The 144,179-nt window shown below is 43.1% G+C and overlaps 1 protein-coding gene across 1 annotated transcript; it reads right to left on the bottom strand.

The window, feature by feature from the left end:
* Positions 1-72,090: 72,090 nt before the first annotated feature.
* LOC124774879 (troponin C) lies at positions 72,091-135,818 on the bottom strand. The gene is made up of 6 exons (XM_047249528.1): positions 135,687-135,818; positions 109,587-109,611; positions 103,336-103,473; positions 85,282-85,401; positions 80,979-81,110; positions 72,091-72,335 (listed from the first exon to the last, which is right to left on the bottom strand). Exons 1-6 carry the CDS (start codon positions 135,687-135,689, stop codon positions 72,307-72,309), a joined length of 447 nt encoding a protein of 148 aa, XP_047105484.1. The 5' UTR covers positions 135,690-135,818; the 3' UTR covers positions 72,091-72,306.
* Between the last annotated feature and the right edge of the window lie 8,361 nt (positions 135,819-144,179).

The raw sequence follows: 144,179 nt of genomic DNA, 5'->3' as shown, positions 1-144,179 counted from the left end.
CCCTTTTTTTTACCAAATTAATTTCCTCAACATGAAAATGAAAATTAACATGAATTAATAACAGGGAAAACAATATTATTATAAATTTCATGCACGTAACATTACAATTGAAATGAATGAAACTTAGTTCAGATTCATTTTCTGATGCAGTTAAGTGGTTAAAATTAGATAAAATGTCCAAAACTTATAATAACTGCACTTGTATCAAATCCAAACTGCACTTGTATCAAACCCGAAGATTGCAAGTCCTGTCACGGTCGCCAATTGTGGTGTTACCTTTTATTATCTTCTCCTCATTAGCTATTGAAACAACCTCGCTTTGTAATGTAATTTTAATTTTCACTCAAAGCACATTCAACCATCGCCGAAAAATACATGTCTTTCGTATCAAGACAAGAGAGAGAGTCATCAATTAGTTCTTAAAAACAAAAACCTACGCAAAAGTAAAAAAAAAGAACACAATTATTTGTAAAATCGGTCGCTGGCGCAGCACTCTTCTGCGTGCGCGATCGTAAATTATAACTTTGCGGAAGTCAAAGTACCATTACAACCTTCAGAGGTGGTGGTCTATATTTCTGTACACACCGGTACCCCTTGTACCCAGTAAGCACGTCCTCTTGCATTGATGCATGCCTGTACTCGTCGTGGCATACTATCCACAAGTTCATCAAGGCACTGTTGATCCAGATTGTCCCACTCCTCAACGGCGATTCGGCGTAGATCCCTCAGGGTGGTTGGTGGATCACGTCGTCAATAAATAGTCCTTTTCAAACTATCCCTGGCATGTTCGGTAGCGTTCATGTCTGGAGAACATGCTGGCCACTCTAGTCGAGCGATGTCGTTATCCTGAATGAAATCATTCACAAGATGTGCACGATGGGGGCGCAAATTGTCACCCATGTAGACGAATACCTCGCCAATATGGTTGCTCTATCGGTCGGAGGATGGCATTCACGTATCTTACAGCCATTACGGCGCCTTCCATGACCATCAGCGGCGTACGTCGGCCCCACATAATGCCACCCCAAAATAGCAAGGAACCTCCAACTTGCTGCACTCGCTGGACAATGTGTCTAAGGCATCCAGCCTGACCGGGTTGCCTCCAAACACGTTTCCGACGAATTTCTGGTTGAAAGGCATTTACGACAACCATCGGTGAAGAGAATGTGATGCCAATCCTGAGCGGTCCATTCGGCATGTTTGTGGGCCCATCTGTACCGCGCTGCATGGTGTCATAGTTGCAAAGATGGACCGCGCCATGGACGTCGGGAGTGAAGTTGTGCATCATGCAGCCTAGTGCAATCAGTTTGAGTCGTAACACGACGTCCTGTGGCTGCACGAAAAGCATTATTCAACATGGTGGCGTTGCTGTCAGGGTTCCTCCGAGCCATAATCCGTAGGCAGCCGACATCCAGTGCAGTAGTAGCCCTTGGGCGGCCTGAGCGAGGCATGTCGTCGATGGTTCCTGTCTCTCTGTATCTCCTGTGTGTCCGAACAACATCGCTTTCTTTCACTCCGAGATGCCTGGACACTTCCCTTGTTGAGAGCCCTTCCTGGCGCAAAGTAACAATGCGAACGCGATCGAACCGCGGTATTGACCGTCTAGGCATGGTTGAACTACAGACAACACGAGCCGTGTATTTCCTTCCTGACGGAATAACTGGAACTGGTCGGCTGTCGGACCCACGCCGTCTAATAGGCGCTGGCGCTGCTCACTCATAGCTGCTCACATCTTTGGGCGGGTTTAGTGACATCTCTGGCAGTCAAAGAGACTGTGTCTGTGATACAACATCCACAGTCAACGTCTGTCCTCAGGAGTTCTGGGAACAGAGATGATGCAAAACGTTTTTTGATATGTGTATATATATATCGATATATTATGTGACATATTTATAATAATATCTGTAATATCTATGATATGATGCGGCAAATGCATCAGTAGTGATACTGGAACACTGACATTTAAATTCCTATCATGAGTATTTTCGAAACATCACTGATCTATCTGGTACAGGCCCCAGACTGACAGGCAGCATTCAAGTATCAGGGTATCATGTCTTGTTAATGAATAGATGAATCACAAAATTCTCTAAATTATTCTGAAGCCAATAAATTTTGCTTCGTCTCACTTCTTATTTTACCCCAGCGACTACGATTCCTATTATTACATATCGTACATGAAAAAAAAGAGTTGTTGATCTCGCGTCCTATTACTCGGCACGTGTTTCTGGATATTTCCGCGATGGTTATTCTTGTGGCACTTTCGCGGGTTACGCCATCATGGTTGCCCCTTAATTAAGGGACACGCGCCGTTCGCAGGTATTCCATTATCGTTGGATCGTGGGATCAAAGAGCGTGGCCTGACATCACACCCGGCATGCTTTCGCCAGCTGCGCACATTAAATGCGACGCAGGCGTGCCAACTGCAAGGCCGGCATGCTCAGCACGCGGCTGCCGCAGCCGGAATAGAACCCGCGGTTCAGATTGACACCTTAAACTTAACCTTAACAACACGAAGGCATTTTACATAGTGCGCATTACCAAGGGAGAGGGGAGGAATACATTACGCCCACATTAAAAAAAGTGAATAAAAACGCAAAATTCATAAATTTATTGTTCCTGACTTATTTTAACAATACATGTTTTACGAGATATTGATGTGTAAGTAGGGTCCATAACCTGAAGATATATTTAGCACACTCTTGGCAACATCCACATACTTTCAATAACGAGTAAGCCCGATGGGGGATGGGGATAAGGGTATACTTTAAGGCCATCGTAGAAAAAATTTAAGAAAACGCAAAATTCGTTAACTCCTATTGACTTTTAATCACGACGTACTTCTTAAAGAGATACTGATTTATAAGGAAGATCCTGAACCTGGAAATACTGAACTTGTCGTTCACTGGAAAGTCACATCTTCAACTAAGACACATTTTTGGGTTAAGTTTAACTGAAAAATTTGAACATGTATGGAATCTAATAGAGGAATTCATTAAAAACAATACATATCTTTTTCAGAACTTCTTCACAATATTTTCAAAAGGTGAGCACAATATAGCCTCCACCCCCCCCCCCCCCCTCCTTGCTGTCGTGAAGTTGAATGGATATACCCCACCCAGTACCTAAGGAAATGTGGAGCTTTAATGTCGGAAAGCCGGGCCAACAGTGTTAGACACAGTTTAACGTGTTGTAGGACAGTGGCACATTACATTTTTCAAACTAGGAGCATTAAAAGTTGTTCCTGCTGATAACACTAATGATCTAAATATACACTGAAGAGCCAAAGAGACTGGTACATCTGCCTAATAATGTAGGGTCCCCACGAACACACAGAAGTGTCGCAATACGATGTGGCATGGATTCGACTCATGGCTGAAGTAGTGCTGGAGGGAACTGACACCATGAGTCCTGCAGGGCCATCCATAAGGGGGTGGAGATCTCTTCTGAACAACAAGGCATCCCAAATATGCTCAATAATATTCATGTCTGGGGAGTTTGGTGGCCAGTGAAGTGTTTGAACTCAGAAGAGTTTTCATCGAGCCACTCTGTAGCTATTCTGGACATGTGGGGTCTCACATTTTCCTGCTGGAATTTCCGAGTGCGCAATATACATGAATGGATGTAGGTGATCAGATAGGATGCTCACATATGCGTCACCCGTCAGAGTCGTATCTAGACGTATCAGGAATCTCATATCACTCCAACTGCACACGCCCCATACCATTACAGAGCCACACCAGCTTGAACAGTTGCTGACATGCAAGGTCCATGGATTCATGAGGTTATCTATACCCCCGTACACTCCCGTCCGCTAGATACAATTTGAAACGAGACTCGTCCGACGGGGCAACATGTTTGCAGTCATTAACAGTCAAATGTCGGTGTTGACGGACCCAGGCGAGGCGTAAAGCTTTGTGTCGTGCAGTCATCAAGGTTACACGAGTGGGCCTTCGGCTACGAAACTCCATATCGATGATGTTTCGTTCGATGGTTCGCTTGCTGACACTTAATGGCCCTGCAATGAAATCTGCAGTAATTTGCGGAAGGGTTGCACTTATGAACGATTCTCTGCAGCCGTCGTTGGTCCCGCGTTCTTGCATTATCTCTTTCCAGCCGCAGTGATGTCGGAGATTTGATATTTTACCGGATTCCTGATCTTCATTCACGGTACACTCGCGAAATAGTCGTAGGGGAAAATACCCACTTCATCGCTACCTCGAAGATGCTGTGTCCAATCGCTCGTGCGTCGACTATAAAACCACGTTCTGATTCACTTAGATCTTGATAACATACCATTGTAGCAGCAGTAACCGATCTAACAACTCCGCCGGACACTTGCTGTCTTACAAGGGGGTTGCCGAAAGTAGCGCCGTATTCTCCCTGTTTACAAATTTCTATTTGAACACGCACGCCTATACCAGTTTCTCTGGTGCTTCAGTGTATATCTGCAGGCTGATAGCTGCCATCGTCTGTCGCAGAAGAATGTGAGTACTGAAAACACTTGTACAACGAGTCAAGACACCGTCTGACCTAGACAATTTGGTAGCAGAGTTAAAACATCTACAGGAAGTGTTCACATACGACGGGTACTCAAACAGTGACGTCTGCAAAGTGTACATCCCACCAGACGACCTAATATAACGGGAGAAGAAAAAGAAGAAGAGACTAGGAGCGTAGCCTTTCTAGCGTATTCCGTGCCCATATCTGCTAAGATTAGCAGGAGCCTGAGAAAACAAAATCAGAAGCGTGTTCCGCCCGCCAAACAAGATCAGTTCGCTCCTTATAACGGTCATATACCATGAATGTAGTATGTCTTACATCCATCAAACCTCCGGAACAATTGAAAGAAGATGTAAAGAACACCAAACATATACCAGGCTATGACAGGCCACTGAATCAGCAGAAGCAGAACACTGCCCGGAACTTGCACACGCCATGTATTATGCGAAAACCAGGAGCCTGGCTCTTCCCAGATTTTGAGATAGCGTGATTACTGAATCTATCAAAAACAAGATGACTGAGAACCTGATCAACCGAGAACACCAGCTCAGTACAACGTGGAATCGGGCCCCTGAATTACTAAAGATCATCATCATCATCATAATCATTTAAGACTGATTATGCTTTTCAGCGTTCAGTCTGGAGCGTAGTCCCCCTTATAAAATTCCTCCATGATCCCCTATTCAGTGCTAACATGGGTGCCTCTTCTGATGTTAAGCCTATTACTTCAAAATCATTCTTAACCGAATCCAGGTACCTTCTCCTTTGTCTACCCTGACTCCTCCTACCCTCTACTGCTAAACCCATGATTCTCTTGGGTAACCTTGCTTCTCCCATGTGTGTAACATGACCCCACCATCAAAGCCTGTTCGCCCTGACTGCTACATTTTTAGAGTTCATTCCCAGTTTTTCTTTGATTTCCTCATTGTGGACACCCTCCTGCCATTGTTCCCAACTACTAGTACCTCCTAGCTACTTTCATATCCGTAACGTCAACCTTATTGATAAGGTAACCTGAATCCACCCAGCTTTCGCTCCCATACAACAAAGTTGGTCGAAAGATTGACCGGTGCTCAGATATCTTAGTCTTGGTACTGACTTCCTTCTTGCAGAAGAGAGTAGATCGTAGCGCTCACTGCATTAGATCGAGCGCTCGCTGCATTACCTTTGCTACACCTCGCTTCCGGTTCATTCACTATCTTGCCATCCTGTGAGAATATGCATCCTAAGTACTTGAAGCCGTCAACCTGTTCTAACTTTGTTCTTCCTATTTGGCACTCAATCCGTTTATATCTCTTCCCCACTGACATTACTTTCGTTTAGGAGATGCTAATCTTCATACCATAGTCCTTATATTTCTGATCTAGCTCTGAAATATTACTTTGCAAACTTTCAGTCGAATCTGCCATCACAACTAAGTCATTCGCATATGCGAGACTGCTTATTTTGTGTTCACATATCTTAATCTCACCCAGCCAGTCTATTGTTTTCAACATATGATCCATAAATAACATGAACAACAGTGGAGACGGGTTGCAGCCTTGTCTTACCCCTGAAACTACTCTGAACCATGAACTCAATTTACCGTCAACTCTACCTGCTGCCTGACTATCTATGTAAAGACCTTTAATTGCTTCCGAAAGTTTGCCTCCTATTCCATAATCTCGTAGAACAGACAATAACTTCCTCCTAGGAACCCGGTCATATGCCTTTTCTAGATCTATAAAGCGTAGATACAATTCCCTGTTCCATTCGTAACACTTCTCCATTATTTGCCGTAAGCTAAAGATCTGGTCCTGACAAACTCTAAGAGGCCTAAACCCACACTGATTTTAATTCAGTTTGTCCTCAACTAATACTCGCACTTTCCTTTCAACAATAGCTGAGGAGATTTTACCCACAACGCTGATTAAAGAGATACCTCTGTAGTTGTTACAATCTTTTCTGTTTCCGTGTTTTAAGATTGGTGTGATTACTGCTTTTGTCGAGTCTGATGGAACCTCTCCCGTCTCCCACGCCATTTCAATAATCCTGTGTAGCCATTTAAGACCTGACATTCCACTGTATTTGATGATTTCCGACTTAATTTCATCCACCCCAGCCGCTTTATTGCACTGCAGTCTATTGACCATTTTCTCCACTTCCTCAAATGTGATCCTATTTCCATCATCATTCCTATCCCATTATACATCGAAATCTGAAACATTACTGATCGTATTTTCACCTACATTGAGCAACTCTTCAAAATATTCCCTCCATCTCCCCAAGGTATCAACAGGATTCACCAGCGGTTTTCCTGACCTGTCCAAAATACTTGTCATTTCCTTCTTCCCTCCCTTTCGAAGACTGCTAATTACTAATGAAACAATGGAAAAAAGCTCCCTTCTCCGCCAACGAACGTCAGACAGCCAGGGGCATAATTAATGGAATCGAATGGCTTATGGAGCACCGGGCGGAAAATACCTCTTTGGGAGACAACTGTAGAGCTTACAGACAAGAGAGGGAACAACATTAACCACTCGAAACCTCAGGCACCACACATCCTAGAAGTAGACACAGTACCGAACTCCAGACGGCAGCCACTGCCACGAAAGTCAGCTACGGCGTGCATTGACAGAAAATGCAATTTCCACAGCAACCCGCTTCTGCAGGAAGCAAACCTCGCAGGGGCGTAGCGAACCCACAAGGCCAGGAGAATGATAGCGGCACGATAGAATGCCGGAGCGGTCGCCAACAGCGCAAGAAACGCCTGCAGCGTGTCGGTAATGCTGGGAAAGAGCATGACGGGCACGGACCTAGTACGGAACGCCTTGGCATGGCCGCCACTGGGGAAAACGCTGAAACGGCGCGGACGGAGCACGGAACGCCTAGAGATATATAGCGCCTCCAGAAACACATCTCGTGGAGTGGCACATCCCCCTCCGTGTGGAAACATGCGGAGGCGGTAGCCATTCGAAAATGGGCAAGGACCCCAGACTTGCGAGCAATTATAAGCCTCTAAGCCTTCTGCTGTCTCTTTCGAAAGTATTCGAAAGTTTGTAACGGCTAGGAAGACATGTCGCGGCGGAGCGCCTCTTACCGGACGAGCAGTTCGGTTTCCGGAGAGGGCACTCCACACAACAATTACTCACGCTAGTTGAGCAGGGCAAGGGGCGCTAGACCGCCGGGAGTACCTTGGGGCAGTACTACTACATGTGTCGAAAGCCTTCGACAGCATGTGGCATAACTGTCCTGTTCAAGCTTCTTGACCAGGAGGTACTGGTGTCGCATGTGGCCCTCCTCAAATCATACCTGAGTAACAGAACTTTGCATGTCAAAGCCGACAAATCAAGGCGGGAGTGCAACAGCGATCTGTACTCTGGCCTCTGCTATACATATATACACCACCGATACTCCAGAAACCCCGAGAGCTGTTCTGGCGTTATACGCCAATGACACTGCACTGTTTGCGCGCAGTTTTTTTTAATTAAAAATATCTTTATTCTTCAAACTACATGATACATCTTAACCCACCACATATTCATTAGTGTGTTGGGCTCAGTTTAGGAATACACGTACTAGGACTTTGCCTTCAGCAAGCATGCGACACACTTGGAGCTTGGACGGCCAAGTGGCGGCTCATAAGGAACGCGGCGAAGATCCAGGCTTTAATCATAACCGGGAAAAGGCTACCGGGAAATTTAGTGCCTATTCGCGTCGTGGGAGGCCCCATCCCTTGGTCGCGAACCGGGAAGTACCTAGGCGTGACCCTCGATAGACATCTAACATGCGGACAGCACGTCCGAGTGTTCATGGGGAAAGCACTAGGGCGTATGAAAACGCTCTATATCCTTCTAAACCGAATTTTACGCATTGGAGCAGCAGTCAGAAAATACGTTCATCGCCAACCAGGTCCACTGGCTACCGACCACTCGCTGGCCGCACATGCTTCTTGAGCAGCAATCCTGTGGCAAGCAACAAGAGAAGTTGCACAAAACTGAATGAGAACACGAGGTCCAAATTTAACGAACCCAAGACTATATGTAGGCTAGGCATCGTCAATGCTCAAACTACGCGAAACAAGGTCCTAAGAGACCTTCAGAAGTCACGTGCGTCTGTGTCCGTAACGGGCACGGACGGCATAGTGAACACCAGACACCGCCCTGGCCTAAAAACAGCACACAGTCACCTTCCCAACCAGTTGCAGCAAACATCTGATGAAGACTCTGAGTTACGACGTCGAAATATTGTGTTGGGAAGACGCAGACAACCGGCAGTACACTCGATTCCACGAGATGACACCGAACCACAGGGAAAGTCTAAGAAATTACAAGCCTGACTTGGCTTGTGTTAGTTACAAGATGTAAGGTGACAGAAGTATATTTATATTAAATATAATACCAGTACCAACACATATAAGTTTTTGTACATAGGAAAAGGTTAACAAAATGATACTGTACTTTGATGTTGACCAATACTTTGTCATGCGATGTTAGTATGAATAATAAACTCAAAGATTATGTAGCTTGTAGCCCAATGTCTACACATATGAACTACTATAAATTGTATGTGAAAAGGCGAAACTGGAAAATCACAACCCAATCCAGTTATGAGAATATAAAACAGAAGTAAAATGCATTTATTTTGGTACACATGTACACCGAACATTTTACGTTGTTTACTAAGAGGATGACAAACGCAATTTTAATTAAAGTGCAGTATATTCACTACAGACAAATTATAGACCAGAAATTTGACACGAACATTAAGTGAAAGACGTCCATAGATCCTGTGTAACGTGTTCATCACATTAAACAGAAATACAGGGTTATTACAAATGATTGAAGCGATTTCACAGCTCTACAATAACTTTATTATTTGAGATATTTTCACAATGCTTTGCACACACATACAAAAACTCCAAAAGTGTTTTTAGGCATTCACAAATGTTCGATATGTACCCCTTTAGTGATTCGGCAGACATCAAGCCGATAATCAAGTTCCTCCCACACTCGGCGCAGCATGTCCCCATCAATGAGTTCGAAACGGCAAGGCTTCTGCTTTATCCTTTTCCGTAAGATTTTCCAAACCGTCGGCTGTGGTACGTTTAGCTCCCTGCTTGCTTTATTCGTCGACTTCCGCGGGCTACGCGTCAAACTTGCCCGCACTCGTTCAACCGTTTCTTCGCTCACTGCAGGCCGACCCGTTGATTTCCCCTTACAGAGGCATCCAGAAGCTTTAAACTGCGCATACCATCGCCGAATGGAGTTAGCAGTTGGTGGATCTTTGTTGAACTTCGTCCTGAAGTGTCGTTGCACTGTTATGACCGACTGATGTGAGTGCATTTCAAGCACGACATACGCTTTCTCGTCTCCTGTCGCCATTTTGTCTCACTGCGCTCTCGAGCGCTCTGGCGGCAGAAACCTGAAGTGCAGCTTCAGCCGAACAAAACTTCACGAGTTTTTCTACGTATCTGTAGTGTGTCGTGACCATATGTCAATGAATGGAGCTACAGTGAATTTATGAAATCGCTTCAATCATTTGTAATAGCCCTGTATAAACTGAGGTCTACGTGCTAACTGTTGAACAGGAAGACCAAAATAGTATCACACATAATTATGACAGATAAAGTACAATTCTTTTGTTTACAATCAAAAATAAAAACACAAACAATAAGCAAAACATCTATTTATTATATATGTAATGTATTCATTATGTGAATCCACATTGTAACCCAATTTCTAGGTGCTACATACCAATCGTGAGCTTGGTAAACAACAACAAAAAGAATGAGTAAGGAATACACTGTAAGTCTATCACTGGTTTGTAAATAATACAATGTATGTTTATCATTCATTGTGTAATGGATATCCATAAATCATGTATGATGTATACGTAACATGAATGCAATGTGTTGGCCGATGTCTAGGTATTATGGACACGAAAATGAAGTATAAAATCAAAACAAAAGGTATATATATATATATATATATATATATATATATATATATATATATATATATATATACCTTGAGGCAGTACTACTACATGTGTATATATATATATATATATATATATATATATATATATATATATATATATATATATATATATATAAGTGATATATGCCCATCGTGAAATAAGTCAGATTAACATAAAGTAAATAGGATTACTATATGCATTGTCATATGTGAATATCCTATGGTCATGTGCTTGTTCTGTAGGAAGGTTATATTTCTCAAAGTTTAGGTCCAGTAGCCCATCTTTCCACCACTTTGAAATCTTACCAAGTTCTGTCTATATTTGCGCAGGTTCTTTCAGACAGTATTTCATTAGAGATAAATGCATTGTCTGCAAAAAGTCTGAGATTCCTGTCAATATTGACAGCAAGGTCATTAATATACAACATGAACAGCAAGAGTCCCAACATACTTCCCTGGGGCATGCCCAAAATTACTTTTACATCTTTTGAAAATTTTCCATATAAGATAACTTTCTGTATCCTCTCTACCAAAAAATGCTCATCTCAGTCGCAAAGTTTCGCTAGATACCCCGTATGATCATACTTTACTTTTAGTAAATCGAGGAATACAGCATCTACCTGACTGCTTTAATCCATGGCTCTCAGGATGTCATGTGAGAAAAGTGAGATTTGAGTTTCACACGATGTAAGTTTTCGGGATCCATGCTGATTGACACGGTGGATGTCATTCTGTCACAAGATACTTCATACGTTTAAATTCAAAATGGTCTAAGATTCTATAACAAATTGGTGTCAAGGATATTGGATGGTAGCTTTGTTGATCATTTCTGCTACTCTTCTTGTAGACGAGTGTGGCCTCCCTTACTTCCAACTACTGGACAATGTTCTTTGTTCGAGAGGTCTGTAGCAGAGCATAGTGTTGCACAGTAGAACAGTATGCTTGGTGCAGCTGGCAAAATCAAAATTATTTCTCGGCAACGCCAGAGACAGAGAAAAACGAGCTAATAGTCAGGCAGAATGGCAGTGAGGAAAAATCGCTGATTGTGCCACAGCAATTTTAACTTCCGTTTTTGTCGACCTGAAAGTTCTCGCGGAACGTACATTCTCTTCTTATTTTTTATGAAAGGTGGTAGATGGCTGGAGGTCGAGAAAGTGTAATAGATGCACGACGTACGAGGTGTTTATTTGCGACTGTCCTGGTGCCAAGCGAATATTTGATTGGCTGCTGGGCTTCACGAGAAAAGTGAAGACCCAAGGTAATTTTGTTGCTGAAGGTATATAGTTATGTGGAGACACGAAGGTTGTTTCAGCCAAGTCATTCTGGATGTGACAAGGTCTTCTTTTGTTGAGTACTGTAACGGGTTCCAGATTTGTCTTATCTGTGACGCCGTTAGAGGAAAGGTAGAGCTCAGTTGCGAGTTACACTGTCGTTTAGAAGGCGATGTGAGGTTGCTTTTTATTAACCACCATGTCTGACGGGTGTTCGAACACTATTTTCAGATAAAGTATGAGAGGATTTTTTAAAAATGTTTGTGTCCAACTTCAGACGTACGTTAGGACCCTATATTATGGAAGGATTGAGACGGTACCGTTAGTACTGTCCCATTACTTTCACTCATAGTGATATAGTGTGTTTTTTTTGTGTGTCAGTGGCACATTGGTCATGTTATCTGTTCAAGTACCGAGAGCCTTTGGAGAAGGAATTAACACAACTGTGTTACCTTATTGTCTGGTGCACATGCATTTTTTCCCTTTTCCCAACATGCTACAATTAGCTGTGCACTGTGTGAATGTTTTGCGTGTGTGATTTTGTGAGTAGGGCAGTAATAGTTCAAAGATGTAAGTGTTACTTGAGTTTTCCTGCCAACTTAATACCTGGGGCGAATGTTTTGTAAAGTAGTTTAAGTCATAAGTACAGCTGTATTGAAGAGTGTTGAGTCTGCATTAGCCTGCAAGGTTGATTGGGCCTCCCGTCCCCCCCCCCCCCCTCCTCCAAACCCATCTGGGTAGCTCAAAGAGACTGCTGGCGGTTCTCCGCAATTTTCAGCATTCAGCTTCCAATGTTTAAGGGAATGAGCGGACTCTGTGATCGTCTCAGTCATTATCAATGGTGATGCATGAGAATGAGGTGTTTAGTAGTAGGAGGTGACAGGGGCCATTGGAGAACAGCCCCCCTGTAGGAGAAAAGTCGACCTCTAAAGATTAAGGCACTTGGAGCGACCTGGACACTGACCACCTGGTAGCTGTTTGTGGGTCTCGTATTGGAGGCCTCAGCACCAGCGAGGCTGGCTGAAGAATCCTTTACAATGAACCATATTGCCTGTTTGGCCAGGAGAAAATAAATTATTTTTACAAATCCGCCTTTCGCGCGAAGAGTAGTATTGTGGAATGATGTTCAAGCTGGTAACTCTTTTTCTAGAAAACTGGAGGACAGATAGCTGGCCGGGAGATAACCATCTGTACTTTCTCGTGGAGAGCTTGGTGGCTGTTTGTTGTTAAAAGCTTTTTATCCTCCCCTTTGTAAACGTACACATATCAATCCTCTATTTGAAGGCTCGAATCTGCTGCAATACTTCTCTGCTGCAGTACAGTGTCGTCACTGACGGGGATTGCCCTATAGTTCTGGAAGGGAGAGATTGGCGTCTGGAGATCATTTGACTCGAAGGAGTGACTCAGTCGAGCCGGAGTACCTCTACAGGGAAAATCCCAAGTGTTCGCGCTTCCCGCAGTGGCGCATAAAAGTGAGGTATTCTATGGAAACATCATAGGCAGTGGCGCCACAGCCATCATGCAAGTAGGATGCTTATGTGTGTGAGCAAAATGAGAATGTTGAAAGTCGGGATAAATTTCGTATCTAGGAGAGTTGCTACATAATTAAATGGGTATAGCACAGCGAGGAAGCGACAGTGGTAAACTCACATAAGTTCATGATAGATGGGTGACTGTAATTGTAATGTGAGTACACTCAGAACAAGTAGTGACATACGACTTGAATTTAAAGTGCAAGAAATTATCTGTGTCGTGCAAAACTATCCACATATTACAACTTCATTATTATTACAACAGTGTCTATGGATAGACAGGGCATAAGCTGTAGGTTCACGGTCAGAACTTTAGTTATCAGCGCATGTACCTTGGGAGTAAGTTCGCTCTCCAAAACTGGCTGCTTTTAACTGTCGGATGCCTAATTTTCCAAGCAGCCAAACTATAACAAAAAATAATAATCAACCATAAATCAATAAATAGTACGGGAGGGGGGGGGGGGGGAGGTGGCTTACAATTTTCAAGCGGTGACACTCACAGGAGGCAATCGTAGGAGGTCTGGAACGAGTGCAAAAATAGTTTTCAAACGTTTTGGGACGGCGGAACAATTATTACAAGAAAGAAGAAGAAGGAGCCGCACCACAGAAAGATACGAAGAATCAAACAGCTATCACGTCACAACGAAATGCAGCCAGCAGTACAACATCCAACAGGAGCGGAGAATATAGCCTATAAGTGTGGCAAATTCCTAAGAGTCACTAACAAAAACTACTGTGGAAGAAATAGTTTAACAGTGAAGCATAGGCTAGGGACTGATGTAAACTGTGTGTGACGAAAAATTGTGTCTCAAAAGTTTGAAATATTGATAGAAATTATGTAATATTTAGGAAGCATAATGGTTAGTTTAAAATTGTCGACAGGGAAGATGAAAAAAGAGAGTGTGTCGGATGAGGACGATTATCAGCCAAATGTAGAGGAATAGGAACAACTTTTATGAGAAAGAGAACAGACTGAAATCTTCTCTGGGAATAGCATAGGATATCAGGAAAGCGCAGGTAAATTAGCAACACCGTAGACGTGGTAAACGTGAAAGGAACTAGCAGCACTAGCCAGAAAAACAGTAGGTATTACACGTCAGTAGAAGCTCCAAAACTCAGGGCAGGAACCGGTATCGATCTTCAACAATTAATGCAATAATTGAGAAAAATGTGGAAGCAGGAAACGGAAGATATGGAACAAATGTGGAAGGGAAAGAAAAGAAATTGAAACGTCGATCGAAGTAATCGGGTCATCAATAATTCAGAATCTTGATAAAAAAAATTGGAGGAAGAAGAGGAGAAAATTGGTAAAAAGTTGGAGAAGCATGAGGAGAATATCAAGAAAATGTTTAAAGCATGGAAGGAAAGGACAGATGAGAAAACCTGTAAGGATAGAAAACCGGAAATCGAGGAAAATCCGGACTCATACTCCGAAACGGTATTTCAAGAAATAAATCAAGAAGGAACCAAGAATCAGATTAATTACGTTAAAGACAAATTCAAGGAAGATGAAGTTGGGATATTAGTATGGCTCGATCAGCCAGCCGACTACCAACTCTTGACCATCCAGCCGGTGGAAGATTATAGCAAACAAGTTACGAAAGCCTCAACTCTAGTAAACATTGTGACATAAGACACAAGCAACCAATGTGCCATGTCTTAATTATGAACATAAGCTGTGGATGATATGGTTGGATGCAGTGCAAACAGAAGATTATGAGCGAAACTGACGAAAATTAAGGCGCAGACATGCCTCTTGGGCAATGACATGAATAGACTTTGTAATTCCGAGATTAAACTTATGAAGAACATCTGATGTCTACAGCGTATGAGTACTGCTTGTGCCGATATGAAAACAGTGGAAGAAGAACAATCAATATGAATATTGATCGAACTTGAAGCGTGCGCTCTAACTGAACGGAAAATATGTGTCTACCAAGTGGACAAAAGTGTAGAAATAAAGACACAAAGAAGAATGTTTGTGCAGCAGAAGTGCATAAAAAGACTGCCGCAGACACGAAGCAAGTTATTCGATGCAGACGGACAAGAGGAAGAAGACCGCGGTTAAGCGCGAACTTAGATATGAAAGTTGGAAGTCGAGAAGTGGGGCGAAAGCGGCAGAGCGGTAGAAGACGAGAAACTTAGAGGTTTAAGGTTGATCCGATCTGAAACGTACGGGTTCTCTAATACCTAGGGAAGCAGAGAGAAACTTATACGCAATAAAAGCAGAATTTGGCGAAGAAGAAGATGTGTTAGAAGAAGGTATTATATTGAAAGGTAGGGCAGTAATCGCCCCTATAAATGAGGTTAAATTATCTGGGCATGGGACTAAATCATTAGTCGACTCAGGAAGCATGTTGTGTGTGACTGAAAACACGCTTATAACGAGTTACTGAAATCAGAAGATGAAATGCTGAGTTTACAGGTCAGTAGAGTCAAAAGAAAAGGAGCTGTGGGTGAATACCAGAAAACAGTTAACTTTCAAATAATGATGCAAATTAAAATGGAAGGAGAATGATAGCCAATGGTCGCTGTTGTCGTGTCTAATTTGCAAGAGGAATTCATTATTCCCTCCAGTTGGCTGACGGAGCACAATGCGGAGATAGATTATGAGGTAAATGAGACGAGGCTTTACCGACGGAGAAAAGGAGAAAAAAGTAAAATTTTATAACAGGAGGAGGAGGAGATTAGTGTTTAACGTCCCGTCGACAACGAGGTCATTAGAGACGGAGCGCAAGCTCGGGTGAGGGAAGGATGGGGAAGGAAATCGGCCGTGCCCTTTCAAAGGAACCATCCCGGCATTTGCCTGAAGCGATTTAGGGAAATCACGGAAAACCTAAATCAGGATGGCCGGAGACGGGATTGAACCGTCGTCCTCCCGAATGCGAGTCCAGTGTGCTAACCACTGCGCCACCTCGCTCGGTATTTTATAACAAAACGACAGTATATAGAATAGTAGATCTTCCCCAGTTACACCGATTGGCAGCCTGTGAAGAGGAAGCTGAAGAGGAAAATCTAGTAGATCCTAACCGAAGTGTTATACCTCCATACCGTGAGGAAGATGCTTACATGGGCTTACATGATCTTACATGGAAAGAAATTAACAGCAAAATATATGGGATTTCTAACATAGAAATTGTAGCAGCTGGACAACTATCTCTATTAACTGAAAGAGTTTGGAAGATTTTTGGGAAAAAAAGAGTGGAAATAACAAAAGGTTCACCACAACATATAAGAATAAAGCCTCATAAACTAAACTTTAAGACGCTTCATCCGATCCCACAGCCCAGAAAAGGAATAGTAGAAAAATAACTGCAAAAAATGCTGAATACAAGAAAAATAGAAAGGCCTAGAGTTCAGTAAAATAATCCTTTAGTCAGTGTGGCAAAGCAGAAAGAAATCAGCAGTGTTGAAAAAGTAAGATCTAACTGTAAAAGGCGCGACTATCAGGAATAAACAGCGTAAGAAAATTACAGTTATTGATATGCATTGCTGCGTGTTTGTCTTGACTGTACTAATAAACAATGTCAAAGAAATGTTATGTACGGGCTTCGGAAATTCCCGTTACAAAGTTCTAGAACTTGAAGAGGGGAGAGAGTGCATAATACACGGTGTTTCAAAAAGGACTTTACAACTCTGAAAATTCATATAAATTAATTCATAGTACCTACAGAGGTGATTGTAGTGTCAATTTGTAGGGAAATACATCAAGTTTTGTTTCGTGTAGTTCGCTAGCGCTGAATCGCACCGTATGGAGTGCTAGCGGCAGTTGCGGTAAAGATGGCTGGCTTCAAATGGTTAAAATGGCTCTGAGCACTATGGGACTTAACTTCTGAGGTCATCAGTCCCCTAGAACTTATAACTACTTAAACCTAACTAACCTAAGGACATCACACACATCCATGCCCGAGGCAGGATTCGAACCTGCGGCCGTAGCGGTCGCGTGGTTCCAGACTGTAGCGCCTAGAACCGCTCGGCCACCCTGGCCGGCTGGCTGCCTTCACTGGATCCGAGCGTGATAACTGTGCGGTTTGGTTTGAAGAACCGAAGTCGGTGACAACGGTTCAGCGTAATTTCCGTACCAAGTACGCTTAAGATCCTCCTAGTAGGCCTTTTTTGTAGAAACAGGGTGCTCGGTAAGACATGGGAAATCATGAAATTGTCCAAGCACATATGACGACGACACCAATTCCATGGCCCCCACGTTCCGCACACCCGACACCACTCCTTTTTTTTTTTTTTTTTTTTTTTTTTTTTTTTTTTTTTTTTTTACGGGTTTTCAGCAAGGATATCGTGTTTATACCTCCTGTGCCGGCTTCTCTACCTGAACTTCGAGCAAGAATTTACGCCGCTACTGAGAAATTTACGGCCGGCCGAAGTGGCCGTGCGGTTAAAGGCGCTGCAGTCTGGAACCGCAAGACCGCTACGGTCGCAGGTTCGAATCCTGCCTCGGGCATGGATGTTTGTGATGTCCTTAGGTTAGTTAGGTTTAACTAGTTCTAAGTTCTAGGGGACTAATGACCTCAGCAGTTGAGTCCCATAGTGCTCAGAGCCATTTTTTTTTTTTTTGAGAAAGTTACACTTGCAATGCTACAGCGAGTATGGGAAGACATTGACTTCCGATGGAATGTGCGCAGGATAATCAACGGAAGCCTCATACATCATCTTTAGTTTAAGGTCAATAAAAACTTGATGTGTTTCCCTGAAAAATAACACTAAACCCAGCTGCATATCTTCTTTCAATAAATTTATTTGAATTTTTAAATTTGTAAAGTCCTTTTTGAAACACCCTGCATTTTGAATAGGAACCCATCTCCGGAAATGTACCGTTTCCGTTCTAAGACGGTTTCAGTTCAGATGTTTAACTCATTCACTTCTGTTTGACGAATTAAATTAGGCATTAGGCAGGACAATTATTGGGTAACAGTTTGAAAGGAAAGATAACAAAACATCCATTTATCATTTAAGCAAATGTGTTTGTATTAATTCTTAAACATTATGTGTTTACATTATTCCAAAACAAAAAAGTACATATCCTGTAGGTACAGTTTAGGTGTTAATACAAACAAATGTGCTTAAGTGATAAATGGATGTATTCGTTATGTCTCCTTTCAGATTGTTACACAATAATAGTTCTGGGCCACACCGAATTCAGTTGCTCAAGCAGAAGTGGATGGGTTAAACATTTGAATTGAAACCGTCGTAGAGCTGAAACGGTACGTTCCCGTACGTCGTTTCCTATTCAAAATACTATGTACTCAGTCTCATCTACAAGTCCTAGAGGTCTGTAACGGGAATTTCCGAACACCCTGTATATGCACTCTCCTGTTTTATGCTAATTAAGGTTGCTTTCAACATATTCAGTTACGCGACCACTTATTTATACTGTTGCGTTAAAGCTCAGTGATTTAAAAGGTAGAAAGAGTGGGCCCTGCGCTTGTGACTCTTGTCAGATGGTGTGACAAGTGCGAGCGGCCGTAGAGAAATTACGAGCTGTTGCTCACACAGAGTGATGTGTTGTCACATGTCGAGAGCTGGCGACGCGAGGTGCTGCATAACCGCAAAGCGGCACCGTGGAGAAGAGCCTGGGCGTTGACAAGACTTCTGGCAGTGCGTGAAGCAGAGAACTGGAGGGGGAGAATCCAACAGCTGCCAGGAGTAATTCAGCGAGCTCGGTTACGACCCCTTCATGTGAGAACAGTTGATGCGTGCCAGCTTTAGGCACCTTGCATACTCGTTGCGTATCTAATGCAGCGCTATGCCAAAGCAGCGTGCATGGAGAATGAGTTTGCGGCGCTTCACAATGATTAAGTGTGGATGTGTGCGCGGATCCTGTTTTGATATGCCAGTAGTGCCTCCCTGTGTGTTTATTGAGCAGTGTAAAGGCGTGCTCACGAATCTCTCAATCATATCTTTTTCTTATTTGTGGTAGTTTTTTCTGTCTCTTTGCAGAAAATTGAAATTTCAAGTGTATGCCTTGTACATGTTTATTACATTTCAAAAGAATTTCTATGACATATTTTGATAATATGGTAAAGTTCATTGATTTCTAGATTTCTTTTCACACATAACATTTGTTTTCACTGAAATAGTTAGCTGATTTTGGGTCTTTGTTTAAACTAAATAACAATATATGGTATGAAGAATTGTGAGAAATGTGTTTCTATGTATTTTTCTTTGAACATGAATTTTGAGAGAACTGATACGAAATGTAGTAGGAATCTTCAACGTAATCTCCTGTCTAATTAATTCTGTACATTGTGAAATTGTATGTACAGGGTGACAATTATTGAACTATATGAAGAAAAACACGTCACTACAAATATTCGGATTTAGGTTATGACATGTTCGATGTGCCTGCCATCATTGGCGATGATATGGCGCACACGAATAGCGAACCTGCAAGAACCGCTGAAGTTTCGGAACATCGACGCTGTCGATGACCTTCTGAGTGGCTGTTTTCAGCTCAACAATGGTTTGGAATTATTGCTGTACACCTCGCCTTTAATACAGCCCCACAAAAAGGAGTCGCATGTGTTTAGATCCGGAGGATATGTCGGCCAATGGAGGCCTACGCCAGCGGCTTCTGGGTACCCCAGAGCCAGAATGCGATCCCTGAAGTACCCCTCCAGGACGTCAAACACTCTCCTGCTTCGATGGGATCGAGCTCCGTCTTGCATGAACCACATCTTGTAGAAATCAGGGTCACTTTGGATAATGGGGATGAAGTCATCTTCCAAAATCTTCACGAACCGTTCGCTAGTCATCGTGCTGTCAAGGAATATCGCACCGATTATTTCGCTACTGGACATTGCGCCACACACAGTCACCCGTTGAGGGTGAAGAGACTTCTCTATCGCAATATGCGGATTCCAGTCTTCCAAATGCACCAATTTTGCTTATTGACGAACCCATCCAAATGACAGCACTTCGTCGCTAAACCAAACCATATTCACATCAAAGTACTGTTCGTCAATTCTGTGGACAATAGTGTTGGCTATTCCATGGCCCTGGGGCTTAATGGCTGAAGGTTTTGAATTTTGCATGGGAAGAGATGCAGGTCTTCAACAACAGTTTGTCGCAATGTCTTCCAGTTGATTCCCACTTGTTGCGCAGCTCGTCTGATCGATTTCCTGGGGCTTGTCTGAAACACAGCGCGTGTCTTCTCGATATTTTCAGGCGTTTTCATCCTTTTTGGACGACCGACATTGCGAACACTGTCATCCCGAACGCTACCCGTTCTCTCAAACTTGCGAATCAAATTTTTTATCGTTAACACGCTTGGACTCGGTCTCAAACTTCCTTTGAGCCGCAGTTGGGCTGTTATTGTACGCGTAGTAGGCCTTCACAAGCGCTATACGCTCAGGCACGCTGTGCCGTGACATTTTCACGTGCAAATGGCCGACAACAACACGCAGCGTGCACATGCGCATACCAATTGCCATCATGACCCGCGGCTAACCATGCAGTTTGAACGTCCTAACGCAAACAGTTCAGAAGTTACGTCGATTTCATTTCACGTAGTCAATAATTGTCACCCCGTATCTTTGTAAATGTCCAAAATAATGGAAGTGGATGGATGTGGCATGTGTGAAGAAAGGGAAAGTCATAAGGGTACTGCTGTCATTTTAAATTATTTTCAGTTAGTTTTGGTTTCCTTATTTTTAGTAGCTGAGAGAAAACTTTTTTATTTTTCGAAAATCGCTGTTGCACTCGGATTTTGAAAACAACTGATTTGGGGAGGTAAGGATACGGATACCAATCTTGTACTTGAAGGACCGAATCTACCCCTACGCTTCTTCGCTACAGTGCAGCGGCATGGCTGACGGTGATGCCCCATAACTCCAGAAGGGACAGACTGGCGCGTGGAGGTCGTTTGGCGCGAAGTCAATCAACAGAATGCCGGAGCATGCGTGTAGGACAGGTCCCACGTGTTAGCACTTTCCGTGATATCGCAAGTGAAGTATTTTGTGGAAAGATTATAGACAGGTTTGCCAGAGCCATCCACGGGTGTGACACGTATGTGTGTGAGCAAAGTAAGAATGTTGAAGTTCGGGATAAATTTCGTATCTGTGAAGTTCTTATATAACTATATGGCGATCGCACAGTAAGGAATCGACAATAGTAAACTCATATAAGCTCACGGTAGATGAGTGACTGCAGTTATAGTGTGAATGCGCTCAGGACTTTTATAGACATGATAACTGAATTTGATCTGGAATAAATTAACTGTGTCATAAAAAATGTTCAGATTTTTACAACCTCTTCACTATTATTAGAATATTTTGGGAGGGAATAAACTACAGAACAGTGCGAAAGACTAGCCTCACGGTCAGAACTTCAAGTATCTGGGCATGTACCTTGTGAGTAACTTCGTCCTCCGCAACTGGCTGCTTACGATGCTTGATTTTCCAACCAGCTAGACTTTAGCAAGGCATGGCTAACTATAAATCAATAAATATTGTCTTGGTTCATAAGCTCGTTCATCTAAATCTACATCTACATTTATACTCCGCAAGCCACCCAACGGTGTGTCGCGCAGGGCACTTTACGTGCCACTGTCATTACCTCCCTTTCCTGTTCCAGTCGCGTATGGTTCGCGGGAAGAACAACTGCCGGAAAGCCTCCGTGCGCGCTCGAATCTCTCTAATTTTACATTCGTGATCTCCTCTGGAGGTATAAGTAGGCGGAAGCAATATAGTTGATGCCTCATCCAGAAACGCACCCTCTCGAAACCTGGACAGCAAGCTACACCGCGATGCAGAGAGCCTCTCTTGCAGAGTCTGCCACTCGAGTTTGCTAAACATCCCTGTAACGCTATCACGCTTACCAAATAACCCTGTGACGAAACGCGCCGCTCTTCTTTGGATCTTATCTCTCCCCTCTGTCAACCCGACCTGGCACGGATCCCACACTGATGAGCAATACGCAAATATAGGTCGAACGAGTGTTTTGTAAGCCACCTCCTTTGTTGATGGACTACATTTTCTAAGGACTCTCCCAATGAATCTCAACCTGGCACCCGCCTTACCAACAGTTAATTTTATATGATCATTCCACTTCAAATCGTTCCGCACGCATACTCCCAGATATTTTACAGAAGTAACTGCTACCAGTGTTTTTTCCGCTATCACATAATCATACAACAAAGGATCTTTCTTTCTATGTATTCACAATACATTACATTTGTCTATGTTAAGGGTCAGTTGCCACTCCCTGCACCAAGTGCCTATCCACTGCAGATCTTCCTGGATTTCGCTGCAATTTTCTAATGCTGTAACTTCTCTGTATACTACAGCATTATCCGCGAAAAGCCGCATGGAACTTCCGATACTATCTACTAGGTCATTTATATATATTGTGAAAAGCAATGGTCCCGAACACTCCCCTGTGGCACGCCAGAGGTTACTTTAACGTCTGTAGACGTCTCTCCATTGAGAACAACATGCTGTGTTCTGTTTGCTAAAAACTCTTCAATCTAGCCACACAGCTGGTCTGATATTCCGTAGGCTCTTACTTTGTTTATCAGGCTAGCCAGATAATGTAACGCATCTGGTGGGTGACCGTCTGATGCACTAGGAATTGCTTCCCCGAGATGTAAACGTCACTGGTGACATTTATTGTTTCACAAGTTTAATGAACACAACAGATACAAATAACAGAGATTTTAGTTATCAATAATATATTCTCCTTCACTATTCACAACAATCTGCCAAGGCTGGAGTAACTTTTCGATTCCGCGACAGTAGAAATCACGTGGTTTTGAGGCGAAGAACTCGTCGATCCATTTTCGGGGTGGATTTTTCTCCGGAAAGGAAGTTCACTGAAGGTTGTTCGATAGAGAGCGGAAAAAGGCGAAAAACTGAGGGCGCATGATCAGGCAAATAAGGTGGGTGCGAAATGACTTTACAACCCAACTCTTGTATAGCGGTTTTTTTCTTTTTTTCCCCTTCAGTCTAGCGGAATCGTGTCGTAGCGTCACATCTTCTTGGCCGTTGCCCTTGGATTGCATCTGAAAGAAGTCTCAGTTGTTGTTGACAATAAATGTCACTGTGGTGTCACCGCCAGACACCACACTTGCTAGGTGGTAGCCTTTAAATCGGCCGCGGTCCGATAGTATACGTCGGACCCATGTGTCGCCACTATCAGTGATTGCAGACCGAGCGCCACCACACGGCAGGTCTAGTCTAGAGAGACTCCCTAGCACTAGCCCCAGTTGTACAACCGACTTTGCTAGCGATGGTTCACTGTCTACATACGCTCTCATTTGCAGAGACGACAGTTTAGCATAGCCTTCAGCTATGTCATTTGCTACGACCTAGCAAGGCGCCATATTCTTCAAGAATGTATTCTGAACAGATAATATTGTGACTCATGTACCGTCAAGAGCGACAGTCATCATTAATGGATTAAAGTTAAGTATCAAACTAATTATGTCCGCTTTCTGAATTCTCATTCCTTGTCATGTTCCAGACCTCATGTCAGTATAGTTCTTCTCTCTTCACGCCAGCCTGCGTGAGCTAGAACGCGTGCATTTCGGCCTCCACTCGTAACACGGTGTTGGCTCTTCTGCTAACACAAAACTCACCAGTGACGTTTACATCTCGATGAAGCAATTCCTCGTTCATAACACTGTCGCTGTTCCACCAGATGTGTTACATTATCTTTCGTGTATGCGCGCAGGCCCTTATTTGGACTCAACCATTCTTCTCTCTTCCTTATGTTAGCATCAGGATGAGATCAACAGGAACGATACAGGCTAGGAATGGTCGGTGTTGTTCAAGAGCCAATTGATGAAGAGCAAGCAGAGATGTACATATGGCCACCTGCTGGTTTTTGTGATTTTGGCTTAGAGCGTGTGGTACCCACACAACCAATTTTTGAATCTTCCCCATGTACGTAAATGTCGCCTGGTGGTGGAATGATCATACCTGATTACATTTGCTAGTTCGCGAATACACTGACGTGGATCGTTGTGGATTAATACGTTCAAACAATCTCCATCAACTCCCGAAGGTCTTCCTGCACGTGGAGAGTCACTAATGTCAAAACGATCCTGCTGAAAACCAGAAAACCATTTTCTTGCTTTGTTCGAGTGTTCCAGTGGCATTATCCTCATACATGGAGCAAGTGTTTCTGTCTGCTTGTACTGCTGTCACCATTCTATTGAACTCAAACAGAAGAATACATCGGAAATGTTCCGATTTCTCTACGCGGCACTCTTATGTTCTAGTATCCACAGCTCCACTCACTGTCTCCAAATGACAAAATGGCAATATGTAAACACAAAGAGCAAACGTAACCTACAAAAATAATAAAAAATAATAATCGATAAATAAACCCATAGCAATCGGAATACCAACACGCTAAACAAAAACGCTACGAACTTAAGCATAACCTAATAGGACAGTAGAAGGGGGGGGGAGGAGGGGAGGGGGGAAGGGAAGGGGGGAGGGAGTCAGCTTAAACCTTATGGGGAAGGAACTCTGACAGTCGAGCACCACTCCACGTGGAGTGAGAATTTCTTTCTCACACAAGGTGCGAAAGTAGCTCACTGAGTGATCTAAAAAATATCTGTAAGTGGGAGTTTAGGATTTCGTTTCCTAGAAATTTCCTATGCGAGAAAGCAGCCCATTGGGAAACTTAAAAAGATCTCAAGATAGAGGTAACATACTTTAAAATTCCATCATTGCCTTTGTAGCGCATTTGTTCAGACAACCGGTTTCAGCAAACAACGTTGCCATCTTCGGAACTGTAAAGCAAAGACAGAGTAAGCACAAAACTGGGTGTGGGATATCTATATAACATTTTTAACATAATATGGATCCATACCGTACATTATACACTACACTTCAAGGACCCTAGTCCATGTGTATAATCATTTGTGACACAATAAAAAGACATTCCAAGAACAAGCATGACATAGCGTGTCTAACTTAAAAAATCATGATATAAAATATCACACACAGTGCACCGAATATAGATTCTCATGCCCGCCTAAAAGCCGCATACAGACTGAGACAGGGTAGTAAACATGGCAGATATTACAGTCAGCCACCAGCTGTCACTACAGCAGTAAACTAAATTACAGCATTTCGTATGTAGCCAAAGCACAAATATAAATGTATCCAGAGAATGAGCCAAATCATAGTATAACATACTTCATTATTTAAGAATCAACTTAAAAACTTTTTTAAAAATTATCTTTATAATTCTTTGTTAACCATAAAAGCGCAACTTATTCAAAATTGTCATTCAGTTTGACTTATGGAAGCCCAACGTAAAGTGTGTTCAAACTAAATATATCGAGAAACAAGTCAAGTGTAGAGAACAAGATATAGTATAGATAGTTCGTAGTAAAACATTTTTTAAAAAATGGCTCTGAGCACTATGGGACTTAACTTCTAAGGTCATCAGTCCCCTAGAACTTAGAACTACTTAAACCTAACTAACCTAAGGACATCACACACATCCATGCCCGAGGCAGGATTCGAACCTGCGACCGGAGCGGTCGCGCGGTTCCAGATTGTAGCGCCTTTAACCGCTTGGCCACACCGGCCGGCAAAACATTTTTTAAATTTATTGCGTATTATGTGTATAGAAAGGCAACATAAGAAGAATTTACAACTGTAATCCTTATCTCCTTAAACAAATAACAAATACTCCACAATACGAACAGTGCAGTCTAAACTGTAAGTACAATGAAAAGCTATTGCTCGATATCTATGCGAATTTACTCAAATTCGAATCATCAAGAAAGACGCTAAATGGTTCACTTTGTTACATATAAAAATAATGTAGTCATTAATTTACAAATTGGGTCGTACAACCATTACACATAATTTACAATACGAAGCTCAGCTCGTAACTTAGAGCTCGAAATATGGGTACTAGTTTAGTTCATGAGGTCCACGTGTAATAGATACAAGGCCATAATAATAAACCATATACGCACTAAAGTATAAGCCCGAAATTATATGTGGTAAACTGTTAAACTATCAGTTACTTCAAGATGCTCACTCATGGATTGAAAACAGGGAATATAGATTCATTATAGACAGTATACGTTAAGTATGCGAACCGACATGCTGAGAAATAATTGCAATATTCGTGGAATAATCTCCGGCATATATATTTAAATGATATCTGAGAATTGAGATTTTGGAGCTCAGTTTTCTTAGAATTGTATACATTGGAATGCAGCTCATTGATAGCTTACGAAACATTTACCAGCTGAGGCTTTGGATCGCTGTTTTGAGACAAAGTGTGATTGGCTAGTATCTAATGGTGCGTTCCGATTGATGAATTTGACATACAAATTGTGAACGTTTACATCCCGTCGGACTTGTAGCGAGAGAAAAGAACTCTTTGAAGTACAGCTGACCCAACTTCTCGCAAACTTTGGAATACGTACGTTTACAGTGGGCGATTTTCATTGCTTGATAGAACAATTGACCAAAATCCTAATTTTAATTAGTATGTCGAACGGCTACTAATTATGAGCAAACTATAGTGCATCAATGTATGATGCAAGTAGCTCCCATTATAGTCGGCCTTCACCTACGTCACAGCTACCGCAGTTAGCCATCTTGATCGGGTATACTCTCACATGCAAATGCTGTCGGACATAGTAGACCGCAAAATACTATTTTTCCAAAAGATATAGCAGACTGTAATATTCCCATTTAGTTTTTCAGATCACTTTGCTTGTCACTTTGAGTTGCAGCATACGAGACAACCTATTTACAGAACCAGAAACTTGTGGAAGCTAAACACAAGCTGCCTAACAGCAGTGGGTTTTGTGCAGAGCAGAGAGGACACTCTGGATGGAGAGGTAAAGCAGACACTTGGGTTTTGCAGATGTGGGATGCGGACAATGTGAGGACTCTCTGACATTGGAGATGCGGCGGATTCCAGACTTCCATTTATGGGGTCAGCGCGTCACAGCAGCTGAAGAACAGCGTTTAGCAGCAGGCCCGGCCCTAGGCGGTATTCAATTCTCCAGCTCGCCAACTATGGTGAGAATACCTTGCTTCACAGGCTACGCAGATTAGGAGGTTTTTAGTGTGTTGCTTTTAAACTTGGTTACGTCCCGTGAGTTGACACTTGGTCAGGTATTCGACGACTCATCTATGACCGATCAGTTGTTGTCATTTGCATGTGGATTCCTTACATCTTTCTGGCACGATTGGGACAATCTTTGCACATCCACCAACCATTATGCTTTCTCCCACTTGTACCTTGCAGGCTTTGCTAAATCTATCTCTGGTTTAAATTTGTTTGAATGTTCATAAGTAGCAATTTTTCACACTTTATATTTTGCTTATCACGGCAACGTGTAATTTATTGCATTTTACACTCCTGGAAATGGAAAAAAGAACACATTGACACCGGTGTGTCAGACCCACCATACTTGCTCCGGACACTGCGAGAGGGCTGTACAAGCAATGATCACACGCACGGCACAGCGGACACACCAGGAACCGCGGTGTTGGCCGTCGAATGGCGCTAGCTGCGCAGCATTTGTGCACCGCCGCCGTCAGTGTCAGCCAGTTTGCCGTGGCATACGGAGCTCCATCGCAGTCTTTAACACTGGTAGCATGCCGCGACAGCGTGGACGGAACCGTATGTGCAGTTGACGGACTTTGAGCGAGGGCGTATAGTGGGCATGCGGGAGGCCGGGTGGACGTACCGCCGAATTGCTCAACACGTGGGGCGTGAGGTCTCCACAGTACATCGATGTTGTCGCCAGTGGTCGGCGGAAGGTGCACGTGCCCGTCGACCTGGGACCGGACCGCAGCGACGCACGGATGCACGCCAAGACCGTAGGATCCTACGCAGTGCCGTAGGGGACCGCACCGCCACTTCCCAGCAAATTAGGGACACTGTTGCTCCTGGGGTATCGGCGAGGACCATTCGCAACCGTCTCCATGAAGCTGGGCTACGGTCCCGCACACCGTTAGGCCGTCTTCCGCTCACGCCCCAACATCGTGCAGCCCGCCTCCAGTGGTGTCGCGACAGGCGTGAATGGAGGGACGAATGGAGACGTGTCGTCTTCAGCGATGAGAGTCGCTTCTGCCTTGGTGCCAATGATGGTCGTATGCGTGTTTGGCGCCGTGCAGCTGAGCGCCACAATCAGGACTGCATACGACCGAGGCACACAGGGCCAACACCCGGCATCATGGTGTGGGGAGCGATCTCCTACACTGGCCGTACACCACTGGTGATCGTCGAGGGGACACTGAATAGTGCACGGTACATCCAAACCGTCATCGAACCCATCGTTCTACCATTCCTAGACCGCCAAGGGAACTTGCTGTTCCAACAGGACAATGCACGTCCGCATGTATCCCGTGCCACCCAACGTGCTCTAGAAGGTGTAAGCAACTACCCTGGCCAGCAAGATCTCCGGATCTGTCCCCCGTTGAGCATGTTTGGGACTGGATGAAGCGTCGTCTCACGCGGTCTGCACGTCCAGCACGAACGCTGGTCCAACTGAGACGCCAGGTGGAAATGGCATGGCAAGCCGTTCCACAGGACTACATCCAGCATCTCTACGATCGTCTCCATGGGAGAATAGCAGCCTGCATTGCTGCGAAAGGTGGATATACACTGTACTAGTGCCGACATTGTGCATGCTCTGTTGCCTGTGTCTATGTGCCTGTGGTTCTGTCAGTGTGATCATGTGATGTATCTGACCCCAGGAATGTGTCAATAAAGTTTCCCCTTCCTGGGACAATGAATTCACGGTGTTCTTATTTCAATTTCCAGGAGTGTATTTATGTATGTACTCTTGAGGAGTAGTTGTAATAAATTGGGATCAATCTGGACCAAGACTTTTGATTCAGTAGTCATTTTACTATTTGCAGCGTCGTACCCATTGTCCTCTGGTTTCGAACAGAGCGAAAGGTCTAAACCAGAAGCTCAGACGATTCTACGACGGTATCTGTTGCGAGTTTCTCCACTTCCGCTATCGGGTGGAGAGTTGTAGGGTTCCCTTCAATTATCCTTTACAGATCAGGCGTGCACCACACGCAGGAAATGGCTACTAGCGTATCGGAGTACGTGTGGCGTTCACATGGTGGTTTTTTTTTCGGTTAGAGGAACCTTCCTCCCAGGACGGGGGGAGGGGTGGGAGTGGGAGATGAATTGTCTGCCAAAATCCGAGATACATCCGCCACATTATTCTCAGAAAATGCTCGACCCCGTATATCGGAAATAGAAAAAAGTAATTTGATATTAGTAAACTGCAGAAGCGTCCATGGTTATATCTCAGAATTAGTACCACTTGCCGAGCGTTTCAATGCTCAGGTAGTATTAGGAACAGAACGTTAGTTGAAACCAGACGTGCAAGACAACGAAATTTTAAGTTCAAATTTGAATTGGGGTGTGGGGGGGGGTTACTACAGTAAGGTTCAAACGGTTCAAATGGCTCTGAGCACTATGGGACTTAACATCTATGGTCATCAGTCCCCTAGAACTTAGAACTACTTAAACCTCACTAACCGAAGGACATCACACAACACCCAGTCATCACGAGGCAGAGAAAATCCCTGACCCCGCCGGGAATCGAACCCGGGAACCCGGGCGCGGGAAGCGAGAACCCTACCGCACGACCACGAGCTGCGGACTGCAGTAAGGAATTCTATAACACCTAGCGAGGTTATCACGGATTCCGAATGTGAAATGATCTTGGTGAAGTTAAGCATCAAATGCGGGTAACAAATGGTAATCGGAAGTTTTTGTAGACCACCTTCGTCAGGGGCTGTAGTTGTAGACCGCTTCAGAGAGAACTTGCAGAACATCTTGAATAAGTTTCCTGATTATGCTGTTGTGACAGGGGATCACTCCAACTTACCAGGTGTAGATTGGGAGAGTCATGTTATTATAATTGGTTCCAGAGACCTCCTAGCAACAAGTAGATTTGAACTTCTCGAATCAGTCAACCTAGAGGGGTTATCAGTGTTCGTAAAGCTTTGATAGAGTCTATGATTACTGGCATTAAAAAGAATGTTAAGAAAGGTAGGCCGGCCGAAGTGGCCGAGCGATTCTAGGTGCTACAGTCTGGAACCGCGCGACCTATACGGTCGCAGGTTCGAATCCTGCCTCGGGCATGGATGTGTGTGATGTCCTTAGGTTAGTTATGTTTAAGTAGTTCTAAGTTCTAGGGGACTGATGACCTCAGAAGTTAAGTCCCATAGTGCTCAGAGCCATTTTAACCAGCCAAGAATGGTAGGAAAATATTTTTGCTTAGCTAGAATGACAAGATACAAATTGAACAGTACCTGCGTAGTCAACATCAAATATTCAGTGTTGATGACGAAGATATCGAGCACAAATGGAAAAAAATTCAAAAGCATCGTTCAATATCCCTGAGACAAGTTTTTTCCGAGCTAGATACTAAGGGATGGGAAAGGCTTTTTTCTTATATAAAATCAGCAAACGGTTCGAAATCATCTTTCAGTCACTCAGTGACCATACTGGCACCGAAACGGAAGCTAACAGAGAGAAGGCCGAAATACTGAATTCGGTCTTCCGAAACTGTTTTACCGCTGAAGATCGTAACACTGACTCTCATTTCAATCACTGTAAAAATCTCGAAATGGAAGGTATTGAGATTGCTGATCATGGAACAGAAAGACAACTACAATGACCGTAGTCGAAGGGCATTAAGACCAGACGAGATACCTGTAACATTCTAGAGATTATACGAGAAACGTACTCCTGTTTTAGCAGCAGTTTATTGTAGGTCGCTGGAGCACGAAGGGTTCAAAACGGTTCAAATGGCTCTGAGCACTATGGGACTTAACATCTGAGGTCATCAGTCTCCTAGAACTTATAACTACTTAAATTTAACTAACCTAAGGACATCACACACATCAATACCCGAGGCAGGATTCGAACCTGCGACCGTAGCGGTCACGCGGTTCCAGACTGAAGCGCCTAGAACCGCTTGGCCACGCCGGCCGGCGAGCACGAAGGGTACCTAGCGACTGGAAAAAGCGCTGGTCATTCCCATTTTAAGAAGGGTCGTAGGAGAGATGCTCACCCACTTCGTTGACGTCAATCTGTTGTAGATTTATGCTCACGTAATATGACGTTTTTGGAGAATGAAAATCTCCTCTATAAAAATCGACATAAATTCCGCATACAGGGATTCCACAAAACTCGGCTGGCTCTGTTCCTCCACGAAATCCAGAGCTCTGTAGGCAGCTGCGCTCAGGTTGATGTCGTGTTTCTCGCCTTCAAAAGGCATTTAACATGGCCCCATACTGCCGGTTAGTGAAAAAATACAAGCGTACCGAGTATCGGACGAGATTCGCGATTGGTTCAAGACTTCCTTGCAGATAGAAGTCAAATCGTTGCTCTTAAGGGAACAAAATTGACAGGTGTTAAGATAATTTTGGGAGTACCCCAAAAAGTGTGAAAGGACCGTTACTATTTACAATGTACACAAATTATCTAGTAAAATGCATCGTAAGCTGTTTAATACTGTTCTCAGATGATACTGTTGTCTATAGGAAGGTAGCAGAGTCAGACGACAGTATCGATTTGCTGAAGGATCCTCGGAGGATTGATCAATGGCGGTGGGAGTGGCAGTTGATCTGGACATAAATTAATGTAACATACTGCGCAAACAGAGGAAAAGAAATCCACTACCGTACAACTTTTATTGTTGATAACAAATTGCTGTAAACAGTAACCACCGTATCCGGAGCGACCTTAAGTGAAATGACCACATAAAACAAATAGCAGGAAAAACAGATGCCAGATTGAGATTCATAGGACAAACCTTACGTAAATGTAATTCATCCACTAAAGAAGTTACTTGTAAGACGCTTGTCAGTTCTTAAGTATTATTCATTTATCTGAGACGTTACCAGGTAGAACTGATAAAAGAGACAGAGGATCCAACGCAGAGCGGCGCTTTTTGTCACGGTATCGTTTAGTACCTCATGAGCGTTAGATAGATGCTGAACGAACTTCAGTGACAGACATTGCAAGAGAGCCATTATGCATCGCTGAGAGGTTTACTATTGAAATTTCGAAAGAGTGTAGTTTCCGGGAAGAGTCGGTTAAAATGGTCCAAATGGCTCTGAGCACTATGGGACTCAACTGCTGAGGTCATTAGTCCCCTAGAACTTAGAACTAGTTAAACCTAACTAACCTAAGGACATCACAAATATCCATGCCCGAGGCAGGATTCGAACCTGCGACCGTAGCGGTCTTGCGGTTCCAGACTGCAGCGCCTTTAACCGCACGGCCACTTCGGCCGGCAAGAGTCGGTTAACATATTACTTCCTCCAACATAACTCGCTCGAAATGACCACAACGAGAAAATTTGATAATTAGAGCTAATACAGAGGGTTAGCGACAATCATTCTTCCCAAGCGCCATTCGTTAGTGGAACAGGGAAGAGGGGATCAGTTTGTGGTACCGAAGTACCCTCCACGTCACCCTGTCAGGTAGATTTTGGACTACTGATGTGGATATAGATATAGATCTAGATGAACGCCCTTCTAATTTAGTAAACTTTACATGCTTGTTGTAACAACCAAAATCCAGAAATCATTTACAAAGGCCACTCTATTTGTATCGCTCAATCCGTTATGTGACAGATTCATTTCCGGATCTGGGTTCATGGGGAGCGATCTGTCTGATAACTCGGACAGATCGCTATACATCTTTTTAGCAGCAAATAGGCTTGTTAGCCCAGTTGGATATTCAAAAGTTTTAGTCACAAAATTACTACTAGCTGGTAAGAAACTGAAAATATTTCTGGAGTACAGAATGTTGAAATACACTACAGGATTTCCACCTTCCGAAAAAAAAGTATTATTGTTGTTGCCCGCCCGGTTAGCCGTGCGGTCTAAAGTACGGCTTTCCGGATTGGGAAGGAGCGCCTGGTCCCCGGCACGAATCCGCCTGGCGGACTTGTGTCGAGGTCCGACGGGCCTGCCAATCTGTGGATGGTTTTTAGGCGAATGCGGGCTGGTTCCCCTCATTCCGCCTCAGCTACACTATGTTGGCGATTGCTGTGCAGTCAAATTCTCCACGTACGCGTGCACCACGATTACTCTACCACGCAAACATAGAGGTTATAATCGTCTGCTGTGAGACGTTCCTTGGGGGGGGGGGGGGGGGGGGGGGATCCACCGGAGGCCGAACCGCACAATAACCCTGAAAGACTTGTTCAGTGTGGGGCGGCGGAGCGGTGAAGTGGACTGCGGTAGTCGTCGTGGGGTTGTAGACCACTGCGGCTGTGGCAGGGACGGAGCCTCTCCATCGTTTCTAGGCCTCCGGTTAACGTACAGTACAATACAATGACTACCGTTAGAAAGGATAACCTGAAGAAATTAGACTATCAGAGTGCCCAAGCAGCAGCTTCCAGAATTTGTTCCTGTTGTACCGGAGGGGGGAAAACTGATGCGAGTAGCGTAGGGCAGCCGCGCAGTCTTGGCGCCTTACCACGGTTCGCGTGACTGCCCCCGCCCCCCTCCCCACGCCCTCAACCCATCGGAGGTTAGAATCCTCCTCAGGCATGGATGCGTGTGTCGTCCTTCGCATGAATTAGTTTAAGTTAAATGAAGTAGTGTGTAAGCCTAAGGACGGATGACAGATGACCACAGCAGTTTGGTCCCATAGAAACTTACCACACATTTCCAAATTTCCAAACTAATGCGACGTGGTGGTGCTTAGGCAAAGCACTGGTGTTGACAAAATGGGCCATCTGCATTCTGTCAAAGTCTCGTAGTCTGTGCTCTCGCAAGATTATCCGGAAGGACTGGATTTTGTTCTCCCAGCTTTTTGTGTAACGTGTCCGTGGTGTTGGCTGGGATGTATGACCCCAGTTGCCTAAGGAACATAGCGTTTCTGTACCAAAACGATTCGTGCATTGCTTGTTTACGACCCATCTGTGGAACGACAGATTTTCGCCTGTTGAGGATGGCGCCGCTATCCTCTTCATATTCCTGTACGAGTTGATGCGTGACACGAAGATCTGCTTCGCCAGAAACGATGACGCTCACTTCATCTGCATACGCCTGTGGTCCATATTTAGGTCCCTATAATGTGAAGCATTCGAGGTTAGAACTGAGGCGTCTGGGAAATTGTTCAATGGCTAGAGCGTATAGCGTTGGCGATAGCGGGCATCGCTGCCTCAAGCCTCGATGGAAGTTTATGAGAGATGTGTGGAACTGACTGGTCCTGATTCTTGTTTTGGCGTGCAAGAGACATCCCATTATAGTCTGAATGAAGAGGGATCGACACAGTAAGCCAGTTATCATTGTCTTATCCCGAAAGACTCAATGCGATCATAGACATTTTTCAAATCTAAAAGTGCGAGCAGCAAGGAAGCGTTAGCTGCTACGCTATTAATATAACGTCCCCCAATAGTGCTAGAACCTCTCCTACGGATCGGGCAGGTACAGTGCTAAATAGATACTCATCCAGTATTAGGGTAATGCCTGTCCGCATTCGTGCGTTAAGGGCCCAGGTGTACAGCCTGAAGTCAGCTTTAAGGCACATGATGGGTCGATAAAGTTATAACATTCTCCGCTAGGTCTGATTGTCTGTAAGGACTGTGATTCCTTCAACGTAAGCCTCCGATAATTGTATACCACTTAAAAATCCATCAAAGATCTGCAGCTGTTGCGGCCGCAGTTAAGCGCCAAAAGCTCTTAAAAAGTTTGTGATCGTACCATCTGCTCCAGGCGCGGTATTAGCTGGAGCCTATTGTAAGATTTGCATCAGTTCTTGTAGATCGAGTGGTTGAAAAAGGCCGCGGCGTGCATCCTTCATGATATGGATGGAAAAATTACGGCTGTAGTTCCCCTTTGCTTTCAGTCGTTCGCATTACTAGCACAGCAAGGCCGTTTTGGCTAATGCTACTTATGGGTTATTTAGTCTTCAATTGCCTTTTATTCTACAGTGTACCTGTCCCCATGGATCCATCAAGGTGGCGGTGAGTCGTTGCTCAGCTCGATTGTATTCTTTAAGTACATGGTATTTATTTGCAGTTTGACCGAACTGTAACGCTATATCACTCGATCAAAGTTACATATCCTAGCTACAATAGTAAGACGAAGAATCTTATCCCTAATAATACTCCTGAGTGGATCGTCTTCACTGAGCCTTCGTCCAAGTACAGAGCTTTAAAAATTGTTTTCGGCCTGGCACAATTTAGCCACAAAAGAATTCCACTTTTGTATCTTAGACCCCTAACTGATATCATCCCATCTCATAGTTACCTGTCTGACAGGCAGCTTGCGTTTAGCCTCCATAAGTTTCTAGTTCTGTAAATAGATAGTATAACATGTCGCTACCGAAAATCTAAGTGGTAGTATTTCACAGCCTACTATGCCCAGATTTGTAATTTAACCTGATCCAAAAAGTAAATTCTGTATCCTCTCCACTTCGACCATCATCAGTTTATTTTGCTCCCCAAATAGCAAAACTCATCTACTAATTTAAGTGTCTCGTTTCCTAATCTAATTCCCTCAGCATCACCTGATTTAACTCGACTACATTCCATTAACCTCGTTTTGCTTTTGTTGATGTTCATCTTATATCCTTCTCTCAAGACACTGTCCATTCCGTTCAGCTGCTCTTCCAGGTCCTTTGCCGTCTCTGACAGAATTACTATGTCATCGGCACACTTCAAGGTTTTTATTTCGTCCCCATGGATTTCAATTCCTACTCCAAATTCTTCTTTTGTTTCCTTTACTGCTTGCTCAATATACAAATTGAATAACATCGCGGAAAGGCTACAACCCAGTCTCACTCCCTTCCCAACCACTGCTTCCCTTTCATGCCCCTCGACTCTTAAAACTGCCATCTGGTTTCTGTACAAATTGTAAATAGCCTTTCGCTCCCTGTATTGGACCCCTGCCACCTTCAGAATTTGAAAGAGAGTATTCCAGTCAACATTGTCAAAAGCCTTCTCTAACTCCACAAATGCTAAAGACGTAGGTTTACCTTTTCTTAATGTATTTTCTAAGATGTGTCTTAGAGTCAATATTGCCTCACGTGTTCCTACATTTCAACGGAATCCAAACTGATCTTCCCCAAGGTCAGCTTCTGCCAGTTTTCCATTCGTCTGTAAGCAATTGTGTTAATATTTTGCATCCGTGACTTATTAAATTGATAGTTCGGTGATTTGCACACCTGTCAACACCCTCTTTCTTTGGGACTGGAATTATTATATTCTTCTTGAAGCCTGAGGGTATTTCGCCTGTCTCACACATCTTGCTGACCAGATGGTAGAGTTTTGTCAGGGCTGGCTCTCCCAAGGCTATCAGTAGTTTCGACTTAGGTCTTTCAGTGCCCTGTCAAATTCTTCACGCTGTATCAAATCTCCCATTTTATCTTCATCTTCGTCCTCTTCCGTTTCCATAATATTACTCTCGAGTACATCGCCCTTATATAGACCCTCTATATACTCCTTCCACCTTTCTCTCCCTCTGTACAACCTCTGGTTTAGTCAGTTTATCCAGGTCCCATCTCCTTAAATTCCCACCTTTTTGCAAATTCTTCAGTTTTAATCTACAGTTCATAAGCAGTAGACTGTGGTCAGAGTCCACATCTGCCCCTGGAAATGTCTTACAGTTTAAAACGTGGTTCCTAAATCTCTGTCATACCATGATATAATCTATCGGAAACCTTCCAGTGTCTCCAGGCCTCTTCCATGTATGCACTATTCTTTCATGAGTTAAACCAAGTTTTAGCTATGATAAAGTTATGCTCCGTGCAAAATTCAACCAGACGGCTTCTTCTTTCAATCCTTACCCCCATTCCATATTCACCTACTACTTTTCGTTCACTTCCTTTTCCTATTATCGAATTCCAGTCCTCCATGACTATTAAATTTTTGTCTCCCATAACTATTTGAATAATTTCTTCAATCTCTTTGTCATCTGTGGAGCTAGTTGGCATATAAACTTCTACTACTCTGACAGGCGTGGGATTCGTGTCTATCTTGGCTAATATAATGCGTTCACTATGCTGTTCATAGTAACTTACCCGCGCTCCTATTTTTTATTCATTATTAAACCTACCCCTGCATTACCCTTGTTTGATTTTGTATTTATAACCCCATATTCACCTGACCAGAAGTCTTGTTCCTCCTGCCACCGAACTTCACTAATTCCCACTATACCTAACTTTAACCTAACCATTTCCTGTTTTAAGTTTTTTAACCTGCCTGCCCGATTAAGGGATCTGACATTCTACGCTCCGATCCGTAGAATGCCAGTTTTGTTTCTCCTGATAACAACGGTCTCCTGAGTAGTCTCCGCCCGGTGATCCGAACAGGGGACTATAATACCTCCGCAATATTTCACCCAAGAGGACGCCATCGTCATTAGTAAATACAGTAGAGCTGCAAGTCCTCTGGCAAAATTACGGCTGTAGTTCCCCTTTACTTTCAGTCGTTCGCAGTACTAGCACAGCAAGGCCGTTTTGGCTAATGTTACAAGGACCTTATAAGCCACTTCATTCCTTAGGATTCTCCTATGAATCTGGCTATTCATCTCCAACTGCGAATAAGACCAGCCACAGAGAGTCTCTTACAGAGGGCGCACATCGCTGTCAGAGTTATTAATGCAGTCTATCGCCCTGCCAACATACAGACACATAAAGAAGCTACTTACATAGCCCCCTTGCCCCTCTCAAAAAATTTTACAAAGTGTTTTGGGCAGTGGCCAAGGCTAATTTGTTAAAAAAAATTATATTAACAATATCAAATAGATTAGATGCACACAATTAGTAATTTACTGTTGGTCAATAAAACAAAAATTGTCCCCACAGTCCCTAAAGACAGTCCTAATCATTCATCAGAAGAGTAGTCTATGAGAGTATTCTGCGCACAGTCTGAGCAGTAAAAGAAATTGCCCATGTAAGCAGTGTACCTCCATGCGGTCTTGAAGAAGTAGTGTTGTCCTCCCAACGGAAACACAGTGCTGACTCTTGACATGAAGATTCGTAATGGGCCACAACAGAGCAGACCCACAGCAGAGTCAGTCGAAGTCTTGAAGATTATCAGTAGAACTGGTAGGTCACCAGAGAGCAGACCCACAGTATTCCTGGTAGAGACTATTGTAGTAATGGGCCAGCAAAGGAGCAGACCCACTGTAGTCCTTGTAGAAAGTATGGTAGTAGTGGGCCACCAAAGATGCATACCCACTGTAGTCCATGTAGAGACGGCCAGCAGCCATCGGTTGCGACTGTGCGGGTGCACAAGCACAATTGAAGAGTCTTGATGACAATGAAGCAAGTCCATGAACCACTACTTGTGCACTCACTATTTTTGTTTTGTTTTTGCACTGTCCTTAGAACCAGCAATACTGTTAACCAGTCCCTTGCTGAATTATCAACATACGTGCAAGCACTGACACAGTCATATAACCTCTGACATTTTATACATATATTATGACCAAGGGACAAAATGTGTTCAGTTAAATAAATCCCCAGTGTTTACTTAACTTAAGAATTGGTGTCTATACAATTTCAATTTTACAGCATACAAATTCAATCACAAATGTAAAGAAAACATCATTACAGTAAAGAACATCATAATACAGATAACATTTGTAGTAATACAAGCTTTACAAAAGGAATAGAAATAAACATATACATGAGTATTACAGGAGTTATGATATAAGTAAATAAATGAAAAATCAGAATATCCTTAGAAACATTAACTTGACACATGAGCATTAAAAGAAAACAGAACAGAATAAATAATGTCTGAACATCTTTTCAAAGCAAAAAACAGGTTAGATTTGAGGATAACAGTATTCCTCATCAAAGTGAACGAAGCTTAGTATCAGACGAAAAAAAATTCTTCCAAATTTATTTTGACAGGTAAACACACAGAGACAGGGAGAACACAAACACACAAGAGTGCACGTAAACACATAGCGGCGTAACACAAAAGGAAAGGACAGGGTCTGTTTTCAGTGTGACATTTGGTACTGGAGTACTTGTGGTACTTCATTTCCAATCAAAACTTCATTTTTTCTCAGAAATCTCCCGTGGTTCAACATTTTTCTACCTGTATTTATACTTTCATATATTTCTTACTTCATGATTCGTTTCCAAGGAAATCCTACCTAACAAAATAATTGTTCTGCATTTTACAATACTCTTTGGCCAAACCTTTTCCTTATAGCTTCACAATCCATTTCTTCCCAATTCATCACAACTTGTTTTCTTATACAGCATGCCCCGTCTTAAACTAACTTAAATCTACTGAGCTCAGGTAAAACTAGAGAACGAGGCGACGCAGCAGCACAAAACATTTAACGCAAACTACAATGACAGAAAAAATGCAAAGTAGTAAAACAAACAGCAGCATATCTAAGTTGGCAAAGAAAATGCGACATAACAACTAATATAAGGCACTATGCAGCAAACAAACAAAAATAAATCAGTGGAAATCCTAACTTAGCACAGTAATATAAAGTAAAATGCAGCGGCACAATATCTTTCAAATAACAGCAGCAAATGCCATAACTTATAACTAAACATGATAAATCCCAAAAAAACATTACAGTAAAGACAGCAGTGCAGATAAGGGAAATGTCTATTCACATCTTAATGTCTATGTCACATCTTATCACTAAAGTGGTGCACCACAACAATGTATTCTACAAAAAAAGTTACCAAGTCCTTGAAAAGAAAATTATGTATGCAATTCCCGTTATTAGTCCCTTCTCCTTGTTATGCTTCTTTCCTTTCTTAGTGCTCCTTTTTTTGAGAATGTGGTTGACAGAATTATTATTTAATACATCTGTTGACAGAAGTGTATACATTAGCATATGTATTAAATTTTATTTTGTAAAACCAATGCTGCAGTGCAGCTAGAAACTAAATATTAAATAAAATAAGGAAATATGTACAAAGCAAAGCATAAAAACATCATTCACTAGCCATGTGGCATTTAATAAGTCAGTAAAAATTCTCTCAACTCTCATAGAGAGATACTTGTCATAATCAGGTGTGTAGACATAAGAATATTTCTCATCACTTCATAAGCATTTCAGTAAGTAGCACAAAGTACAAGTTCCAAAGTGTAATCATATGTTTCCAAGTAATAGTGTGCCGTGTTTGTGGTGCATTCTGCAGAGAAATGTCAACAACGAGGTCAACAGCCTTCTTTCCTGCAGCTACGCAAGTGTTTACAGGGGTGTGGTGAGCTTCAAAGTGACTAAAGCGGTACAAGTAAAGTTTAACGAGCACACAATAATGGGTATATTTCAAAGTGGCTAGCGGACAGCTGGGTGCAGTGTTACGTCAAGGTCACATACACACTTTACCGAAATATTTACGACAGCAGTTCGATCTACAAGAACAGTTTAATACCAATAAAAAAAAATTCACAGGTTGAAAATTCACAGGAGAAGTGTTTAGAAACGAAATCTCATCAATAACAGTGTCCAAAAATTTCCGTCAGCATTGTGGTACTCACATTCACATATATAGTCACATCTCATAACTCTTAAAGTACAATTCTTGGTATCCAACATTTTTTGTCAGAAACCTGAGTCACTAGCTACTACTCATTATTCATATACATATAAACACGTAACATAATCACATTCCTCATATAGCATCACCTTATTGATCATAAACGTATCATAACATCATAATACACATTGTCGTCGTAATAATATCATTATAAACAATTAATCAAATCTCAAAATCGTCGTAGCTTCCTTCAATAATTTCAGAACCTTAAAAAAATGCTCTCTTGCTCATTTCAGTAGTGTCATATACCTCAAACGTACCTCAAAAATCATGATCCCATACAAAATAGATCACTTAAAGTTCTCACACTATCACAATGACTCTGAAAATATATGTGAACAGTTCACAAAACGCAGACAAGGTACAATTTCATAAATGTTTTACAGCTGTGTAATTACATAAATATGTGTCACTGACGTAGTAAAAAAGTTTATTCCTCTCATTAAATGACAGATAGCAGTGTAATCCTGTGTTAGAGAAATATGGTACCTATGTGTAAAAGTGCATAAGCAAATAACGATTAGCTAGGGCTCCTTGCCTCAGACACGGTACACAAAGTAGGCGTACCCCCATGAAGGATATGTAGTTATACCTCAGATGTTATAGATTAAAACTGCAGAATGAAATGTATCACCAAAAACCTACTCTGTATCATTGTAGTTCAAAAATATTACTGAAAATGTTCCAGGTACAAAAATTAATTACTCAAATGCGTGTCATGTAGCGCTAAAATCTACTTCTTGCTGTAAGAAAACTTCTGTCGTTGCTTAATGGTAAAAATGCGCCAAGTGCCATAGTTATCGTCGTCCATAAGAAAAGTTCTCCAAAAATCAATGTACTTACCTTTGTCATATACTAAAGTAAAGTGCTATGTGTATAAATGTTGTAGTTATTACGTGCATTGCCGTGACGTTGAAATTACTGTACTCTAACGTATTGTTGTGTTACGAAAATAACTGTCTCATTGTAGCTATGTGACAAAAGTCATTATCAAAACATGTTTTGCTTTTCAGAAGAACCGGGTAGACGTAAAACAGATACAGTGCAAAAGCAATAATGAAGATTGTGTCACTCATAAGTAGCGTTGTAGTATAATCGTGCAGCCATCAAACAAACCAAATACCGTCTCATCTGTGACCTATCAGAAAGTACTTTAAATACAAAATGTCTTTTCAAGTACACCAAAAGGTTATAGTAAAACCTCATTAACAGTATATGTTCCAAGAATGTGGGAATTATAGTCTGGACGTAATCGTGCAACTAACAAGCAAAAATGTACACACAGTAAGACTGTGTCGTCTGTTCTCAATAAAAGAGGACTCGCAAAATTAACTGATATTCATGCCAGCTGCGTCGTCAGTTTCATAGGTTCTTAATTAGATAGTTAACGTCAAAACATCGCCGTATGTTAACAGTTTCTAAATGAGACAAAGCGTAATATAACGTAAAGTGAAAAATTCGATAGCAACAGTTAAGTCAGAAAGCAAATTGCCTCTCAGTAAACGGTTTTGCACGAGAGATGTGGCATAATCTCTTCCTAATATTTTTTATGACCAGTTAGGAGGAAAGCAGTAAGAAAATTGATAAATCGAAGCCTGTGGATGAATATCATTACTAGAATTCTTTAATGTTCTGAATCTACGCATTGTGATGAAGAGTTTATTGTCAAAGTCATCGTGACGCCGAGTCGCAATCTGTCATTCTTACAGCGTTTCGACGTTTCCATCTCAAGGCTCGCTGCCCCATGCCGACTCCTTTCAAGATCTCCGAAATACCATGTATTATTGCTTTGTAACCTTTCTGTACTTCTAAATACCTCTTCCCGTGTCGGAGCGCGAGTATCCTCAGAAATATGTAACTCTTGTATCATGTGTGCCAATTGATTTTGTATTTCCCGCATTTCTCTTCTGTGTTGCGTGTTGATTTGTTTCTGACTTTGTTCGAATTTCCTAATTTCCTCGTACTCTTCTGTGTCAGTAAATGCTACCGGTCCTGTGTCATTCAGATCATCATCTACCTTCGTAGATAAATTTGCTAACTGATCCAAAACTTTGGCTACTTTTTCTGATATTGTGCTGATTTCCTCCGTGTGTTTTCTGAACCAAATTTTAGAGTGTTTGTGTCGAAGTCGTATATACTGTGTTCTTTTAAGTTTTCCTGATGTTTTATAAGTTGCGCAACCATATCGGTAGATACAACAGAGTCACTTTTAGCCTGCAAGGTGTCATAATTTTCGTATACAATGGTAGTTTGTTCAGTTATGTCTAGCTTTTGAGGTTGTTGCAGTGTTTGTTTCTGATTTTGTTCCATTGTGTCTAACTTTTGAAGCTTCTGGTTTATTTGATCAACTTTTTGAATTAATAGCAATAACAATGCATGAGTGACTGAAACATGTTCCATTGCGCTTTTTGGCAGTGCTCTCATGCCTGCAGTACTTATACAGGGTGTTACAAAAAGGTACGGTCAAACTTTCAGGAAACATTCCTCACACACAAATAAAGAAAAGATGTTATGTGGACAGGTGTCCGGAAACGCTTAATTTCCATGTTAGAGCTCATTTTAGTTTCGTCAGTATGTACTGTACTTCCTCAATTCACCGCCAGTTGGCCCAATTGAAGGAAGCTAATGTTGACTTCGGTGCTTGTGTTGACATGCGACTCATTGCTCTACAGTACTAGCATCAAGCACATCAGTATGTAGAATCAACAGGTTAGTTCATCACAAACGTGGTTTTGCAGTCAGTGCAATGTTTACAAATGCGGAGTTGGAAGATGCCCATTTGATGTATGGATTAGCACGGGGCAATAGCCGTGGCGCGGTACGTTTGTATCAAGACAGATTTCCAGAACGAAGGTGTCCCGACAGGAAGACGTTCGGAGCAATTGATCGGCGTCTTAGGGAGCACGGAACATTCCAGCCTATGACTCGCGACTGGGGAAGACCTAGAACGACGAGAACACCTGCAATGGACGAGGCAATTCTTCGTGCAGTTGACGATAACCCTAATGTCAGCGTCAGAGAAGTTGCTGCTGTACAAGGTAACGTTGACCACGTCACTGTATGGAGACTGCTATAGGAGAACCAATTGTTTCCGTACCATGTACAGCGTGTGCAGGCACTGTCAGCAGCTGATTGGCCTCCACGGGTACACTTCTGCAGAATGGTTCATCCAACAATGTGTCAATCCTCATTTCAGTGCAAATGTTCTCTCTACGGATGAGGCTTCATTCCAAAGTGATCAAATTGTAAATTTTCACACTCAACATGTGTGGGCTGACGAGAATCCGCACGCAGTTGTGCAATCACGTCATCAGCACAGATTTTCTGTGAACGTTTGGGCAGGCATTGTTGGTGATGTCTTGATTGGGCCTCATGTTCTTCCACCTACGCTCAATGGAGCACGTTATCATGATTTCATACGGGATACTCTACCTGTGCTGCTAGAACATGTGCCTTTACATGTACGACACAACATGTGGTTCATGCACGATGGAGCTCCTGCACATTTCAGTCGAAGTGTTCGTACGCTTCTCAACAACAGATTCGGTGACCGATGGATTGGTAGAGGCGGACCAATTCCATGGCCTCCACGCTCTCCTGTCCTCAACCCTCTTGACTTTCATTTATGGGGGCATTTGAAAGCTCTTGTCTACGCGACCCCGGTACCAAATGTAGAGACTCCTCGTGCTCGTATTGTGGACGGTTGTGATACAATACGTCATTCTCCAGGGCTGCATCAGCGCATCAGGAATTCCATGCGACGGAGGGTGGATGCATGTATCCTCGCTAACGGAGGAGATTTTGAACATTTCCTGTAACAAAGTGTTTGAAGTCACGCTGGTACGTTCTGTTGCAGTGTTTCCATTCCATGATTAATGTGATTTGAAGAGAAGTAATAAAATGAGCTCTAACATGGAAAGTAAGCGTTTCCGGACCTATGTCCACATAAGATATTTTCTTTCTTTGTGTGTGAGGATTGTTTCCTGAAAGTTTGGCCGTACCTTTTTGTAACACCCTGTGTACCGAAAAACAGAAAGTGTGTCTTGAGTAAATTGAGAAAGGGGTAATGACGCAAAACCTAAATCTATGGTATTTGTAAGATTTCGTCCTGTTATTCCGCATTCCTGACGCGAACAGTTACCGACCGATCGATCAACACCACTTGTCTGTTCGCAGATTGTTTCCATTTCTACACCGTTATTTACTGCCCTGTCTATGTCCCTATGCACACTTATTAAATTACTATCGTGAACATTTATCAACTCGTTACAAAGTGGTACAACAAGCTACGCTCGTTGTCACTGTCATTACTCAATTCACTTTCAGCATAGTATTGCGTTTTTCACTCGCCGTGATTGTCACACTGTTTTACACAATAACACACATAAAACACACTATCAAAAGCCAAAATAAAACCACTCAGTAAAATAGCACTGAAAATAATAAGTATCCAATTAGTTACAAACGTGACTGCGAGATACTTTATGCAAATCTACATGCATGCCACAACTGCTTTGTACACTACAATATAGTACAACAATAAGAAACTACAACTACAAAGGAAATTCTCTATAACCAATTACGCACTAGCAGTAGACAATAACTAATTTCTAATCATGTACTAATTGTTCAAACTACCAGAAAATCGGAAGATTCCAGTGAGCTATCCTCGGCTAGGGGTCGACAGGTGAAATATCTTTATTATGTTATTACTCATTTGGACTGAAATAACTGAGAAGGTGAAACTTCTTAATTTAATTCTGACACTGCTGAGTGAAACTGAATGCAAGTGAACTTGGTTAAACTGCTAAGTGAAACTGAACGTACTGTCACTTTGCTTGTCTATCATTTCATATCTGACCTACAGAATTATTCCTGACAAATACCACTCAAACGCAATCTGACTGTTCAAATAATTGACACAAAAGAATGGCCCTGAATTAGAAGAAATCCTGACAATAACCTATACATTTCATAAGACACTTACCTCACAAAAAATCTTCATTTCAAGAACTACAGCGATACAGCAAGCACCAATACAGCCAGCTAAATAAAAGATTCTAACTACTGTAGGCTCTAACTGCTAATAGGCATGTGGTTAGCAAAGGAAAGATTTTGTTTCAGAGCAAACGATTATCGCGCTGCCAATATACAGACACATAAACAGGCTACTTACAATATGTCTTGAGCCAGTCTCACAACAATTAAAAACCGATTTCAGTGTTGCTTTTCATGCAGGTTTTGGCATCAAGACTTTTAAAAACCGATTTCGTTGTTGCTTTTTGTGCTATTTGTGGCCTCAGTACAATTAAAAACAGAATTTCCTATTTATTGTGGTACGACCTTGCCGTGGTGAGTGGACTCATCTAAGTAATAATGACATAACTGTTGAGTGCCAAACGTGCACAGTATGTTGGGTTTAATGAGGAAATCACACTGTAGCCGCCACATCGTGCTTCATCCGTCATTTGTAGCCAAACCATTTACGTTAAGACGCTTATAGCGCCATCTAGTGGCAAAATTTACATTCATTTTTTTTTCATAACGGTCGTGCCTTATTCAATAGTTTACTTTTCATTTTTGACAACATTTTGAGCAGTGGGTTTCTTATTACAGCGTTTTGAAACTGGGACTTCTTTATAATCACGCTGTCGCATTTTAATTCATACATTGACCATCTATTTAAAAGCGTCTTGTTCCATCTTTGAAACGCAATACAGCAGCGATATCGAATCGAAAACTCCTTTGTAATAATCCAGAGGCGTGTGGCACCAGATGTTTAAGCACAACTCTAGTAGTCTCCATAAATTGCAGGACGGTGGTGTGCGGGCGCGGAGCCAGCATCCGAATGCGCCCCAGATGTGCTTCATCGCGTGGTCGAGAAATCAACGTGAGTGCAGTATTTTGCTCCTGAAACTGCTATACCATGATTCTGGCTTTGTGACACGGGCAGTCATCACACTATAGGACATACCCAGCCAAGAAATTCACCTGAGTTCAATAGTATGCACCTCAAATCGCTGGACTACGATTCTGGCGTTGTAATACGGCCAGTCACCACACTTTCCACACCCCCATTATAGTCATCTACACATGCGAGGTACACTTAAGACACAAAATTCACACAACGTGAGAATGGCGGCTACTGTACACGAAGGAAGAGAGTCTTTCTGAATACAAGTCTGACCCTATCCCTCGGTTTCTACCAGCCAAAAATGCCATACCAATCTTTCTTTCTTAATCCATTACACTGTCGGAAAAGGAAAGTGTTACACCGAGAATATCTGCCTGAATAGACTCTAAGTTTCTGGTTATGTTGACTATGTAACGGGTGCTAAGTGTCTTCAGTTGTTTTAGATTGATCCCCATCATTAATATCAGTATGAGGTACGAAACCCTACGGGCTCAGATGCCGTCTTTTATTCGACTGTCGTATGGAGGCAAACAGCTTCTAAATGACATCTACGGTAATTTCTTACTACGTCTAAAAAACACTCTGTGCCAGTTCATTTAGATTGCTGGCTGGAACCTGGTACTAAAGCTTGCCCTGGTTTCCCAGAGATGCTGAGTGGGTTACAGAGCCGGGGACAAGGCGCTGAAGGGTCCGTACATTCCTCAATTCGTTTGTGGTGCGAACTGCAGAGTGCAGATTTGTGTTATTTCCGGAGGTCTGTAGCATCCGATGTCTACGCACAACTCACCCAATTCTCGGTCCTGGTGGTTTGTTGAAAAATATATCATTCCAGTTGGGATTCGAGTTGCGATTAGACGAATTTTGTGGATACTACATACACACACTTCTCAAACCGCTACAGCACGATTCTACCCTTATGACACGGTCAGTTAGCCTGCTGGATGATGCCATCGTGGTCACGGAACACAACAAGCATGAAGGGCTGCATGAGATTCATATCAATGTCGACATAGTCTGTAGCTCTCCTGGTGTCTTTGCTTACCACCACAGGTCCGAAGGGAGACCATGTGAATGTTCCATACAATATAATACTTCCCCTTCATCATCCTGTGAGCGTGGTGTGTCGCAGTTTTTCGAACTTCCATTCGTTTGGATGGCGACGTATCCAGACAGGACCTGGTGTAACACAAAACGTGAATCATCCGACCTGACGACACGTTTACATTTATCCACTGTCCAGAGTCCCGTGCCCACTGCAATCATAGCTGACGATGTCGTTCGGTCAACATGAGAACACTTAGGGGTCGTCTGCATCAGAGCGCCATGCCCAATAATGTTCGCTGAACAGGTTGCTGCGTAAAGTTGTACCAACATCAGCACTGTACTTTGTAGTCACATCTTCCACATTTCGTTGCATATCCTGATTTACAGAGCCGGTAGGCCTCCCACCTCCAAGTTCTGTGAGGAGGTGTGGACGTCGAATTTGTTATCTACTTTCCATAGACGCTGACGACAATAGCACGCGACCAGACGACCAGTTCCACCACTCCTGAGATGCTCGTACTCAGCCACCAGGCAATATCAGTCCACCCTGTGTCAAGGCCGTTTACATCTGTGAATTTCCTCGTCTGCAGCCCACATCGTCATTAAAATGATTTACCATTCGTTTTTGCTCTGTTTATATACTTTCCTTACCAAATCACGAGCCCACGACCCCACTAGGCAGTATTAGTGTTGGGCAGTAATCGTAAGGTTCTGGTTCACCCCTTTCTCTTCTGTCACACTTGTGACATTGCTCTGTTTTCCATTACAAAATAGGCATAGTTAAAAATTATTTTCTGCTTTATAGACTTGTATGTACCTAATACGAATAAGTGAAACACGTTTGGCTAAAAACAATTGTGACAAGACAGTCACATATCGATGTAGGATATTTTATTATTTTTCCGCTTATTTCTTGGCTATTTTTGAAGAGAGTACAAGGTTTGGTCACTCAAGACGAAGGCTTCAGATTATCTTGCTAAAAACGAGCGGGTCCAGGTGTTCACCGTGTCACCCGGCTTGACCACAGGAGTTCAGTCGCAGAGGCTCTACAAAAGGGATGTGTGTTTCCAGTGTACTGGCAGTTTGCGAAAGTTAGTTGCTGTAAGCTAAAGCGCCATGCTTTGTCAGCAAATGCGGTTTCCTCCTCTGAAGGCAGCCTGTCGTGAAGCCACTACGTGTCCCTAGTGTATCACTGAGCGTGACGGATTCTCCTCACTGTACCCAGATTTAAAAATGGGCCACTGCAGCTCGGTTTGACCACTGTGAAAAAATTCGTATCTTGACACTCCAAATGTTATTATTCAATCAAATGCGTCTTATCAGTCACTCTGCCTTGGCGTCAAGGGATCAGCCAACGAGTGGAAGATGGGCAGTAGCCAGTACAGACCTCTTCCAAATTAAGATGCCTTCTGAAAGCCAAGAATGGGAAATTACAGCAGGGTTCCCCTGCATTCACGTAAGTAAAGCAACATTTTTGTGGCCTCGTTGACATTAGCATTGAGTTTTCCCTTCCACCTGGCGTTTTCTAAATAGTGCGGAGCTATAATTAGAGGAACATAATTTCGGACTCTTGCGGTCATGCCGTTAAGGAAGAGAGATTTTTGGCCCTGGCGCCCAGTGGGACGCACGCTTGCTGAAGCCGATTGGGGGGCGATCGACTCGGCCTGGCGCACATTTGCGAGTTTGGAGTAAGTGTCGCGCTACACATTAGCGCTGTCCACTTCCTGAGTAACTCACAATTTGCGGGATTTGCTACGCAACTTGTGTTGCCTGATTAATTACATTGTTTCGTGAGTCCTGGACTCCTTAACTTTATGTTGCGAATTGCGCAGGTTACGGAAACTTGCAGCTTTTCCCTAGTAGTCTTCCACGTAAATGAGCACCTTCCCATAGTGTTAGCGGGACATTCTTGGTATAAATTTGGCTTCTAAAGAGCTTTGTGTTTCAAAAATTTTAGGTGACTTTGTGCTCGTTGTGCTGGAGAAGTTTCCCAGTCAGTTTTATGAGACTTTGTGTTCATTTCCTTAGAAACGTATTCTTCGTTATTTCAATGTGGCATGTTCCGAGATCTCAGCGTAAATAAATGACTCATGAAACTCAGATGTGATTTGAATCTCAGAACTAAACTGTTGTTCTACAACTGATCGTGGTTAGGCAAAAATAAATATAGTCAGTTTTTCTGCTTTTCTAATTTGTTGGTCTCGTTGTGACGGCGTTGCGTTTCAATACAACGGCAAAACCTTCTGATCATTCAGGTTATGAGCAGATATTGTGATTACTTGTTTGAATGATGTATAATGTGCATTGAACTCGCTCGTTTAACACGCTATTGAGGATTGCGTACACACTTCAAACAGACAGAAACAAACGATGAATACATTTCACCATGTAAAAATTCAGTTGCATTAGATAGATGATTTTTATCTTTATCTACATGATAAACATAATTGAATTAACAAGTATATCTGCAAATAATAACAACTTATTCTCTTTAGTTGCGAAGTATTGATACGAGAAGCCGGCCGGGATCGCCGAGCGGTTCTAGGCGCTACAATCTGGGACCGCGCGACCGCTACGGTCGCAGGTTCGAAACCTACCGCGGATATGGACGTGTGTGATGTCCTTGGGTTGGTTAGGTTTAAGTAGTTTTAAGTCTAGAGGACTGATGACCTCAGATGTTAAGTCCCATAGTGCTTAGAGCCATTTGAACCATTTGAACGTCTTTTCGTCCTTAGTGCAGGGCATTACATACTAATTAAGAATAGACTTTTAGGACTGAAACCAGTTGTGTTGCAGTAAGACACATGGCTGAATTTTATATGTCAAGCGAGGAGTTAGCAACATGAGGTTAGGCTAGGGAAACTCCTCGACGTCAAATGGTTATCTTGCGTGACTAAATTGTTTAATTAGTATGTATTACCTGCAACAGAAGAACAACAATGTGTGCACGAACATCATGAATTTTGGTGAAGTCCTTGTGCTCGCGTGTTGAAGCTCTAATGCGTTAACAACAAGGGAATCTGTGATTATTACTCACTGAAATACAACATATCACTGTGAGAAGTACTACAGTGCCTGGTGCCAAAGTCTTCAGAAGGTACAATGTTGAACGAAAACCGAAGCCAGAAAGCTATTTCAGCACGGCTTCGCTGAATTTGTCTGATGCTAGGGAAGTTGTGACATAATGCCGCGCATACGTCGCTTATTATGTTTTGTGATTTGTTACTTTGATAAATACTAACCGTGAACAACTTGTGAATGGTACTCATTTTAGCACTTTTTCTGAAAGAATACAATAAAAATACGGGAGATTCTGTTACGTGGTTGGGAAGATCTCCTGCTTCACAGCATTACCTGCAAGCCAAAGCTTCAGTAGTCACTAATGCCCTTGCAGTTATCTCTATACCAACCACTCAGTAGTAGCTAATGATAACAACTGGCACTCTGCAATGTTTCTTTATACTATTGTATCATTCGTCCTTTACTTCCCGTCATACATCAACAAATCATGTAAGCTTCTCAGAATCGAACACCAAACCGCTGGTCTCTCGCACGAGAATAATCGGTTTCAGATTTCCTTGTGGTCAACCCAGTTTTAATTAACCACAGTTTCTGCATACATCTGCAAAATTTAGTTATGAGATCAAGGCATGAACGATCTATCTTCTATTCTCAATCAATAAATGTGACACTCGTTTATCGATGGACTGCATTGATGGGAGGAATCACAACGGCAAAAATAAAAATAGAAAGCAAAGAAGTAGGTATTGGAATTGTCGGATTTGGACAAGTGGCTCTAGAAGCATGACAGCATAATGTGAATGGATTTCCTTGCCCTGTTTGTTTTGCGCCTTATTCATTTATTCTATTGGTAGCAGTGGAAACCCTTTCAGTGCACCGTCTGAATGGTGGCAAATGATGAGATAATTAATAAACGAGAAGACAAAGGTGCTGCAGTTGGCAGGTTTTATTGCCTCATTTGTTTTCCAACAATACTGGCCAAGATTCAAGAGAAGCTTTCATGTGAGGTTTTAGAGTTACATAAAGAGCTGTCTTTGCATTGTACTGCCAACATTTTGCTCACGATGACACGTGATACGCATTAGGATGTCAAGCATTTCACAATTAATTGCAATACTCAGTACATGTTCCGTGTCATTAATCTTGAGGAAAAGGAGAATTACGGTACACAGTCGAGAAAATGTACTATGCACAAAAGAAACATATATTGTGTAACTGTCGGCCGGAAAACACAAGAGGTAGTCTGCCTCAATGAAATGTCGCGAGCTACTATGCAGTGATCGAATGGCTTTCACATTAAAACCGGTCATTTCGTTCGCATCTGCAGAGGACATTTTCAAGGGGGACCATAGCTGCTTTGAATATCCGATTCAGATCCTGTCTCGCTACTGTCATTGACGTCCGGCTTTAATGTAAAATCCATTCGAACACGGCATAATAGCCCGGAATGTTTTATTAATTGTTATTTTTCCGACAGTAAAAGTTTACATTTTACAGAAGGTAGTTTGCGACGCACCGAAAAGGAGAAGTACTGCGCAGAATGAAACTCTAACGGAACATGCTACTGGTGAAGAAACAGTTGGGTTAAGATGGAAAGACTTTTACATACTGCTAGATTCAAATGTGTACAGAGCGAGATGGTTAGGCAGCGGAAGAGACCTTACTTTGTTAAGCACTCTACACAAACCAGAATAATACCGTGGAAATACCATAAAGAACGGGCAGGTGCGAGTATGTCTCGCACTCTGAGGTTGAGTACAAACTTAATTATGTTTATAGATAGTTCATCTACAGGTTTTCATGAGTAATTTCATGAATATCAGAGTATATAACATAATTTGCCGTATCTTTAGACTGCAATAGCTTAGAAGCTGAAATTTTTTACACCGCCAAGGAACCATAGAACTTCGAATTTGACATAAATTCCAGCTTTATACGGCTTTATGTTCCTGAGAGAAAAGGGTCTTGACACAGGGACAGGCAGATGGACAACAAACGGCAAAAATACTTTTTATGTAATATTACATTTTATGTGATTTTACATTCCACCGTATGTCATGCACCTTTCTGTTACACTCGCAAATAGAGCGAGGGAAAGATGACTGTCCATATGCCTCCGTATGAGCCCTAATTGCTACGGTCGCAGGTTCGAATCCTGCCTCGGGCATGGATGTGTGTGTTGCCCTTAGGTTAGTTAGGTTTAAGTAGTTCTAAGTTCTAGGGGACTTATGACCTCAGCAGTTGAGTCCCATAGTGCTCAGAGCCATTTTTTTGAGCCCTAATTTCTGGTATCTCATCTTCGTGTCCTTACGTGCAATGTACACTGAAACGCCAATGAAACTGGTATAGTCATGAGTATTCAAATACATAGATATGTAAACAGGCAGAATACGACGTTTCGGTCGACAACGCATAGATAAGACAATAAGTGTCTGCCGCAGTTGTTAGATCGGTTACTGCTGCTAGAATGTTAGGTTATCAAGATTTACGTGAGTTTGAATGTGGTGTTATAGTCGGCGCACGAGCGGTGGGACACGGCATCTCCGAGCAGCGCGGAAGTGGGGACTTTCCCGTACGACCATTCGTAAATATCAGGAAGCCGGTAAAACATCAAATCTGCGACATCGCTGCGGCCGGAAAAAATATCCTGCAAGAACGGAACGAAGAACGACTGAGGAGAATCGTTCAGCAAGCCTTCCACAAACTGCATCAGATTTCAATGCTGGGCCATCAAAAAGAGTCAGCGTGCGAAACATTTAACGAAACAACATCTATATGGGCTTTCGGAGTCGAAGGCCCACTCGTGTACCCTTGATGACTGCATGACAAAGCTTTCCGCCTCACCTGGGCCCGTCAACACCGACACTGCACTGTCCATGACTGGAAAAATGTTGCCTAATCGGACGAGTCTCGTTTCAAATTGTATCGAGCGGATAGACGTGAACGGGTATAGAGACAACCTCATGAATCCATGGACTCTTCAAGCTAGTGGAGGCTCTGTAATGGTGTGGGGTGTATGCAGTTGAAGTGATGTGGGACCTCTGATACGTCTAGATACGACTCTGACAGGTGACACGTACGTAAGCATCCTGTCTGATCCTCTGCATCCATTCATGTCCGTTGTGCATTCCGACTGATTTGGGCACTTCTAACAGGACAATACGCACCCCAAACGTCCAGAATTGCTGCAGGGAACACTCTTCTGAGCTTAAACACTTCCACTGGCCAAAAACTACCCAGACATGAACATTATCGAGCATATCTGGGATACCTTGAAACGTGCTGTTCAGAAGAAATCTCCATACACCCATACTCAAGATTCATGGCGTCAGTTCCCTCCAGCACTACTTGAGACGTCGTATTGCGGCACTTCCGCGTGCTCGCGGGGCCCTGCACGATATTAGGCAGGTGCACGAGCTCTTTGGCTCTTCAGTATATGTTGGCGGCAGTAGAATCGTCCGGCAGTCAGCTTCAAATGCCCATTCTCTACATTTTTTAAAATGGTATTTCTCTAAAAGATCGTCGCATTCCCTCCAGGGTTTCCCATTTGCGTTCCCGAAGCATCTCTGTAACACTTACGTATTGATCGAACCTACTAGTAACAAATCTAGCAGCTCGCCTCTAAATTGCTTCTATGTCTTCCTTCAATTCGACATGGTACGGATCCCAGACAATCGAGCAGTACTCAAGAATAGGTCGCACCAGCGTCCTATATGCTATCCCCTTTACAGGTGAACCACTCTTTTCTAAAGTCCTCCCAATAAACCGAAGTCGACCATTCGCCTTCTCTACCACAGTTCTAATAAGCTAGTTCCATCTCATCTCGCTTGAAATTATGCCCAGATATTTAAACGACTTGACTGTGTCAACCAAGACACTAGTAATGCTTTATCCGAATATTACAGCTTTGATCTTCGCACACATCAGCATTAACTTAGATTATTCCACATTTAGGGCTCGCTGCCATTTATCGAATCAACTGGGAATTTTGTCTGTCTTGTATCTTCCTACAGTCACTCAACTGCGACACCCTCTCCTCCAAATTGTTTATATATAGAGAGAACAACAGTGGTCCTATCACACTTCCCTGGGGCACTCCTGACGATACCCTAGTCTCTGACGAACACTCACCGTCGAGGACATAATAATGGTTTCTATTATTTAAGAAGTCTTCAAGCCACTCAAATACCTGTGAACTTATTCTATGGTCGTACATTCGTTAACAATCTGCAATGGGCACCGTGTCAAATGCTTTCCGGAAATCTAGGAATATTGAATATGGCTGTTGCCCTACGTCCATAGTTCGCAGTATATGGTGTGAGTAAAGGGCAAGTTGAGTTTCGCACGAGCGATGCTTACTGATTCGTGGACATAAGCTTCTCTGTCTCGAGAAAGTTTATTATATTCGAATTGAAAATATGTTCAGGGATTCTGCAGCAAACACAAGTCTGTAATTTTTCGGGTCTGTTTTTATTACATGCATTTGAGTTGGACCTCTACCTAAACCAGCTGAAGACACTTTTAGTTCTGTCCCTTTCCTTCCGTATGCTGGGAACGTCTCTGCCAAGACAGGAAGGGCTTTGAAGAAACATGAAATCGGATGTGTATTCCGCCCGCCGGCTAAGACTAGAGCACTTCCTGGCTCTGTTAAGGATGATTTTGGTTTCAGGAAGCCTGGCGTTTACAAAATACCATGTGAATGCGGTGAAATATACGAGGGCTATCCACAATGTACAGTAGTTTTCGTTTGTGTCCGTTAGGGGCGGGGCTAGTGCGGCCATCTTGGTGTCGTGGCATTCCGCTGCTCAGTCGGCATCCTGCAGTGCTAGTGAGAGGTTCGTGCTGTACTCCGTTGAGTTACTGTGACAGTTTGAAATGTCAGCGTTAATTGAAAATGCCGCGAAGTGTGAAGTGCGTGCTGTAATAAGGTTTCTGACTGCAAAAAACTGTACACCGATGGAAAACTATCGGCAGCTTTGTGAAGTGTATGGGGACAACATAATCACTGAAGGTGGAGTGCGTCAATGGGTCATAAAATTTAAAAATGGCCGAACTAACGTTCACGACGAAGAGCGAAGTGGAGGAACCGGCATAATGACTGCCGAACTTGTCGAAAAAGTCGATGCCGTGGTCCGTGAAAACCGTAATTTCACAATAACGGAACTCTCTATGAGTTTTCCACAAATTTCACGAAGTATGTTGCACGAAATCATTACCGAAAAGCTTGGTTACCACAAGTTTTGTGCAAGATGGATACCAAAAATCTTGACAGAGATTCACAAAAATCAACGAATGGCTGCAGCGTTAACGTTTTTGGACGCTTACGAGAAAGATGGCGACTCGTTACTCGATCGCATCGTTACTGGTGACGAAACATGGGTTAAGCATGTGAACTGCGAGACAAAATTACAGTCAATGCAGTGGGGGTACACAAATTCCCCCCAAAAACCCAAGAAATGCATGCAGACAATGTCGGCAAGGAAGGTGATGGCGACTGTCTTTTGGGACAGAAAAGGTGTGATTTTTGTGGATTTCCTGGAAATAAACTCTGAAAGGTATTGCCAAACTCTGCACAACCTCAGAAGAGCAATACAAAACAAGCGCAGGGTAAAGTTGGGCTCAAAGATCTTGCTGATTCCCGACAACGCCCGGACCCACACGGCAAATGCCACTCGTGAAGTTCTCGATTCTTTTAAGTGGGAGTTGTTTCCTCATCCGCCGTACAGTCCCGACCTGGCACCGAGCGACTTCAAATTATTCCCAGCAATGAAGAAGTGGTTGGCTATACAGCGTTTTGATGACGACGCACAGCTTCAAGAAGAGGTAGCCACGTGGTTGAAGGCGCAGGCGGCCGAATTTTCCGACGAAGGAATTTCCAAGCTCGTCCATCGCTACGATAAATGCCTTAATTTAAATGGCAACTATGTAGAAAAGTAGTATTTAAGTGTGGCTTTCATCTGTATATAATAAAAAAAATTCCAATACTTTATTTATTTTTAATTCCAAAACGTAACGTACTTTGTGGATAGCCCTTGTACATTGACCGAACTATTCGTAGCCTCAATGACAGATATGCGGCTTAGCTTTCCTCACCTGATGATGGCGGCCAGGTGGACAGCGGAAATATTGTGTGCAGATGACAATTTGATCCGACAAGAGTCTGATCTGTTAATACGCCGGGAAGGTCTACTCTGAAGATTTCGATGCACCGATATAGGGAAGGTCTATTCTGAAGATTTAGATGCACCGATATACACTCCTGGAAATTGAAATAAGAACACCGTGAATTCATTGTCCCAGGAAGGGGAAACTTTATTGATACATTCCTGGGGTCAGATACATCACATGATCACACTGACAGAACCACAGGCACATAGACACAGGCAACAGAGCATGCACAATGTCGGCACTAGTACAGTGTATATCCACCTTTCGCAGCAATGCAGGCTGCTATTCTCCCATGGAGACGATCGTAGAGATGCTGGATGTAGTCCTGTGGAACGGCTTGCCATGCCATTTCCACCTGGCGCCTCAGCTGGACCAGCGTTCGTGCTGGACGTGCAGACCGCGTGAGACGACGCTACATCCAGTCCCAAACATGCTCAATGGGGGACAGATCCGGAGATCTTGCTGGCCAGGGTAGTTGACTTACACCTTCTAGAGCACGTTGGGTGGCACGGGACACATGCGGACGTGCATTGTCCTGTTGGAACAGCAAGTTCCCTTGCCGGTCTAGGAATGGTAGAACGATGGGTTCGATGACGGTTTGGATGTACCGTGCACTATTCAGTGTCCCCTCGACGATCACCAGTGGTGTACGGCCAGTGTAGGGGATCGCTCCCCACACTATGATGCCGGGTGTTGGCCCTGTGTGCCTCGGTCGTATGCAGTCCTGATTGTGGCGCTCACCTGTACGGCGCCAAACACGCATACGACCATCATTGGCACCAAGGCAGAAGCGACTCTCATCGCTGAAGACGACACGTCTCCATTCGTCCCTCCATTCACGCCTGTCGCGACACCACTGGAGGCGGGCTGCACGATGTTGGGGCGTGAGCGGAAGACGGCCTAACGGTGTGCGGGACCGTAGCCCAGCTTCATGGAGACGGTTGCGAATGGTCCTCGCCGATACCCCAGGAGCAACAGTGTCCCTAATTTGCTGGGAAGTGGCGGTGCGGTCCCCTACGGCACTGCGTAGGATCCTACGGTCTTGGCGTGCATCCGTGCGTCGCTGCGGTCCGGTCCCAGGTCGACGGGCACGTGCACCTTCCGCCGACCACTGGCGACAACATCGATGTACTGTGGAGACCTCACGCCCCACGTGTTGAGCAATTCGGCGGTACGTCCACCCGGCCTCCCGCATGCCCACTATACGCACTCGCTCAAAGTCCGTCAACTGCACATACGATTCACGTCCACGCTGTCGCGGCATGCTACCAGTGAAAAAGACTGCGATGGAGTTCCGTATGCCACGGCAAACTGGCTGACACTGACGGCGGCGGTGCACAAATGCTGCGCAGCTAGCGCCATTCGACGGCCAACACCGCGGTTCCTGGTGTGTCCGCTGTGCCTTGCGTGTGATCATTGCTTGTACAGCCCTCTCGCAGTGTCCGGAGCAAGTATGGTGGGTCTGACACACCGGTGTCAATGTGTTCTTTTTTCCATTTCCAGGAGTGTAGGTAGTGTTCTAGTCGAAAACAACCAACACGAATAACTGCAGCTCAATGACTTTCGAATATAACATGTAAAGCTGCGAAGACGCAAGTTTAGCCATCGGGGAACGATGCAGAACATAAGCTCATCACGAGAGCACAAAGACAGCATTGGAGCGCTGAAGACAGGTGGTCGTCAAACTGAAACTTCAGGGCCGCACACGGCCCGAATGAAGTATTCACACAGCCCGCGGTCCGGAGCCGTATTACACAAAGTGCATCTGAAAAGTTACGGAAGGAAATAAGGTTCACAATCAGATTACCATCACTAGTCTTCAAAGTAATCACCATTAGCTGCAACACACTTTTGACATCGAAGGTAAAGCAGTTGGAAACTATCAGCAAACACTTCAAGTGCGATTTTTTTTCCCATTAAACCAGGTGGGTGACCAGCCGACTGTGAGTATATGGCTGGTCCTTTTTTTACCACCAAAAATACTTTTGTGATATACCCAACAAGGTTTTCTGGTCTCTTAGCCATCGTGAGTGGCCGCAAGTTTGATAGCTTCCGGCCACCCTCAATGTTGGCCGTCCCTGCCACGTGGAGGCGGACCAGTTTCTGTGTTGTTCACCTTTATCTTTTATTGTTGAGTGGTATCACATTTCTCTCTTCAAGAGATTCCAAAAGAAGCGTTTGCTGACACTTTCCAACAGCTTTAAAACTGATATCAGAAGTGTGTTCTAACTAATGGTGATTACTTTGCACGCCGGTAAAGGTATTGTGTTTTCAACTCAGATTTTCTTTATTTATTGAGTTCATTTGCCGAAGCTCAGCTCTCTCTGTTCCCCCATGAGATCCAGAGTGTCGTAAGCAATGGCGCTCAGTTGATGCCGTGTTCCTTAACTTCAGGAAGCCATTTGACATCGTCCCGCATTGCCGTTTTGTGAAAAAAATACGAGCTTATCGAGTATCGGAGCAGATTTGCGACTGGATTCAAGATTCAGAAAACACGACGCTCTTAAAGGAACAAAATCGACAGCTGTAATGGTAATTTATGATTACCCCAAGGAAGTGTGATAGGATCGTTACCACTTCCAATATGTATAAGTGATCTAGTAGAAAACCTCGGATGCTCTCGGAAGCTGTTCGCAGATAATGCGGTTGTCTATAATCAAGTAGCAAAGCCAGAAGATAGTAACGATTTGCAGAATGACCTCCAGAGAATTGACGAATGGTGCAGACTCTGGCAGTTGACTTTGAACGTAAATAAATGTAACACATTGCGCAAACATAGGAAAAGAAATCGACTATTGTATAACTACATCACTGATGACAAACCGTTGGAAACAGTAAAATATCTGGGTTAGCTATCCGGAGTGACCTTAAGTGGATAACCACATTAAAAAATAGTGCGAAAAACAGCAGGTGCACGGGAGCCAATACACGGCATGTGGGATATTCCACTACTTACATGGGCATTTTCTTTTACTGCTCAGACTGTGCACAGAATACTCTCATAGACTACTCTTCTGATGAATGATTAGGACTTTCTTTAGGGACTGTGGGGACAATTTTTGCTTTATTGACCAACAGTAAATTACTAATTGTGTGCATCTGATCTATTTGGTATTGTTAATATAAATTTTTTTAGCAAATTAGCCTTGGCCACTGCCCAAAACACTTTGTAAAATTTTTTGAGAGGAGCAAGGGGGCTATGTAATTAGCTTCTTTATGTGTCTGTATGTTGGCAGGGCGATAGACTGCATTAATAACTCTGACAGCGATGTGCGCCCTCTGTAAGAGACTCTCTGTGGCTGGTCTTATTCGCAGTTGGAGATGAATAGCCAGATTCATAGGAGAATCCTAAGGAATGAAGTGGCTTATAAGGTCCTTGTAACATTAGCCAAAACGGCCTTGCTGTGCTAGTACTGCGAACGACTGAAAGCAAAGGGGAACTACAGCCGTAATTTTTCCAGAGGACTTGCAGCTCTACTGTATTATACTAACGACGATGGCGTCCTCTTGGGTGAAATATTGCGGAGGTATTATAGTCCCCTGTTCGGATCACCGGGCGGGGACTACTCAGGAGACTGTTGTTATCAGGAGAAACAAAACTGGCATTCTACGGATCGGAGCGTAGAATGTCAGATCCCTTAATCGGGCAGGCAGGTTAATAAACTTAAAACAGGAAATGGTTAGGTTAAAGTTAGATATAGTGGGAATTAGTGAAGTTCGGTGGCAGGAGGAACAAGACTTCTGGTCAGGTGAATATGGGGTTATAAATACAAAATCAAACAAGGGTAATGCAGGGGTAGGTTTAATAATGAATAAAAAATAGGAGCGCGGGTAAGTTACTATGAACAGCATAGTGAACGCATTATATTAACCAAGATAGACACGAATCCCACGCCTGTCACAGTAGTAGAAGTTTATATGCCAACTAGCTCCGCAGATGACAAAGTGATTGTAGAAATGTATGATGAGATAAAAGAAATTATTCAAATAGTTATGGGAGACAAAAATTTAATAGTCATGGAGGACTGGATTTCGATAATAGGAAAAGGAAGAGAACGAAAATAGTAGGTGAATATGGAATGGGAGTAAGGATTGAAAGAAGAAGCCGTCTGGTTGAATTTTGCACAGAGCATAACTTAATCATAGCTAAAACTTGGTTTAACTCATGAAAGAATGTTGCATACATGGAAGAGGCATGGAGACACTGGAAGGTTTCCGATAGATTATGTCATGGTATGACAGAGATTTGGGAACCACGTTTTAAACTGTAAGACATTTCCAGGGGCAGATGTGGACTCTGACCACAATCTACTGCTTATGAACTGTAGATTAAAACTGAAGAATTTGCAAAAAGGTGGGAATTTAAGGAGATGGGACCTGGATAAACTGACTAAACCAGAGGTTGTACAGAGGGAGAGAAAGGTGGAAGGAGTATATAGAGGGTCTATATAAGGGCGATGTATTCGAGAGTAATATTATGGAAACGGAAGAGGACGAAGATGAAGATAAAATGGGAGATTTGATACAGCGTGAAGAATTTGACAGGGCACTGAAAGACCTAAGTCGAAACTACTGATAGCCTTGAGAGAGCCAGCCCTGACAAAACTCTACCATCTGGTCAGCAAGATGTGTGAGACAGGCGAAATACCCTCAGGCTTCAAGAAGAATATAATAATTCCAGTCCCAAAGAAAGCGGGTGTTGACAGGTGTACAAATCACCGAACTACCAATTTAATAAGTCACGGATGCAAAATACTAACACAATTCCTTACAGACGAATGGAAAACTGGCAGAAGCTGACCTTGGGGAAGATCAGTTGGGATTCCGTTGAAATGTAGCAACACGTGAGGCAATATTGACTATAAGACACATCTTCGAAAATACATTAAGAAAAGGTAAACCTATGTCTTTAGCGTTTGTGGAGTTAGAGAAGGCTTTTGACAATGTTGACTGGAATACTCTCTTTCAAATTCTGAAGGTGGCAGGGGTCCAATACAGGGAGCGAAAGGCTATTTACAATTTGTACAGAAACCAGATGGCAGTTTTAAGAGTCGAGGGGCATGAAAGGGAAGCAGTGGTTGGGAAGGGAGTGAGACTGGGTTGTAGCCTCTCCGCGATGTTATTCAATTTGTATATTGAGCAAGCAGTAAAGGAAACAAAAGAAGAATTTGGAGTAGGAATTGAAATCCATGGGGACGAAATAAAAACCTTGAAGTGTGCCGATGATATAGTAATTCTGTCAGAGATGGCAAAGGACCTGGAAGAGCAGTTGAACGGAATGGACAGTGTCTTGAGAGAAGGATATAAGATGAACATCAACAAAAGCAAAACGAGGTTAATGGAATGTAGTCGAGTTAAATCAGGTGATGCTGAGGGAATTAGATTAGGAAACGAGACACTTAAATTAGTAGATGAGTTTTGCTATTTGGGGAGCAAAAGAAACTGATGATGGTCGAAGTGGAGAGGATACAGAATTTACTTTTTGGATCAGGTTAAATTACAAATCTGGGCATAGTAGGCTGTGAAATACTACCACTTAGATTTTCGGTAGCGACATGTTATACTATCTATTTACAGAACTAGAAACTTATGGAGGCTAAACGCAAGCTGCCTGTCAGACAGGTAACTATGAGATGGGATGATATCAGTTAGGGGTCTAAGATACAAAAGTGGAATTCTTTTGTGGCTAAATTGTGCCAGGCCGAAAACAATTTTTAAAGCTCTGTACTTGGACGAAGGCTCAGTGATGACGATCCACTCAGGAGTATTATTAGGGATAAGATTTTTCGTCTTACTATTGTAGCTAGGATATGCAACTTTGATCGAGTGATATAGCGTTACAGTTCGGTCAAACTGCAAATAAATACCATGTACTTAAAAAATACAATCGAGCTGAGCAACAACTCACCGCCACCTTGATGGATCCATGGGGACAGGTACACTGTAGAATAAAAGTCAATTGAAGACTAAATAACCCAGAAGTAACAAGAACTGCACACCAGCGCAATTGACCCTGCTACAAAAGTTCCGTCATGGCTTATTAGAAACCCTGACCATTTTCATATCATCAAGGATGCACGCCCCGACCTTTTTCAACCACTCGATCTACAAGAACTGATGCAAATCTTACAATAGGCTCCAGCTAATACCGCGCCTGGAGCAGATGGTACGATCACAAACTTTTTAAGAGGTTTTGGCGCTTAACTGCGGCCGCAACAGCTGCAGATCTTTGATGGATTTTTAAGTGGTATACAATTATCGGAGGCTTGCGTTGAAGGAATCACAGTCCTTACAGACAAGCAGACCTAGCGGAGAATGTTATAACTTTATCGACCCATCATGTGCCTTAAAGCTGACTTCAAGCTGTACACCTGGGCCCTTAATGCACGAATGCGGACAGGCATTACCCTAATACTGGATAAGCATCTATTTAGCACAGTACCTGCCCGATCCGTAGGAGAGGTTCTAGCACTATTGGGAGACGTTGTATTAATAGCGTAGCAGCTAACGCTTCCTTGCTGCTCGCACTTTTAGATTTGAAAAATGTCTATGATCGCATTGAGTCTTTCTGAATAAGACAGTGATAACTGACTTACTGTTTCGATCCCTCTTCATTCAGACTATAATGGGATGTCTCTTGCGCGCCAAAAACCCATTATAAAAAACGCCAAGAAACAACAACTACTACCTAATTTTGACCAAAGAATCACTAGGTGCAGAAGATTTGCAGAGCAAAGAATATATTTACCAAATTTTACCTTAATAACGTGACATCCGGTTCAAAAAATTATTTAATCGTCCGTGACATCCAGTTCCAAAAAATTACATAATCGTCAATACTTTTAAATCTCTATGACGGACACGTCCAGACCGTCCGCTCGCGCTAACACTTGAGACCTCTAACCTCCATCTCTGCTAACTACAAACTTCCAACTTCCATCTCTGCTGGAATTTAGACTGGTAATGGCAAGGAAAGTGTTTATGAAGAAGAGAAATTTGTTAACATCAAATATAGATTTAAGTTTCAGGAAGTCTTTTCTGAAAGTGTTGGTAAGAAGTGTAGCCATGTATGGAAGGGAAACATGGACCATAAATAGTTTAGACAAGAAGAGAATAGAAGCTTTCGAAATGTGGGGCTACAGAACAATGCTGAAGATTAGATGGGTAGAACACGTAACTAGTGAGGAGATTCTAAATAGAATTGGGGAGTGGAGGAGTTTTTGGCACATCTTAAATAGAAGAAGGAACCTTTTGGTAGGACCTGTTCTGAGGCATGAAGGAATCACCAATTTAGTATTGGAGGGCACTGTGGAGGGTAAAAATCTTAGGGAGACCAAGAGATGAATACACTAAGCAGATTCAGGAGGACGTGGGTTGCAGCAGGGAAGTAATATGTTGACCGAGTCGTCACGGAATGTGCTCACTCGAAATTTCAGTAGTAAATCTCTCCGTGGTGCACAACATCTCTCTTGCAAGGTCTGCCAGTGGACTTTGTTTAACATCTCCGTAACGGTCTCGACCGACTAAGCGATCCCGCGAAAAAACGTGCCTCTCTTTGTTGGAGCTATCTCTTCTATCAATCCTATCTGGTAAGGATCCCAGATAGATGAACGACACCAAAAACGACTTGTGGACGTCTGCCGCGACTTGAACGCAAAACGCGGGCCGTTGTTTCCTGTAAAAATTTGTCACAGGTCACAAGACTTGCTGTTGTCGATACAAACCTATCTCAAGAAGACAAAGGGCAGAAATTCACATGAAGGGTCAAGGCCTGCTTCACCGTTTGCGTGAACGCGTACCAGTTGAAAGGAGGTTATCCTACTTGCTGTCACGATTTTCAGGAAGTTTTGACTGTAAATGTTAATGAAGTAGCAATGTGACAAATGTACTCAACCTGTGTAGTATCGTTATAACCATAAAATCTGTTCCTGAGACCTATATGTTGGTCAGAGAGGTTACTGCTTTTGAAGAGAGTAACAGTGTGTATTAGACACTCTGCCTACGTAATTGCTTTGAGATGAATGGAAGCTGACAATGGAAGCTGACCTGCCGTGCAGTGGAGGAAGCACTATTTAAACATGATTTTGTAATAATGTGTTTTGAGTAAAAATTTTGTGGAAAGGAGATAAAATTACTGCAAGAATGTCAAAAGGAAAATTTTAAAGATAATCCAGTTTTGTATATTCGTAATTGTGCAATTTCTAATTGTTAGAACACTGCGTATGGTCGAAGTTTACTGAAGAAATCTTACAATACAGCATATGACTTTGTATTACGATTGAAACAAGTCTCAAGGAAATTAACTGTACATAGTAAAGTTGTTAAGAAATATCTTGCTAACTTGTTTAAGTGTAAGAACTTTATGAAAAGGGTGTATTGTTGTCATGGTTTAATGAAGCGTAGCTAAACTTGGAATCTTGTTCTTATTTATTAGCCGTTAAGATTCGTTCCCCTACTTTGCTTTTTTTTCTTGACATACTCGCATTGCACATCGCGAGTTGTGTACTGAGAAACATTTTCTGAAAATTACTAAGATAGCGTCTTGGTTGCACATCGCAAGTACGACAAATAAAATCTGATTTTTTACAGTCTCAAGGACTGTTATTTAATAATAACAGGTTGCAGAATAGACAAGAGTTCCATGCGCAAGGGGTAACAAAAAATTTAATTATCATTAGAATTCATGTCCAATGTCTCAGAGTGTATTTGTGAAAATAATGTCATATCTGTTCAGAGGCTTAATACAAGAACAAGATTTCACCGAAGTGCTATCATGCGAGTTTTCAAACAGTTTTATCAAAAAGTCAGATGCGCTAAATTTTATGTTCAGTTTCTGTACAATTAGAATAACAGTTCTGGTACAGTGATTGTTTGCAAGACTGAAGATAAATATTACCTATATTCGAAGCCAACATTTTAATCTGAGTCATCTTGGTTTGCAAGGCAGATGGCATTTGTAACTTTCAATGAAAACGGATTGCCTTCTCGCAGACGAATTGTTCGACGTACCGGCTAGCCAGGGTTTGCGCATCGTATTTACATTCAAAACTGAATTATATATATATATATATATATATATATATATATATATATATATAAGTTTTATACTCTTCTCAGGTTTCAAACAGGCGTCTATAAACACGAGTTTCAATAAACACAGACACGAGTTTAGAGTTCTTACACTTAACTTTCACAGTCGCGCTGCGTGTCTTGGGATTAGTCGGTCGTGTGCGACAGTATACGCTCGACAATCTAGTCGGACGATTACCGTTCTAGAGGACGCTCAGCCTAAGGCGTCGACCTCACCGACGGCCTAATGAGGCGCCTAACCAGTAAAGTGCGGCGGGAGTTATGCACTGTTTTGAGGTGATCCTCGTACCCTGACTTGTGGCCATTCACTCAGGTTACCGTGAACAAAAACCAGAATGTCACTTTGAAGAACGCTCGTTGAAATCACGGAACTTGCCGGCCCTATTTTCTGATGAGCTACATTCTGCAATATATACACTGTCCTTCCAAAAAGTCCCGCACTGCTTTTATTCCTTGAATGTAAGCTACGCCAGAGCAGTAAATGCGGTGGCAAGTGTAAACAACACATGTGCATTCGAGCAGTCAGTTATATGCAGGAGGTGTTGAGTAGTGGACGTGCGGCAGTGGGGTGACAACATTGTTGTGTCATGAATCGCAGTGGAGCAACATCTCTAAATCAAGTTTGAAAGACATTGTCCAGATTGTTTAGAAGAAGAGAGAAGTGTGCAAAGTTTATCCCACATGAAGTATATTGACTCCCGTGCACCAAAAACGACTTGTGGACGTCTGCCGCGACTTGAACGCAAAACGCGGGCCATTGTTTCCTGTAAAAATTTGTCACAGGTCACAAGACTTGGTGTTGTCGATACAAATCTATCTCAAGAAGACAAAGGGCAGAAATTCACGTGAAGGGTCAACGCCCTGATGAAAACCGTCATTTAACACAGTGTGACATGTGAGTTCAACGACATCCCAAAGAATGACTTTTCTGGCTGTTCCACGTTGTTTTACGAACGTTCTTGTAATATATCTGCCTTTACAGTATCATATTCGGCTACAAGAAGCCCTTCCGAGAGCAGCTGAGAAGACAGCAGTGGGAAGATGACGTAATATGGTGACAGGTACCGGTGACAGATGGTTTCTCCGGTACGTGTATCGTGGGAAAGACCGCCTAAGTCGTGGTTCTCCTCCACGATTGGCTGCTGCGTTCGGAAGCTGTGCGCCAAAATGATAGTCTCCTGTTATTAACATTAGAAAAACTAAAGAAAGTGCTGTATTTACCTGCACTTCATGTAAAAGCATTTCTCAATAGCAAGCTATCATTCCATTAGTTCAAAAGTGTTAATTTCCAGAATAAACTACAGCTAAACGAAAAGGCAGACGAAGCACTTGGAGATCTTCGGATCGCACCTAGCTTGGATGGCGGGCGAAGTGGTTCAGCTGTAAGATCAGAGCTGGTTCGGTAGTCTCGGAAACCAGAGGTGTTGTTTGTCTTTGTCGGCATCGGTTGGGAACTTAATTAGCAATCTCTGGTTGTTTGGACTCGTAACTAGTCCGCCTGCTTAGCTGAATGGTAACGAGTTTGCCATTCATACAGTGGGCCCGGATTCGATTCCCGTGCGGCTTGGAGATTTTCTCCGCTCGTGGACTGGGTATTGTGCCGCCCTCATCATCATTTCATCATCACGACGCTCAAGTTGCAAACTATGCAAATAGGCAGTTCATTGTTTTGTTTATTTTTTATGAGAGTGTGAAGAATTGAAATGATTTATTATTCATAAAGTGGGATATAATTGTGCAGTTTCTCGTATTCTGCTAATAAAAAGTGAGTGGCATACCGTATAAACAACCTAATTGAAAATTTTGTTATTCATACAATATCAGTTCCCCGCTAAGAGTTTATTACAGCCTGAATATAGCGGGTTAACGACGTTTGTGCTCTTTTATGCGCAGGGGACGACAACTGTAGAAGACTGCAGGCTGGTGAACATTAATTAGAACCTATAAATTCCACTCAGGACAGTTGAAGCAAACTGGCACAGTGCCTGTACTGCAGTCTTAGTACAAATGAGATGAGTGAGACGTCATCTGTGACAGAGGAGGTATGAAGGAGAGGAACTTTCAAGGGAAGGGGTTTATCACATGTACCTGCTTATCACCCTCCGCCTAGCCCTGTCTTTTTCAACTTGTCGTATTCTGTACGTTGTACTCAAGTGTAGACTATGTAGAACGCAGGACAGAAGGGGTACATGTGTCCATTTATACAATCATTAGGGTGAATTTGACAGTCTCATACGTATAACTACGGAAAAATTGCTAATTCACTTAGTGATAAAACACGATACAGATCCAAATTTTAGCATATGGTATAATCTAAGAATGCTACACTATATAGCCGCTACTTGTTGTATTATACCATTTATGTTATTATCATTTTATTCGAAGTTAAATTGCCATGCTGAAACAATAAATCTTATAAAATGACGCATGTAGATTAGAATACAGAGGACGTGAAGATGGTTCCACACCGATCGATTTTTGATTGTTCGTACTCTAAAATAAAATATCAAGTGTAGACCCTCAGTCAGTTACAACAAAGCTTTTACATCTATGTGAGTCATGTCGTGAAAACGATTAGCGTTTCGACTGCACATATAAAATATCATAAAGGTGATGAGATTTTAGCAGTGTTCTTTGTGCTTGCAGGCTACTACACAGGGTGTTTCACAATTCCGATTACAAGTTCCTAGGGGCTGTAGAGCGGATTTAGTAAAGTTCTAGCAAGTAAGCCGTGTCTGTAAGTGTACTGTTTGGACAAAAAATGAGTTTCAACATCAGGTCACTATGAAATCTCCCACTTCACGGTACACACACAAAGTGGGGAAAGGGCACCATAGTCATTAACTGTTGTAATTATATCATATACCAGTCGCGCCTAGCTACAACAATAGCTGGCAGAAACTGGTATGTCCGCAACTAGGAGGGTTGATTGTAATGCTCCACGGACGGGATGCACTCTCTACTTTGAAAAGAACGTCCTTCGTAATGTACAAGAGAATCCGATGGGGTGTACTTGTAACGCTGTCCATGCCATGCACTCCTGTAGAGTACGTAGATCAGACCGCATTGTCTCCGCTGTGTGCATAGCGTGAAAATTTTGGAAATTTGTGTTATGTTCCTATGGGAGCAAACTGCTGAGGTCATCGGTCCCTAAGCTTCCACACGACAACACACACACCCATGCCCGAGAGAGGACTCTAACCTCCCAAGTGGGCAGCCGCGCGAAATATGGCAAGGCGGCCCAGACCACGCGGGACGCGTAACGTGAAGCGGGAGATGTGAAAGTGATCCCGTCTTCAAACTGTAAGGTGGGCATCTCATTCTGATTTTTGTAAGTTGTCGATGTGAAAGTCAGAAAGACAGCAAGCTATGTTACTGTTAAACAATCTTTGGTCTTGTTGTAGCACAGTTTTTGCCTCTCCGCAGTCTGATACATTCTTAGTTGAAATGTGGTAGGTGATGGATTTATTTAGTAAGGCTGTGCTGATATGTGACTGCATCCGTTAGATGAATGAAGAGTTATTGTAAACGACAGCAACTATGAATACGATGTATATATTGGAAGGCGTAAACAATAGAATTTTTAATACGGTTACTAATATTGAAAAGAAGTAGTTTGAGGTAAGACAGCAGCACTGCGCATCTGGTGTGTAGGAATAATTATTGTCAGCTAGTTTACTCGCTCAAAGCTGAGAGAGAGAGACCATCCCACTTACTGGAATCATGCATTAACATATCAGCTGATTAAGCTGTTTGTTTTTTGTAGAAATTCTCTGTTAACATTGTAGCATTTTCAAATTATTGTTCACTTTGTTAAGCGTAGTATTGTTCAGACCTATGTTTGTGCGCAGACACTGCATTTTTTAATACGTACTTCATTCTAAAATCGTTGTCATTCGAATAGTTACACTCCCCGTCCCAGTGTTTAAAGGTTTATCATTACGCATTGCCACATTGCACCATATGGTATGCAATGGTTTTGATTGGGGTCAGATAACTGTTTTACTTCAGTTGCTCTTTCAATAAAAAAGACGCGTTGTATTCAGACCAGTTACAGTTGAATTCAAATTAGGTTCTGTTTAGCCAAAGGTCAGCATACGACTTTAAATTGGATAACTATTAGTGGGTACTTATTTTTGGTAAAATGTAGATTTTTTATAGACTGGGAGGTAAATTTGGCTTAAATTTCTTACAGAAACATGTAATGGGGAGCTTACAAAACTTATATCACACCCACATGGTACATTTCGAGACCTGGGTTCCTTAACGAAATGTTATCTAGTAAGGCCTCTCCACAACCCCTAAGAGCAGCCTGTAATAAAAATTGTGAAACACCTGGTGTGTGTATATTCATATAGTTCAAAAACAACGGGGTACATCTTACACCAATGGGTGTCAGCATGCATAGCGTAAGGGGCAGTCAAATGAAAACGGGACACCACCCACAAAGAGATCACGGAATGGTTCCACTAAAAAGTAATCACCAGGCGTATTAAGGCATTTATTCCAGTGGGAGATGAGACGATCAATTCCTCTTTCGTAGAACGCGGTCGGCCGCTGATGGATACACTATCGCACCCACTCTTACACTTCCTCATCCAACTGAAACCGACATCCATACACATATTTCGCCAAAGATATGAGAATCATATGGTGAATGATCACGGCGGTACAGAGAATTTTGCAGTGTTTCCCAACCAAATCGCTGAAGTGTAGTGTAGCATTCGTCCGATACCCACCGCCCGGGCGGGCGTTATCGTGAGACAGCATGATTACATCCAACAGCATTCCTGTGTGTTTAGAGTTTATGGCGCAGTTTATGCAAAGTGTCTCCACAATTCTGTGCTCTGACGCTCCAGGTGACGCTCCGGGAACTTAACGAGCAGAGGGACCCTGCAGTCGAAGGAGGTCATCATGACCTTACTGGAACTTGTGCGAACGGCTCTGGACTACTTTGGCGGAGATAAGTGGAATTTTTGCACTGCTGGCTTTGCCGTTCGCCCTCAGGCTCGATGCTGGCGACCTGAAGAAAAATATCGGTGGACATTGGTTTCAGTCGGATGAGGAAGTGCAAGAGTGGATGTTGTGGATCCGTCAGTGGCCGACCGCGTTTTACAAACATAATTTGATTGTCTCGTCTCCCATTTGGACCAATGTTTTAACGTTTATGGTGATTACTTTTCAATGAAAGCATTCCTTGGTTCCGTGTTCATCTGACTGCCCCTCGTATATAAATTACGCAACTTACCATTTCTGAAGTCAGCAACAGACTTAATGACTTAATATCCCCTCTGTTCTTGCCCTGTTAAAAGCATACATTAACCGCATGATTTCTCTGTACTATTTCGCTATTCCTTTTATATCAGAACTTATTTCTTTATTTTGATTTTTCTTTCTCCGTGGTTTTCTCTACCGTTTCGGGAATATTTCTTTACGCCGCCACGACTGCTTCCTCGCCGCAGCCTTTTCAGACTTAACTAATTCTCCATCCCTACTGCCCTCGATGTTGACTAACTGCTGAATGTCAACTTCATTCTTCCCTTTCTTTGTTCGTTCGTTACTTGCAGATTAGACTAATTTGGCACAATTTTACCGTAATATTATTCCGCTTCACCTAGAAGCTTCTCAAGAATATTTTCAACGTAGTTACACGATTTACAATGGAATTTTTCTATTTCAATGTTTTCTCTGCACGAGGATGTATGTGAATTATCGCAATGCTACTACGGATAACAACACACACCAATTCTACAACCAACGTAAGTGAAATGTAACACAAATTGTCATTACCAGTGATCACAACATTGATGCCACCTGTTTTTTAGAATTTAGGCCGTGGTTGTAAAGCAGGAGATATCTGGTACACAGAACGATAAAAATTGTTAAAAGCAGGTGTAACCAAGCTGCGAATATCATGTTTTGAGGAATTCCATTATCGACGATCTCTTCATCTCACTTAAAATGTTACTGCGCCACAATCGTTGACGCCATTTTTGCAAGATGATAAGGAGAGTGACAAAGTGAACTGGGAAAAGAAAATGAATGCACACGGAAGCAGCTTAGTGGTGAAATTATTTATTTACAATGTCTGTTGCTAAGTGTTAGCAATAGTGCCTGAGACGAGTGCTGCGTAGGTGTGATGACTGCTGCTTCTCCGTGGCCCTTCAGGAGGGTTCGCGGCTTTGGCGATGACGCAGCAGGTGGTCCTGTTGCACTTGGTCCTGGTGTTCGTAGTGAGTAAACCGCTGGGCGCCGTACCCCTCGCATTTGCTGGCTTATTCTCCCGTCATCATCTCCATGAACTCTGCAACACACCAGAGAAAACAAATGGAACTCTTATTCTAAAAAAACTGAATTGCACACAGAAAAAAAGATGAAACTTCCTGGCAGATTAAAACCGTGTGCCCGACCGAGACTCGAACTCGGGACCTTTGCCTTTCGCGAGCAAGTGCTCTACCATCTGAGCTACCGAAGCACGACTCACGCCCGGTCCTCACAGCTTTACTTCTGCCAGTATCTCGTCTCCTACCTTCCAAACTTTACAGAATCTCTCCTGCGAACCTTGCAGGAACTCCTGAAAGAAAGGATATTGCGGAGACATGGCTTAGCCACAGCCGGGCGTGAGTCGTGCTTCGGTAGCTCAGATGGTAGAGCACTTGCCCGCGAAAGGCAAAGGTCCCGAGTTCGAGTCTCGGTCGGGGACACAGTTTTAATCTGCCAGGAAGATTCATATCAGCGCACACTCCGCTGCAGAGTGAAAATCTCATTCTGGAAACATCCCCCAGGCTGTGGCCAAGCCATGTCTCCGCAATATCCTTTCTTTCAGGAGTACTAGTCCTGCAAGGTTCGCAGGAGAGCTTCTGTAAAGTTTGGGAGGTAGGAGACGAGATACTGGCAGAAGTACAGCTGCGAGGACCGGGCGTGAGTCGTGCTTCGGTAGCTCAGATGGTAGAGCACTTGCCCGCGAAAGGCAAAGGTCCCGAGTTCGAGTCTCGGTCGGGCACACAGTTTTAATCTGCCAGGAAGTTTCATATCAGCGCACACTCCGCTGCAGAGTGAAAATCTCACTCTAGAAAAAAAGATGTGCTTTGATCCTGGTAACTTACTTTTGGCCCACAAAAACATAATAAATTGTGTGTATACGCAGACCGAAGCGACGAGAAATTCTTTACCAAGGCCCAGATTCGAATCCAGGTCTCGTGCTCACTAGGCAGATGGCTAACCACTACGCCACCCTGGCACAATGGCTCTCTCAGCGCAACCGCAACGACTGGCCTAACACACCTCCCTCGTCAATCAAAATTCCCATTCACGCCTCAGCCCACTTGGTATTCACCCTAAACTCGAACAGCATTGTAGAGGCTTTTCTAAAGGCTTTAAGCACTATGGGACTTAACATCTGACGCCATCAGTCCCCTAGACTTAGAACTACTTAAACCTAACCAACCTAAGGACATCACACACACCCATGCCCAAGGATGGAGTCGAACCTGCGACCGTAGCAGCAACGCGGTTCCGGACTGAAGCGCCTAGAACCGCTCGCCCACAGCGGCCAGTCATTGCAGACACTCTCCAACTGTTTTGGAATAGCATCTATGCAATCTACTGAACGCAGAACCCTGCATGAAAGCCGGGCATACATGCTTTAATCAGATGTAACTATATGGTTCCAGAGACATTTTCAAGTCTCACACATCTATGATGTATACACGCAGACTGATGCAATGAGTGAAAATGGAAATTTTAATTGAGGAAGGAGGCGCACTAGGATAGCCCGTCAGCTGTGCAGATGCACTGTGCCAGGGTGCTTTAGTGGTTAGCGCATCTGCCTAGTGAGTAGGAGACGCGGGTCCGAAAAATGGTCCAAATGGCTCTCAGCACTATGGGACTTAACTTCTGAGGTCATCAGTCCCCTAGAACTACTTAAACCTAACTAACCTAAGGACATCACACACATCCATGCCCGAGGCAAGATTCGAACCTGCGACCGTAGCGGTCACGCGGTTCCAGACTGTAGCGCCTAGAACCGCTCGGCCACACCGGCCGGCTCACACTCAGACTAATGTACTTTATAGATAGATTATTTCTCACAATTCTTCGGCCGGCACGCGGATTCCAATCTTGGTTTGGGTGCAAATTTTATACGTCACTTCCGTCTGCGTATATACATCACATGTGTTTGTAACTTGAAAATGTCTCTGGAACGATATACTTTCATTTGATTAAAGCACCTCTGCTCGAGTTTCAGGCAGAATCCCCCGTTTCTTTCGATGCAGAGGTGCTGTTCCAGTACAGATGGAAAGACTCTGCAATGCTGTTCGAGCTTAGTGGGGAATAGCAAGCAGGCTGAGGTGTGAATGGAAATTTGGAGTGAGAAGGGAGACGTGCTATGGTAGTCTGTGCAGTTGCGCAAAGTCGCCATGCCAGTGTAGCGTAGTGGTTAGCGCATCTGCCAAGTGAGCGAGGCACCCAGGTTGGAATCCTGGCCTTGCTACAAATTTTGATTCGTGGCTTCAATCTCCATATATACATCGTATCTGTATGAGACTTGAAATGGTCTCTGGAAATATTTGATAAAAAATTGAATTAGGGATAAAATGTTGTCATAATGTCATGTCTTCTTAACGAAAGAAGCAGAGCACTATAAATTTTCACAATCACTGTAATTTCAGGTGAGCAGTCAATAGACCATACATGTCAGAATTTTTAGGCGTAAAATATAAAAACAATTGTGAACTTTTTATAATAATTCTATAAAAATAAGCCGAATCTACATCCACAGAGGACGACACATAGGTGTCGAAACACTTCTGGGTAAATAGAAGAAAGAGATTCATCGTGTCGTGCAGAAAGCGGAGATCAAAACTTAACGTTAATTCGCAATACGGGAAAAAGTCAACAGGAGGTACCAACCCTAGAAAGATGATTATCAATATCAGTACCGTAAGTCTCTTTTTGCAGCTTAATTTAATCCTCTCAGATTTATGTCCGTAAAGCTATTACGATGTAGTTGGCAAATAATGAATTTGGCAGCTTGCGGATTTGTAGCCGGACAGAATGTACTGAATGTTTCAATCGTGTCAAGTAATACAAAATCCAGCTCAGGTAAGCGTGTAAATTGAGGCTAGTCTCACCCTATAAAAATGCAGGCGAGGGTAGATTCAGTGATTACACTCACTAATATTTTACATGAAGGTAATCTTTAGTACCCCTTAAGTTGGTTCAGGAGCCTGCGGATTGGCTATTTTATTTACAGATCAGTGAATATGTCGATTAAGTACAAGATGCAGGATGAAAGTAGCAAGCGTGGTTAATAAATGGAAGATAATCTTAATTCATGTGTAGAAGCTTTGACTCAGAAGTAGGACTGACATAGTTTCGCAAACTACTGAGGAACCATACATCATAATCATCATTATTAGTGTTCTGCCAAAGACAGTTTTTCACATGGTAGTTCTCCAGTCTGTCCGGTCTTCTGCCCGCCTCTTCAGGTTCGCGTAATTTCCTCTTCCCTTTTGTCGTCTATCATCTTGTATCTCCTTCTACATCTCAGTCTTCTCCCACAAACCAGTTCTTCCAAAAGCATCTGCTAGCAAGCACTCCCTTCTCAATGAATGTCCCAACTTTTCTTTTTCCTTTCTCTTATAACCTTCAGCAGACATCTTCTCTCACCAAACCTTTCCAATACTCTTTCACTACTTACTTTTTCAATCTAGCTTATCTTGTCCATTCTCCTCCATATCCACATCTCAAATGCTTCTAACCTTTTTTCATCCTCCCGTCTCAGCGTCCATGTTTCTGCCCCATATAGTGCCACACTCCAGACAAAACATTTGCCTAGCATTTTCCTTAGACCTTTATCTAATTTGCCACATAAGACTCCTCTTTCTGATGAATGCCTCCTTCACTATGGCAATTCGAGTTTTCACCTCCTGGTGACATCTCAAGTCTTCAGTTATTTTGCTTCCAAGATATTTAAATGCATTTACTTTGCTAATGATAGCTTGTCCTATTTTAATATTGGACAGTCTGCGTCTTCTACTGATGACCATATTCACTGTTTTTGCTGTGTTTATTTGCATCCCATATTCCACACAAGCTTCATTCAGATCTTTCAGCATGTTATTCACTATCCGCTCACGTTTTGCCACTAATACCATATCATCAGCAAATCTTATACATTCTACTCTCTCTCCACCAATTCATATTCCTCTTTTCCCACCTAAGCCTCTCGCAATAGTCTCTTCAAGATAAGCGTTAAACAGCAGTGGGGAAAGGCAACAACCTTGTCTAACACCTCGTTCAGTGCTGCTTCCTTCTGACATTTCATTTCCAATCCGTATCTTTACTTTTCTGTGTAAATATAGCTTTGGTATCATTCAGTTTCCTGTACCACTTTTTTCCTTCTTCAGTTTCTTCATTTTTCCACTCTCTCCGCCCTTCCATCTTTTTCAACCTGTTTTCTGTTATCCATTCTTTCCTGCTACTTTATGGTACTCTAATTCCTAGTATTTCTTCAGCAGCATCCATGAGTCCTTCCCCAATTTTTATCCATTTGTCATTAACACTTTCATCAACACCATACAAATAAGTCAAAAAACAAGTTAGCTGGAAAAATGGGCTCATCCATAATTTTTTTGTTCGGAATAACATTTGTTAGCCATCTCGATAGATTATTTGTACACGATTTTCCCATTGGCGATTCAAAACTCATTTCGAAGGGTTACGTAATCAGTCAAAAGAAAGCAGTAGCAATATTGAAACGACCATAATGGGACGCGAATTCAGGAGATGATGACGAATAAGAAACTCGTCGAAATACTGCGACAACACGACTCCACGATTCAGCTGATAACGTGAGACGATTTCACCAATGAAGTATGTCGAAAAAACCTGCATTCCCTATTTCTCTAGAGTGCTTCTACTACATAACCTCTCTGTGGAAAGAAAGTGTCTCCGCTCGAAATACTTAAGATGAGGAGACACCGCGAGAACCATCCTGAATAGTTACTGAATAAACAAAGTGAAACTTACTCTCTACTTCTTCATATTGTCAGACATGTGTGTTTCTCCCAGCAGTTTTGTTAAGTAGTAACCTATTGTTACTGGATGTGACATTTACTAATTTAGAGCTCTATGAGTGTGAAATATTAATTTTTTGTATTTTTAGCATTAGCAATTAATTTCGCTGACGATTATAAATTCTTTGCTGTCTTGTCCCATTATGCAAAAAATTTTCTTTGTCAGTAACGCCAGTAAAAGGAGAATAAATGGAAGCCTAGCTGACAAATAAATAACTAGCGGAACAAGCTGCAAAAGGCTGTGTTTCTCATTGTAATCGTGGTTCGCCAAGTAATCTAGTGAAACCACTACAGGTATTCGTTAATGATTCAACGCACTTGACTGTTTCTGCGGGAAAAAAGCGTTTCCTGTCGAATGTATTCCGACCTTACAAAAGTGAACACAGTGATTCTCTTGAGAGTCGTGGATTCTCACACCAGATTCACGGGTACATCGGCCCGAAACTTTACATCAGTTTGCAAAATGATTTGCATTTGAATAAAATCATTTTAGATGTTAGGCGACGACATTATGGAACATTAAAACCTATATATCCGACTGCTGTTCGGCCGCCCTGAGGAGGAACGATACAAAGACAGTCTGAAGTCATATCTATACAGTTTTAATGCTTTATAATAGCACCAAAACAATCGACGCGTCGTGCAATGGTAGCATCTTTGACAAGTAATTAAAACATCTTGAACCACTGTTTCGAACCTCTCCGCAGCTAAAATTTGGAATTAATATCATCAGCAATGGCGGCCGAAGACTTCCGGTATAAGAAATCATTCTTGTTCTACCATCGGCCTTGTCAATGAAGGCGGAGAAGCGGGCACAGGTTCAGGGCAATATCTTGCCCTTGAGGTGGGAATCTGCCCTAAAATACGGAAGAATCAGCAATGATCAATGGCATGAGGATGCAGAAGGCAATGGAAACCACCATATTGAAGAACATAACATGTATCCACAGGGAATATGGCCCACAAGTGAAAAAGTGTCATGATGATCTCTCGATTAGCAAAAGATTCAGGACTGATCCCACATTCGAATCTCCGGGAGGGCACTGAAAACAGGGAGGTGACCGTGAGAAAAAGATTGAATAACCAACGGAAGGACAATATTCTACGAATTGGAGCGTGGAATGTCAGAAGACTGAACGCGATAGGGAAGCTAGAAAATCTGGACAGGGAAATGCAAAGTCTGAGTCTAGATGTAGTGGGGGGTCAGTGAAGACGAATGTAAGGTAACATCAGCACCAGCAGAAAATGTTGTAATTGGAGTAGGGTATGTTATGAACAGGGAAGTGTAGCAGAGAGCGAGTCACTACAGTTCAGCGATAGAATTATTCTCATCAAGTTAGACGGCAACTAAACCCCAATAAAAACAATTCAGGGATACAAGTGGACATCACAAGCAGAGGATAAAGAGACAGAGAAAGTATATGAGAATATATAATGTGTAATACAAAATGTATAAAGACATGATAGCCTAAGAATCATGGGTGATTGCAACGCGGTAATAAGAGAACGAATAGAAGAAAGAAGCACGGGAGAATATGGGCTTGGTAGTATGACTAAAAAAGGAGAAAGACTCATCGAGTTCTGCAATAAGTTTCAGCAGGTAATAGCAAACATAATGTTCAAAAATCAAAAGAGGAGGAGATATACTTGGAAAAGGCCTGAAGATACGGGATACTGGATTGTAAACCGTACGCAGCAGCAGATATAGATTCAGATCACATTTTCGTAATGATGACTGAAGTACAAGAGGTTAGTACTAGGGTATCAGTGTGGAACTAAGGGGAATACTAAACTACTAAGGAGTGTCGAGACGCATTTGAAGTTGGGTACTGCGATAAGGAATACCATGGTAGACACTTAAGTTGAAGAGAAGTGGGCATCTCTGATAAGATCAATCGCAGATGTTGAAAAGACAAACACAATTAGTTGAATGGTAACTACGAAGAAACATCGGGTAGCAGATGAAATACTTCAATTTATGGACGATAGGAGGAAGGATAAAAATGGCCAGGGAACGACAAGAATACAGCAAGACAATTAAAATGGATGCAGGACAAATGCGAAGATATCTAACTTGAAATGATTATCGTAAGGACTGACTCAGAAGTCGGAAGTCAGAACAACCATTTGTGAAATTAAAAGCATGGGTGGCAATAACGAAAGTGCAATGGAAATTCCACTGCCAAAGGCAGAGCGAGCGGGTAGATGAGAAGAGAGCACTGAAGGCCTCTGTAATGGTGAGGAATTGTCTGATGACGTGACAGATGAAGAAATAGGAGTCGATACGGAGGACATAGCGAATCCAGTATTAGAGTCAGAATTTAAAAGAGCTTTGGAAGACTTGAGATTAAATAAGACAGAAGGGATAGACAAGATTCAGTCGGTATGTCTAAAGCCATTGAGGAAAGTAGCGGCCAAACGAGTTTTTATGTTGGTGTGTAGACTCAGGCTTTTGGACAATTACGCCATAAATTCCGGAGATAGCAAGAGCAGATAAGTGCTAGAACTATTGCACAATCAGCTGAACAGCTCATTCATCCAAGTTGCTGGCAAGAATAATATACCGAAGAATGGAAAAGGAAACTGAAGAAATGTTACATGACTATCAGTTTGGCTTTAGGAGAGATAAAGGCGCCAGAGACGAAGTCTGACATTGCGGTTGATAATGGAAGCAAGACTGAAGAAAAATGAAGATAAGCTTATAGCATCTGTCAACCTGGAAAAAGCTTTCGACAATGTAAAATCGTGCAAGATTCGTAATCCTGAGAAAAATAGGAGTAAGCTGTAGTCAAAGACGCGTAATATAACATATGTACAAGTACCTACAGGAAACAATGAGATTGAAAGACCAAGAACGAAGTCCCTCGGATAAAAAAATTGTGAGACAGTCTTTCGCCACTACTGTTCAAACACTACATCGAAGAAGCAGTGACGAAAATAAAAGGTGAGCAACAATTACAGGAGCTGTTGTATGGTGCGAACAGCCTAATGAGTACAGAATACGGATTGAGAATACACCGAAAAAAGACGAAAGCAATGAGAAGTAGCAGAAATGAGAAAATGGAGAAGCTTAAAATAAAAATCACGAAGCAGAGGAAGTTACGGAATTCTGTTACCTTCGAAGCAAAATTGACCACGACGAACGAAGTGAATAGGACATAAATAGCAGACTAGGACAAACAAAGAGGGTTTTCCTGGCCAAAAGAAGCCTACTAGTTTTCATAATATCAAACATATGCCTCAATTTGACACGAAGATATTTCTGAGACTAAGTTTGGAGCACCAGGTTATATAGTAGTGTATCATGGACTGTGGGAAATGCGGAGAAGAAGAAAATCGAAGCATTTGTGATGTGGTACTACAGAATAATGTTGAAGATTAGGTGGACTGATAAAAGAAAGGAATGAGGAATTTCACTGTAGAGTCGGCGAAGGGAGGAACATATGGAAAACACTGACAAGAAGAGGAGACAGGATGACAGCACATGTGTTAAGACACCAAGTAAAAGCTTCTATCGTACTAGAGGGAACTTCAGAGGGCAAACGGTGCAGGAAAGACAGACACTGGAATACACCCAACAAATAACTTAGGACGTAGGGTGCAAGTGGTACACCGAAATGAAGAGGTTGGCGCTGGAAAAAAAAAATACTTGGCTGGCGGTTGGCCGCAAGAAACCAATCAGAAGACTGATAAAAAAGAAAGAAAGCGACACCATCTAACACCCAGAAGGATTTTACTCATATCGGTAATGGCTGTGATAGCCCGCACTTCTATGATTTTCTGTACTGATGGAGAAGCGTATCTGATGGCTCGTATTGTTCAGTAGGAAGAGAAGGTGAGGGAGTGTTATCTCCAAGGGCGCTCACCGTCGAAGTCGACGGTGCCGGAGCCGTCGGTATCAATCTCGGCGATGATGCCGTCCAGGTCTTCTGGTCCCAGCTTGTCGTCCAGCGCCGCCAGGATTTCTCGCAGCGTCCCCGTCGTGATGTAGCCGTTTCCTGCGCAAGAAACGCACACGCTTAACGAAATACAGTCGACACACTCGTGCTTTCAAATAACGTCGGGATGACAAAGGGTAGACACGACAGACACATTCCCTCAACTCCCGTTAAATATTACGTTCATTTTCTCCATGTGGGGTACCACAGCACTAAGCTTGTTGAAAGACGTACTGACGTAATCCACCTCGGCTGTTTTTCACAAGTATTCACTTTACCACATGTTACAAAATTGGCCAATTGCGGCATTAAGAGTCATTTTCAACGATAGTAGGTGACACCTACTACCCTTGAAGATGACCTATAGGGCCGATACTGGCCAAAAGTGAATACCTGTCAAAAATTGGCGAGGTAGAATACTCCAGTGTGTCTTAACCAATATTACGTTGCTAGCCTTAATTTCTTTTTATGCTTTTATTTCTACTCTGGCGCCCATTTAGTCAGCTAAAATGTAAGTAACTTACATACAGAACAAAACATAAATTGATGATAGTTTAACAAAGGGCTTCAGAAGCTTGCTGTTAATTGACATGCTTGCAAACAGTGAAAAAAGGTTTTTAAATTTAAAGGAAAAGATGGAATAACAAAATAACAATACTAATGTTTAGCAACGGTGTTTTGACACAAATGTAAATGAAGATACAAGTACACGTTTAACAAAAGTGCTTGACATGCAGTGAAAAATTTTACAGAGTAGCTCAACAGAGTTGATTATTTTGGCACCACAAGTTTGTGCAATAAAACAGGAAGACCAGCAGAGATAAAAATGTTCAGCACCTAAGTTGAGATACATACACATATAAAATACATTATTATGAACATGAAACAACCAGTGCTGCATTAGTAACACAAAGATACTTTGACAGCTTGCAAAAATGTACAAAGCTCTTCATTATACGCGGGGAATACCCAAAGAAAGAGAAATGGCAGCATTCGCAGGAAAATCTACTTTCAGCGTACGTAATTGTTGCAAAAACGATTGTTTGAGTCTCTCCCATTTTGCACATTCGATGTGATTGAAGTCAACTTATGTAGTGTATGCAGTCACAGGCCACAGTTGGAAAAATTTCTTTGTGATAAAGATGTTTTGGAAATCTGTCGAGGTTGAAACTCATACGGTAGAAGGAGGATATCAACCATCTGGGTAGGCGAACATCGTGAAACGGGGTCTATGTGAAATAACAGGCTGAACATAGGCATAATATCATGAGTTCCTGAAGAACTAAGATATGTTCCAGTCCTTTTGACACTGCTGAAAAGCAACGATGCAGTTCAGAAGGAGAAAGTCTCAGGTCGATCAGTGTTCCAGATTTTCTGGTTTCTGTAAGAAGAATTCTGACTACTTCATTGTGAATGTTACCACAACGGAGGGATGTGACGCAGTGGTTGGCACACTGGACTCGCATTCGGCAGGACGACGGCTCAAATCCGCGTCCGGCCGTCCAGATTTAGGTTTCCTGTGATTTCCTCAAGTCGCTACAGGCAGGTTCCCGGATGGTTCCTTTGAAATGGCAGGGCCGATTTCATTCCCCATCCTTGAGACGATCCGAACTTGTGCTCCGTCTCTAATGACCTCAATGTCGACGGATGTTAAAGCCAGTTTTCCTTCAATGAAGCCACGGTGAGATTTAACCCACAGGAATTATGTCGTTTGTCTCTAGATTTGACACTGGAGACACTGACAAATGATTGCCGAAATTACAGTTCTGGGTTTTGAATTCCACTTCTTATGCCTTAGAGATTTAAAACTTACGTAGAATCGGGTAGAATGACGACCTTGGAAAGCTGAAGCGAGCTGACATGTTTTAAGCTTCCACAGAAAAAAACTAAGTTTCTTTCTGCAGTAGAAACAATTTTGAGACTTGTGTACAGGGAAAGGCACACTCACATTTTTTCTCTTTTTTTATTTTGGAGCCTTCGGTATACTCGTATATGTGCAAAAAGTCCGACCTTTAAAAGTGTGACTCTAGAAAGAATAGCAAATAATAAAATTTTACTTATTTTGCGTATTCATCATATTAGGAAAATTACAGTAAATGATTTAGAGGGTATAATATCACGTAAAATTTGGTACAAAGATCTACGCTCTATGCTCTATTAATACGGGTCGCGCCGTCAGGCTAACGACAGCGTGAAGCGGATGGGGCCTGGCCCAAGTTAGGAGCATCCACTGTGTTACTTGCACTAGATTACAATACGCGTAACACAGCTAAAACTTTCTCGCGGAAAGGGGTGTGATACAATTATGTACAATTATATCATCTTTCACGTGGCGCTATTCAAAAGTTTGATACTTTCGAAATATTTATGCAAGTCATCCATGCCCAGCAATCAAATTACAACAATAAAAAGGATATAAAATAACGAACTTTTACGTTTTACTGTGCATAAACATTATTCTAGGAAGAAAATAGGGTTAAATTTTTAAGAGGTCTGGGGATATACTGGACACCAACTTTGGCAGCAGCAATCCGGCTAGGCATCAAGTCGTACTGAGTCTGAATGGCAGATAAGATAACGTCAATCCATGCTGTTTCAACTCTGAGCCGGAGTTCAGAGGCAATCGTGGAGGTGGGCTAGTGGTAAGGGACCAATCTCTGAAACCCGTCCCGGCCGAGGTGGCCGAGCGGTTCTAGGCGCTACAGTCTGGATCCGCGCGACTGCTACAGTCGCAGGTTCGAATCCTGCCTCAGGCATGGATGTGTGTGATGTCCTTCGGTTAGTTAGGTTTAAGTAGTTCTATGTTCTATTGGACTGATGACCTCAGAAGTTAAGTCCCATAGTGCTCAGAGCCATTAGCCATTAGTGTGAAACCCGTGACCAGATGTTTACAACCAGTGAGACATCTGGAGAACGCGCCTGAGCAACAGTCGAACAGCCTCCGCGTCGAGGTAGGTCATGCCACCACAAGCAATATGTGGTTTGGTGTTATGTCGTAGGAAGATATCACGAAGCCGTTGAATGCCACTCATCCTTAGACGTCATAAACATAACATCTCCTAAAAGTTCGTAGGCTTGTAACGCCAGTGTTATTTTGAAAAAAATAATTTTGCGTACTTAGCTGCGTCATTATAAATTACTAAAGCAAGTAACTGCCGAAGTTTCGACTGACTTTGCAGCGGTCCTCTTCAGGGCAGTTATCTGCTGGAGAGTGTAGTTAACCGTCCTGAAGAGGACTATTGTAAAGTCTTTCGAAACGTTGGCAGTTACATGTTACGGTGTTTTATAATGACGCAGCCTAACAACTAAAATTATTTTACTCAAAATAACGCCTGTCGCTCAAATTGCAGACTACGCGAAGTAGAGGTAAAAGTGTGGTTTACTTAATGACACCACATAGTATCATATCAGTTGCTGGACCCGTATGACGATGCCGAATGCAATCTGGCAACGTTCGTTGCTCTGGAAGACTTCACAACTGAACACGTCTGTCACGATGGTGTACGTTGAACCAGGACTTGATCGAAAAATGAAGCCCTCCTACTCCCCGGGGTCCAGCATTGTCGTTCGGCGAGTTACTGTCGGCCAAACTCCCTCTGCTGCCGCATCAAGGTAAGCCGCAACAGTGGTAAATTCCTCATTACGTAGGGGTGTTCGGACACTTTTGATCAGACAGTGTATAAGAAGTTGATTGGCACAGGTGATTAAAGTTTTCTTCAATGAAAGAGCTCAACCAGTGTAAGAAATTTGAGTGGGACAGAGGACGGAGTTCCTGAATGTGTACGTCTGGAGCACAATGCTGTGTGCATCAGCATCAGTAATCCGTAGAAGAAAAAACTGAAAGTATCTAGTACGTTGTGCTCTCGAGCATTGTTAAAGATTAAAAGATTAGTGGAATACGAAATGAAGTACTAGCACAAAGTATGATGAAGGATAGACGTTAACGGACGACTGTTACAAGATGAATGAACAGGTTCGTGAAGACATCAGGTTCAGGAACGGGGCGTCGGTGCTGGAATGAGCAGTAGAGGAGAGTGGTAGTACGGGCAATCCAGAGCTATATTACTCAAAAACATGCAGAGGATATTGGTTATAATAGTTATGTAGGGATGGAAAGATAAACACAGGGTAGGAAAAGCCTCAAACCAGCCGAAAGGTGACGACTTCAGAAAAATTTCGGCGAGTTGTAAAGAAATATGAAAGAAGTTCACTGAGAGGTATCGTCGCTCACCTTCCCTGTCGTACAGCCTGAAAGCCTCCTTCAGCTCCTCTTGCATGGCCTCCGAGTCCTCCTCCTCCAGGAAATGGGAGGCGATCCTGCAGAAGCCGTCAAAGTTCACCTTGCCTGATCCTGCAACAGTTAGTGAACATCGTAACTACGTTCTGTTTTTACTTCCTGATTATAGCCTCTGAGTACAGTATTCTTCGGCGCAAACACCCATCAGGTAGCTCCAAAACTACTGAGCATGTACATAGACAATCATAGAAAGGAATAGGTGTACAGTTCTGCAATGAAACTTTAGCATCAGCATCAAACATAGTATCAGTACCGGTATCCCAATAAGTAGTAATAAAATGTTCGATAAGAATGTACAAATGACTAACACCTGCAGTATTAGCATAGTATTTCGTAAGGGACTGCAAGAAACGGAACGAAAAAAAATAATCGCAGCAAATAGGATGTAAGAACCAAAATGTTTAATGTATGATGCACATTTCGTAGATTTACATTTATATTATTTTGCAAGCTCAGCATATTTGACAAAGGAAACGATGAACAATGAGGCTGCACAGATTTTTTAGCATATCATCTCGTACATTTTTCTTCCTTATTAGGAAACAGTGCAACAGTCAACTACTCGCTGTCAACCTTCAGAATTGAGCTACTTTATTCTGGTTGTAAAAGAGACTTACCGGTCAAACTATCCAGTAAGTGAAACCAAAGTTACTTCAAATTAGGGTGGACAGGTATTCTCTTCAGTAAGTTCAAATAATGGTATTTGTCCGATACTTGAACTTGTACCCCTTGGCTATTCTTCGATTAAAGGCTATTGAGGCACATCGCAACCAGATACAAGTTATTTTACTTAGTATTTAAACATTTCATCATCGTGGGAAAGCAGTCGTATGGTAAGTTGAGAGTAAGAATGAATTTACATAACACTGCAATTAACAGACCTTCAATGTTATGGCAACATGATCGATTTGGAGAATTCTAGCCCCGTCATATGCATCAAATCGATTTCTGGTATGTTCATTTTAGTACTACATCTTGTTGTCAATTGTTCTGAAGACGTGACTTCTTTGGAAACATATTCTGAATACCCTGTGGTGCTGTGGGTACCTGGTTTAATAATGCACGTTACTGCAGGTCAACTGAAGACAGAAAGACTTGGTCCTAACACACCAAACATCGATTTGATGCAGATGTTCCAGTGCATTAGAAGATGAGGCTAGAAGCCTCGAAATCGATGTTATAATGAAACTGAAGGTCGTTTAATTGCTATCTGAAGCGAATTCATTCCACTCTCATTTCCAAGAAAGTTATATTTTCACAATCGGTTTTGTCCCATTATGCCCATTTCTAAATGGATACACTTGTAGTACATGGTTAGAATAGTCAGCAGCGTATCGTTTGTTTCTTTGCAGTATAAGAATATTCAAACAATTAGCGCCTGTTTGTATGCTATAGGATTGACTAACGTAACATAGAAAAATATGCCAATGTGGAGGCAAACGAATACATGTGACGTGAATCAGTTTTTGTATCTCTATTTTTTCTGGGGAACGCTGTTTTGTCCATTTTTGTCTTTACGTGAATTTCGAAACACCAAATGTTCAAATCTGGATAATAATGAAGCCGATCCCGTGTAGGTATTGTATAAAAGAAAAGGGAAAAGAGGTCCATTTAAATGAATGCATTCTGGGCAAACGTTTGGAAATCATTTTGTTTTCGCAGCCAACTCGTAAGTACAAAAGTAATGTCCCGAAACTGGCAGACGATATCCAATTATCTGATAAAATACACGATAAGATTTGAAACACTACAATTGAATTTGAGCTAAGAATCTCATGTAAAATCTTTGACGGAACAGAAGTGCCGGACATTGAATAACAGTAGATTCGGATTCAACTCAAATATCGTAAGGCTAATGCAAACGTCTTGCATCAACAGGTCGTATCACACGAAAGGATGCCCGCTGATTGTATAACCGCTCAACATTGCATCCAATAGATGAAGACAAAAACATTATGGTCGGATGGACTCTCACTACGCTATGACTGATGACAGAGGGCAAGAAGTAGAAAATAATGGCCAAGTAGGGTTGTACATTCGTGTATCTTCATGGACGTAATCGCGGTATGATTCTTGTAATTTTGTAATTGCTTCATATTTGCCAAGTTGTTGGCAGACATCGTCGCGGAGCTTATTAAATTTGCCCACAAGAAAGTTATCAATCAGTATTCACACAAATTTCGTTTACTGGTTCTAAGAGTTTCCGCTTTTTGTCACATTCTTGCCTGATTAGTCCGATGTACATATTACACATAGCTGCACAGCATATACGGCCCTCCGCAAACTGGCAACAAGTTTTAATAGGGTTGGGAATCAGTCGGCGTTCTTTCAGATGAGTAGTCCAATGGCAGAACAGCAAAAAGGGACACAAAGAATTAATCTGGTTTTTGTGAGGATATTTGTACGTCTACGATTCTGAACGTCGGTGCTGTTCCATTTGTTTCTGGTATATTGATCGCCGTGATTTACGTTAACGTACCTCCAGCAGTCCCCGATAACTGGCAGCCACATACGATATTTCAGGGAACAGAGGCCATTCGCGTAATGCTACAGGTCGTCCATTCTCGTCACGAATGTTGAATTACATCCGATTCTTCTATGAGAGATCCAGACGGCAACCCATCATGCCAACGTGAAACCTGTCCTGCTGTAGAGCCAACGTCCACACTTCCACAGATGTAGTCCCAGAGAGGGTGCATGCATGCATATATCAATATCAAGATTCAGTCTGCTGTGTTTCGCACACTGGGACGGAATCTACAGTACACGAAGCCAAACTTCAACATATATACTAGGCAAGCTTCTGTTACAGTGCACGGTACAGGATATTAGCAGCTCTTCATTGTATTATCTCTATCTCTTCTGCTAATCCACATTGATAAGGATTCTATTCGTATGCCCCTGCATGGAAGTATTGACTAATGTTCATTACTGTTAATGGAACATCTGGCCACGATTATCTAATAATCATATTACGAGTGATAGATAAAACATTTTTGCAGCCCATGCCTATATCGTTTGCAGGCAACATCCTACCATTTGAGACATTCAGGCACATCGCAGTTGCAAAGTTGTAATTTGTCACGACCTCGCTCCTGCCCTTCAAAAGCATAGGTATGCTTTCTTGCATGAGATGTTACATTACACATAGTGATGGAGACACTTGGAATTGTAGAAGTGTTACAAGATTAAAATTTCGTATCATTATGGGTGCTCGGACATGTAACTGGAAGTTTAATACCGACTCTCTGTAGCCTTTAGTTACTGACACCATTCTATTGTTCATGTACTTACTGAATGTTGTTCTCATTTTGATCAGCAATGAACTGTGTCCATCACACATGTTCTTTGTGCAAAGACATGTAATACTTTTAACCCCGTCCTAATTGTAGGCCTAGGTAGTTGACCTTGTAGGCCAGGGAAGGCCAACAACTCTGCTCGCCTGCACGCGTGCCAGTCTCTCCCTCTCACCAAAGCGCACACTTCCTCTGCTCTACGCTTCCCCGTCTGCCACTTCACGCTGTCTGAGCGGGAAGAGGGGGAAGGGGCGGGAACTGCGAAAGCATGCGGCTTTGATTTTAACACAGATCGCACACAGAGTAAATTGTTAATATTTAATTATTTCTGGTGTGTTGAAGACTTAATAAAATTTATAACGCACAGACAGTCAGCAAATGGGAAGATGTAGGCAGTTTTACAGATTTTCGTCACTCACGTGATCACATAATCGTGTCTTATTTAGTTCCATAATCGAAAAATGTCTCTCATACACGTATGTTGACTGGAACATTGATATCATGTTTGCAACTTCGTGATGGAGATGTGGAATCTTTTCTGAGGGAAACAGCTCACAACTCCTGGACAATATTAGCCTAAATAGATTTGTCTTTTAAATAAGAATTACATTGCGGATAAGCTGAAATGGCAAACGGTCTCGACAACAGCTTAAAACAGATGTAAGACTGGCAGTGTCTTCACACTTTCAGAAGGCTGTTCCCGTAATTCTTTTTTGTGGTGGGCGAAGATCATATAGGACCAAACTGCTTAGTTCATTAGTCCCTAAGCTTACACACTACTTTTTTTAAAAAAAAAAATCTTTATTTCATAAATGATAATTATACATAATTGACCCACCACCTTAGTGATTAGTGGGTCCTATATTTCTACTTTTTATACAATAGCAGCTTCTACATTTTACTTAACTACAGACAGTTCTACGATTATTACTAGGCAGACTACTTCATTTTTACTAGTTAGCATAATTCCTAGTTACTAAAAAAGGTTAGTACTAACTGCCTGCAGCGTTACAGTTGTGCCAGTGTTAGTATAAACCTACTTTGATGCCGTGCTCATAGAGCTAATCCCTAAGAGCGTGCCCCTGGCACAGGGCAGGCAAGGGATAGTTTATCGCTGCAGGTTCCTAATTTACTATCCTATTCTAATTGACTAAATATACTTCCTATTCAACGTCGTAATCGGTGCGTTGTCTCTAATCGGTATCACCCCAGTCCCCCTGGTCCTTGCCGTGGCGGATTCCAACTGTAAGTCGACCTATCCACGAACAGGCGGTATGGGATTGGGGCAGTGGTCGCAATCGGTGATTTCTATTTAATTATGCATGAAGGTCTCTCAAAAAGGTTTTTAATACCTTTTGTGATACCTCGTTTGCTAGCGTATTCAGTCTCTGAAAGGTCTCCTCTTGTCTTAAAAGGTCATAGGTATTTGTATTTGGTAGTTGTCGTCTCAATGTCCCGGCTACATCATCGAAAAGGGGGCACTCATAAACCACATGGTCAGGAGTACCCTCCGGTGCGCCACAGTCGCACGCAGGCGTCGCCCTTTTCCCAAACCGACTTAGATAAGTCAGATATGGGCCATGACCGGTGAGGAAGTGGAACATCCCCCGAGTTGGCTCGAAATACTTCATTTTTAATCTTTCCTTGACATCTGGTAGGAACTGAAAGGTTCTTCTACCAGTTTCGTCCGACTCCCATATCTCCTGCCATAGATCTACCCCCCTTTCCCTGATCTCCCTTTTTCCCTGACTGGTACCCCCATAATTTCCTCTACCTTGGTGATATTATCCTTTTTGGCCCATTACCATGCAGCCTGTTCCCTAATCTTTATATCTAAGGGACAGAGCCCCATTATGATTAGCAGGGCTCCTCCTGGAGATGTTCTATAAGCTCCCACGGACCTTAATATCATGTTCCTTTGTACTCTCCTCACCGTCATGGCAGGCACCACCCTCGTGAGCCTGTGAGCCCAGACTCCCGAGCCGTAACCCATTATTGACGTCAGTATACTGTTGTGATATAGCTTGATTAAATGAGGTGGGAGGTGGAATCTCTTGTGTCCTATGGAAATCAGGTTATTTAATAAGTGTAGAGCTTTCTGGGCTACGGTTTCTATGTGCTTTGCAAAGTTCCACCTTTCATCGATGATGAGTCCGAAGTAGCGCGTTTCTCGTCTCCGAAGAACGGGCGTACCGTCAATTCTCACAGTCGGGTTTCTCATTAACTGTCCTTTAAGTAATAGGTAAGTCGACTTGGTTGGTGAGATAGTCATTTTGGTGTTACGGCACCATAGTTGTAGTTTATTTAGTGCTCTTTCTATTTTTGGTTCTATGTCCTCACGACTTCGGCCGCCGACCAGCAGGAGGAGGTCGTCAGCGTGGGCTATACCCTCTAGCACCTCTTCACTCTGTTGCAGGCTATCGAGAAGAGGCTCCATGTGGATGTCCCAAAAAAGGGGACGCAACACGGAGCCCTGGGGGCAACCCTTGGTGATGGTTTTCCGGACTTTCCCGCTAGGGGATGATAGCCAAACCTCCTGATCTTCACAATAGCTCCTCAAACACCCATATAGCAGCCCTGGACACTCCTTCTCCCGAAGGCAGGAGAAGAGCGAAGGCCACCACAGGTTGTCGAAGGCGCCACTGATATCCACCATGATGCCAACGACATACTTACACGAGGCTGAGCAGCAGACCTCGGCCGCTAGGGCGATTGCATCAGATGCCGATCGCCCCAGCCTAAAGCCGAATTGCCTGCCGCTCATCCCCTGCAGCATGCGGTGAGCAGTCAGTCTGTTCGCTAATAACTTTTCAAGGAGTTTGCCAAAACCGTCCAGCAGGCAGATGGGCCTGTAGGATTTGGCTTCAGCAGGGTCCTTCTCGGGGCCTTTCTTAATAATTACCACATTTGCGGTTTTCCATATTTTAGGAAATTTGCCTTGTCTGAGGCATGCGTTATAGAGATGTGTGAGTGGCGCAACTAGCTGTGGGGCTAAGAACTGCACTACCTCCGCCACAATGCTGTCTGGCCCGGGGGCTTTTCCTTTCTTTAAGGACATGATAAGAGCAGCAACTTCCTCTTCAGAGAAGGGGAGGACCGCTTCGTCATTTGCATACCTATGAAGGTCTTCATTTCGTAATTGACGCTGCTCTTCGGTGTCATTATTCCTGTCATCGTCAGGCAACAGCGATCGGAGGAGGACCTCGGCAGTTTCCTGCCAAGATTCCGTCATTCCGTCGCCGTGCCTGAGCGTTGATATCATCGTTGGGGAGCGGATCTTCTCCCTCACCAATCTATATGGCACACCCCAAGGATCGAGGGCCAGCTGATTGGTTACAAAATTTTCCCAGCTATTTATTCTGGTTTTCTGTAGCTCTTTTTGAAAGTTGTCCTTTACCTCTCGGTATAACTGCAGCCATCTTTGCTTTTCCCACCAGACGACACTGCGCTGGTAGTGCTTCCTCAGTCTCCTGACAGACTGACGTAGTTCTTCTAGCTCCGCTGACCATGGTGCCGGTGTGGCCGCCACGGCCCTCCTCCTGGTTGGTACGGCCGCCTTAATCGCCCTTGTTATTGCACGTACCAGTCCCTCGGCTCTGTCGTCCACGTTGAAGTCCTGTCGTTCGTCTCCTTCTGGTAATGGAGGAATGTCGCACTCTCTGGCTAGGCGTTCCCAGTCTGTTTTCCTGAAATTTCTTTGCACTTCCCACCCCATGGCCCAGCGGCACTCTCTATCTCCTACAATAAAAGTGATTAGATTATGATCACTGGTGGTGGCATTGTCTTCCACTCTCCACTCTTGTAGCATATTCACTGCGTTTGGCGTGACCAATGTCACGTCAATGTTGGTGCCCTGTCCTCCTCCAGCCACGTAGGTGGGGGGATTGCCTGGTCTGTTTGCCACCACTAGTTGAAGAGCCATTATCGTTTCCTCTGTTTTAGCACCATTTGCATCCCTTGTGCCACTGTACCATAGGGGGGATTTGGCGTTAATGTCAGCAGTTATAATGATTTTGAGTCCCCGCAACGCCGTGGCCACACTCGCTAGATGATCTAAGTGTTGTTCAATTCTATCTCCGTACTGAAAGTACATGTTAATGATGATAACAATTCCAGCAGGAGATTGTATCTCCACGACGTTGCAGTGACTATTGGAGTACTGTGACAGAGGTGTTGCACGCAGTGCAGTGTTTGTTGTCAGAATGGCCGCTCTGGGAATGTCCCCACTGCTAACAGTTTGCCATGTTGCGGCAGTGAACGCAACTTTTCCAGCCAGAGTGTACGGCTCCTGTAAACAGAGTACGTCCAGTCTCTTTTCCATCACTTCCTTTCGGAGCTCCTGCATTACTAGTCGACTGTTATGAGTATTGAGTTGTCCAATTTTCATTCTAGTCGTCATGGAAAGTAAGTATGTATGTGGTCATGTGGCCAAATTTTGTTCCAGTCATCCGTTTGCCATTACTGATTGATGGTAAATTTCATCCAGGTCAAATTTTTCTCCTCGTGTTTCAAACACTTTTTTGAGTGGGTCCCGCAGTGCTCCGAAGTCAGTGGGGAGGTTCACCGACTTTAATTGTATTCTGTCCACAGCCTCCATCACCGAGAAGGTTACCCTCCGTCCGTACTCGTGTCCTACCCGAACCACATGTCGTAAGGCAGTGGTCAGGGTAGTCGGCTGCTCCAGTCTAGCTAGTTGCATGGTGTACTCAAGATTTGGGTACACCCTTACCGGGTCTACAGGTGGCAACCTGACCACCGGGCTGTCTTTGGTGATGGAGTTGGCAGTGGAGCTTGTAATGGTGTTTACTTGGACAGGTATGGCAGCTTTATCTGCCGCTACCACAGGATGCTCTTGCCGTTGTAGATTTTTAATCGGCAACGTGTCCCGGCATTGGGAGGAGGGAGCTCTGACCTCTGAGGGGAGCTCGGTTTGAGTGCCAATGTCCCTGGTGGGGGACTCTGTTTGTATTGATTTGTCGACTGTTGGTACGTCGGCGCTGACGAGCGACTTTAGGAAATTTCTGAATCTGCTTGCTCTCATAGCATCCCTCCTCCTTTTGCTCGGGTATTTATGATTGGCATCCTGCATGTTGTGCCGTTTTCAGCCATAGTCGATTCGAGATATTAATCTCTGTTCAAGCATCCTGTAGGTAGGGCAGTTTCGTCCTGTGGCTCCACAAGACTTCTTGCCACGACTCTTGCAAGGGATGCAGACACCTGTGGCCTTGCAATCTTTCCGGGTGTGTCCGTTGTCACCGCATTTGGAGCAGGCCGACCCCCTGGTGCAATGCCTCAGAATGTGGTCCAAGTCGCCGCAGTTATGGCAACGAGGTACCACAATGTAATCTCTGGTATTTATAGCATGGAATCCCACGTATAGTCTGCCCAGTACTGATATTTTTCTCCACATTGTTGCGGAGACCTCGGCAACGTGATGTACGACATCACGATCCCGAGGACCCGTCTTAAATCTCAGTTTAAAGCTATTTTGAAAATCATTTTCATTCATGTCCTCAAAGTTTTGTTTTCTGATTGCTTCACCCAGTTCCTCGTTTGTCATTACTGTAGGAACATCATACAGTATGACCAATGGGTTCCTCTTTTTTGGGGATTCGCATTTTACAACTGCGTTTAGTTTCGGATTATTCAGAAGCTTGTTTTTGTCCTCTTCCGACGCAACTTCTACGATTACCGAGTTGCGGCTTGGTTTGACACGTTTAATCCTTATCTTGTCTTTTACAGGGTCGATTGTGGTAGTTAGAAGTTCCTGTATCCTTTTGACACTAGTATCTTGTCCCGGCAAGGTCCTAAGAAAGACTGCCGTCTCTTGTTTTTTAGTCACCCTGTCAATTGCTTCTTTCGTATTGTTTTGTCTGGTGGGGGCTTGTGCAGCCACCGCCGCCCAAGTCTTGCTCGGTTGTTGTTGCTGTTGTCTCATACGGGTGTTCTCTTTTTCCAGCTCCTCTACGCGTCCTTCCAATTTTGCATGGGCAATTGCCCATGCAGCCAATTCATTTTTTATTTGCAGGATTGCTGCCTGGCTTATCTTTCCATTCTTTATACTTTGCTCCAGGAGCAACGTAATTTTTGAATGCCTTTTCATTACTGTGTAGTCCTCCTCAGCCTGTCCCACCTCATCCTGTGGAGAGGGATCAGGCACAAAAGAAGTTACACACTACTTACCCTAAGTTACAATAACTTACGCTATGGTCAACACACAGACCCATGCCTGAGGGAGGACTCGAACCTTCGGCGGGGGCAACCGCGCGGACGGTGCCAAGACGGCGGGGGCAACCGCGCGGACGGTGCCAAGACGCCGCGAGACCGCACGTCTACCCCGCGCGGCCTCCTGTAATTCTTTCTACGTCACAGTGTTCCTTGTCAGCAGTTCTCCCTTCCAAGACTTTCAATCTACACGTAATGCCTATGACAGGAAGTCATTGGCCGTACTGAATTTCGTATTACAAAACGAGAGGACCAAAACATAAGTTACTCATGAGGTAACATGCTATGAATAGCGCGCAACATTAGTGGCGCGTTGCCAGAACAGATAAAACGTTCACGATTTCCTGGAGACACAGTTCAGCTGCTGTACATACAACACGTGTATCGCAGTATGGAAGGGAAGTAGCGAGGGAGCTGGAAAATTACACCAAAGTGGGATTACACGGGATAGTACGGCTCTTGTAGGCAAAACGTATAAAACGCACACGCATTCACCGTGAAATTCTGGTGGTGAATCGACTACACACAATTTAGCGTCCAGATGTAGTGAAATGTACCCTAGAATTTGACCAATGCCGCAGAGAGTTGGGCGATTTTGATGAGGAACGAAGGTCGTGGACATCGACTACAAAGGATAATTTCCAGGCAGTCGAGAAACTAGTTCGCAGCAATCGCAGTTTTTCCGAAGATGAGACACACAACGGCTCTCGAATGGCTTTATGAGCAAGCAGCGGATCTCTATCGCAGAGGAATTCAACTATTAGCAGACAATCCGACCTAGTTTACAGAGACTTGGTGACTATGTTTAAAAATAGTGTCATGACTACACTACTGGCCATTAACATTGCTACACCAAGAAGAAATGCAGGTGATAAAAGGGTATTCACTGAACAAATATATTATACTAGAACTGACATGTGATTACATTTTCACGCAATTTGGGTGCTTAGATCCACAGAAATCAGTACCCAGAACAACCACCTCTGTCCGTAATAACGGCTTGGGCATTGAGTCAAACAGAGCTTAGATGGCGTGTACAGGTACAGCTGCCCGTGCAGCTTCAACACGATACCACAGTTCATCAAGAGTAGTGACTGGCGTATTGTGACAAGCCAGTTTCTCGGCCACCATTGATCAGACGTTTTCAGTTGGTGACCGATCTGGAGAATGTGCTGGCCAGGGCACCAGTCGGACATTTTCTGTATCCAGAATGGCCCAAACAGGACCTGCAACATGCCGTCGTGCATTATCCTGCTGAAATGTAGGGTTTCGCAGGGATCGAATGAAGGGTAGAGCCACGGGTCGTAACACATCTGAAATGCAACGTCCACTGTTCAAAGTGCCGTCAATGCGAACAAGAGGTGACCGAGACGTGTAACCAATGGCACCCCATACCATCACGCCAGTATGGCGATGACGAATATACGCTTCCAATGTGCGTTCACAGCGATGTCGCCAAACACGGATGCTACCATCATGATGCTGAAAAAGAACCTGGATTCATCTGAAAAAATGACGTTTTGCCATTCGTGCACCCAGGTTCGTCGATGAGGACACCATTCGAGGCGCTCCTGTCTGTGATGCAGCGTCAAGGGTTACCGCAGCCATGGTCTTCGAGCTGATAGTCCATGCTGCTGCAAACGTCGTCGAACTGTTCGTGCAGATGGTTGTTGTCTTGCAAACGTCCCCATCTGTTGACTCAGGGATCGATACGTGGCTGCACGATCCGTTACAGCCATGCGGATAAGATGCCTGTCATCACGTCTGCTAGTGATTCGAGGCCGTTGGGACCCAGCACGGCGTTCCGTATTACCCTCCTGAACCCACCGATTCCATATTCTGCTAACAGTCATTGGATCTCGACCAACGCAAGCAGCAATGTCGCGATACGATAAACCGCAATCGCAATAGGCTACAATCCGACTTTTATCAAAGTAGGAAACGTGATGGTACGCGTTTCTCCTCCTTACACGAGGCCTCACAACAACGTTTCACCAGGCAACGCCGGTCAACTGCTGTTTTTGTATGAGAAATCGGTTGGAAACCTTCCTCATGTCAGCACGTTGTAGGTGTCGCCACCGACGCCAACCTTGTGTGAATGCTCTGAAAAGCTAGTCATTTTCATATCGCAGCATCTTCTTCCTGTCGGTTAAATTACGCGGCTGTAGCACGTCATCTTCGTGGTGTAGCAATTTTAATGGCCAGTAATGCATTTGAAGTGTATTGCACCATTTAATAGAAGTCACTTGGCTAGCCATAAAAGTGTGTAACTTTCTTTTTGGTGTCCTCTGGTAAGTAGTTATCAGTCTACATTGGGTTTGTTATTGGAATCACATTGGTTGGACGAAATAGGGAAACAGTGCGAGAAATTCTTGCTTGAACATAAATGCATGTGCTAGCTGCAGGTTGCGCTGTTCTATTTACCAAGAAAGGAACCCGTGAAATGTCCTGAACACGTTACAAGTGTCAGTCATGGTCAGAACAGTGGTCTGTGCAGTTGTGAGGGCATCATGTCGGAGCTAAGTAAACTCAAAGGTGGGAAAATTGTTTGTGCTCGTATGGTGGGTAGTTCCGTAAGCAAAGCAGACGAGGTGTTAGGTGTTTCAAGAGGTGCCAATCGAAGATTTATACCACATACAGGAAATGCAGAAAAACATCATCCGCTAAGTAACAACGCGGATGAAAGTGTGTGTTGAGTCATCGCGACAGACGGTCACCGAAGAGGACTGTGACGAAAAAGAAAGAGTACGACACGAAGTATCGACCGCTGTCAGCACAAAATCAACACTAACTAAGCTTCGTAAGCTGGGAAATGCAGGGCGAGTTGGAATCCCAAAATTATTCATCAGTGAAGCAAATTCCAGTAACAGGGAAACGTGGTCCAGAAGCCATAAAACCTGGGCTGTGGAGTCCGCAACTCGTGGACTGGTGGCTAGCGTTGCTGCCTCTGTATCACGGGGTTTCGGGTTCGGTTCCCGGCCGGACTGGAGATTTTCTCCTCCTGGGGACTGGGTGTTTGTGTTGTCATCATTTCATCATCATTCGTGAAAGTGGTGAGACTGGACTGAGTAAATTTGTACGGGCGCTGATAACCGCCCAGTTGAGCGTCCCAAAAACCATCATCATCATCATCATCCATCATGGACTATGGATCAATGGACGAAAAATCATTTGGTCGAATGTGTCTTGATTCACACAGTTCCCAACTTCTGCCCGATTTTACGTTCGAAGAGTGTTCAGGATGATTTGGGCATCCATATTGTAGTATTCCATTGGCCACATCTCTACTATGCAGGGTTGCATTACTCAAAAAATGGTTCAAATGGCTCTGAGCACTATGGGACTTAAGTTCTGAGGTCATCAGTCCCCTAGAACTAAGAACTACTTAAACCTAACTAACCTAAGGACATCACACACATCCATGTACGAGGCAGGATTCGAACCTGCGACCGTAGCGGTCGCGCAGTTCCCGACTGTTGCTCCTAGAACCGCTCGGCCACTCCCGCCGGCGGTTGCATTACTGCCAGTGATTGTGCTCACATTTAGACTGATCCGTTCATGGTAAAATATCAGTCCCCCAATGGTGGTGCTGTGTTCCAACGCCGGCCGGTGTGGCCGAGCGGTTCTAGGCGCTTCAGTCTCGAATCGCGCGACCGCTACGTCGCAGGTTCGAATCCTGCCTCGGGCATGGATGTGTGTGATGTCCTTAGGTTAGTTAGGTTTAAGTAGTTCTAAGTTCTAGCGTACATATGACCTCAGATGTAAAGTCCCATAGTGCTCAGAGTCATTTGAACCATTTTTTTGTGTTCCAACAATACACTAGCCCCTGTTCACGCAGCTCACATCGTCCAGGACTGGTTTAGTGAGCACGAAGATGAATTTTCGTGTCTCTCTTGGCCACCACAATTACCAGATATCAATATTATTCAGCCTTTGTGGTCTAGTTTGGAGAGAAGGGTGATTGCCATGCACCTCCATCATCGTTACTTGATCTTGACACTATTTTGCAGCAAGTACGGCATACGATTCTCTTGAGAACCACACAGGATCTGTATTTATCCACTGCAAGGCGACTGGAAAATTTTTTGTATGCCACCACCCTATTAAGCACGATAATGTGATGTGTTTTAGTTGGTTCAAATGGCTCTGAGCACTATGGGACTCAACATCTGTGGTCATCAGTCCCCTAGAACTTAGAACTACTTAAACCTAACTAGACGAAGGACATCACACACATCCATGCCCGAGGCAGGATTCGAACCTGCGACCGCAGCAGTTGCGCGGTTCCGGACTGAGCGCCTGGAGATGTGTTTTAGTGTTTCCGTATTTTGTCCACTCCTTGTGTGTGTTCAAGGGATTCTTAAATATTAAAAATCGATTAGCGTATGTGTAATCATAATTTCGCCAACATAGACCTCATCGGAGTTTTAACAGCGGTGAAGACAGGTGCTTGAGAAGTTACAGTCTTATCACATGCAGTATCAGTGTCTCCAGAATAGCTGTTGCCCGAAGGTGGCTAGATTCATCCGAACAGGTCAAATTTAATTAACGGCGTGTGACGAGGGCTTCCCGTCGGGTAGACCGCTCGCCTGGTGCAAGTCTTTCGATTTGACGTCACTTCGGCGACTTGCGCGTCGATGGGGATCAAATGATGATGATTAGGACAACACAACACCCAGTCCCTGAGCAGAGAAAATCTGCGACCCAGTCGGGAATCGAACCCGGGCCCTTAGGATTGACAATCTGTCACGCTGAACACTCAGGTACCGGGGGCGGACACTGGTAAAATGACATCAGTAGCAGCTATTTGGTGCCATAAATATTATAATAGCGCATTATTTTCCCTGTCGCAATGTTAGGGAATTTAAAACATTAAGACATTTCTGCGAAAGAACAGAGTAATTAGGAGTTGAAAAGTTTGAAATGGAGCGAATAATAGGCCATTGTGAATGGAAAACACCTGCCGGGCTGTGCCAGAGACATGCCGCCGAGCGCTGGCGTTCCGCAACATTTGCTTGCGATTGAGTATCATACAGAACGAAGGCACCTCCATCCCACAAACGGATTCTACACAATTACCCACGGCCGACACGTGGTGGGTGAGCAGAGTGCCGGCGTCCTCAGCGCAGGAAAAGATGGTTAAAAACAGAAGGGGGGCAGAGGGGGGGGGGGGGGGGACGGCAGGGGCAGAAGGTGAGAGGCGTCTGTCAGCGCAGCGGCGTCGGCGCCGGGTTTTATATTTGCCCCCGGAATGCGGCGGACGGCTGCCAAACAGAGCGCCATCCGTCATCCGTGACAGCGGCCGCCGAGGCGAGGCCCCTTCTGCCACAATACGCGGGCCGGCCAGGAGCTTATTTAACGAGCGCGGCCGCTCTGCGGCTGTGTAGTGCGGACACTGCGTGGACGGACGGCTGTCAGCTCGCTGGCTCGTAACGCTGCTCAAATCTGGCCGGCGGCTCGCTATAGTCCGCCAGTGTCTGGGCGAAGTAAAACTGTAACGAGGGCTGTCTCCGCTGTGTTTGTTCGGCTCAAAAAGAGACTATGAACTATAGCGGCAAAATTTAGGAAGTTTTTCGGCTACATTTTTTTAAATATTTTAGTGTAAGGATCGCATGGTCTCTAGTACCTCGTTACAGAGTGAAAGTTCACTTAAAGTCGCCTTTCATGTCATCGGTATTCATGCGACAGCACCTGTATCTCCACTACTGGCCATTAAAATTGCTACACCAAGAACAAATGCAGATGATAAACGGGTATTCGTGGGAAAAGTACATTATACTAGAACTGACATGTGGTTGCCTTTTCACGCAATTTGGGTGCATAGATCCTCAGAAATCAGTACCCAGAACAACAACCTCTGGCCGTAATGACGGCCTTGATACGCCTGGGCATTGAGTCAAACAGAGCTTGGATGGCGTGAACAGGTACAGCTGCCCGTGCAGCTTCAACGCGATACCACAGTTCATCAAGAGTAGTGACTGGCGTTTTGTGACGAGCCAGTTGCTCGGCCACCATTTACCAGACGTTTTCAATTGGTGAGAGATCTGGAGAAAGTGCTGGCCAGGGCAGCAGTCGAACATTTTCTGTATCCAGAAAGGCCCGTACAGGACCTGCAACATGCGCTCGTGCATTATCCTGCTGAAATGTAGGGTTTCGCAGGGATCGAATGAAAGGTAGAGCCACGGGTCGTAACACATCTGCAATGTAACGTCCACTGTTAAAAATGCTGTCAATGCGAACAAGAGGTGACCGAGACGTGTAACCAATGGCACCCCATACCATCACGCCGGGTGATACGCCAGTATGGCGATGACGAATATACGCTTCCAATGTGCGTGCACCGCGATGTCGCCAAACATGGATGCGACCATCATGATGCTGTAAACAGAACCTGGATTCATCCGAAGAAATGATGTTTTGCCATTCGTGCACCCAGTTTCGTCGTTGAGTACACCATCGCAGGCGCTCCTGTCTGTGATGCAGCGTCAAGGATAACTGCAGCCATGCTCTCCGAGCTGATAGTCCATGCTGCTGCTAACGTTGTGGAACTGTTCGTGCAGATGGTTGTTGTCTTGCAAATGTCCCCATCTGTTGACTCAGGGATCGAGACGTGGCTGCACGATCCGTTACAGCCTTGCGGATAAGATGCCTGTCATCTCGACTGCTAGTGATACGAGGCCGTTGCGATCCAACACGGCGTTCCGTATTACCCTCCTCAACCCACCGATTCCATATTCTGTTAACAGTCATTCGATCTCGACCAACGCGAGCAGCAGTGTCGCGATACGAGAAACCACAATCGCTATAGCCTACAATCCGACCTTTATCAAAGTCGGAAACGTGATGGTACGCATTTCTCCTCCTTACACGAGTCATCACAACGTTTCACGAGGCAACGCCGGTCAACTGCTGTTTGTGTATGAGAAATCGGTTGGAAACTTCCCTCATGTCAGCATGTTGTAGGTGTCGCCACCGGTGTTAACCTTGTGTGAATGCTCTGAAAAGCTAATCATTTCCATATCACAGCATCTTCTTCCTGTCGCTTAAATTTCGCGTCTGTAGCACGTCTTCTTCGTGGTGTATACATTTTAATGGCCAGTAGTGTAATACGAAGTCGTAGAGGTTGAAAATACCGCTACAGTTGTAAGGTTCTTTTATTTAAGACACGATCGGTTTCCTGCTCTTATACGCCCATCTTCAGGTGTCGTAACTTGGTGCTGTGACCCCGAGCATGGCGGAGGACGTGTACAAGACACGGTGTGCTACCAGTGAGCGGTCGTTGGTAACACGCCGCGTCTTGTACACGTCCTCCGCCACGCTCGGGGTCACAGCACCAAGTTACGACACCTGAAGATGGGCGTATAAGAGCAGGAAACCAATCGTGTCTTAAATAAAACAACCTTACAACTATAGCGGTATTTTCAAACTCTGATATAATGCTCAGTTGCGGATGTAGCTCCGACAGGATTGTTTGTAATACGAAGTGTATTCAAAAAGAAACCAGGTTTTATTGAGATCATCTGGCAGACAAGTATCTTACAGATAAACTCTTGATACGGGATGGCGGTCAAGGCTTTTGGTACTGATTTCTACAGGGCTTGTCTGGCACTGCATGTGCAGACAAACAGCAGTCCGTCATCGCCCCGGTATGACCATCACTCAGCACTTCTCTAGGAATGGGATTGACTGTGAACGAAGCTCACGAATCGCCACACAGAGAGCATGGTACATCGCTACCAAGCTTATTCGCCAGCTGTTAACTGTTTATGGAATACATTTTCTGATTTCGTTACCTCTTTTGAAATTTTTATCTCCGGCTGAGGGATTTCTACTGGGGTATTTTCAGGCTCTGAGCACTTTGGGACTTAATTTCCAAGGTCATCAGTCCCCTAGAACTTAGAACTACTTAAACCTAACTAACCTAAGGACATCACACACATCCATGCCCGAGGCAGGATTCGAACCTGCGAACGTAGCGGTCGCGCGGTTCCAGACTCAAGCGCCTAGAACCGCTCGGCCACCCCGGCCGGCGGAGTATTTTCAGATTTTATTGTATACCGAATGCATTATGAGTAAGCTCCACCTTGTTCTGCTTCCCTGCCGATATCCCACACACATATACACTCCGATTCCCTGGTTGTTATAAAATTTTGGATCCTGGTGTATGGTTCAAATGGCTCTGAGCACTATGGGACTTAACATATATGGTCATCAGTCCCCTAGAACTAAGAACTACTTAAACATAACTAACCTAAGGACATCACACAACACCCAGTCATCACGAGGCAGAGAAAATCCCTGACCCCGCCGGGAATCGAACCCGGGAACCCGGGCGCGGGAAGCGAGAACGCTACCACACGACCACGAGCTGCGGACGATCCTGGTGTATAAGAATGTTCTGGTGCAACATAAACTTCGTAAGACTGACGCAATGAGTTCCGTGCATTGCAATGGAAGTGGCGCTTACCCTCTGTGTCTACTTCGTCAATGATGGACTGCAAGTCTCCGTCATCGAAGAGCTGCCCCATGGTGTTCAAGATGGTGCTGATCTTGATGGTATCGATGGTCCCCGACTTGGCGAACATCTGGAATGCCTTGCGCAACACTGTAACAGTCACAACAAAAAGTTTCTGTGACTCAGTCGAAATACTTAATCCTTCTTTTATGTATTTAAATAAATGTATAAGGCAATGGATGGCACAATGGAGGTAGCTTACACGTATGTCACGCCCAGTTTCAACTTCCCTGAGGAGGGGATTGAACCAAGCCCGAAAGAGCCTATTAATCAGACTAACTCACATTTATTATTGGCTAAGAGTAAAGTGTAACGTATGTAATGTAATGTACTGATTTACAACAGTCAGTACTGTTTGTTCCCAATAGGAAGAGCCAAAATACTGGTGCTGCCACTAATGGAGAAAATTGGCAGTAACTGAAAGATACTGATTTATCTCCGAGCGCTGCCAACATTAGCCAGCGAGTCACCTCGGCTTACATAATATCACGAAACACGGGTAATGATGTTAGCACTGCAGGGAAGAGTCGACGCCGCCCTCCCCTCGCTGCTACTCTTCCCGCAACGTTACTAATGCTGTGGCAAAGCATGCATGCTCGCGTTGCTGACACCCAATGTGCGAAGGATCTTCTTCTTGTGACCAAACAGAACCACGTGATTACTCTCCCTACTGTTTCTCATTCATCCCGGTTTCGTAGTCCTTACGGCACTGTTTATCCCAATTAAGATTATCTTTTCTCTTTTTTTTACGGGTCTGCCCGGCTTGATGCAACCCGCCACGGTTTCCTGTCCTGCGCCTACCCCTTCACCTCAGCGTAGCACTTGCATCCTAAGTCCTCAACTATTTGTTTGATATATTGCAGTATCTATCTTCTTCTATGATTTTTACCTTTTACATCCCCATCTAGATACATGGAACGTATCCCCTGATGTCTTACACACGTGCTGTTGTTATTCTGTCCCTTCTTCTTGTTAGCGTTTTCCACATGTATCTGCGAAGAACCTCCTCATTTCTCACCATTCCACCTACTTTCTAGTATCCTTCTATCCCACCACTTATCAAACGCTTCGATTCCCTTCTTTTTTCCGGTTTTTCCACAGTCCATCATTCACTTCCACATAATGCTGTGTTTCACATGTACAGTCTCAGAAATTTCTTCCTCACATTAAAGCTTGTATTTGTCACTAGCAGATTTCTTTTGGATAGAAATGCCCTCTTTGCGTATGCTAGTCCGCTTTTTTTGGTCCTCCTTTCTTCATGTCCTATCCGTTAGTTAGTTTTGTTCCGAAGTAGAATTCCTTCACTTGGTTTACTTCTTGTCTCCGATTTTGACGTTTAAATTTATGACTAATCACTTTTCTGTTACTCCTCTTCGCTTTCGTCTTTCTTCGGTTAACTCTCACTCCGTATTCTGAGCTCGGTATATTGCACACTTCATTCAATATGGCTTGCACCCTTCCTCGCTTCCAATGAACGTAGCAATGTATCCGCGAATCTTGTCATTGATATTATTTCTACCCAGAATTTTACTCTCTATCCCACGTTCGTACTAACTGCAATTTCATAATTTTCGTTGGGCCTCATTCTATGAATTGGTGTGTCTAAGCTACACCTTAACAATAATCGCTACTGTTTACCGCATGTTAACAACTTACATTAAAATTTAACACTAAGTAGGCCACCGTGATGGCTAACGTTAGCCATCTGATATCCAGGCCACGTTGGGATATTTTGGTGTTTTACCGTCAGAGATAATAAGTACCCACGTTTTCTAACGCCACCCACCTGCTTTCCACTTTCCATCACGTCGTAGCCCTAGCATTTATTATCTCTTCAAGTCACCAAAGCACTTTCTTGATCCATACACCATCCATTTGCTTGGCTCCGTATTCCGGCCGCCGACATTGTAATTGCCTTACATTCATAATGGCGTCTCCAAATCCAGTACGGCCCTTGGTTTATTTCTTTCCGCAGCTCTTAGCGATTCCCAACATGCGGCTACCGTTTGCTCTGTGATCATCCTTCGGTTTCGGAATAGTTTTCATATTGGTTCGGGGTGGCTATTTGTTCTGGTGACTGACTGGAGAATGTACCGAGCCTTATCAGTGTTTTACACTTACTGAAGTTGTAAAATAGTGTCTGTGCTCTTCTGTATGTTCACTGCATACACGTGAAGATGCAATAAAAAGCAGACCAGTAAGGCAAGCCAGAGTGTCATTTCCTTTACTGTATCTACCTCCTAAGGATCAGTTTTATCAAGGCAAAACTTCAAGCTTCATCCACTTTACTTTTTTTCCTTTTTATTTGTATCAAGGTGCATGAGAATGCTGCATTTTCAAGATCTAAAACAGGCGCGAACAATTTCCACCAACGTCCAATGTTCAGTTCTGCACAATGAATCATACTTTTAGATTACTACCTCTACGAACGGACGATAGAAAACATTAAATTACAGTACAATCTGTAGCCGCCTTAACTGCAATGGATCTTCAGAACTATTCAGTTTTAATATTTCTGTATTTATGGTGTTATTGCTCATTCATACATTGCAGATACAAAATTTCAGTCGTCACTGTATGAGGTCGATAAAATTTATCTCTTCTGTTATAATTTGCTTCCTAAATTTTTATAGTATTCAGGATACCGTCATTTCCTGGTATCTTATCGCTCTGGCGTCCTTTCCTGTTGAATGATTAGAGACGTGCAGTTACGTTGTTTTCTATGCACGTTTAAAAATTTATTGATATTAAAACTAGTCTTGCTAATAGTGCACAATTCCGATTACTATAAAAGGTTGGATGATAGCAGTCGCTAACAGCCTTAACGGATTCAGTAAAAGACGTTCTGGAAAAACGCAATAGGCTGCACACAATCTGCACACCTTCATGGTCATTACCAACTGTGAGGAGTAGTAACTTTTCTTAAAAAAAGGAAAAACTTGCGTCTATGTGTGTACAACCATTATATAAGATACTGATCTAGTTGGCTAATTTAACATGGTCTGTTCTTAAATATACTATTATTTCCATTAATTCAGTCTTACTTCATGTTGACTTTGCCATAGAATCTCACATCTTGCACTTTTTTTACTGTTTGATGAAAAATAGTCGGTTTAGCTTTTAGTCCTAGCTGAAGTAGCCAAATGTTTCTACTTATTTCCTTTCGTGAAACTGTGTTCCTGATAATCATTTCCTACCGCCTGGAAAATTCTCCTATCGTAGTGAAAGGCGTCTGTTTTGGCGCGGACAACCTTTCATTTTACGTGTTCATGCGCGCTACAAATAGTCATTTGACAGCCTCAGAGATATGCAGTCACCTATCTGTCTGTTAGTGTAGTACATGCCTGGGAGGAAACTGCAAGGTATATATTGCCGGATGGTGCTAGTTTTGATTGCGATGGGTAATAGGAATGTTAGGTGACAGAATTCTTTTCAGAAGACCCCATGGCCGAGCACACAAAGGTACTTTGCTTCCTCTTCTGCTGCCATAAGCACTGGATGTGCCAATTTTCGGTTTGTCTTCTAATAATGAAATGGACACATTTAAGTGAGTTGATTCTGGCTTATTGTGAGATTGTTGCTGGCTTACACAATTTACACTACATTTACATGATTGTGATTTACGAGACCTTTCTACCCGTGATACATTATGCAGACATATTTGGCGTGAAGAATTTTCGTTTGCTCGTTTGCGTTTCACCAGAACACGTGCTGATCAATATCCATTTCTAATTTAGCCATCCAAGATTTCAAGTGACTTATCTCGAAGTTCTTCCTCTCGTAAGACAATGTTTCACGAATTAATAATGATGTGCTGCAACTTTCTCATCTTTTGTATATATGGTCTACTGAATTGTGTTGATACATCAAGTATCTCATCGTGTAAATGAATATTGATCATTATGTTACGAATGATACAGCTGGTACTTTGTGAACTCATTGTCCTCCTCCTGGTCTTTGTTGAACGAATCATTTCAAGTTTTCCGTACCTGCTTATGTGTTCACTCAAGAGCTACTTTCTCGAAACATCCCCCGGTCATTTTAATGATATCAAAGCTGGAGTGAAGTCGCCTGCCGTAAGCAGAGATTATAAATATATTAAAGAAGAATTTCAGCTACACAGGTATGTCTGTGTCACTGTGTAACTTAGACACACGTAGCAGTGGAGACACGTAGCAGTGGAGACGGTATTATCGAGGTAATTTCTGCTACCACTTCGGTTTTTCAGCTTATTAGGTACTGTAGGGCACATATGGCAAAAGCATTTGTTTTACACAAATTCAATCTATAAGATTCAATTTAGTTACCTGTACAGTACCAGATGAGCATGAAGGCTACGATGAGGATTCTAATTTCAATTTTGCCTCTGTTAATTTTATTTAAACCCCACCCACCTCTAACACACCATATTTTTTATTCGGTTGCGCTTCACAAAGTCCTTGCACTCCAAAATTTTCATAATCTTCTTAGGATGCCGTTATTTATACGTGAGTGAAATTTGATACGAAAAGGAGTAACATTTCAGTGCATAAAACCAGGGTCGTAGTCCCTTATGAACTACCAGTTGGAGGAAGGTAAACTTTCAGTATGACCTCGATTATTTCATATATCAACCCCAAAATTTATTACTAAAGAATCATTCTCTTGTTTTTATACATGAATTAAAATCCTCCATTAGTACATTGCAGTGAGATTTGCTGTCGTTTATAAGTTTCAGCAAGTCTTTATAGGGTCCTTTACATCCCCATCATAATGTAAACACAACGGCGTATAGAGCTGAATGATTCCCACAGAACACTTTTTGTTAATTTTTAAAACACATCTTACCCTTCTACGAGAATCTTTAACTTAATGTTTACAATAAATCCTATCCTGAATTATCTGATGTCGTTCTTCTTCAAGAAGAAATATTTTCTGATTTTAATTACATTCGATCGTTGGTTGTGTTTTCATTACTTTTGTTATCCTTACTTACTGTTATTCAACTCCCTTTCCAGCTCCACTAACAAACATTTAGTCCTAATTTCTATAATTTTTTCTCCCTAAATAAAAAAAGGCATATCGAAGGTGTGCGATATTTTTTATTTCGCCGTACTTTATATATCATGGGATGGGCGTAGATGTATGTAGATGTGCTAAAGCAATTACCTGAGCTCGCTCAATCCACGTATCTCAATATTTCTTAATACGGGCTAGAAAAGAGAGCCTAGGCAGTAGAGCCTCTGATAATCCCAATTACTGTGCACTAGGCTACCACGGCCCAAAGTATTTCTCGAAACGTGTGAAGTGCTAAACTTTCTTCACAGAAGTCTCAGTTCACGTCAGTGGGCTACTGAATCTCAAATCCTGGCATTAACACGACGAGTTCGTGTGTTGGTCAAGCGCCATCAGGGCCATCAAGTTAATAGTGTCATTTAGCACTATCCATCTGAATCTGTGTCGGTCGTAATATTTCACGTCTAGTTTAAAGGATTGCAGATGACTCACCACGCTGTCTACAGTGTAGGTTAGTGACCATCCATATTCGTTCTTCACGAAGGGATCTATCAAAGTTATAGCCTTATTGGCGCTAACATCTGCAAAGGGAGAGCATGTGGACTGGACAATATGATTTTACCTATCTTGTTCCCAAAAATGGTTCAAATGGCTCTGAGCACTATGGGACTCAACTGCTGAGGTCATTAGTCCCCTAGAACTTAGAACTAGTTAAACCTAACTAACCTAAGGACATCACAAACATCCATGCCCGAGGCAGGATTCGAACCTGCGACCATAGCGGTCTTGCGGTTCCAGACTGCAGCGCCTTTAACCGCACGGCCACTTCGGCCGGCCTCTTGTTCCCATTAATCCCCATTACGGTGTACTTAAGGCCTTACTCTCTCCAATTCTTGGTAGATCTTCCTCCCGAAGTTCTCCTTATATTTATTACGATCATGTCCTTTGTGATCTGTTGGTGAAGTGTGACTCCTTCCCTTCCCCCAAGTGTTCAAAGTCTGCGACAGCCTATATTCGACTATTCAAACATTTTCGGTAAGGACAGGAAGGTATTTGGAATGGAAAAATGTTATCACAGACAACTAGACATTGAAAATATATCTGAAATATTTTCGATGAATTATCTTTTAGGATTTCTTATTAAAATTAATTATGTTCAGTAACATACCGCTCACGCTGTAATAGCCACTCGTCGTATAGGTACTTACTCAGCATCTTCTGCTCTTCGTCCTCCTGGAAACATAAAAGGGAAGGCAGTTAATATCCACCTCTTGATGTAATGCCAACACTTCAGACAGTTACTTTAAACACTATAAGTTTCACTAGAAAAAAGTAATACACAAACATATCTTGAAAAGACAAACGAATATAAAACTGCGGTAGTACCTAAATTAGCATGTTATGTTACAGGGAACGATATTATAATGTATGTTAAAGCACCATACATATCAGGTACAGTGCGCTAATTCCATGCACCCGTCTGGCTCAACCACATGTTTTCACCACCATGACGGACATCAGTGGTGGAGAGTCTGGGATAGGTCCTACTCCATCTACAGTACTTTGAAGTGACTAATCGGCTCTTACATGGGCTGGCTAATATTTTGCCTAGTAACATTATGATCCATTTCGTTTAACCATTAGTCACTGCTATTCCTTGGACTCTAAACTAATTGGAATTAGGTTAATTTAACAACTAGCACTCATGGATGCCTTCAGATACACCTACAGTGTTTACTCACCCTGTAACTCGTCTAAGTACTAGACCATTCTTTCAGCAAGTCAGATACAATCTACTGTGTACATAGTTCTACGTAGTCAGCATGTACACAACTTTCCCACTAGAGCGCGCACCGCTAAGCACAACAGCGCAGGCGCAGCGCTCGTCCGTCTCCACACTACGAGATGGCGCTGCCTTAGAGACGGACCAAATTCTGCTTCCGCCGATCCACGTATTAATATGTAACGCAGCCAACGAGATTGCTGCTAACATAGAACCTTTTCTCCTCGCAGATCACACTTGCGCAGTGATACATGAACGCGCGATGTATTATAAGGAGTGTACAGACCTCCAATTATTCAGTGTGCATTTGTCTGCACCAGTCTGTACCAGTCTACATTTGTCTGTACCAGTCTATAGTCAAGTTTCAGTCTGCGCCTAATAAGATTACCATATTCCTGTACATAGCCATGAAGATAAATGTATAGACACTTTTGTCATGTATCAGAGATATATGTGAGAATAAGATTAATGTACCAATACCAAAGCAACTTCCGATTGTCAATTGTAAATAGTATCCAGAACCAAGTTAAGTAATTTTTATGCTTGTTATTATTTTAATAAATGTGTGTGAAAATTAATCAAGTTCTGCTTAAAGTTGGTCACTGTCAATCTGCTACTCTAAGCATGCAAGTGGCATTTCTATCATCTGACCTAACGGCAGAAGATAAACACGCAACGATAAGACCACGAGACATATTGCTGACACTCGCCTACTTTGTTAGAGCGACAAGTCAAATAATCTGATGGTGTGTGTACCGAAGGTCTTACAGTACGCACACCACACAATCGTTACTTTTTTAGCGTTTTCTGGATAGTTAGTGGGTCCTGTTACACCCACAGAATAGATTTATTACTTTTACTGCCCTCTATTACGTGTTCCGTGTATCTACTGGACGTTCTCAACTGTCTTTTGCCGCTTCTTCCTCAATCTGATCCTAACTTCGTCCATTTCTCATGTCATTCAACATTCCAAGTCCTCTTCTTCCTCTTCCTGCCTTCCCAGTAATATTTCTCTCAATGACTGTTCGTTGCAGCAGTTTCTTCGCAGTCTGCTATCCTCATTTGTATCATCTCCACTTCTTTCGCGTGCCAATATTAGAATTCTTCCTTCATTTATCACTCTGTCTGTCCATATCATTGTTAGCATAACCTATCCCGGTATATTTCCTCTTTCCTTTTGACTATCCATGATTCGCTGCCATACAGTACAGCGTCCTAGATAAAACGCTTGGTGAATCTCTTGCTTAGTTCTAATGGAATTCTTTTTTAGCGTCAACAAACCTTTCACCTTCTCGAAAGTTCTTTTACCCATAAATATTCTAAGTCTTCCTACACAGAGCTTCCATTTTCTTTCTGGCACTTTGCAGAGGAAATAAACAGAAAATCTGTTAGTAAAAGAGAGTTGCAATATATTTGCCAATGATGGGTGGTGTTGGGGAGCACGGTTCCCAATTTGTAGGTAACGCGATGGCGTATGTATTTTTTCGTAGTTACATTAATTTATTAATTGGGGTGTTTCATTCTTCCACGTTCGGTTGCAATTGCAAGATTTCTGTATAATTGGTATGTATTTTGTGCTAGTATCTGTTCTTATGACATTTAACGCTTTGATAATGGTTCCAAGTGGGTAGGAGGTATTCATTGTTTTTTTAATAGCTTTCATATAAACTTTCAGGCGTGATAAATTACTTAAGGATTCATTTGTGTAGAGTTGTGATAAATTACACAAAAACCTTGTGAAAGTGTTAATAACGATTTTGGAAAATATTCAGACATAAAATTGCCAAGCTTAAGTTCAGTGCTGTAATTATTCAATCATCATGTGTTTGATTCGATGTTTTTTGCAATTCTATAGCGATTTCGAGGATAAAGATTCAGGTATGACAACAAGGGAATACCACTAGAAGCTGGCAGCTCTTTGCAGTTTGGTTGACATTGGGAATGTTAAGAACAGAGCGCGGCTTTGTATTGTTGAAAATTTTATAGATGTCTCAGGCACTTGTAACTGTAGTACATTACTTGGTTGAGCAGTACTGGAGAACAGCTAATGGTTGAGCCCTGCATTTTTTAAAACTGGACACTACTTTTGGTGCTTCTTGATGTGAGAGTGAGAGAAGCTAATTGTGAAGATATTTCTAAACAGATTTTGTGACTGAAAAAAGAAGTAATCCGAAAAAGTGGATCAAGTTATTGATTAAAAACTACGACTTTGGATTTGTATATCATGAGCTGAAGTGCATTATATTTTGTTACTGTTCTAACAATATCTGTTCAATTCACACTTCTTAAAGTATTCCGGCCTATTCGGCCTATTATGCCGTGGTCGTACAAATTTCTTGTTAGAAACCAACGTTTCAACCCCTTCCCCAAAGGAATCTGCGGAGGGGGAGGGGGGAGGAGGGGGAGGGGTTGTAACATGCACACTATGAGGAACTTATTGTCAATGGCGAGGGATTTTCGAGGTGTTCCTGTACGTTAACACAACAGGATAACATTTGAAATGAAAGACATGTAAGAGAATGTACCTGGGTACCATTGTAACAGACATAATCGAAACAAAAGGTTTGAGATTGTATGTCGACGTATGCCGTCTAAGTTAGGGTGGATGGAGTAAGAAGATGATGGAAGGAACCCCAGCTAATGGAAAAAAGGACGCCCGAAAACAACTTGGAAAGATTGCAAAGATAGGAAACTTTGGAAGCTAGGATACGAGAAGCAACTATTATATTGTGCTAAATCAGAAAAAAAAACAATAACCGCGACGTTTTCGGCCGTGAAAGTTCATATTTTACATTTAATCCGTCTCGTATGGTGATATATTTGGATTATCTTGCCCATAAAAATAACCTGCAAGTTAAATTTAACGTATAGATAAGATGGGTTACATTAGAAACGTTTGTTGACAGCAAAAAGCACCCCCATAAAATGAAGAGAGATATACGATAGGCCTTCAGTAAGTATTGAAACCTTTCTTTCGGCCAGTTTCCGTTGAAAAGATACGAAATTTGTTGGAATATTCCCGCTTCATCCTCCACAGTTTCTACGAAGTTCAGATAGGTGACGGCGCTATACATATCCTTCAAAATGGGGTCTATAACGGAATGGCGTTCCAACCAGAGAGCTCATTGGGTTTATTTTAGCGAAAAATCAAAGCATCGCAGTTATTCACAGGCGCTTGCAGACTACAGGGACCAGACAGTGAACAAAAGCACGGTGAGTCGTTGGGCGAGGCGTCTGTCATCATCGCACCAAGTTCGAGCAAACCTGTCCGATCTCTAACGTGTCGGCCAGCCGTACACAGCTGTGACTCCTGCAGTGTTGGAACGTGCGGATACTCTCACTGGGGTGGGCGACGAATCACAATGAAACTCCTTGCAGCTCAGCTGAACGCCTCGTTCAACAGTTAGGGAGCCCAGAGATGTGTGCCCGCTGGCCTCGTCTTTGCCTAACAGAAGACTGTAAAGAGCATCTTTTTGGCCCAATGAAGGATGCGCTTGGTGGGAAGCGGTATGTGGATGATGTTGAGAATATTCATGGAGCAAGATGTTGGCCCCGACGTCGACCAGAAGAGTGGTGCAATGCTAGCATAGAGGCCCTTCCAGTAACATGGCCTAAGGCCGTCGCATTGAACGGAAATTACGTGGAAAAATAGGGTTTTGTAGCCAAACGAACGAGGAATAATATGGTGTACTGGAATCCTGAATGAAACCAACCTGCTTTCAGAAAAAAAATGCGAGGCATTACTTATCGAACGCCCCTCGTATAACAGTCCTATGCAATTGCAAGTAATAACTTCACATATGTTCGAATTGCGCTCTTTCCCTAATGTAGTTCAAAATTATTTCCAGTGTTAACGCTCTTAGAAACAGTGGCTTTGAGTACGAAGAGGAACTAACTGTATAGTCGCCTGAAAATGGAAAAAGTGCTAAATAAATATTTTCTTGCGTGTGAAAAGATACGAAGTGACAAAAGTACAAAATCCGCTAAGCTAAGATACTAGTCGTGTCTGTGTTGCAACAAAATCATAGAAAATACAATGTTCATTGTTCACACTAATTGTGTAATGACCGTTACACTTCTGTTCGAGTCCTTGGAAGAATAAGACGCAAACTTCTACGCTAACATTTCGTTATGTGGCTGGAAAGGCCTGTGATGTAATAATTTCTGTTTGTTATCTCAGAATATAATTATAGTTCGTTAAGATAAAATAACTGATTCTATTTAATGTTCATGTATGTGTCGAGCACTTTTCCTCCGAGTTGTTGCCAATTTCAGCGTAGCAAATGTACGTTAATTGTTGGCAACCATTGCTGCAACATCCTCTACACTCACCTAAAGCTGGGCTGGCGCTCACATATTCGCTAAAAACTGGCTTGATTAAAATGTGCAATAAATAGAAGCGCATATGGTTGGAATTACAAATTACTTCAGGTACACCAGAACGCAGCCAGCCGCGTAGATTGAACAACGAAGCAGCTTATTTTCTTTTACTATTATCAGATACTTGTGAATGTGTCCTAGGTCATCAACAGCCGTACAAGCAGAAACCACATTCACCCTGAAAATAAAATAGATTATGTTGTCCTATTTAATCTGCTGTTTAAGAGAAAAGTCGCTGTCATAGTTTTATGAAGCCAGCCATATCCCTAAGCGAATAGTAATTATTGAGAGACGTTCGACTTTAACTACGTGTACTATTACTTGAAATGGACATCATTCTCCTCACAGCACTGTATAATCGAATTTACTCTGGTGTCCAAAATTAAAGCAACAAACCACTATTTCACCGTTCTTTGTCCCAAAATAACTATAAAAACAGTCAACGGATGTCCGTAAGAACGTGCTTTCCACGGAAGATCGCATTCCGGTCAACGGGCAACCATGCCGACGATGACGTCAGGGCACCTATCAAATGGTGTACCGTTTTCCGGGTAGTCCCACATCCAGAATTGCGGTGTGCAGAGTCACAGACGGTGCAGAGAAGACGCGTTCCAGCCTCTCTGCGGTGGAGGGCCATAGGAAGACTGGATTGTGAATCGTTCTGTTCCAGCGCCGGGCCGACCACGTGTAACATCAGAAAGAGAGGAGCGTTATTTGGCTGTAAGGGCACGACAGTATCGCCTTAGTAATGCAAGCAACTGGCATCTGACGTCGCAGCATTCACTGGACTTGTATCTAGGCAGATGGTGTGTACAGAAGGCTTCGACAGAGTGGCCTTTATTGTCGGAGATCTGCTGTATGTGAACTTCTAACGTGTCTTCACAGAAGGGAGCGTCTAGAGTTGAGTCGTTAACACCCCACCTGGACTGTCGAACGCTGGCCCAATGTTCTTTTCATAGGTGAGTTCCGATTTGCGCTGGAGAGTGATTCTCTACGGATTTGCATCTGGAGGGACGTGGAACACGTTTTCGGGACCCAAACATCGAGGAAGATCCCTAATGGTGTGAGCAGGGATTATGTTGATCACGGAACACTTCTTCATGAAATTGTACAAGTGAATCGGCAGGGTTTAACTGTTGTCAGTTATCTTGATGAGACCTTGCGGCCCAGTGTGCGGTTTTTACGAGCTGCTGTGGACCAAGACTTCGTACTGATGGGCGATAACGCTCGACCCTATAGGGCGCGGGTGCTTGATGTTTCCTTGGAAACAAGATATTCGACACATGGCGTGGCTTGCTAGCTCTCCCGATTTGAGCCCCATAGAGCTTTACTGAGGCCTTTTGCGGATGATGCTGTCGTATATCGAGAGGTTGTAACAATGGAAAATTGTACTGAAATGCAGGAGGCTCTGCAACGAATTGACGCATGGTGCAGCGAATGGCAATTGAATCTCAATGTAGACAAGTGTAATGTGCTGCGAATACATATAAAGGAAGATCCTTTATTATTTAGCTACAATATAGCAGGTCAGCAACTGGAAGCAGCTAATTCCATAAATTATCTGGGAGTAGGCATTAGGAGTGATTTAAAATGGAATGATCATATAAAGTTGATCGTCGGTAAAGCAGATGCCGGACTGAGATTCATTGGAAGAATGCTAAGGAAATGCAATCCGAAAACAAAGGAAGTAGGTTACAGTAAACTTGTTTGCGCACTGCTTGAATATTGCTCACCAGTGTGGGATCCGTACCAGATAGGGTTGATAGAAGAGATAGAGAAGATCCAACGGAGAGCAGTGCGCTTCCTTACAGGATCATTTAGTAATCGCGGAAACGTTACAGAGGTGATAGATAAACTCCATTGGAAGACTGTGCAAGAGAGACGCTCAGTAGCTCGGCACGGGCTTTTGTTGAAGTTTTGAGAACATACCTTCACCGAGGAGTCCTCCTACGTATATCTCGCGAAGAGACCATGAGGATAAAATCAGAGAGATTAGATCCCACACAGAGGCATATCGACAATCTTTCATTCCACGAACAATACGAGACTGGAATAGAAGGGAGAACCGATACAGGTACTCAAAGTACCCTCCGCCACACACCGTCAGGTGGCTTGCGAATTATGCTCTGCAACGTGAGATTGATGACATCATTCACAGCATGCCTCGTCCTTCTCAGGCCTGTATTGCTTCCAGAGGTGGCCACACCCCATAGTGAGCAGATTAACGAGTTGTCTGGATGTGTGTGTAAATACGTTGTGTGGGAAAAAGCGAAGACCATTTTTTCTACCGTTGCTGCAATTTTTTTATGTTCCTTATTTTTAATTTTGGATGCTACTGTATATGAACTTCATACGAAGCTTAAACAACTTTCAAAGTAAAGATTTAAAGAGTAACAATAACTATTGTCCTTTTACGCAGTGGAACAACTTCCCAGAGGAGAAGGTTGGCGGCTCTCTGGAGGACTAGAGAACGTCGGCCGGCAGAAGCCGTGGCCGATGGTCAGCGAACGCATCCACCACCGCTCCTCGATCGCTGCCTCTGCTATTTACGGCGCCGCCTCTGATACGGCCCTAAAATTACGTAACGCAGACGGCCCTCTAGGCGCTGCCGCTGTGCGTGGGCCGGAAACGCTGGCAGCAGACCCGACTCCTCTGCCAGTCCCAGCCCGCCGCTCATTTCTCAAAGGACTCGCGGCGAAACGCACAGGCATTAATTTTCCGCAAGCTCTCTTCCTTCCTTTTTCACATTCGCTCTGCTGCCATCTAACATTCCTGTTTACAAAGAAATTGAGCTATAATTGCAACCGACAGTCGACATACATTCCAACTATTTTTACGACCGAGTCTCGCTTTAAAAATAATAGAAATCCGAGCAGAGAGCAAGACATCGCAAATCTGCGTCGCGAGTGACGTCGGAAAACTCGGTGACACGGCTGCAAATGCGGATAGAGTTTAACGAGACAGTTCGTTCCAAAACGACTTATAGGAGAACTGAGCACTGACAATCAGCGCGCCAAAACCGGCTCCGCGTCTAGCCGCTATGTTCCAGCAGACTGGGGAGAATAGGAGGAAAATGGATAGCCGCGGAGCACCTACAGCTAGAAGTTACAGCAGCCTCACAACTCGACAACCATTCATAAGAATTCACTTGGAGGTAAACGGTATGCAAACACTGTATTTTCTGAACACCCTACCTGAAAACAAAATACAGTTGTGCTTGAGGCTTAAACCCTCTTTATTGTCAGATAATTGGTAGGGTTACTTTTACGGTCGCTTATGCTCACCTAACCCTGTCAAGCACAGAGCACTACTCTCGGATCATGCTGTTACAGTTCGTCCAGTCCCCAAGACAAGGCTCGCCACAAACAAAATACACCACTGGCCATTAAAATTGCTACACCACGAAGATGACGTGCTACAGACGCGAAATTTAACTGACAGGAAGAAGATGCTGTGATATGCAAATGATTAGCTTTTCAGAGCATTCACACAAGGTTGGCGCCGGTGGCGACACCTACAAGTGCTGACATGAGGAAAGTTTCCAACCGATTTCTCATACACAAACAGCAGTTGACCGGCGTTGCCTGGTGAAACGTTGTGATGTCTCGTGTAAGGAGGAGAAATGCGTGCCATCACGTTTCCGACTTTGATAAAGGTCGGATTGTAGCCTATCGCGATTGCGGTTCATCGTATCGCGACATTGCTGCTCGCGTTGGTCGAGATCCAGTGACTGTTAGTAGAATATGGAATCGGTGGGTTCAGGAGGGTAATACGGAACGCCGAGCTGCATCCCAACGGCCTCGTATCACTAGCAGTCGAGATGACAGGCATCTTATCCGCATGGCTGTAACGGATCGTGCAGCTATGTCTCGATCGCTGAGTCAACAGATGGGGACGTTTGCAAGACAACAACCATCTGCACGAACAGTTCGACGAGGTTTGCAGCAGCATGGACTATCAGCTAGGAGACCATAGCTGCGGTTACCCTTGACGCTGCATCACAGACAGGAGTGCCTGCGATGGTGTACTCAACGACGAACCTGGGTGCACGAATGGCAAAACGTCATTTTTTCGGATGAATCCAGGTTCTGTGTACAGCATCATGATGGTTCCATTCGTGTTTGGCGACATCGCGGTGAACGCACATTGGGAGCGTGTATTCGTCATCGCCATACTGGCGTGTCACCCGACGTGATGGTATGGTGTGTCATTGGTTACATGTCTCGGTCACCCCCTGTTCGCATAGACGGCACGTTGAGCACTGGACGCTACATTTCAGGTGTGTTACGACCCGTGGGTCTATCCTTTATTCGATCCCTGCGAAACCCTTCATTTCAGCAGGATAATGCACGACCACATGTTGCAGGTCCTGTACGGGCCCGACTGCTGCCCTGGCCAGCATATTCTCCAGATCTCTCACCAATTGAAAACGTCAGGTCAATGGTGGCCGAGCAACTGGCTCGTCACAATACGCCAGTCACTACTCTTGATGAACTGTGGTATCGTGTTGAACTGCATTCGCAGCTGTACCTGTACATGCCATCCAGGCTCTGTTTGACTCAATGCCCAGGCGTGTCAACGCCGTTATTACGGCCAGAGGTGGTTGTTCTGGGTACTTATTTCTCAGGATCTATGCACCCAAATTGCGTGAAAATGTAATCACATGTCAGTTCTAGTATAACATATTTGTCCAATGAATACCCGTTTATCATCTGCATTTCGCCTTGGAGTAGCATTTTTAATGACCAGTAGTGTACCTACTTCTAGATGGATTACTATCAATCTCTAACATAATCTTTGTTGAAAACTTTTACAAATTTTTACTTTACATGGAAGTGACCAGAACATCAACATCTACCTGTACATGTACAAGGGTGTACCCCCCCCCCCCCCCCAAAAAAAAGGAATTATTTTTTTAAAGGTACATGTTCTCAAATGTTTACAAAACAACCTTATCCCCTTCAAAACATTCTCCATTACAACTAATCCATTTGTCTCACTGGTGTTTCCACAGTTCGAAAGATTTTTTTGTAGTCATGTTTAGAAATGGCTGGCAACTACTCCCTCGTTTCATTCTTGACATCTTCAATGCTATCAAATTATTGTCCTTTCGTGCCCCTTTTCATGGGTGGAAATCAGTAAAAGTCGCGTGTGGCAGCGTAACCACGCCATTTTTAGCCAAAAACTGTCTAACAGAGACGGCTATGTGTGCAGGTGCGTTTTCATGGTGGAAGAATCTCCTATCTGGCACATATCGCATCTTCTTTGACAAACACTGTAGGACAATCTTCCTAAAACTTCCAAATAAAAGGTTTTATTGATAGTCTGACCTGGGGGAACAAACACTGAATGAACTACACCGTTGGCAACAAAAATGAAAATCAGTATTGTTCTGATATTTGATTTGACTCGACAACATTTTTTTGGACAGGGTAACGATGACGTCTTCCATTAGCTTGACTGTTGCTTTGCTTCTAGGTCGTAACCATAGTAGCATGACTTCTCATCAGAAATGATCACTGACAGAAAATCTGTATCAGTTTAAAACCGTTGTTTCAAAGCACGACATGTTTCAGCTGACTTTCCTTTTCATTGTTGGTCAGAAACTGAGTAACAAACTTGCGGCAATCCTTTTCATTCCCAAATCTTCCGTTAAAATTCGCTGAATCTAGCTCCAAGATAACCCACTAATCTTTGAGAGTTGAACAATTGTTTGTCGACGGTCTGTGAGCACAAGCTCTCGAATTGTTTTAATATTTTCATCGATTCGGGCAGTTGATGGACGTCCAGGAAGAGGTTTGTCATCAGTCGACATGTCGACATTTTTTAAATCGATCTAACCACTCGTACACTTGAGATTTTCCCAAAGCTTGGTCAGATGTTTCCAACATTAAAACAGTTTCAGTGGCATCTTTATCGAGTAGAAAACAAAATTTTACATCTACGCGTTGTTGACTTAAACTTGCCGTCATAGAAAACGAAACAAGAACAGAACAGCACTAGCAAAAACAATCACTGCAAATGAGCAAAACAAACCGGGTCTACAACAAAAGCGGCATGGAACTCGCAATGAGTTGCGCTATACGCCCCTAGCGGTAGAAATGCGTACTACACAAGCTCCGCTCACGCCACTGTTGTTCCGGTTTTCTTTGGGGGGGGGGGGGGGGGAGAGGGATACCCCCTCGTATACTCCACTAATCACCTTAATCTGTGCGACAGACGGTATCTCTGCTTTTCCCTGAAAGATTACGATATCAGCACCTGCATCTGTTGTCAACAGACCTGAAAATTTCCAACCGTAATTTCAGTGAGGAGAACAATGCTCAAGCCAAGCAAATGGTCACTGGAGAACTCCTGAGTATGGGTTTCAGTACGTTAGATGTCCAGCAAGGAACGCTGACTACAGTGTACATGAGAGAACAAACTCAAGCCATGAACTTGCAACCCAGCTTAGAAAACAATTGTTGCAGTTGCTTTAGGAATACTGCAATAGGGGACGGTTTTGAGTGCAAACTGAACAGAATTATTTCCAGTACAGAAAGTGGAAAGGGGTGCTGTTATACCTGATATGCTCTAGTATTCACTGAAAAATACGAACCAAACACTTCACGAGTTGAGCAGGTTTCCGCGGCAGCTGATCCAGCTGCGGGAACGTCCAGATAACAACTGTGTGTCTCTACTGATCTGGAGGAGCAGCTTTCATCATTAGAAACTGAGACGGAATTTTTCTCACACACTGTACCGTGTCAAACTTGGTCACCTCATTTTTAAATTCTCATACAGATGCTTAATATTGGTAGGTTAACTATAAAATATTCATGTTCACAGAATAGTACGAAAGCAAACAGAGAAGTGCAGCACCCTTGAAGGTGGGCCAGCCACAGCTACGAGCTGTCATCTACGGTATTAATAAACCGCTTCAGCTGTATTTAGTCCTTTATTATTGGATCACAACCGGGGGCACATGGACACCAGGGTGGTGCCACCAATCCGTAACATGAGTGACATCACACCTGACATTCCCTTAGTGTGTAAATACAGGCACCTCATCAGACTGAGTGTGTGCCACCTACGCTAAAGCGCTGAGTACCATTAACGATCACTTCTAGAAACCTTGTACTCACAGTGAAGCAACTGTTAACTTTCTACTGATGGGCATCTGCAGCAAATTATGATCTGAAAAATGAGTTGACCAGGGCGGTCAGTGGCACTTCAAAATGAAGCTCCTAGCCCACTTTGTTTTGTGATCTTTGAGTCAACACCCAGGCTTATCACAAGAATATCTTTGATAATTCTTTGGACGACCACAGAAGAAAAGTGAAGAACAAACACGTCCAGTATGGGACCATTTTCTGCTGTCGGGGTAGCAACGACACAAAATTTAATGGTCTCATATTTACTATTAAAAACAGTCTTGATCACGATTTATTTATCAAGGTGACTGGTTTCGACCACTGCTGTGGTCATCTTCAGACCATTGAGTAGGAACCTCTTACTGCTGGAGAATCACTACTGGTCTCATGCTTGGTTTTCTTTCTACATCTACACCTGCATCTACATCGATAATTCGCTACCCACCGTGCAGTGGGTTGCGGAGGGTACCCTGTACCACTACTGCTCATTTCCTTTCCTGTTCCACTCTCAAACAGAACGAGGGAAAAAACTACTGTCTATATGCCTCCGTATCAGCCCTAATTTCTGGAATCTTATCTTCGTGGTCCTTGGGCGGAATGCATGTTGGCGGAAGTAGAATTGTTCGACAGTCAGATTCGAATACCGGTTCTCTAGATTTTCTAAATAGTGTTTCCTGAAAAGAACGTCGCCTTACCTCCAGGTATTGCCATTTGAGTTCCCCAAGCACGTCGTAATACTTGCATGTTGTTCGAACCTACCAGAAATAAATCTAGCACCCCGCCTCTGAACTGCTTCGATGTCTTCCTTTAATCCGATCTGGTGCGGATCCCAAACACTCGAGCGATACTCAAGAATTGGTCGTCCCAGTGTCTCCCAGTGACTCCTTTACAGGTGGACCACTCTTTCCTCAATGTCTCCCAAGAAACCAAGGTCGACCATTCGCCTTCCCTACCACAGTTCTCACATACTCGTTCCATTTCAAATCGCTTTGCAAAGCTACACCCATATACTTGACTTGACTGTGTCATGCTTTACACTAGTAACACTGTAATCGAAAATTACAGGTTTGTTCTTCCTACTCATCCGCATTAAGTTATTTTTTTCCATATTTAGAGCAACCTGCCATTTATCACATCAACTAGAAATATTGCCTTGTATCTTCCTACAGTCACTCAACTTCCACGCCTTACCGTACACCACATCATCATCATCATCAACCAACCGCAGATTGCGGCCCACCCTGTCCACCAAATAGTTTATGTATGTGGAGAACAACAGCTGTCCTATCACGCTTCCCTGGGGCACTTCTGACAATAACCTTATCCCTGATGAACATTAGCCGTCGACGACAACAAACTGGATTCTATTACTTAAGAAGTCTTCGCGCCACTCATATATCTGTGAACTTATTCCATACGCTCTTACCTTAACAGCGTGCAATGAGACACAACGTCAAATGCTTTCCGGAAATCTAGAAATATCGACTCTGTCTGTTGCCCTTCATCCGCAGTTCGCAGTATACCAAGCGAGGAAAGGGCAAGCTGAGTTCCGCACGAGCAATGCTTTTTAAAACCACTCTGGTTCGTGGACATAAGCTTATCAGTCTCAAGAAAGTTTATTACATTCGAACTGAGAATATGATCAAGGCTTCTGCAGCAAACAGAAGTTAGATATACTGGTCTGTAATCTTGGGGGTCCGTTCTTTTACCCTTTTATACACTGGAAACACCTGCGCTTTTTTCCAGTCGCTTGAGTCTTGGTGCTGGGCGTTTCTCGATAAACGTAAGCTAGGTTAAGGGGCTAATGCCATAGAGTACTCTTTGTAACTGAATTGGGTTTCCATCCGGACCGGATGCTTTCAGATTTTTCAGCTGTCTCTCTACAGAGATGCTTATTACTATGTCACCCGTAAAAGAGTCTATCCGATGGTCAGATGACGGTATATTTGTAAGATTCTTCTGCATGAACGATTTCTTGAACGTGAAAGCCAAAACTTCGGCTTTAGTTTTCCTTTCTTCAACCCCCGCACGAGACTGGTTACCACGGGACTGAATGGAAGCCTTAGATCCGCTTAGCGAGTTTTCATACAACTAGAATTTTCTAGCGTTCTGTGGCAGATCTTTTGCTAAGGTGTGACGCTGGTAATTGTTGTATGATTACCAAACATGCAGCAACCAATCGCAAAATTATGTTTTATTTATTCACCTTTGCAAATCGATTTCAACCGATTAACAGCCATCATCGGTACATAAACTTTATGTTTGACCTCTGCTTAGAGCAGTATTACTACTCAGGGCACATATTGGTTTAAAGCACCGATGATGGCTGTTAATCGGTTGAAATCGATTTGCAGAGGTGAATAAATAAAACGTAATTTTGCGACTGGTTGCTGCATATTTGTTAATTTTATGGTTTACGATAGCAGAAAGACTTGGCTACCACATGGAGCCCACCATTCATAATTATTGTATGCTAGTATGTAGTTCTTTTCACAGACGCACTAATCTCTACTAAACTTTGCTTGTCGTTATTTGAGTGCTTTCTTTGCAACCGAGAGTGCAACAACCTCTGCTTCCTCAGCATTTTCCGAATAACGTTATTGCCGCGCGGGATTAGCCGAGCGGTCTCAGGCGCTGCAGTCATGGACTGTGCGGCTGGTCCCGGTGGAGGTTCGAGTCCTCCCTCGGGGATGGGTGTGTGTGTTTGTCCTTAGGATAATTTAGGTTAAGTAGTGTGTAAGCTTAGGGACTGATGACCTTAGCAGTTAAGCCCCATTAGATTTCACACACATTTGAACATTTTGAATAACGTTATTAACCCATGGTGGGTTTTTCCCATCATTTTTCCTCTTGCTAGGGGTATAATAGTCCAGACCCCGATTTACAGTCTGCTTAAACTTTGCCCATGATTCCTCTACGTCCATCTTACTGAAATCACTTAATTTCTGTTCACTAAGTGAGGTGCTAACAACTGCTTATCTTCTCTGTCTAGCAGAAACACTCTCCTAGCCTTATTTAGTAACCATAGTTGCTATAATGACATCATCGTCGCTAATCCCCGTTTCTATACTGACAGTGTCGATAAGGTCTCGCCTATTTATAGGTACAAGATCTAAGATATTTCCATTACGTGTGGGCTGCCGAGCTAGCTGTTCAGGCTCTACTGACCGTAGACTTTCTTTGAATGACTATAGAACTGCCACAGCTGATTCGTGCGACCGGTAAAAACGTCCAACAATTAATTTAGTTTCGCCCACACCTGCTATACACCACCGGATAACTTCACTGTCACACTCAACTTCGATCCCAATAGAGACGATATTTTTGTCAACTACCATGTACACCTCCCCTTTTATGGCTCCAAATCTGTCTTTCCGATATGCTTTACACGACTTGCTAAATATCTCAGAGCTTTCCACTTCAAGTTTCATCCAGCTCTTGGTTCCAAGGACAATTTGAGCGTGAGAACTTTCATGGAAAGCACTAAAATAGGGAATTTTATTACGAATACTTCGGCAGTTTACTGATGAAGTCTTGACACTTGAATTGTATTTATGCTGTCTGACTTTCCTTGCTGGGCATCGACTGGCGAGTGTCCATCAGTCCACCTCAAACTACCCTAAAAAACCTTAATGTGCGCTCCACAGGTACTCAGCTACCCAAGTAGCTGCTTCCTTTGTGTAAGGCACCCCTGACCTATCAAGGGGAGCCCTACGATTGAGCACACGATAACGCGGGTCCATAAATCTGCAGCCAAAACCGTCACAGAGTCGACGAAGCTTTTGGTTGAGACCTTCCACTCGGCTCCAAACCAAAGGGCCCCTATCAACTCTAGGAACAATGCTGCAAACTGCGAGCACTACTTGCTCCCCGCTCATGAGCACAGCAATCTTCACAGCCTCCGCCAGCTCTGTATGAACTGGGGATGTCCCCAAAAGCCACGCGACGGGTGTCGCCGGTGCCGACGTGAGCCACAACTTGCAGAATGCATCGTGCACGCTCGATAGTCGCAGGCAAAGCTGCTTCTACATCTCGGATGAGTCTCCCCCGGCAGATATGCCGACTGCACATTGGCTTTCTTTCCAGTCCTGCACATTACCTGCCTAAGGGGCTCCGTAACAAAACTAGCGTTGGATCTCCCGATAACTAGTAAACCTCTTCCCCTGCTCGGACCCTGCTGAAGGAGCGGCCACCTGTCCAGTCTCAGGGTGAATGGGCGAGGCTAAGTGGCCAGTCTCCACATTGGCCCTCCTCCTCGAGCGACGCGAACGCGTTACCACCCGCCACTCAACCTGCTGCGAGAGCGGATCCACAGCGTCGGGTACACTAGGAAGTGCTGAATGAATTCACACTGACAAAAACCTGAGATTGAACCTCTTAAACAGAAAAACACGCACAACATGTTATAAATATACTACGAGGAAAACACAGAAAAAGACAAACACTTAACCTGGCGCTCTGTAGATGTACATCAGCCGAGAGCTGGAGCGCGACTGGTGAGATGCAGGCATTGTTTGAGCTTGTAAACGAACCAGTGGTGTTATTTCCGTAGCAGTATGAGTGTATACTTTGATCAGTTATTCTTTTATGTATTTTTAGACCTAATACAACAGCACAGATCTGTCCCTACAATGAATGACCCATTTACACTAAAATATAATCACGTATTATATGGTTCTAGGGCACACCTTTCAAATAATTTTTTTCAGTCTCGACTCTGCCTAGCAAAGGCTAGTCCAATTATTAAAGCAGATAGACAGCTAACAGTAGATATGTTGGCAACTCCTGCCACGATTTCATTATAATTCAGAACGAACTGGCAGTTAATTTTTACCACGATGTCCATAAATATTCTCTATTAGCAGTACCTACTTCATTTGCAAGTATTGATAAGTAAACGGTGATTCTATATGGTGTTTTTTAAGATATTATTCAAGAAAAAATTCTTGACAGCTAGGCTTGATGCTCTGGAAACGTTTTACTTCTTTATCGCTGAATTTGTAAACACTTAGTTGAAACAGATATCCAAGGCATTTCAGATGTTATTCCCAACTGGTCTGACGCGTGTACATTCAAAAGCATTCATCATTTGTGAATAACTAATTCCACATTGTAATACGAAAACATTCTCGCGTGTAGGTTTGATTGGAGGCGTGGCGTGAGTGCGGACACATGGCATGTGGGAACTGCCAGAGTTTGTGCAGTGACCGGTACCGGCAGTATGTACGAACATAAAGTAAACCATGGCTCTAATGAGAGCACCAGGTTGCTATATATCGGGAAGTCCACGGCGAATGGCAATTTAAAGACCGATTATATTTGCGGAATAGTTAATTACGGACGATCATAGATTTAGAGCTAACTTTGTTCTTTATACATTAATAACTTCAATTTGCCCTAATCCGTCATAGGAAACAAAGTGTCTGCTGGCAGCGCTTGACCAGCCCTACCGAATTTAAGTATCAGATTTTTCATTAAAAATATGCAACGTTAATAATGGGGCACAATGTCGATTCTGATAATTAAAAAATAATTTATGTAACAATAATACGAAAAACTGCAAGTATAGTGGCATTATATGTTAATAAACGAGAGTAGCAAGCTGTAGACACATTATTTTTGTTAATTTTAAAAAAATAGTTAAAAGTAGCTCTAATGTTTGGCCGATTAATGATAATAATAAGCAGATAAAACCGAAAGTAAGTACCCCAGAAAAAACGCAAGGCATCTCGTAAAACTGTTAAAATTCTAGTCCTCATTGATATGTAACTTTTGTGATAGATATTAATTTTAATACAGTTTCTATTCACTTGAAACTCTGCACGTGAGGAGCAAGTTTATTACGCACAAGATGTACCATCGAATCACAATGAAATTGTAATATTGTACCATTTCAGAGAAATAAGCACTAACCTCAAATTGTGTGGCTATATATAAAGTTTGCATTGTATCATGTACAGGAAATGTACTGTTATGAGTTTGTTAATGGCGAAATGAAGGCTACATTGCTCGGAGTCAGTCTGTTGCAAGCATTCGTAGAGGTGAAAGTGGCCTTAGAAAAGAACTTTGCGGATGTGCAACGAATCAATCGCTTCTAACAATGTTTAAAATATTTTATGCCACAGGTCTAGAAGCTTGTAAAATCTCTTCACGTGCTCACGAACTTCAGATATTCTGTGGTAGATTTTTGTCCATTTTGGCTCTGAAATGCTTACGTCTGCGGGCTCGCAATATTTTCCACAATAAAGTTAAATGACTTGCGAGAATTTTCAGCGAATAACACGAGTGAACAGAAGTTTAAATTATTTTCGCAAAATACCGCGCATACAACTCTATCGGTGATCTGTGGATAAAAAAGGCAGCATATCAATCCGTCGTGCTGATAGCATAAAAGAATGTGTGAAACTATTTAGTAAACAGTAACGTCATAGTGTTGAAGACGTTTATTTCCCGCCGCCGTATCCAGTCTACAGTTAAATCAGTTTCCAGGAAATATCGTAAGACGAATCTGTCCATGCGACAGGTGTTTGGCTGTCCTGTACACAGTAAAGTAGTCAACGAACTTTAAGACTTTTATTAAATGCTCTCACCAACGAACAGTATTATCTATACGGTTCCAATATGCAGGTACTGTCACTTCACGTGTTGTCGTTGGTGCCCGAAGAGTCCAGTGTGGTGAGAGATCAGAAACAGTGTGGATTTTACGTCGGCGTTACTGTCACTACATTCAGTAATTGATTTACATAGTAAGGAAGACAAAGGGCAACACCTCCGACCGTGCCAGGTCGCCATAATTTCAGCAGCTCATTCAGAAAGAAGTCTCCCTAGCAACAAAGACGTACCTTTGCCACGGAGCTCCGCCCGAGTTATTGTTCAAAGTGAGACGCAATTAGTCTTCCCGTTATCTTGCCCCAGTGTGGCGAAGATAAACGGCTCGTCTGGCGTAACGAGGTGCTGGGAGCGAGCCAGGCGCATTTCTGCAGAATAAAAGCAGGGCCCTGCTCTATTAATACGGGTCGCGGTGTCAGATATAAAAGGCTGACGACAGTGTGTAACGGCCCGAGGTTTGGCGTAGGTTATGGGTCTACCTGCCTGTGCGTCACCTGCACGTCTGGCTACCTCCTCACAAGCTTACCTTATGTACCTGCAAAAGTTCCTCCACAGCCACTTCAGAGGCGCTCTGTCAGTGAAATATCTTACAGAACCAATTGGTATACAGCGTTTCACGCAAAATCAATCACAAGGGAGCTCGAGACTTGTGAGACACCTAGCCATTCAGTTATCTCTAGGACCATTCTTATAATGTTGTCTATAAAAATCCGGAACATCAGGAACGATGGGAAATTACGACTTCTACGTCTTGTGCCTTCATGATACAGTAGGAAGAATACATTTGTGGGTGATTTTGGGGAATTACGAAACTAAACTGCGTCGGAACAGGCCTTGAAGGCACAACGCACCGACCGACCGCCGTATCATCCTCAGCGGATAGGCGTCACCGGATGTGGATATGGAGGGGCATGTGTTCAGCACACCACTCTCCCTGCCGCTGTCATCCTTCGTGACCGCAGCCGCTACTTCTCAGTCACGTTGCTCCTCAAATGGCCTCTAAGGCCTGAGTGCATCCCACTTGCCACAGACGCGCGGCAGAACCGGACAGTCACCCATCCAAGTGCTAGTCAAGCCTGACTGCGCTTACTTCGAAAACTGTCGTATTACCGCCTTGAGCTACTGGAAAAATGCTTTATTTATACAACCAATATTTTCCGTGAGCTGGTGGGCTCAAAAATGGTTCAAAAGGCTCTAAGAACTTTGGGACTTAACATCTGAGGTCATCAGTCCCCTAGACTTACAAGGGGAGGCGATGACGTTTGGAACGCGGATTTAGTGCAAACTTCGTACACTCGTAGTACCCCATGAGGACAACAAAATGTGTAAGAAGTAGCGCGTACTTCTCAAGCGTTATTGAGAAAATCGCAAGATAATTTCGGTCGTCAAATATACACCTGCTCGTGGCCATTTTTACCATGAAGCGACGGCAGCCGAGTGGTTAGCTTTCAAGCACCGGAATCGCTGTATCGAGTCCCGTTCGTCAGTTTTCTTTTTTATTTTCAACACAGTCGTTTTCTTTACTATTTGTATTGCAATTGATATAACGGGAAAAACACGTGTAATTGGATGAATTTTTATTAAATTTACAATGTTATTTGGCAGTCTACAAATTTTTACTGTCACAAATAATATAATATTCATAACTTTATGTTTTCCATGTTTTGACGAAAAATACGATCCTGCAACTTGTAGTCGTAATGTCGAAAGCGACGATTAATTGTACATCTTTCGAAAGCCGTGTGTGCCGGTCAAAACTTGCAGATAACAGGTAGTTTCAGGCTCTTTCCATTTATAAGGGATTTCTCAAATCACGGACAAGCATACATTTTCAGTATCACTTTATGCGTTTGGTCGTTTACTAGTCGATAGTTATGAATATTATATTATTTTTGATAGTTAAAATTTGTAGACAGCCAAATAACATTGTAAATATCATAAAAGTTCATCCTATTACATGTATTTTTCCCATTATATAAATTGTCATATAAATAGTAAAGAAAATGACTGTGTTGAAAATAAAAAAAAAACTGACGATCGGGACTAGATCCATCGAGCCAGCGATTACGGGCTTGAACGCTAACCACTCGGCTGCCGCCGCTTCATGGTAAAAATGGCCACGCGCAGGTATATATTTGACGACCGAAATTATCTTGCGATTTTCTCAATAACGCTTGAGAAGTACACGCTACTGCTCATACATTTTGTAGTCCTGATGGAATGCTACGAGTGTACGAAGTTTGCAGTAAATCCGCGTTCCAAACGTCATGGGCTCCCCTTGTTAGAACTACTTAAACCTAACTAACCGAAGGACATCACACACATCCATGTCGAAGCAGAATTCGAACCTGCGACCGTAGCAGCAGCGTGGTTCCGGACTGAAGCGCCTAGAACTGCTGCAGCAAGCCCTTAGGCTTCGGGGGATTACAGACTCCGTCCGAAAAGGCATCGCGAGGGCCAACGACACTTCTCGACCGCCGTCTCATCCTTAACCGATAGGCGTCACTGGATGCGGATATGCAGGGGCAAGTAGTCGGCGGTGTCCCGGCTTCTGTCAGTTTTCGTGACTGGAGCCGCTACTTCTCAGTGAAGCAACTCTTCGACTGGCCTCACGAGGACGGAGTGCACCCCGCTTGGCAACAACGCTCGGCAGAACAGGACGGTCACTCACTCTAGTTCTAGCCAAGTACCACAGCGTTTAACTTCGGTGTTGTGACAGGGGTCGGTGTTACCACTGCAGCAAGTCCCTTGGCGGGGGATTACCGGGTGCGAAGTTTGTTACACACCTAGCAACAACAAAGACTCTAACCCAGTTTGGCAGCAAGGCAAACTGGGATGGGAGGACAGTTATTGGTAAGTTGTTCTGTGCTGCTTCAACTCTCTGGAAACAACGTGGTGTCGAGTATAGACCCCTGATGAATGCTAGCCCACGTGTGCTAGTAACAAGGGTCCCACAGTAAATGCGCCAAGGAAGTCAAATACGCTTTTGGCAGTGTCAGGATGGCAATAACGTGCCATCCAAATTAGTCGTGCGCTAGAATAAAGGCATTCTCAAGGTACAGCTGTGGTGGTACTTTTTCTTATATAATCGGTTTTCTGTTATACCAGTATTCTCGTCTCCAGTTTAACCTAACTGTTAAAACCGTCTGAAGTAATCTAAGGCATCTCGATCGATAGTGGATCGGGGCTGTGGCATAAATTGGTCTCATTGTCTGCAGCAAAGATGGTGAAGGTGAAGGAGACGCGCGGTAATATCGTGAGTGAAAGGTCCCAGGTTGATGACTGCTCTGCATCGTCACTTTCGATGGCAACAATTTTTCACCCTGAAGCAACCATAAAATTAAGGATTCAGTTATTATCCCAGGTTTGTAACATGCCAATAAAATTACAAGTATATCAGTCAAATTTACATTCTATCCCAAGAACCATTGTGAATGTTTTCTCCTAGTGTTAGGTCGCAAGTCTGTTATGCCTCCTCCGTCTTTAATCTTGTGAAGCAAACGGAGCAGTGTGTTTTATTGCTACGGCACTTCATAAAATACTTTAAAACTACGGAGATACCTTTCTGAAATACAAACGAGGTACGATTCTTATGTCGTGTGTTTTTGCTCGTTTCTACTGTTGGTGCTGTAATATCACTTTTCCCATTTGCAATAGTAGCCCAGTATTTCAATGCAATCGAAATTTTGCAAATAAACATTGCTCATTTTTGAACGAAAGTTTATTTAAGAACCAAAAATTTTTATACAGCTGCTATAGCAAATTGATTTGTCAGTTGCTTCTTACCGGCTTATTATTAAAAAGCGAAAAAAAACCTACTCCATCATCGCAGTGCTTCAGATCGCAGCGACATATTTAAAACCTACACTCTCGCATGAGGAAAGATATCCGCAAGGTCCACTGTACAAATGTTACTGATGGGCCAACCGACTGGACAGTCGGTAGTTTTTTTCGTTCAGTCGTTTTTTTTTCAGTCGAGTGGAAACAACTATCCTTTCAGCCATTTCCGCTACGTGAATGTTTCTCACTCACTCTCCATGTTTCAGGGGTTTCACTTAATGTGAGAAAACCTACTGCCACAAGTCGCTAGCAGCTACGGCAATTTATGATTGTTTCCACTGTCACCGGGTTTTAGTTATTTCATTTAAACCTTTTAACCATTTCGTTTACATATGAACCATAATTAGGGCTGCTAACACTTTTGGAGCAAAATCTTATTTTAAACAGAGATGAGTAAAAAGGGTATTTATAAAACTGAATTATTTTCGAAATTTACATATTTCCATTCTTAAATGTTATTTCTTTCGTACTTCCGGCATTAAACACGGATTTCTGATTGGTTTGCAAAGGTTAATAGGTGGTGTTACAATATGAATTTATTTCCGAATAAATAAAAAATTAATTTTTATTTAAATTTATTGAAGCCCTGTGTCTCTCTTCGCACTGATTTGGACTCATCACCGATTCTTTCAGTAAGTGCTGAGGTGACGTGAACAGCAAGCACATGATAATTTTTTTAACTGTTTGGTGAGTTAATCACTGGCTCGTTAAGCATATACTGACACCTGACCGCTGCGCGGAATTAGCCGAGCGGTCTATGGCGCTGCATTCATGGACTGTGCGACTGATCCCGGCAGAGGTTCGAGTCCTCCCTCGGGCATGGGTGTGTGTGTTCGTCCTTAGGATAATTTAGGTTAAGTAGTGTGTAAGCTTAGGGACTGATGACCTTAGCAGCTAAGTCCCGTAAGATTTCACACTCATTTGAACATTTTTTTTCTTTTTTTGACACCTGACGGAAGTATTCTTTCTTTCACAATAAATATTTGTCTTCGTTCGTTATTATTCTGAAAATTTCTTTAGTTAGTATAGTTTCAGAAGATGAAGCACACTTCCAGACACTGTACATTGCACTTAATTTATAGGGTCGCTTTTTATCTTGTCTTATGATTTCTTCCGTTAATACGCCACTGAGGGTTTCGGATTCCGATCCAGACACAAAGTTCAGTATTAAGAAAATACCGTTTCATAAATATAGATGAGAAACTGAAGTAAATCTCTTTTGTAGTACTCAATAAGAAGCAAGTATTGGAACGGCAATAACAGTGATGATGGGCGACAACGGAGCGTGGGCAAAGATATTTAACAATGCCAAAACGATCATTTGATGCCAAATGTTTCCACTCGGAACTGGGTGCACCTGCAGCAAGCGACTCCACTTGTCTCTTCCAGCGGTCGAGGGAGGTTCGAACGTGGTTGCAGACTGTTTACAGTGGTGGCCAGAGAACAGCTTAACTGTGTAACTAAAGCACCAGTGTGTGAATGTGAATAGTACTTTTTCACTCCAGTGAAATACTGCACCTGCAAAGCTGTAAAATGTAAATTGGTTTGCACGTACCTAATAAGGTAATATTCTGTAAAATATATTTACCTTCGGCACAAATAGTTGGATAAAATTTTAAGTACTAAATTCAAGTAATAATACTAATTTCGTACTGCTCACTGGCCAGATGCAAGTCTTTCTATCGGACGCCACTTCGGCGGCCTGCATGTCTCTAATCTGCCCCAGCTATCCAACCGGGGAAAGTGGACATACTGTTTAACGTCGAATCCGAACCACGTGTCGTTTTTGGCGACTCCTCACATCACTGAGATGTGAAGGCTAAGTTAAAAGGAAGACTGAAAAATCCGTGACCGAATTTAAATTCGATGCTGTGACCTGTTTTCGGGTAGGTGCCTTACAGCTTTTTTTAGATGCTACCCCATTTCTCTGTTTTTTTCCGCTACCTTCTGGTTTCCATGCACTCACTTTACTATCTCTTTTTTAGCTGGTAGTGGCAGGAAAGAACGGAGAAAGTCAGGTTCAGGCTGGGTGGAGACATGGTACGCAGGGATGGGGTGGAATCCCGAGGCCTCGGCGTGATAACTTGCACCCTCTCCCTCCCCACCCCCCTCCAGCCTGTCACTGTGCTGGTCCCACATAGTAATGGCCTTTGATTTTTTATTTTTATTTATCTGTTTTTTGGTGAAACCTTACAACTCGCTACTCAAGAAAGAAAGAAACAAAATCGGAGCTTATGCTACATGGTTTCAGCGACATAAAAAAGAAAAAAATCATTTCCAGTCGTGAGCTGCAACAATTTTTATTTTTTATGAATCAAACGAAAAAAACCAAGACAATGAGGGCCACATAAAGGAAATACACTGTGTATCAATAGCACTGCAAAGGGACCATGATGAAAATACTATGAGGACCTGTTAACTCATTAACTCAACACCTTTTTTTTGTTTCTTTTTTTTTTTTTTTTTTTTTTGTTTTACCAAAAGTGAGGACACAGAAACAGAACACTCAAACGGAAAAGGGTTACTACTTTTCATCCAAATCCTTGACGACTAATGCTAGATACATCATATTCGCAAAACGCCCACGATAGCATGGTATCCTTTGCCATATCCAGGGCCGTAATATACTGGTAAAAGCTACAAGGGTCCGGATCATATCCGCTTCCCACTACGTAATGAATATAACGTCCGACAAGCCACATATTTGTATCGTTCTTCGTTATGGGAAGGAAGATTCTATTGGGACGCAGGAGAATCTCACTGGAGATTTTCGCTTCCCACCGCTAGACCAGCAGTTCCGACTGTAGATTTAAATGCTTTTTAATTCATGGACAGATTACATATTTTCAGTGAAATGAAATGCAGCCAGTCGCTAAAATTTGACAATGCTCCCGTCTTCTTTATGTATCCCTAAGGCAACTTTTACGCTCAAAATTGTACCCCCAACGATATATCGGCTTAATTAATTACAAGGCAACTGTAGCTGGAACAATACAATTCCCACCAATGATTTAATCAGTTTTAAGTGATGAAAAGACTGGTTTCACTGAGAAGAACGAGTGGATAGCTCAGTAAACTAAAACACCTAAGAGAGTTTTTAGCTGAAAGAACGAATACATAGTTCAACCGACAGAAGAAGTACAGACAGGTTTCACTTGAAAAAACAAGAGCAATTCAGTCAATATGCAAAATCACAATGATCTGAATCGTCTGTTTTGTTCGGTTGTCACCACAGACTGGTTTCACTCGAAAGAAATGAGTGAATAATAATCCAAGTGATACGCAGAACTAAAATCAACCGAATCGATTGTTTTTATTAGGTTTTTGAGCTGCCCTGAAACAGTGGAGCCCGGTAATGGTTTCAGTAGTCCTACATGATTCTGGTCGACTGCATTATCGGAGTGCTTCAGATTGTAACGGCACATTCAAAACCTTCACGCTATTGCCACGATGACTTGAAATCCGCAAGACCCACTGTACAAGTGGGCGGCGCAATCCTGATACTACGGAGATCGGCGAGTGGCCAGTTGCCCGGGGTGGCACCTGCGGAGCTCGTGACTCACCATGGCTGCTGGTGTGGTGACGCTGGTGTGGTGTTTGGCGGCGAAGCCTCGGCGGTGTCTGTTGCGAGCAGACTGGCGAACGCGAGGTGCGTCGCGGGCGGCCTATATAGCAGGCGCCGCCCCAAGCAGCTAGACGACTATTTGCAGCGGCACATCGGCTATGCGCGCCGCTCTCTCTCTCCCCTCTCCCTGCTTCTGCGAGGCCGCACCCACCAGCACCGGCGGAAATCCTAGTGACAATAAAAATAGGCCACGGGGAGCGTGGGCGGCGCCGTACATTGTCGCTGCTGGAATCTCGGCACCTGCCAGCAAAACGTCGTCAGCGGTTTCTGCGAGTACTGCACGGCTGCGTCAGCCCTATTTTCAGACCTGGAAAAACACTGAGGATCGCAAAGTTATTAGTTGCGACCTTACTACTGTATAACCTAGCGTACCTAGGAACTTTGTTTTGGAGATGTGGAACACAATTTTATCACTTTCCTTTTTTAAGGATACGTAACTATGAACGAATCGAAATTAGACCACATCCGGCAACAGTTTAAGGATGGCGGTTACTACTAAAACAATCGGTTTTCGGTTACATCGGTTTTTTTCTACGCCAATTTAACCTGACTGCTAAAAGCACTCATGGCAACCGGTTTCTGAAATAATCAGTTTTCTGTTTTTTGTTCACATTATTTCCTGTAATAAAGGTAGAAATCGGACAAAGAAAAGTGGTAAGTGGTTCAATATTAGAAAAAAAATCACCATTCTCTTATTGATTCTAATTTTTTGAATCTCTGCTCAGAAATTATATTGTAATCATGGATCATATACGCACTTACGCCTTACGAATAGTCAGTGCTAAAGGCTGAAAACGGAGGTTGAAGAAACTGCGAATTTAGACTTTCTCGGCGAATCTCGATGATAAAGTCCTCTCGGATTATCAACCGAGTCAAGGCGTCGTTCTGCAGCAACGTTTCAACAAGTTTCTTACTTATCATCTTCAGGCGAAATCTGAAGATGACAAGTAGGAAACATGTTGAAAAATTTCCAGAGAACGACGGGTTGACTCGGCTGATAAACCGAGAAGACATCATCATTGAAGTTGAAGAAGTCTGTTTTCATTTTAATTTGTGCGTTTTCAAGGGCTACAAGCAGGTAAAGGCGTATTGTGTAGACATCGGCAGCAGATGAGCTAATTTCTATTGTAACTGTGCATTTTTAATGAATAGTTCTTAAGTTTTTAATTTATTTCTGTTACCTAATCTCCTTCATCTTTTACTATGTCAATCTTTCTTCTTTAATCTGTTAGAGCAAATGAAGGATTGCGATTCATTGTTACATCAATTCGAAAAATAAAAAAAAAATACGAGGGCTATTCGGAAAGTAAGCTCTGATCGATCACGAAATGGAAACTGCAGTGAAAAATCTGATGAAGCTTTGCACATATGTGTTGGAAAGTGTCTCTAGTCTGCCTGTCGATTGTGTCACGTCGCTCTTTTAAGTTCTGAGCGAAGGGTGAGCACCTAGAGATGCCTAGAAATTAGTGTCTTCCGCCAAGTATGAGGACCAGGTGAGAGATTGCGCCTGATGTCATGCTGCCCACAAAACACAACTGTAATACTCTTCCTTCTTCGTCACAATTCTCGGCCGCACTCTGCAGGGGCAATGCAAAAAAAAAAAGGTTCAAATGGCTCTGAGTACTATGAGACTTAACTTATGAGGTCATCAGTCCCCTAGAACTAGAACTAACCTAAGGACATCACACACATCCATGCCCGAGGCAGGATTCCAACGTGCAACCGTAGCGGTCGCGATGTTGCAGACTGCAGCCCCTAGAACCGCTCGGCCACTCCGGCCGGCCAGGGGACAATGAAGGTGCTCCTGCAGCATTATCGATGGAATTGTCTGATTACCCACAATACAGACCGTAATTGGCTTTCCCTGGGTTTGATCTCTGCTCACATGAAATGCTGGCTGAAGACAATGTTTTGGCCCAGACATCGTGCCGTAGATTAGCGTAGAGAATTGGCGAAAAGCACTGCCAGCAGCCTTCTATGACGAGGTGTTGGAAAGTTGGTACAGCGCTACGACAAATGTCTAAATCGGAGCGGTGACTATATAGAGAAGCGGCTGGAAGGTGTAGCTAACAATTGGAAACAAAACATTTTTGATTTTAACAGTGGTTTCCATTTCGCGACCGATCGGACCTTACTTTCCGAATAGCCCTCGTATTTCTACACTGGGGTGCAGTACAGCGGATGTTTGGAGACGACAATGAGAAACTACCGTACAGAACAGATGGGGGCAAGTCTTGCCCACTGAACGCACATGCGTACCTTACGCCAGGGCACAAGCAACAGAGACATTATTGTCTTAGCTATGGTGTACTAATTCTTGTGCCATGCGTTTGTTGACCGTTTCTGTTAGCATTGTTATTAAAATAGCACTGATCGGTTTCCACATTTTCTATAATAACCCAATATTTCAGAATAATTCAAATCGTACGTATAAAAATTGCTATGGCTAACTGACATTTCGGTTTTTCCTCGTCAATTTATTAAAAATAAAAGATACCTGTTATAACCGAGACCAAACAAATTCCGAAATATACCGGTTATTCGGGATTAAAATATCGGCGTCGCTTTTAGCCGGAAGATTTTTCCCAGCCATAGAGCAGTTCTCATTCTCCCTTTTAAGTTGTAACAGACACCACCTAACCACCAGTTCTTCTAGCGCTACGAGGGACAGTGGCACTAGTAGAGTTCTAATTACCGCCACGAAAAAATTGTGTTACGTAATACAGTTTTTTTCACAGGTACACATCGAAATCACCGCGTCACAGTGCCGAAATATGCCTCTGCATTTTCGTCGTCATTTTTGACTGGAGCGATGCGGACCTCCTTCCTATTCTGTCCATCCTATTCATCTCTGAATAGTACTTGCTGGGAAACGTCAACAATAATTTGTTGCAGTTATTCCAATTTCTGCTTCCCCCTATAATTTTCGTCTACAGCTCCCTCTCATACCGTGGAAGTTACTTCCTGATGCAGGGTTCGTCAAACCATTTTGCTCAAGAGCCAATACTGACACTGTGGGACGGCATCTCGAGCCGCGTACGTACGGATCTCATTATTAATTGGTGACTCACATAAATTACCAGGTTCTGAGCTCTCAGTAGACTAAAGGCGAGTGTTAGGTTGGCCGCCAGCTCCCAAGTACTGATTGTTAACCGTCGACACCATTCGAAAGACTTCGTGTCAACTGTTCTGTTTCAGACTGGTGTCCCACTGAGTGACCCAATGTTGTGACAAAGTAATTGTGGCTTTCTGAGCGGACGATTAATTGATTAATAGCAGTAACTGCACTTACATTTAATGAATTATACAGTATGAGACACGATCACAAATGTTTACGAAATGTGTTGAAAGTCATTTTTCTTCTCCTCATTGTATTGTATTGAAAGGCTTTAATTGACTTTCTCATTTCTTGCTACAAATAAGTACCCACATTAAAAGATGATCTCCCCTATAATGCAAATTTAGGAATCCATGTTATTTTCGTATCAAAAATTATACCATAGCAGATGATCGGCATGAGTCGTGCACGCCCATTAATTGGCATACTGGAAGACATATAACAGAACCATCTTGGGTACTAATATCCACTTCAGTAGTATTTAGTCCTTTATTATTGGATCATTTCCGGTTTCGTGGCACCAAAAGCCACATTTTCAGGTGAACATATGACTAAAACATTCTAGCGGGAAAGCTGAAGATGTGGCTTTTAGCGCCACAAAACCGGTAGTGATCCAACAAAATAAAGGACTAAATACGGCTGAAGCAGATATTAATACCCAAGATGACTATTCATAACTGTTGTTACCCTGCCTACAAGGTTGTCTGCATATAACAGAACATTCCTTCTCATACATCCTGTAACTCCACAGAGGTTGCCTCTGCCCGTAACGTAAGCTGCCAACTTTACTTAGTTCATGGCCGAATTCACAAACGTTAATTAAAATTAAGCACCTTTTAAAATTTACCTTCGCTGTTTGTCAGTCAGCAGGAAAACTATACTATTAAGAAGCTCTTAACCATATTTGACGTTTATGGATTCGGCTATTAGTTGCTAGGTGCTTGTTATGAAATGCTGCTGTGATCAGCAGGCTGCACGAATTTTTCAACTAGGCGCAGTTTAACGACCACTGCCCTGGTGTCTTAATACAATACCCGTCACCCTGTACATTCATCTTCTAAGTGTCCTGCATACATTCCTTCCCTCACTGATTCTGCGAAGAATCTCCACATTAATCTTATCAGTTCACCTAATTTTCAACAGACTTCTATAACACCACATCTCCAACGCTTCGATTCCCTTCTGTTCCGGTTTCCCCACAGCCCATGATTCACTTCCACACAGTGCTGCACTCCAAACGTACATTCTCAGAATTTTTTTCCTCAAATTTAGGCCTATATTTGACACTAGCAGATTTGTTTTGGCCCGGAATACACTCTTCTTCTAAGTTAGTCTGCTTTTTGTGACTTCCTAGCTTCGTCCGCCATGCGTTATTTTTCTTCCAGTGCAGCAGCATTCCTTCGTTTACTTTATTTTATCATTAATTTCCTCTTCTTCTATTCCTATTTACTTTAGTCTTCCTTAGCTTTATCCATATTCTGTACTCATTAGACTGTTTATTCCGTCCAGTAGATCCTGTAACTATTCTTAACTTCCAGTGAGGCTAGCAATGTCATCAGCAAATCTTGTCACTGATATGCTTCCACCCAGAATTTTAGTCCCATTCCTGTACCTTTCTTTTATTTCATTGTTTTCTATGTGTATAGACTAAATGTAGTGGCGAAACACATCCCTGTCTCACACTCTTTTTAATCCGGACACTTCGTTCTTGGTCTTCCATTCTTATTTTTCCCTGTTTGTTTTTGTACATACTATATATTACCCGTCTTTCGCTATTGCTCACAAATAGTTTCTTCAAAATTTCACTCTTTCACCATTTTACACTGTCGATTCCTTCTTCTAGGTCCACGAATCCTATGAACATGGCTTGATTTTTCTTAAGTCTTGCTCCCATTAACAATCACAACTGCAAAACTGCTTCTTTGGTGCCTTTACATTTACGAAGTCCGAACTGATCATCACCTAGGAGAACCTCAACTTCCATTTCCAATCTTCTGTATATTGTGTGGATAATATTTTTCCGAAAGTCAGATGGTATGTCTCATAGATTCTACACGCCTATTTAAATAGCCGTTTGGCTGACACCTACCCCTATGACTACAGAATTTCCAAAGGACTGTTATCTAAGCCTTCTGTCTTATTTAACCTCCAGTCTTACAAAGCTTTCACTCTGATACTGGATCCTCTATACCTTCCTCGTCGACTGCCATATCTTCTTCTATCTCATCATTACACAAGTCTTCCCCTCGAAGAGTCCTGCTGGGTACTCCTTCCATCTACCCGCTCACTCCTGTTCTTTTCACAGTGAAACTCCCATAGCACTCTGAATGCACTTTGCCCTTAACGTCACCGAAGCTTGTTTTGACTTTTCCACAGTCTGAATCACTCGTTCTGATAACTATTTCTTATTACATTTCTTCACATTTCTCATGTAGACTTTTGTTTGGCTTCTCTTGCTCCTCCTATTTTTTACATTCGTAAGTGACATAAGCTGTATTTCTGCCTTCTGCATTTTGTACTTGCTTCTCTCGTCGATCAGCTGATCTGTTTGCCGAGTTTTCCTAGCAGTTATCTTCTTCACTGGACCTATGTTTGTTAGTCCAACTTCTGTGATTGCCCCGTTTATTGATATCCATTCCTTTAAATTAACTGCCTACTGTGGTATTAACAATCGCAACATCTACATCCTTGGAAAAAATCAGACACATCTGATCTTTCCTGAGTAATTCAATATGCCCCATTTTCCCCACTTTGATTCTTCAGGGAGAATCCCTGAAACTTCAGACTACCCTCCATCAGAATTAAATTATGATCTGGGTCTATATTTGTTCCTGGATACGCCTTACAATCCAATATCTGATTTTGAAATATCTGACCATGATGTAACCAGGCTGAAGTCTACCCATGTCTCAGGACGTTTTCCACGTATATCTCCTCATGTTTTCTGAATAGCGTATTCGCTATTACTAACTGAACTTTATTTCAGAACTCAGATACCCTTTCTCCTCTCTCATTCCTGCTACCAAGCCCATATTTTCCTGTAACTCTTGTTTTCTATTCGTTCCCTACTACAGCGTTCCAATCACCTATTAATACTAGATTTTCATGTTCCTTTACATACTGAATTACACGGTTAACCTCCTCAAACAGTTTATCTCTACATCTTCTACTAGTGACATCGTCACGTGTACATGAATTATTGGTGTTGCGGTTGAATTGCTGTGAGTTCTTATGAGAACAACCCTGTCACTGAACTGTTCACAGTAACTCACTCTCTGTCCTTTCCTATTCATAACAAATCCTACTTCCATTACACAGTTTTCTGAAGCTGTTGATATTACCCTAAATTCGTCTGACAAGAAATACTTATTTTCTTTCCATTTCACTCCATTGACCCCCATTATATCTTATCATAGGTTCTGCATTTCCCTTTTCAGAATTTCTAGATTTCCTGTCACGTTCAGACCTCTGACATTACACGCTCCGACTTGTAGAGCGTTACCCTTTCGTTGGTTATTGAATCTTTTTCTCATCGTCACTTCCCCCTTGCCAGTTATCTCCTGCAGGTCCGAATGGAGGATTAATCCGGAGTCTTTAGCCAATGGAGAGATCGTCATGACTCTTTATCGATAAGGTCACATATCGTTTCTATACACATTGTATCCCTTTAATGTAATGTTTCCACTGCCTTCCTCATCTTCCTGCCGTTGATCATTGCCAATTTTTTCGCCTTTCAGGGGCAGTCTGCGACCACACGGTCAAGAGGCTACCCTGAACCTCTGTCCAGTCTCCTTCCTCTTTGAGAAGGCTTTATACCGGAAGTCTTTGGTGACCATTGCTGACAATTTTTATTTATAATTAAGCAATGGCTGGAATCGAACCAGGGATCCAGGATTTTTTGACAACTAATCTAAGACGCTATCCCTTTTTTAACTTTTATTTTCTTGTTCTTTTCTTGCTTTGAATAGCTACCTTCAGCTTTAATCGTTTTTTATTCCATAACTAAATTAATTATCTGTATAACTAATGTAAATCCAGTGTATCCTTTTTTAAAAGAAATATTTTCTTTTTCTTAAAAGTAACTTATTATACAACATCTTAAAGAATTGAAAAGAATATTTCGTCCATCATGGAGATATAACGAACTAAACACATTTTTCTGAGATGTTATTTTTTTACTCTTTCTCTTCTGCAGAACTATTTCTCCGCAGCATTCTCGGTAACTGCTTTTCATTTTCAGATTTCTGTCTGGGCCTCCAAGCCCATGAGGACCTCGTAGTCCCTCGTAGTCCAGGCAGCAGCCCCCTACTTCTGGTTCACAACTGTGTGCATCATCTAGTTATGCGTATCCTCGCTAGCCCTGTAATATTTGGAAGAAAAATATAAGTTAATAAGGAGAAAAAAAAAGTTTCTCAATAAAAGATCAAATAATTGTTGACCTTGAGAACTTATTCATTTTTTTAGCTATCTGGTTAAATTATTTTCTCTTACGTTTCAGTATTAATAACATTAATTCATTACATTTGCCTTACTGCTGTTATCATTTTATGCCCAGTCTTCGAAAATTTAAGGTTATTTCCGTATTTTTTCATGGTCTTAGTATTTTCTGTTGTGCAGCCACTACTTTTGGGCGCTACTGTGAAAATAGCTAAACTCTGCCACAATAGTTGCAAGAATCCTTAGAAGCCCACGGGAGCCAAAACACAGTCACGGAAGTTGCGGCAACCACCTCGTTTACGCATTCCGGGCGGAGGCGAGCTGAGCATCGCAATAGCGACGAAACAGCAAAAGGACGGAAATACTGCAGGACCGGATGGCCGGGTTTCCACATCATCAAGTTACGAACTTTTAATACTATACGTGGTTGGAAGCGGTACGTCAGCATAGAAAATGAGCACCTAACAAGTATAAATAGCTGTCATTTCTAGCTAAAGGTGTTCCAGTTTGTCAGCACCAAGTATGAAGAAAGGGCTATTCCATGCATCGGGGCTACGTGGTTCTGCAGACAGTCACCAACAATTTGGGCGTTCACCAGCATCTGTCCAACTGCATGCTGTGCCTTTCTGACGTCATAGCGCGGTAAAAGCGCGTTGTGGAGTCTTTCCGAACGTGCAGAGCAGTATCTAGCATGTCACATATTCTCAATGTGCGTTTGAACGTAGACAAGGTGCCTTTCTGACGTCATAGCGCGGTAAAAGCGCGTTGTGGAGTCTCTCCGAACGTGCAGAGCGTATCTAGCATGTCACATATTCTCAATGTGCGTTTGAACGTCGACGGATGAGACGGAAGAGCGTCACCTACGCCACATGCACT

This window comes from Schistocerca piceifrons, chromosome 2, assembly GCF_021461385.2.
Source record: "Schistocerca piceifrons isolate TAMUIC-IGC-003096 chromosome 2, iqSchPice1.1, whole genome shotgun sequence".
Lineage (NCBI taxonomy): Eukaryota > Metazoa > Arthropoda > Insecta > Orthoptera > Acrididae > Schistocerca > Schistocerca piceifrons.
This window is presented reverse-complemented; position numbering and strand designations above follow the sequence as displayed.

Bases quoted from the DNA above. Each gene is read 5' to 3' on its own strand.
- LOC124774879 (XM_047249528.1), bottom strand. The intron at 85,402-103,335 runs GTAAGCGCCACT...TAACTGTTGCAG, and splicing joins TGACGAAGTAGACACAGAGG to GATCAGGCAAGGTGAACTTT. The intron at 81,111-85,281 runs GTGAGCGACGAT...TTTCTTGCGCAG, and splicing joins CAGGCTGTACGACAGGGAAG to GAAACGGCTACATCACGACG.